The sequence below is a fragment of the Lampetra fluviatilis genome, chromosome 48, assembly GCF_964198595.1.
Source record: "Lampetra fluviatilis chromosome 48, kcLamFluv1.1, whole genome shotgun sequence".
In the NCBI taxonomy this organism is placed as follows: Eukaryota; Metazoa; Chordata; class Hyperoartia; order Petromyzontiformes; family Petromyzontidae; genus Lampetra; species Lampetra fluviatilis.
In genome coordinates this window covers 2343442-2487620 of record NC_136322.1, presented here as the reverse complement: position 1 = coordinate 2487620, position 144179 = coordinate 2343442, and the positions used below count along the sequence as shown (strand labels likewise).

General features: G+C 53.8%; 3 protein-coding genes across 3 annotated transcripts in view; 2 read left to right on the top strand and 1 right to left on the bottom strand.

Annotated features, from left to right (window-relative positions):
- The window catches only part of DNAH1 (dynein axonemal heavy chain 1), a 184833-nt gene extending 165419 nt beyond the window's left edge, over window positions 1-19414 (top strand). Inside the window, exons 76-81 of the mRNA XM_078877706.1 lie at window positions 8779-8909; window positions 9780-9924; window positions 11951-12160; window positions 14264-14576; window positions 17460-17585; window positions 18895-19414. Of these exons, the coding sequence (XP_078733832.1) occupies window positions 8779-8909; window positions 9780-9924; window positions 11951-12160; window positions 14264-14576; window positions 17460-17581 (921 nt within the window). The 3' untranslated portion in view covers window positions 17582-17585; window positions 18895-19414. The remainder of the gene's footprint in view (window positions 1-8778; window positions 8910-9779; window positions 9925-11950; window positions 12161-14263; window positions 14577-17459; window positions 17586-18894) is intronic.
- A 15588-nt stretch (window positions 19415-35002) lies between these two features.
- Window positions 35003-110684, bottom strand: LOC144947986 (von Willebrand factor A domain-containing protein 5A-like). The gene is given in 17 exon segments (XM_078877414.1): window positions 35003-35050; window positions 40975-41168; window positions 43321-43379; window positions 43381-43593; window positions 44916-45028; window positions 45377-45535; window positions 46625-46739; window positions 53876-53955; window positions 55720-55864; window positions 56334-56422; window positions 59336-59496; window positions 78153-78245; window positions 79821-79836; window positions 81497-81678; window positions 85084-85300; window positions 86508-86713; window positions 110594-110684. Coding segments are annotated over 17 exon segments (2181 nt in total).
- Window positions 110685-124191: 13507 nt separating this feature from the next.
- LOC144948274 (NADH-quinone oxidoreductase subunit B-like) lies at window positions 124192-139234 on the top strand. The gene is made up of 7 exons (XM_078877705.1): window positions 124192-124252; window positions 125631-125679; window positions 129192-129312; window positions 131348-131527; window positions 132538-132584; window positions 134591-134679; window positions 137911-139234. Exons 1-7 carry the CDS (start codon window positions 124240-124242, stop codon window positions 138006-138008), a joined length of 597 nt encoding a protein of 198 aa, XP_078733831.1. The 5' UTR covers window positions 124192-124239; the 3' UTR covers window positions 138009-139234.
- Window positions 139235-144179: the final 4945 nt, after the last annotated feature.

Genomic DNA, 144179 nt, shown 5'->3' with positions numbered 1-144179 from the left:
GGCCTGTGCAGTTTAGGGGATGTGCCCGCCGGTACCTGGGGGCAGTGGAGCCACGCCAGGTCTCCCACTGACCAAGGCATGCGAGTATGCGATCGACGCGCGTACCGTTCGTTCATTGCCTGAGCACGGGCCGTCGCACACCGGGCAGCCTCTCGCGCTTCCGTTACTCGTTCAAGCGAGTCACGCACGTGGTCAGGCAGGGAGCGGGACGGTTGTTTACTCGGCGTACCCAGTTGCACATCGATGGGTGGAACATTTTCACGGCCATACATTAAAAAAAACGGTGAGTATCCCGTGGACGTGTGCGGAACCATGCGGTATGCCGCCAAGACGCCTGGTATGTGCAAGTCCCAATCGGTTTGCTTTTCACTGACAGTGTGACAAAGCATAGCGGAAAGGGTACGGTTGAATCGTTCCACCATACCATCTGTTTGTGGATGGTATGGGGAGGTGCGAACTTTCTTTGTACCTAGCGCGTCACAAACTTCCCTAAGCAATTTAGAGGAGAAATTCCGGCCTTGATCTGTGAGCAGCCTTTCAGGTGCCCCCTTGTCCATGACATACCCGTTCAAGAAAGCGTCGGTGATGGACGCTGCCGTTTGGTCGGGCAGAGGCCAGGCCATCGGCCATCGAGAAAAATATTCCACCCCGACCAGAAGGTATTTATTGCCCCTAGCCGACGGGGGAAACGGCCCCAGAATGTCGAGAGCCACTAATTCGTTGATACGGGACACTTCAATGGAACGCAACGGTGGTACATAGTGGTTCCGAGGCGGCTTCCTTTTCGCACAGTCATGGCACGAGCGGACAAAATCATTGATGTCCGCCGTCATACCGGCCCAGAAAAAATCCTTTTGCATCGCGGCCACAGTCTTTTGGACGCCGAGGTGCATCAACTTATCAGCGTGCAGAGCACGGAGCAGGTCGTAGCGAAGCGAAGTAGGCACCACCAAGCGTGGTCGGTCAGACACCCCGTCGGTACACATTAGCAATCCCGACTTACCCCGGAACATTTGCCACTTCCAGCCCGCCAATTGCGATTTCTGTTTTCCAACCAATTTACGTAGCGGAGACAGCGAGGCATCGGCCTCCTGCTCGCGCAACCAGACCGCGTGCGGCAGCCGTAAGGTATCATCGGTGTCCACCGACACCTGCTGGTCCACCTCTTTTGCTTTCGCCCCTGCGTCGTCCTCATTCGCTATCGCCCCCATAACCGCGCAGGGCGATGTGGGTGGTGCGGCGCAGCGGTGCGCGCCCGTCAGGCAAGTGCACGGAGGAACGGGTGGCAGCCTTGAGAGCGCATCAGCGTTCGCATGACGGGCCCCCTTTCGGTATGTTATATCGAAGGAAAATTCCTGTAACGATTCTAACCACCGGGCCAATTGGCCTGACGGCTGATCCAATTTGAGGGAATATTGCAAAGCCGCATGATCAGTGCGGACCAGGAATTTCCGTCCATACAGGTACGGTCGGTACAATCGAACAAAATGGACAATTGCCAAAAGTTCCCGCCTTGTCACGCAATATCGCGTTTCCGCAGGGGACAGAACCCTGCTGCCATACGCCACCACCCTCTCAACCCCGTCCTTACGTTGCGACAAAACGGCCCTAATGCCGATATCACTAGCATCCGTATCAAGGATGAACGGCTGTGAAAAATCTGGGTAATCTAACATAGGCGCCGTGGCGAGGTGGTCCCGAAGTGCCCTAAAGGAACTTTCTTCCTCCGCCCCCCATTTAAACCTTTGATTTTTGCCAGTCAGAACGTTTAATGGTTTTGCCAACGTCGCAAAGTTCTTAACGAAGCGGCGATAATAGGAAGCGAATCCAATAAACCGCCGAACATCACCCACTGAAGTGGGTGTGGGCCACTCACGTACACACTTCGTTTTCAGAGGGTCAGTGGATACACCGTCCGAACTGACAATATGACCCAGGTAACGGACGGAGTGTTGCAGGAGGTGGCATTTCCTCGGTTTAAACTTAAGGTCAGCCGCACGCATTCTTTGAAAAACTGTCTCAAGGCGTTGGAGATGTTCCTCGAACGTGCGGCTAAAGACAATTATATCGTCTAGATATATGAGGCACGTTTCCCACTGCAGTCCCGCCAACACCAATTCCATGAGCCGCTGAAACGTAGCCGGAGCCGCGTTCAGGCCCATCGGCAACCGATTAAATTCAAAGAGGCCTTGCGGCGTGCGGAATGCCGTTTTGGGTTTTGACTCGTCGTCGAGGGGAAGCTGCCAGAAGCCCGAGGACAGGTCAAGGGTGGAAAAGAATTTAGCACCCGATAAAGCATCCAATGAGTCATCCATCCTCGGTAAGGGGTACGCGTCCGCTACCGAGATTTTGTTCAACCGGCGGAAATCAACGCAAAACCTCGTACCACCATCTTTTTTCTTAACCAAAACGACGGGCGCGCCCCAAGGACTATTGGATGGTGAGATAATATCCGCCGCCAGCAATTCATCCACCGCCCCACGCACGTGTTCCCTTTCCGCCGGGCTCATGCGGTGAGGGTGCATACAGATGGGAGGTGCCGCACCGGTGTCAATATGGTGTGACAAAAGCGATGTGCGTCCGAGGTCCAAATCATTTCTGCTGAACACATCAGTGTACTGCAGCAACAGCGAACGCAAGGCGTTCCTATGTTCATTTGACAAGGAAGAATTCTCTCCGCATAAATCCGCGATCCAGCGTTCTTGTGAACGATCATGCGGAGGCCCATCCGCGGGCGTCCGAGCGCGCGGCGGTTTTTCACAGGAGGCGAAATCGGTAGTGGCGTGAGCCAGCACCGATCCCTCCGGAACAACAACGCGATCAGGTCCCCCATTCAAGACCTGTATGAAAGGTGCCTGACCTGGGCGCACGATCGTTTGTGCCGCCGCCAAAGAAAAAGATTTCGATACGGAATTCGATGGGGATAATAGCACGCCTTTCGCACCCCTTCCCATTTGAAGTGGTTTTCGGTAACGTAGCGGAATAAGCATTTGTGCTCCCGATGGAACCTCCACCGTAGCCGCAACAACAGCAGTAACTGCGTTACCTGTAGGCGCCTTGGCCAGCAGGGAAGGCAGGAACGCCATCCTACGACCCCCCGGCATTTCCAAACAGTCCTGGTCGACCCGTATTCGCAACGGCATCCGGCGCAGGAAATCCGTACCCAACAAGCATGGAACAGCTAGCGAGCGAGAAATTAACACAGGTCCTGCGGCGGTAATATTTCCGATAGCGATGCTCACATCCACCTGTCCGCAGATACCCATGCTCCCCCCATTGGCGGCAACACACGCATCATTAACCTTGCGTATTCTCGACGCAGGAATGGACAACAAATGAAAAATTACATCCGAAATTATGGTAGCCGATGCGCCAGTGTCCACCAAGATACGGACGTCAACGCCGTCGATGGTACCGCGTACCGTCGACGAGCCCGACGCCGCAGCCACAATCCTGCGAGCCAATTTCTTCCACTGTGTAGCAGAGCGTGGCAATGGAGCAGGAGAAGTTAAATTACCCTTAGGAGTGTAAGAATGAGTGCGAGTGGATGAGTGATGTGACACGACCTGCCGGGTGTCCGATTTGTGCCGACTCGCCCGAGGTTGTTGCAGCTCCGCGGCAGGTAGAGGAGATGGAGGTCCCCTTGGCGGAGGAGGCGACAGCAGAGGTCGGCAGCGGCAGTCACGGGCGAAGTGGCCCCGTCTGCCGCACTTAAAACACGCGGCCGACATCGGCCGGTGGTCGGACGACCCGGTCCTCGCACGCGGTCGGCCCGTGTAGTCGCCCCGCTGGTCGCGCAGCCGCCGGCCCGGAATCCTATGCGGGACAGCAGCAGCCAGCATGTCGTCGTCGCCCGAGTCGTCGGAGCAGTGGACAACCAGTCGCGGATTCCACCCCAGAGGCGGCCCGTCGATCTCGGGTTTCCCCGTCCACGCCGCCATCTGGTCCCACCGCTTGATATTAAACTTAGCGTCCACGCAGCGCGCCACCCACCGCGATGAAAGCGGTTCGTGACACTGGTAGAGAAATGTTGAGCTCTTGAGACAACTCCAGCATGCGGGAAAGGATGAGTAGATCCAAGTGCTCGGCCGTTGCGTCGGGGTAGGCGGCCATGGCCATCGCCATCAACGCCCCCCGATAGGCCAACGGCGATTCCTCCGGTGCCCGGCGACGCGACATAAATTTTCTGGTGGCCAATGTCGGCGGGTCGTAAAATTCCGCCATCTCTATGAACGCATCCCGCAGTGTCTTCTTCTTGGACGCCGGAATGGAGCGGAAGACTCCCAGAGACACATCATCGAGCAGCGTAGGTAGCGCTCCCAGCGCTTCTTCCTCCGTCCAGTTGACAGATCTAAAAGCTGACTCTAAGCGCCACGTAAAAGCACTCCAATCGCCCCCGGCGATAAATTCTTTAATTTGTGGAAGGCGATGTCCGCGGTGGCAGGCGCGTGCCGTGGGCGTCTCCGGCCGCCGTTCCCGCTCTCCGCTCGGTGCAGACAAAATGGCGTCCGGTGGCCGCGTGGTGGTAGGCGCGCCCAAAATGGCGGCCGACTACTCCGGCGCAGCCGCCCCACCCAAGACGACGGCGTCCTCCCGCGTGGCAGGAGCAATGGCGGGTCCCGCTTCCATAGCAGGACCCCTTCCCGCGGCATCCAGCTGATCGGCGATCTGGCGACCCATGGCTGGTGAGGACGCCACCGCGGTCACCAGGCTTAGCAGAATTGCGCGCAACGACTCAATCTGCTCCGCCATCAGCCGCCATTCGTCTCTCGGTCCTGCGGTGGGCGCATCCTCCCCCGGTCGACGCTGAGAGGCGTCGAGGCGAGCGTCGTCAGCCGGCGGGACCTGGGCTGTAGCTCCCAACAGCCCATCTTCATCCGTCTCGACCTCTTCCTCCGACAGAGGCACGGGCAGGTTCTTTTTTCTGAGGTGCTTAGACATCTTGACGATCGTCCAAACAGTCGCAGAATTACTTCTGACACCAGTGTAATAATCCTTCAGGAGACGGCTTCCGAATCAGTCCTTTTATTTCCACTCCACTCCACAATACATTTGCTCACTCACTCTCCATTGTTGGCAGACAACGGAGAGAGGACAGACTACCCACTGCGCACGTGGCAACCCGAGCCCCCGTCCGCGCGTGACCCTGCTCTTGTCAGTTTCAGTCTGCTCTCGATCGTTCTCTCTCACTCGCTCTTAATACCTTCGTCACATAGTTCCCCCAGCCAATCGTTCATGGACAGCTTGGACCATTCTCGATGGTTCCCTGTCAATCCCGGGACCACGCCCCTCATCCGGCTCCCCATTAGCTGGGGCCCCGAATGGCTAGGCCAATCACTCCTGATGACCTGTCGTGATGACGCATGGGCCATGGTCCCTATCTCAACCCTTATTGGCTACAAGCAGGACCGGCAAGCCAATCCCCACGTGAACCCTCTATAGCTGTTATTACATGTGTACACCCAGGACCCCATTGAAACTCATAGTGGCCTGGTCTCAGCTAGCTGTTGAAAGTTGCAAGCGAGAATTTCATCATCGCTTGCAGCTGGGGTTGGCATCGTCCCCCACTCCACCTGATGTCGAGGGTAAATGGGCGAGGTTTAAGACTGTGACTCATGCAGCTGCAATGGCTGCTTTGGGTACACGGTCCAGACCTCCTCCGACACCCTGGCTGACAGAGGAGGTGTCCAGGCTGGCTGAGAAAAAGCAACAGGCCCACTCTCATTGTCTACAGCATCCCACGCCAGCAAATGAGGAGGCTTACCGCAGCCTTCATTAGGAGATTCGTATAGCCGTGAGGCGCTGCAAGGATGGGTGGTGGGCACCGGTTGCTGAGGAGATGGAATCTGCCTCATTAGCCCGCAATCACAAATACATTTTTAATTCCATCAAAAAAGTAACTTGCAGCGCCTCACCTATCTCCATCCTTGAGGAAAGAGTGGTAATCTGATCTCCGACTCCCAGGAACAGGTCTGCAGGTTTGCAGAGAATGTATGTGAGGTCTTGGGGGAGGGGAATTCCCTCAGCCCAGACAACATCATGAGAAAAGTAGCCACCCCATCTGATTGGTTGGCTGAGGTGCCATCTGTTGAGGAAGTGAGAGGGGCGATCCGGAGTCTGAGACCAGGAAAGGCACCGGGCAGAGATGATCTCCCAAGCGAAATGCTGAGGGAGGGTGGCGTTTGTGCACAGACTGCCCTCCATGACATCATAACAACAGTCTGGACCACTGGACGGGTTATGCAGGATTGGAAGGATGCCCTGGTGGTCCCCCTCTTTAAGAAGGGGGACCGCACAGACTGTGGGAACAACGCCAGGCAGAGAAATGCTGAGGGAGGGTGGCATCTGTGCGCAGACTGCCCTAGATGACATCACACCTGTCTGTACTGTAGTGAGCCCAAAGGCGAGTGAGAGCTGTTACTTGAGGCAACAGTTTATTTAACAAATAACTCAATGCAAGGTCCCTACTATCAGCAATATTTTGCTTGATTTTCTGTTTGCACATAGTCATTTTAAGATGTTTTCTTGTTCATGTTTTTGTTTTCTGTTTGTTGCGGTTGCACCCGATTCAAGAGCCGAATGGCTCACAGGGCTATACCTAATAAATGAACTTAAACTTGAACTACTATGAAGGGCAACCGCCCCTTACACCTGCTACCTGGGGAGGTAATGGCCTCCGGGCTATCGTGCCTCCTAACACTGAGGCCCAGAACCAGAGACATATAGACAGACATATAATCAGACAGATATCACAGAGATACATAGAAAGAGACAAACATAGGCACACAGAGAAACCACGCCTCTGTGTCGAGGCCTTAAATAGAGAGAGAGGGGGTGGGGGCAGGGGCGGAGAGAGAGGGAGGGGTTAGAGAAATTAGCATGTCAATGAGTGGCACGGTGAGTGGCACGGTGCAAAAGCTTGAGAAAATTAGGAGACCTGGAGAGACACACACAGTGGGGACCACTCGACACTCAGCCCTCCAGGCTAGGGACCCTAGGGGAGGCCATCCTGACCCGATCCAGCCAAGGTCCTCGGCTCCCGGCCACTGGCCCACTCAGTCCCGGCCTGTATAAGGACGTCGGGTCTGGGGGTCTACCCAGGGTCTAACCACTGTCTCACTCAGTCACGGCCCTTAGAAGGACAGCAGGTCTGGGGGTCTACCCTGGGTCCTGCCACTGTCCCACTCAGTCATGGCCCTTAGAAGGACAGCGGGTCTAGGGGTCTACCCAGGGTCTGACCACTGTCCCACTCAGTCCTTAGAAAGACAGCGGGTCTGGGGGTCTACCCAGCGTCCGACCACTGTCTCACTCAGTCCTTAGAAAGACAGCGGGTCTAGGGGTCTACCCAGGGTCTGACCACTGTCCCACTCAGTCCTTAGAAAGACAGCGGGTCTGGGGGTCTACCCAGCGTCCGACCACTGTCTCACTCAGTCCTTAGAAAGACAGCGGGTCTGGGGGTCTACCCAGGGTCTGACCACTGTCCCACCTCAGTCCTGAGAAATACAGCGGGTCTGGGGGTCTACCCTGGGTCCGACCACTGTCTTACTCAGTCCAGGCCCTTAGAAGGACAGCAGGTCTGGGGGCTACCCAGGGTCTGACGACTGTTCCACCTCAGTCCAGGCCCTTAGAAGGACAGCGGGTCTGGGGGTCTACCCAGGGTCCGACCACTGGCCCACTCAGTCCAGGCCCTGAGAAGGACAGCAGGTCTGGGGGTCTACCCAGGGTCTAACTCTAAGCCCGGTCTTCAGTCTCCGGCTTCGGGACGACTGCCGAACCCGTTCAGGGATCCAGCTTTTAGACACCTCCCCGGGTCTCTCCGGCCCTAGCCATGCCTCCCTTCCAGAGTGTTCCAGGGGATCCTAGAACATTCCCCCAGCCCCCCCCCCCCCCTCCTGTTGTCTGGGGGACCTCGGTGGCCCACATATCACCCCCTACTGACGTATGTCCGCTAGTGCAGGTAGGTACACCGCGTGTTCATGGCGTTACAGTACCACAGGACGTGTTCCGCAGGATTGGAAGGATGCCCTGGTGGTCCCCTTCTCTAAGAAGGGGAGAGGTAGTGTAGCGGTTAGCGCTACGCTGCGCTACGAACCTGCGGACCCGGGTTCGATTCCCGCTCATGGCCAACACCAGTGACGATTATCTGAACCAGTCCAGGGCCTCCCCTAGGTCGACTCGGCCTCAAATGAGTACCTGGTGCAGTGTGTAAACATGGCCACCCACCCCCTCGTGTGCCGTGCCGGCTTTTATAGGTGCTCGCTTACAGCACTTGGGGTACTTTGTGAATAATGTTTGTGTGTCTCTGTGTGTCTCTGTGTGTCTCTGTGTGTCTGTGTGTGTCTATGTGTGTCTCTGTGAGTCTGAATGTGTCTCTGTGTGTCTCTGTGAGTCTGAGTGTGTCTCTGTGAATATCTGTGAGTTTGTGTGTGTCTCTGTGTGTGTCTGTGAGTCTCAGTGAGTGAGTCTTTGTGTGTCTCCGTGTGTCTCCGTGTGTCTCTGTGTGTCTCTGTGTGTCTCTGTGTGTCTCTGTGCGTATATCTTTGTGTGTGTCTCTGTGTGTGTATCTCTGTGTGTCTCTGTGTGTCTCTGTGTGTCTCTGTGTCTCTGTGTGTCTCTGTGTGTGTATCTATGTGTGTCTCTGTGTGTCTCTGTGTATCTATGTGTGTCTCTGTGTGTGTATCTGTGTGTCTCTGTGTGTATATCTGTGTGTATATCTATGTGTGTCTCTGTGTGTCTCTGTGTGTCTCCGTGTGTATCTATGTGTCTGTCTCTCTGTAGGTGGTGGAGGAGGTGGCTAGGCGCGTTCTCGACGAGGTCCCGGTGCCGCTGGCTGAGCGCGAGCTCGTGGAGAAGTTCCCCGTCCGCTACGACGAGTCCATGAACACGGTGCTGGTGCAGGAGGTGCTGCGGTGAGTCACAGCCGGGGGCAAAGCTCCCGCAGGTAGCCTCGAGCAGGCCTGGAGGGGCAAGTGCCGTCAGTAGCGCGCGGCACCTGAGAAGTAGACAAAGGCAAAGCTATTGGGTCAAGGGCGCCACGGTGGCGGGGAGATGTTAACTACCTCGCCTGGTATGCAGGAGGCCGTGGGTTCGATCCCCACCCTGACAATGCCTGCTACAGCATGCAGGACCCGTGTCTCCCCGTGTCTCCCCGCATCTCATCCCCACATCTGCCTGCATCTCCCCATGTCTCCCCACATCTCCCCGTGTCCCATCCCCACGTCTCCCCGCGTCTCCCCGTGTCTCCCCGTGTCTCATCTCCGTGTCTCCCCGTGTCTCCCTGCATCTCCCCGCGTCTCCCCGTGTCTCCCTGCATCTCCCCACATCTCCCCGTGTCTCCCCGTGTCTCCTTGCATCTCCACACATCTCCCCGTGTCTCCCTGTGTCTCCCCGTGTCTCCCTGCATCTCCCCGCATCTCCCCGCGTCTCCCCGTGTCTCCCTGCATCTCCCCAAATCTCCCCGTGTCTCACCCACGTGTTTCTCCGTGTCTCCCCGTGTCTCCCTGCATCTCCCCTATCTCCCCGTGTCTCCCTATGTCTTCCCGCATCTCCCCATGTTTCGCCGTGTCTCCCCGTGTCTCATCCCCGCGTCTCCCCGTGTCTCCCCGCGTCTCCCCGTGTCTCCCCGTGTCTCATCCCCACGTCTCCCCGTGTCTCCCCGTGTCTCCCCGTGTCTCCCCGTGTCTTCCCGCATCTCCCCGTGTCTCCTCGTGTCTCCCCGTGTTTCATCCCCGCGTCTCCCCGTGTCTCCCCGTGTGTCTCCCCGCGTCTCTGCCGTGCAGCTACAACCGTCTGCTGGAGGCTGTGCGCTGCAGCCTGCAGGCCCTGCTGCGTGCTCTGCAGGGCCTCGTGGTGATGTCCTCCGAGCTCGAGTTGATGGCTCACAGCCTGTACACCAACGCCGTACCAGCACTGTGGCAGGCCAAGGTCAGTCACCACGGAGACACCACGGAGACAGGGAGACACGGAGACACAGAGAGACACAGAGACACCACGGAGACACCACGGAGACACGGAGAGACACAGAGACACCACAGAGACACGGAGACAGAGAGACACACAGACACCACAGAGACACAGAGAGACACAGAGACACCACAGAGACACAAGAGACACCACAGAGACACCACAGAGACACCACAGAGACACCACGGGGACACGGAGACACAGAGAGACACAGAGACACAGAGAGACACCACAGAGACACCACAGGTGGTGCAGGGTACGAGCTCGAGTTGATGGCTCACAGCCTCTACACCAACGCCGTGCCAGCACTGTGGCAGGCCAAGATGACTCACCACGGAGACACAGAGACACAGAGACACCACGGAGACACGGAGACACGGAGTCACAGAGAGACACAAAGACACAGAGACACCACGGGGACACGGAGACACAAAGACACCACAGAGACACCACGGGGACACCACGGATAGACAGAGACATGGGGACACGGAGACACAGAGACAGAGACACCATGGGAACACCACGGAGACACAGAGACACGGAGACACAGAGACAGAGACACAGAGACACCATGGGGACACCACGGAGACACAGAGACACGAAGACACAGAAACAGAGACATAGAGACACTACGGAGACACCACATAGACACAGAGACACGGAGACACCACGGGGAGACAGAGACATGGGGATGCGAAGAAACGCTGGTGATGGTGGTGATGGTGATGGCGGTGGTGCTGGTGGTGGTGGTGATACTGCTGGTGGTCATGATGATGATGATGGTGGTGACGGTGTTGGTGGTGATGGTGGTGGTGCTGGTGGTATGACGCTGGTTCTGCTGGTGTTGGGTGCTGGTGGTGGTGATGGTGGTGGTAGTGGTGGTGGTGGTAGTGGTGGTGGTAGTGGTGGTGGTAGTGGTGGTAGTGGTGGTGGTGGTAGTGGTGGTGGTAGTGGTGGTGGTATTGTTGGTGGTAGTGGTTCTGGTGGTGTTGGGTGCTGGTGGTGGTGGTGGTGGTAGTGGTGGTGGTAGTGGTGCTGGTAGTGGTGCTGGTGGGGATGGGTGCTGGTGGTGGTAGTGGTGGTGGTGGTGATGGGTGCTGGTGGTGATGGTGGTGCTGGTAGTGGTGGGTGCTGGTAGTGGTGCTGGTGGTGATGGTGGTGCTGGTGGTGGTGGTGGTGGTAGTAGTGGTGGTGGTGCTGGTGGTGATGGTAGTTGTGCTGGTAGTGGTGGTGGGTGGTGCTGGTGGTGCTGGTGGTGATGGTAGTGGTGCTGGTGGTGGTGGGTGCTGGTGATGGTAGTGGTGCTGGTGGTGGTGCTGGTGCTGGTGGTGCTGGTGGCGGTGGTGATGGTAGTGGTGCTGGTAGGGATGGGTGCTGGTGGTGGTAGTGGTGGTGGTGATGGGTGCTGGTGGTGATGGTGGTGGTGCTGGTGGTGCTGGTAGTGGTGGGTGCTGGTAGTGGTGCTGGTGGTGATGGTGGTGCTGGTGGTGGTAGTGGTGGTGGTAGTGGTGCTGCTGGTGGTAGTGGTGCTGGTGGTGGTAGTGGTGCTGGTGGTAGTGGTGGTGGTGCTGGTGCTGGTGGTAGTGGTGATGTTGGTGGTGGGTGCTGGTGGTGATGGTAGTGGTGCTGGTGGTAGTGGTGGTGCTGGTGGTGATGGTAGTGGTGCTAGTAGTGGTGGTGGTAGTGGTGGTGGGTGGTGCTGGTGGTGATGGTAGTGGTGCTGGTGCTGGTGGTGGTAGTGGTGCTGGTGGTGGTGGGTGCTGGTGATGGTAGTGGTGCTGGTGGTGGTGCTGGTGGTGATGGTAGTGGTGCTGGTGGTGGTGGTAGTGGTGCTGGTGATGGTGCTGGTGGTGCTGGTGGTGGTGGTGATTGTAGTGGTGCTGGTGGTGATGGTAGTGCCGCTGGTGGTGATGGGTGCTAGTGGTGCTGGTGGTGCTGGTGGTGGTGATGTTGGTATGACGCTCGTGCCGGTGGTGCCCCACTGCAGGCGTACCCCTCCCTGAAGCCGCTGGCTCCATGGCTATCCGAGTTGTCCCGCCGCGTCGACTTCGTGAGCCGCTGGGCGGCCTCCGACGGCCCCCCGGCCTCCTTCTGGATTGGGGGCCTCTTCTTCCCGCAGGCCTTCCTGACGGGCACCCTGCAGAACCACGCCCGCCGCACGGGCACCGCCATCGATGCGCTTTCCTTCACCTTCCAGGTGACTCCGTCTCTCTCTGTGGGTCTCTGTGGGTCTTTGTAGGAGTCTATGGGTCTCTGTGGGTCTCTATAGGAGTCTCTATAGGAGTCTATGGGTCTCTGTGGGTCTCTATGGGTGTCTGTGGGTATCTGTGTGTCTCTGTGGGTCTTTGTGAGTTCATATGGGTCTCTGTGGGTGTCTATGGGTCTCTGTGGGTGTCTATGAGTCTCTATGGGTCTCTATGGGTCTTTATGGGTATCAATGGGTCTCTATGGGAGTCTATGGGTCTCTATGGGAGTCTATGGGCCTTCCTGACGAGCACCCTGCAGAACCACACCCGCCGCACCGGCACCGCCATCGACGCGCTCTCCTTCACCTTCCAGGTGACTCCGTCTCTCTCTGTGGGTCTCTATAGGAGTCTATGGGTCTCTGTGGCAGAGGTCGCAACCGGGTACCCGATACCCGTACCCTACTTGAAACCCGGCTACCCGTACCCGGCCGGGTACGGGTACGGGTAGCCGTTTGTGACCCTGGTGCGGCCGGGTACGGGTACGGGTAAGGAATCAAAACCCGTTTGCGACCTCTGCTCTGTGGGTGTATATGGGTATCTGTTTGTCTCTGTGGGTCTTTGTGGGTGTATATGGGTGTCTGTGTGTCTCTGGGTCTCTGTGGGTCTTTGTGAGTTCATATGGGTCTCTGTGGGTCTTTGTGGGTCTATGTGGGTGTCTATGGGTCTCTGTGGGTCTCTGTGGATCTCTGTATGTCTCTGTGGGTGTCATTGGGTCTTTGTGGATGTATATGAGTCACTGTGGGTCTCTGTAGGTCTTTGTGGGTCTCTGTGGGTCTCTGTGGGTCTCTATGGGTGTTTGTGGGTCTTTATTGGTGTTTATACGTCTCTGTGGGTGTTTATGGGTCTCTATGGGTGTTTATCGGGCTCTGTGGGTGTTTATGGGTCTCTGTGGGTCTCTATGGGTAATTTATCAGTCTTCATTGATGTATATGGGTCTCTATGGGTCTCTATGGGTGTCTGTGGGTCTCTATGGGTATCTGTGGGTCTTTATGGGTGTCTGTGGGTCTCTATGCGTGTCTGTGGGTCTCTATGGGTGTCTGTGGGTCTCTTTGAGTCTCCATGGGTCTCTGTGGGTCTCTTTGGGTGTATGTGGGTATCTTTGAGTCTTTATGGGTCTCTGTTGGTCTCTAGCCACCACAAATATCCAACAGGCATCCTCAGGGTCGGGATTGAACCTCACAACCTCCCGCGTTCCAGGCAAGGTAGTCAACATCTCATCATGGTTGGGATTGAGCCCACGACCTCCTGCATACCCGTTGAGGTAGTTAACATCTCGTCAAGGGAACGAGAGAGAGAGACAGGCAAACTCCAGATATACAACATGTTTAATCAGAGTCGTGTTCAAACCCCACGACCTCCTGCATACCAGGTGAGGTAGTTTACATCTCATCAAGGTCAGGATCGAACCCACGACCTCCTGCACACCAGGCAAGGTAGTTAACATCATGTCAGTGTCGGGATCGAACCCATTACCGCCCACGTACCAGGCGAGATAGTCAACATTTCATCAGGGTCGGGATCGAACGCCATGACCTGTCTACCAGGCGAGGTAGTGAACATCTCGTCAGGGTCGATATTGAACACACAACCTCCCGCGTACCGGGCGAGGTTGTTAACATCTCATCAGGGTTGGGATGGAACCCACGACCTCCCGCGTACCAGGCGAGGTAGTGAACATCTCATCAGAGTCTTGATCAAACTCACGACCTCCCGCATACCGGGCGAGGTAGTTAACATCTCACCAGAATCGGGATCGAACCCATGACCTCCCGCATACCAGACGAGGTAGTGAACACCTCAACTGAATCGGGATCTAACCCATGACCTCCCGCGTACCAGACGAGGTAGTTAACATCTCATCAGGCTCAGGATCGAACCCACGATCTCCCGCGTACTGGGTGAGGTAGTTAACATCTCACGAGAATCGGGATTGAACCCACGATCTCCCGCATACCAGACGAGGTAGTTAACATCTCACCAGAATCGGGATCGAACCCACGACCTCTTGCGTACTGGGCGAGGTAGTGAACATCTCCCGCTGCGCTCTCCCCCAGGTGATGCGCGATCCGGCCGAGGCCCTGGTGAGGCCTCCGCCCGACGGCTGCTACATCTGGGGCCTCTTCCTGGAGGGCGCCCGCTGGGACGCGCCCAGCGGCCTCCTGGCCGAGTCGCTGCCGCGGCAGCTCCACACCCCCATGGCCGTGCTGTGGCTCAGGCCTCGTGTCCAGCAGCAGCAGCAGCGGCAGCAGCAGCGGCAGCAGCAGCAGGAAGGGGAGCAGCAGGGAGGGCTCGACGGCGATGGCGGCGATGGCGACGCAGAAGCCGGAGTCTACTGCTGCCCCGTCTACAAGACGTTGGCGCGAGCTGGTGAGTGGGGAGTACGGGGTGGTGGTGGTAATGGTTGTGATGGTGGTGATGGTGGTGATGGTGGTGGTGATGGTATTGGTGGTAATGGTTGTGATGGTGATTGTGGTGGTGATAGTAGTGGTGGTGGTGATGATGATGATGATGGTGGTGGTGGTGGTGGTGATGATGATGGTGGTGGCGGTGATTGTAGTGGTGGTGGCGGTGATGGTGGTGGTGGTAATGGTTGTATTGGTGGTAATGGTGGTGATGGTGGTGATGGTGGTGGTGATTGTGGTGGTGATAGTAGTGGTGGTGATGATGATGATTGTGATTGTGGTGTTGGTGATGGTGATGGTGGTGATGATAATGGTGGTGGTGGTGGTGATGATGATGGTGGTGATGATGATGGTGGTGGCGGTGATTGTGGTGGTGGTAATGGTGGTGATAGTAATGGTGGTTATGATGATGATGGTGCTAGTGGTGGTGATGGTCTAGTGAAGGTGGTGGTGATAATCGGCTTGTTGCCACCACATCAGCCAAATGGGGGCTCTGGATGGGTGCAAGGGGCTGGTAATCCCTCCACCTTCAACCTAACTATCACTAATCCACGTGTTACAAATCTTTACAAACTTGTGCCGAAGGCCCCGGGGGAACAGGCGTCTATGACGTCTCCTGGCCAAACCCAATTTGGCGGAGCCAGGAGACTGAATCTTTACCCACGGGGCTCCTCCAGAAACAACAAAAAGCCACTGTGGGTGGCCACGTGGAATGTTCGAACGCTCACTGCGGATGAGATGTTTGCCACTCCTCTGTAGGGAGCTGGACCGGTACCGCCTGGATCTCTGCGGTATTCAGGAGGTCCGGTGAACCGGTTCTGGCTCCTGCCACCATGAGGGGTGGACAGTCCTCTACTCGGGGCAGGAGACTACCAAACAACAGGGAGTGGCTCTTCTTCTGAACAAAAGAATGAAGGGGGCACGGGAGCATGGAGGTGAGGTGTGGGAAGCTGTAAGCCCCAGGCTACTGTGGGCTCCCCTTCCCATCAACCGGAGGCGAGGAGTGGTGGTCGTGGTTACTTACGCCCCCACCAAAGATGAACATCAGTGGCGGGATGCAGGCAAGACCGATGAGTCGAATGCTTTCTATGACCTCCTGTCACAAGTGCGAGCTAAAGTGGCCCCTCGGGATAGAGTCATCCTGTTGGGTGACTTTAATGCCCGAGTTGGTTATAATGTTGGCACCTGGTCTGGAGTGATTGGAAGGCATGAGCTAGATCAGCTCAATAACAACGGTAGGAGGCTGCTAAACTTCTGTGCAGCCCATGGGCGTGTTACCAACATGCAGTTCCGGCATTGACGCGTCATCTACACATCATGGATGCATGCCGGGTCCAAGCAAGAACATCTACTAGACTATATAGTGATGGAACAGCGGATACTGGACCATGTAGTTGATTGTGTGAGGAGTTAACAAATCCTTGAAATATCTGGACACAATCTTATCGGTGAGCTCCTCCGGCATGCAAGGCTGCACTGGTTGGTAGCCAGCATGCCCGTCCACCGCATGCCCAAGCAGCTGTTTGGCCACATTGAGGGGGCTAAATGGGCAAGACATGGGCTGGAGAAGAGATGATGGGTGAGTTAGTGAGTGGGTGAGTTAGTGCATGGATGAGTTAGTGAGTGAGCGAGTTAGTACGTGGGTGAGTTAGTGAGTGGGTGAGTTAGTTCGTGGGTGAGTTAGTGCGTGGGTGAGTTAGTGAGTGGGTGAGTTAGTGAGTGGGTGAGTTAGTGCATGGATGAGTTAGTGAGTGAGCGAGTGAGTGGTACGCGCTAGAGAGTAGATGAAGTGATGAGGACATGGAGCTGAGTGGACTTGCCGATGACTGGTACCAGCGGTGTCAAGATCGGCCTCTGTGGAGGAGGCTCGTGAAGGACGCTGCGACTGGGCAGTTGGAGGCAGTCGCCCTCCAGCAACAATGGAGAGGAGCGACAAATACAACGAGTGGAGCTCCGGGCGGCTAGAACACAGAAAGTTGGCACAGTGGGGGGGGGGGGGGCACAGGTGGTGCATCTACTGGTCAACTCAGTCAGTCGACCCCATGACACCTGTTGGGCCTATTCCGTGACCTGCCAGCGGGCGTTTGACACTTCATGTGGCCTCAAAGTGCACCAAGCCTGGCACAAGCGCCGTGGTGAATGTCAGCTGTTGTTGTTGATGGGGGGTGATGGTGATGATGATGATGACAGTGATGATGACAGTGATGATGATGGTGATGACGATGATGATGGTGATGATGATGACGATGGTGATGACGGTGGTGATGATGGTGATGATGATAATGGTGATGATGATGGTGATGATGATGTTCACGATGGGGATGACAATGATGGTGATGATGATGATGGTGATGATGGTGATGATAATGGTGATGATGGTGATGATGGTGATGACGATGGTGATGATGACGATAATGACAATTTTGATGGTGATGATGGTGATGACGATGGTGATGATGATGATGGTGATAATGATGATGTTCACGATGGTGATGACAATGATGGTGATGATGGTGATGATGACGATGATGGTGATGATGATGGTGATGATGACGATGGTGATGATGGTGATAATGGTGATGATGATGGTGATGATGATGTTCACGATGGTGATGACAATGATGGTGATGACAATAATGGTGATGACAATGATGGTGATGACAATGATGGTGATGACGATGGTCATGGTGATGACGATGGTGATGACGATGGTGATGATGATGGTGATGACAATGATGATGACGATGGTGATGACAATGATGGTGATGATGGTGATGACAATGATGGTGATGATAATGGTGATGGTGATGACGATGGTGATGACAATGATGACGATGATGGTGGACAGGAACGCTGTCCACCACCGGTCACTCCACCAACTTCGTGATGGCCGTTGACCTGCCGAGTGACCGCAAGCAGAGCCACTGGGTGAAGCGTGGAGCTGCCTTGCTGTGCGCCCTCGACTACTGAGCAGGTGATACAGTGGTACTTCAAGGCACTAGGGGCCGTCCATAAATGACGTCACGCACCTGGGGGGGGGGGCGGTTGAGAAATGTGACGTCACATCAAAATGCGCAACACGTTCTACTTAATTAAATAGACTTTTTAATATGTTTTCTCCTACAACATCAGAGTGCAGCGCCACATTCAATACGCACTACAATGACAATAGTTTAAAGCGATTTGAAGAATGTTTTATTTTGGAGGGGGGGGGGGCAGAGCTTTGTGACGTCATATTTGAGGGGGGTCTGACTTTTTGTGACGCCGTGTAACGATGGGTGGGGGGGGGGTCAAAAATCGTCCAAAATCACGTGACGTCATTTATGGACGGCCCCCTACTAGGTACTAGAGTGGTACTACAGTGGTGATACAGTGGGTATACAGTGCTACTACAGTGGTGATACAGTGGTAATACAGTGGTGATACAGTGGTGATACAGTGGTGATACAGTGGTAATACAGTGGTGGTACAGTGGTGGTACAGTGGTGATACAGTGGTGGTACAGTGGTACTACAGTGGTAATACAGTGGTGATACAGTGGTAATACAGTGGTGATACAGTGGTGGTACAGTGGTGATACAGTGGTGGTACAGTGGTGATACAGGTAGCCTGTAACAGACTGTCAGGGCAAGGTGCTGTCAGTAGCGAGTAGCAGCAGCAGCGTCTGTGAAGGCTACCGGCACTGTGGCGCCATACACAGCGGGGGTGGGTGGCCAGCACCACGCCCGGCCGCCTTTGTCTCTCCCCCAGTGTCGATACTTTACTACTCCACACCACCACCACACAGGGCTCTCACTTGAGGCTGATTCGACCCTGGGGAAAGGGGGCACAGGGCAAACGGTTGTCCAGATAATCGCTGTCACTGGGTTTTGGCGTTGGCGGTGGTGGTGGTGGCCGTGAGCGGGAATCCAACTCGGGTCTCTGGCCGGGTTTGTCGGAGTGCAGCCTGCCTAGCACGCTAACCGCAGCGCCGCCGCTCAGCTGATAGTTCACATCTCGCCATGGTGGCCAGGGAGATGTTGACGACCTCGCCTGGTGTGCAGGAGGTCGTGAGTTTGATCCCGACCCTGATGAGATGTTAACTACCTCGCCTGGTGTGCAGGAGGTCGTGAGTTCGATCCCGACCCTGATGAGATGTTAACTACCTCGCCTGGTGTGCAGGAGGTCGTGAGTTCGATCACGACCCTGATGAGATGTTGACGACCTCGCCTGGTGTGCAGGAGGTCGTGAGTTCGATCCCGACCCTGATGAGATGTTAACTATCTCGCCGTCTCTCTCCCTAGGGTGCAGACCTCCCCCATCCCCCCTCCCTCCCTCCCTCCCTCCACCCTCCCTCCTCCGCCCTGCCTCCTCAACCTGGGATCTCACAGCAGCGATCATCATCATCGCCATCATCGTTATCATCGTCATCATCATCGTCATCATCGTCATCGTTATCATCGTCATCGTCATCAATCGTCATCGTCATCATCGTCATCGTCGTCATTGTCATCATCGTCATCATCGTCATCATCGTCATCATCGTCATCATCATCGTCGTCATCATCGTCGTTATCGTCATCATCGTCATCAACGTCATCGTCATCATCATCGTCATCATTGTCATCATCATCATCGTCATCATCATCGTTGTCATCGTCGTTGCTTCCCACTCGCCGTCCTCCTGCGACCCGCCCCAGCAAGGCCGCTTCGTTTTCGTTGTGGCACGAAAGGAGTCCTTGAGATTCTGTGCCGCTTCACTCCACTGGTCTTACAAAGAGCGCTTACAACAACAACAACAACATGATGCATATGTAATAAAAGACTCCGTCAGGCACTGCTGGTCTTCGCTTGTCTTTTATTCAGGTTCTTCTCCGCACCCCACTGGTCTCCTCCGCGGACCAGCGTCGTCTCTCGCGCGCGCCCCGCGCATGCGCTCCCTCCTCAGCTCCTCCACTTGTCCTCACACCCCGCTGGTCCTGACAAGGGACCAGCGTCTCCTCTCGCGTGCCGTGCACGCTCCTCTCGCGTGCCCCGCACGCTCCTCTGTTAGCTCCTTCTCGAGCGCGCCCCACACGCGCTCTCCCGTCAGTCGCTCCGCTCCTCCCCGCTCCGCACACCGCTGGCCGACGGTGTGCCGAAGCCCCATCAGCCACGTGGCTGATGGCACGGCGGCCACCCAACGTGGTCCCGCTTCTTCACTCCATCAACTGGCCTTGATCTCTTCCGGGCTCCTCTCTATAACCTCTCTCCCACGTGACCCTGACTCCTCCCTTCCGGATCGTCAGATCCGGCCTTCCCATACTGCCCTGCTGGCTCCACCTCCATTCACCTCGCTTCCCATTGGAGCCGAGGTGAACGGCGGCCCCTCCCACACGCCCCCCATACCGGGCTCCGCCCCCAATACCCCGGGTCGTGTGATTGGGCCAGAGTCCAGCAGCAACCCCATTTACGCTCGCATTAGACATGTGTTAAGTAGTTGTTGCTGTTGTAGACGGAGGTACTCGGAGACGGAGGTGAGTTAGGGGCTTCCGCCAGGGTTTATTAACAGGTATCACTATAAGGGTTCCCTCTTCACCCCTTCCACTATCCCCGTTCCTCCAGTGACCCCGCTTACGTCACGGGGTCTTCCTTAAATACCCTCTGAGGCGAGACGTCACGTGCACTGCCCGGCGCGTGCGACCCCACGTCCCGTGATGTCACAGCACCGGACAGCGCACGCGACGCCACCACTCTCCTCTACTCCTCTACATCACCCCCCCCCGTGAAAAAAAACAGCCGACCCGGCTGCAAGCACCCCACAAGCGGGGCCCCACACCGGACCGAAGACCGAATATTCACGAGTTCGTGTGCCTGAAGGTATAACCGGCTGCTAGAAACTAAACCTTAGGGCAGCACGGCCCCTCAAGCAGAACAGCAACAACAAAAAACAAGACAAATAGACCCCGAAGGCCTCATCCGCCGGATAGCGCCGAACGGGCGCCAGGGGCTGGGCCCGCTGAACGGCCATCAGGGCCGTCACCGGAGCCGCATCTCCCTCGAGCGGGTATGTGCTGCTGGCCCGCTCCCCCGTATGATGTCCGTCTCCCGTGCAGGTGGCCCGTCAGCGGGCAACAGGCAAACCGCCGTGGCCTCCGGTGACCGGGGGGTCTCTGTCGGCCTCACTCGGGAGGGGCCTGGGGCCCCGGACCCGATGCCAAGGAGGGTCTGGGAGAAGGTGGAGTCCCTTTTCCAAAGGCCCCCGGGGCATTCCGGCAGCCCCGCTCAATGTGGCCCCGCTGACCACAGCGGAAACAGGCCACCGTGTCCGCCTCCTGTGGACGGGAAGGTCCCGGCCGCCCCCGCTGCTCCGGACGGCGACCACCCGCCCCCCTTCCTCGACGATCGGCCACCGCCAGGGCCGCGAGGGTGTCCACCCCCTGAGAGGTGACCCCCCCGTCCGGCGCCGGGACCCCCGCACACGCCGCCATCTGAGGCCGTTGGCGGAGGGAGAGGTGCGCCTGAATGTTTTCGGCGACCGCCAAGGATGTGATCTGCCGATCATTGTTGATCGACAGAGCAATTCCTAGCTCCCTTGCCAGGTCAAGCAGCTTCCCCAAGGCCATAGAATCAAGTGCCCTGCCGTACAGGTCAGGGTATGCAGCCTGTGCCAGGGCCAGGAGCGAGCAGCGGAAGGCCAGCGGCAGTTCCCCCTCCTCCCGCCGCCGCAATGAAAACTTTAGCTGCGCGGTGGACGGCGGCTCAAAAACGTTGGCCATTTGGATATAGGCCGCCGGGAGTGTAGCCCGATTGGCCGGATGGATGGACTTGAAGGCCTGCCGAGCCCTTTCGTCCAAGCAGGTCGGAAGCGCCGGCAAGGCCTCCTCCATGGACCAGCCGACCGACATGTATGCCCCGCGTCGAACCGGTCCTGGAAGGCCGACCAGTCGCCCCCTTGCGCGACAAACGGCGCAACGTCGGGTAACCGGCGCTGCCATTGGCCGCGCGGCGCCGCGAGGTGTGGAAGCCAAGCGGCACCTGCGGGCCACCCGGCGGACGCGACGTGGTGCGGCGGTGGCAGCATTGCGGCTCCCGCGGGCCACGCCGAAGACGCGGAAAGGTGCGGTGGTGCTGCGGCCCCCATGGGCCACGCCGTAGGCGCAGCGAATTGTGGCTGAGTTGCGGCCCCCATGGGCCACGCCGTAGACGCAGCAAAGTGCGGCTGAGTTGCGGCCCCCATGGGCCACGCCGTAGACGCAGCGAAGTGCGGCTGAGTTGCGGCCCCCATGGGCCACGCCGTAGATGCAGCGAGGTGTGAAGGCACCTGCGCTTTCGCGACCCACCTGTCAGCGGCGGCGTACGAAGCCACGGCGTCGTCCTGCGACGCGGCGAGGGACCACGGCGTTGCCGAAGATGCGGCGGTATAAATCGGGCCTGCAGCGGCCCCCGCGGCCCACCCCGCCGGCGCAGCGAGGTGCGGGACAGCGGCCGTAGCCGCGGCAACCTCTCGCGACGCAGCGAGGCACCACGGAGTTGCGGCCTCCCCGGGCCACGCCGAAGACGCGGCGGTATAACACGGAGCTGCGGCGGCCCCCGCGGCCCACCCCGCCGGCGCAGCGAGGTGCGGGACAGCGGCCGCAGCCGCCGCAACCTCTCACGACGCGGCGAGGCACCACGGCGTTGCAGCCTCCATGGGCCACGCCGAAGACGCGGCGGTATAACACGGAGCCGCGGCATCATCCATGACAAGGGACGCAGGCACGGCGAGGTGCAGAGCCGCGGCATCGCCGGTGGCCGGCCCCGTGAGCGCAGCGACAGGTGGAGCCGCGGCAGCACCCGCGGCCCATTCCGGCGGCATGGCGATGTACGGGGCAGCGGCAGCTGCCACTGCCCACCCCGGCGGCCCGGCGAGGACGGCACGCGCGTACTTACCCGGGGCCCCCCCGGCGGGCGCAGCTTGATGTAGAGCCGCGTCGTCGCCGGCGGTTGGTCCCGCAGGAGCGGCGTGCCGAGAAACCCCGGCCGCGTCAGTGTAGAGACGCGGCGTCGCGGTCGCCATGGCAGCACCCGCGGCCCATTCCGGCGGCACGGCGATGTACGGGGCAGCGGCAGCCGCCGCTGCCCACCCCGGCGGCCCGGCGAGGACGGCACGCGCGTACTTACCCGGGGCCCCCCCGGCGGGCGCAGCTTGATGTAGAGCCGCGTCGTCGCCGGCGGCTGGTCCCGCAGGAGCGGCGTGCCGAGAAACCCCGGCCGCGTCAGTGTAGAGACGCGGCGTCGCGGTCGCCATGGCAGCACCCGCGGCCCATTCCGGCGGCACGGCGATGTACGGGGCAGCGGCAGCCGCCGCTGCCCACCCCGGCGGCCCGGCGAGGACGGCACGCGCGTACTTACCCGGGGCCCCCCCGGCGGGCGCAGCTTGATGTAGAGCCGCGTCGTCGCCGGCGGCTGGTCCCGCAGGAGCGGCGTGCCGAGAAACCCCGGCCGCGTCGGTGGAGAGACGCGGCGTCGCGGTCGCCATGGCAGCCATGTCCGCCGGCCGCTGCGTCGCAGCCGTAGTAGCGGCCGCATACGTCTCCCGAGCCAACATGGCCGCCGCGGATTGCGTCGCAGCCAATATGACGGCCATTTCCGGTGGAGCGGTCGCTGGGAAAACGGCGGCGCTTTCAACGTTGGCAGTTGACAGTTGCTCCCGTCTCGAGTGCGGGGCGGTTGGCTGCGTCCGTGCCTCCACCTCGGCCAATCTGACGGTCAGCTGCCCCACCGCCTGCAGGAGCTGGTGCAGCAGAGCTGCGGGGACGCTTTCCATCTCTGGCGGCGGCGGTGAGCTGGCACTCCCCGCAGCCGAATCCTCCCGCTCCGGCCCGCTCGTTTCCATGGGGACCGTCACCGGGGTCCCGGGCTCCGGGGTCACTGCTGGAGCCTCCTCTCCGCCTTCGGCACCCTCCAAGTCATGTGCCGGTGGGTTCTTACGCCGTGCACCCGCTTTTGACATGTTGGCGACGGTGTAAACTTCTGACACCAGTTGTTAAGTAGTTGTTGCTGTTGTAGACGGAGGTACTCGGAGACGGAGGTGAGTTAGGGGCTTCCGCCAGGGTTTATTAACAGGTATCACTATAAGGGTTCCCTCTTCACCCCTTCCACTATCCCCGTTCCTCCCGTGACCCCGCTTACGTCACGGGGTCTCCCTTAAATACCCTCTGAGGCGAGACGTCACGTGCATTGCCCGGCGCGTGCGACCCCACGTCCCGTGATGTCACAGCACCGGACAGCGCACGCGACGTCACCACTCTCCTCTACTCCTCTACACATGTAACACAACAACATGATGAATATAACACAACGACATGATGAATATAACACAATAATATGATCAATAGAACACAACAATATGATCAATATAACACAACGACATGATGAATATAACACAACATGATCAATATAACACAACAACATGATGCATATAACACAACATGATCAATATAACACAACGACATGATCAATATAAGACAACAATATGATCAATATAACGACATGATTAATATAACACAACAACATGATGAATATAACACAACAACATGATGAATATAACACAACATGATCAATATAACACAACTACATGATGAATATAACACAACTACATGATTAATATAACACAACTACATGATGAATATAACACAACGACATGATCAATATAACACAACGACATGATGGATATAACACAACAAAATGATTAATATAACACAACATGATGCATATAACACAACAACATGATGAATATAACACAACATGATCAATATAACAACGACATGATCAATATAACACAACATGATCAATATAACACAACATGATGAATATAACACAACATGATGAATATGAAACAACATGATGAATATAACTCAACTACATGATGAATATAACACAACAACATGATTAATATAACACAACAACATGATCAATATAGCACAACAACATGATCAATATAACACAACAACATGATGCATATAACAACATGATCAATATAACACGACATGATCAATATAACACAACGACATGATCCATATAACACAACGACATGATCAATATAACACAACAACATGATGAATATAACACGACATGATGAATATAACACAACGACATGATCAATATAACACAACAACATGATGAATATAACACAACAACATGATCAAAATAACACAACGACATGATCAATATAACACAACATGATCAATATAACAACAACATGATCAATATAACAACAACATGATGAATATAACACAACGACATGATGAATATAACACAACAACATGATCAATATAACACAACGACATGATCAATATAACACAACGACATGATGCACATAACACAACAATATGATCAATATAACACAACATGATCAATATAACACAACAACATGATCAATATAACACAACGACATGATCAATATAACACAACAACATGATCAATATAACACAACAACATGATCAATATAACACAACAACATGATCAATATAACACAACGACATGATGCATATAACTGTTGGGGCAGCTGGTCCCCGAAGTCCCTCCCTGCTCCGTGCTTATGGCAGGGGCTCCGCCGTGCGCCGACCCCTCGCTGCTCTGCGAGAAGCTGCTGCCGTCGCTGGGCTCATCGCCCGACGGCTCCCCTCCCTGGTCCGTCCCTCCGCGAGCTCGTGTGAGCGGCATAGCTCGCCGCACGCCCTCGTTCACCTGCGGACGCTGCGTTGTCTCTCCACAGAGCACGCGCTATTAAACGGGGGTCAGGGGTCGGAGAGCGAACGACGCTGCCCTCACACTGCGCGAGTCCCGGCGGCGACAGACGGAGCGGGGGCCTGCGGACGCACCGACCCCTTCCCCCACACTACGAGCGCACACACCTGCACACACGCGACACCCACTCGTGCGCCGCTCTACGCAGCGCTCACTCACGTGGCGAACCACGGTGTACACACGCGCACCCACACGTTCCCACTGCTCGACAAGATCACGCGAGGCCACGCTTCGCTATTGATTTATTATTCGCTACCTGGTAACTAATGTTGAATCAGTGAGTCGACAAGGCTGGCCTATTCCACCAAACCTGTACCTATTCCTTATCTATCGGCTATTATCCTACTTCACCTTCTTACTCCCTGTTAGATGCCCACGGCGGTTCGTTGATCCCGTACTCGCAGCGTGCCTCGATGCGTCTCACGGACGTTCGGGTCGCTGGACTGGAGAGCGTCCTGTCGCCTGGCGCTGGAGAGAAGAACGCGATTTCCCCTTTGTGCTCCCTATTTATCCTCCATACATCAAAGGGATGCAGTTCCGAGCGGGATGGTGGCCCACGGCTTTTCCTTAACAATGGGCTCGTGCCCTCTAGCACGCGCACCGCGGTTCCGGGCGCCTGTGATATGCTAATCAATGTGCGGCGTTGCGCAGCGCAAATTCCAATCAATCCCTTTCCCTCCCTAACAATGGTGCCTGCGCGCTCAAGCGTAATTATCCCAACCATCCGTGACTATGCGCAAGAGCCCCTGTGGTCCCGCTACTCATGCTGTCCCGTCCCTCCCCTGCTTGCCCCGTCAACACGTGGGTGGTGTGTGTGGGGGATGCGCTTCAACCGCGGTGGCCGAATGCCCCTCGCCACGGCCACACCATCTTAAGGCAGGTCGCAGCGCCGCGTTGCAACGTAGCGTCGGGGGAGGCCGTCCAATTCCCTGATTGCCGGAAACCGTGAGAGTTAATCCCGATAAGGGTTTCTCGGATAAAAACCGGTCAATCAGGTGACCTTCCCTTCCAGCTCTATGGGGGGGGGGGGAAATGCGTGCGGGTGTGTTCATGTGAGGTGAGGTGAGGGGGACGAGGGGTTGGCTCCGTTGCTTGGTGGTGGCGAGGTCGGGGATGGGGCGCCTGCTGAACGGCTTCGTGGCGGCGGAATCACATGGCCCCCCGAGGTGCCAGTCCCCGTCCCGGGTTGACTCGAGCACCTCGCTTGGGCCGCGCCCACGAGAAAACGTTGCGGGGTCCGGGGGATCCGTCCGGACCTTGTGGCTGGTCTCGGGGCAGGTGGCGCCGTCCTAAGCAGCTCCTGCGGCGGCCTCTTCCTCCACTCCAGCGGATCTCCCTGTCCCTCGGTACCTGTGGGCTGGGGCACAAACTCAGCAGCGGAAGGGTTTAGGAGCCGTCGTCCGCATCATCTCCTGACTGGGTCGGGGCGTCTCGGGGGCCCGGCGGGGCCCATGTAGGGTGCGAGGCCCCCCAGCACGAGGGGTGCGGGTACTCTGGGATTTCGGGGCCTTCGGGTGACGGGGTTCTCTCTCGCCGGGGCCGCTTTCCACGGTTTTAAGCGGCGGACGTTGACCACCGTCTCTCGATCCCTCTCCCCGCCATAAATTAGTACCGTCCAGGGGGAGATCTGTCGCACCACGGTCCAGGGTCCCCGCCAGTAGGTCGTCAGTTTCCCCACCTGTCCAGCCCCGACGCGAGGGGTGTGTAGCCACACCTTAGCGCCTGTCAGGAATAAGGGGGGTTCCATGCGGGGTCAGGTGCCCTGTTCCTGCTGCCGATGCGCGGCTTCCCCTTGCGGGTATGCTCGGCCTCGGGCTTCTCGCAGGGTCTCCAACAGGTGTTCCACGGGGCGGCTTCCCTCCTCCGGCTGGGGGGAAGGGACGCCGAATAGCAGATCTGCGGGTAAACGAGACTCACGGCCGAACATCATTAAAAACGGGGTTTGTCCCGTCGACGTGTGTACGGTGGTGGCGTAGGCGAAAAGGGCGTAGGGGAGGTGTTCGTCCCAATCCCGTTGATTTGCGGCCGCCATACGTTTGAGTTTCCCCGCTAGGGTCTGATTCATGCGTTCTACCATACCGTTCGCTTGGGGGTGGTACGCTGTGGTTCAGTCCTTCTGGATTCCGAATTCTCGGCACAGTGCCTGGAACAGCTCGGCCTCGAACTCGCTACCCTGGTCGGTGAGGACTCGTTCTGGGATCCCGTGCTTAAGTACGTAATGTTCCACAAATGCCCGGGCCACCACCAAGGCCGTTTTATCAGGGATGGCCACTGCCACGGGGTAGCGGGTGAAATACTCTACTGCGACTAGGATATACCAGTTGCCTCGATGGGATCGCGGGAATGGCCCCTGTAGGTCGATCCCGACCAGCTGATTCGTGCGGCTGACGCGGAACGGCCTTAGGGGTACCTGGTATCGTGCCGGTTTCGGCCCGCACTGCTGACAGGCGCGGCAGCCCTGTACCCAGGCCGCCACGTCTTGTGCCAATTTGGGCCAGAGATACTGGCGACGCAGGGTCTCTCGCGTGCGTCGTTCCCCATCGTGGCCCCCGAGTGGGTGGTCATGCACCAGCCGTAGCAGCTGGGGTCGCACCTGGGCAGGAACACAGTTGCACCCCGGCTGGCCGGCCTCGGTTAACTCCCGTACCACTCCGTTCCGCACACACAACCGGGCATACAAACCGCTCCAGGGTCCTGGTAGGGCGTTCTTTTCCTCCCGCAGTGCCGCCTCCACTGCCGCCAGATCCGGATCTCGCTGCTGGGTCTGTCTCAGCTGCTCGTCGTTTAGGCCCGGGAAGGCGCAGCCGACGTCCTCCTGGATCCGTCCGATCGGGTCCCGAGCCGCGGGTCCCGCGCTTGCCGGGCGGTCGACGGGATCCTCGGTGCCACCTGTGAGGGTCTCTGTGGCGCACACTGCACTCTCTCTCGCTGGGGGGGGGTCAGTGACCGCGGCCTCTCGGGGGTGCGTTGCCTGCCGGCAGCGTCCCCCCGTGAAACACGGGCAGGCCTCCTCCGCCCTTGTCTCGGCGTACACCATGGGCCGCCTCGACAAGGCGTCCGCGTTTGCATGCGTCCGGCCAGCCCGATACTCGATTTGCAGGTTGTACTCCTGCAACTGCGCCAACCACCGGGCCATCTGCCCCCGCGGCTCCTTGAATGTAAGAAGGAACTGCAGAGCATAATGGTCAGTGCGTACGTGACAATTCCTGCCGTACAAATACGGCCGCAACTGCTTACATGCGAAAATCACGGCGTACAACTCTTGGCGGGTCACGCAATTGTTCAGCTCGGCCCCACTCAAGGTCCGGCTGGCGTACGCGATGACTCGTTCCGTCCCATCCTTTACCTGTGACAACACCGCGCCCAGCCCGCTGCTGCAGGCGTCGGTGTCCAAAATAAAATCGGTGGTAAAATCGGGGAAAGCGAGGGTGGGGGCGTGGGTGAGGTGATCTTTGAGAGTGGTGAAGGCCGTCTGGCAGGCCCCCGTCCACTGATAGGGGTGCTTAGGGGTGGTGAGTTGGGTGAGAGGGCGTGCAATCTCGCTGAATCCCTTTACAAATCGACGATAATAGGTGGCGAGCCCCAAAAATGATCTGATCTCCGTCAGATTCCTTGGCCGTGGCCACTCCACTACGGCGTGTACCTTCTCCGGATCGGTGTGCACGCCTGCCTCGCTGACGCGATGCCCGAGGTACCCCACCTCGCGTTGTGCGATGTAACACTTACGTGGCTTGAACTTGAGATGAGCCGCTCGCAGTCGCTGGAACACCTCTCGAAGCCTGGACCAATGCTCAGACAAAGATCTACTGAACACTATCACATCGTCCAAGTAAATCAGGCACTGTTCCCATTGCAAGCCCCGCATCACCAACTCCATCAGCCGCTGGAACGTCGCGGGCGCATTGGTGAGTCCGAACGGGAGTACTCGAAACTCGAATAGCCCCATCGGGGTGGTGAATGCGGTTTTCGGCCGATCCTCCTCCGCCATCTCCACCTGCCAGTACCCGGACGCGAGATCGAGGGTGAAAAAATATCGCGCTCCGGCGAGGCTGTCGAAGGTGTCGTCGATGCGGGGTATGGGGAAGGCATCGCCGAGTGTGACTGCATTTAGTTTACGGTAATCGACGCAGAACCGGGTTGACCCATCCTTTTTCGTTACTAGTACCACTGGGGCTGACCAGGGGCTCGCCGAGGGCTGAATTATGTTATCGCGAAGCATGTCCCCAACTGCCTCTTTGATTTGGGCGCGTTCGGGTGCGCCCACTCGGTACGCAGGGAGTTTGATGGGTCGGGCTGCACCGGTGTCAATTTGGTGCTTAACAAGATCGGTCCGACCCACGTCCGAGTCGTGTTCACTGAATACGTCGGCATACTCCCGCAGTAACTCGCGCAGCCGATCGGCCTCTCCCTTAGGTAAATCCGCCCATGGTACATGTAACGCGTCGAGCAGGGGAACGACCTCGGCTCGGGGAGTCGGGCCGACTCGCCAGGCCAGGTCCTGGTCACCCTCAGGACGACCGGGTCCTCAGCCCAGAGTGCGAACACCGAGTCGTTAGAGTGGCGTGCGTGTAGGGGGTGTACGGTGGCTATCGGGGTGCGCCGTCGCAGTATCGCTGGGGTATTGTGGGGGTTAAACATCCGCATAAACAATCGGTCCCCATCTGCGTTTACCAATGTGGCGGATCCCACGACCCCATACCGTTTTGCCAATTCCGGGTGAGGAGTTAGCATTACCTCCCCTGATGGTCGGAGCGCGGGGTCGGTGGGGGAGGTTGCCACCGGCACCAGCATCTCGGTGAGCGGCCCGATGGTGACTGCCGTCGCCAGGATAGTGGCTACAGGTGCGATGCGGGGTCGCGTTGGTTCTCGTCCCAGGAACGGTATCCGCTCGCCGTTGCTTTCCATGGTGGCGCATCGCTGGCGGGGTTGCACGTTGAGTCCCAGCTTTTCTAAGAGGTCGGTGCCTGCGATACACTCGTGACACAACGCACTCGACACGTAGAACTCCTGGGTGCACACCTGACTGCCTATGCCGACCTCGAGGGTGGCTCTCCCCAGCAACCCCATTCCGGCTCCGCTCGCCGTGTGCAGCACGCGGTCCGGGGCCTGCAGGTGACGCACGTCGACCCCGATCGCGCTGCAGTGCGCTGCGCTCACGAGCGAGGCCACCGCCCCCGTGTCCAGCAGGATTCGGGTACGCACTCCGTTCACCTCCCCTTCCACCAGCGACGTGGCCCCCGTGATCCCTGCCACCAGCTCCCGTAGCCAGTTGCCATGAGTCACCGTTTCCGTGGGCGTTGTTGCTGGAACCTGTGTGGAGATCACTCGCTCGCCATTATTCTCATTATCGTCTATTTGTATCGGGACCGCGTCGATTGCACCCCTAGTTGGTCCGCTCACTAGGAGGCGTTGGAGTTTTAACCCCCGCGCCTGCCTAGTTCGGGTGATTTCAGGACAGTCTCTCACTAGATGCCCTCGGCGATCGCACATATAACATGCCCGGGGAGGGGGGGCGGCTCCGTAGCTGGCCCCCTGCCCACTCCCTCCCCCCCCATTACGCCGCTGTCCACCCTCCGCCTCTAGTCGGGCTACCCTCCCAGATAACCCTCCCACCGTGGCGCATAGGTCCCCCATTTCGGATCGGATGGTCTCAACGGAGGATTGCACCTGGGTTACCTGGCCGGCTATATCTCCCATGCCGGTCTGTAACCCAGCTACCCAACCCGGGGTTGTCTCGCGGGGTCTCTGGGCCTCTCTTGCCCGTCTCCCTATGGGGCTGGCTTGCTCATCCTCATCCTCCTCCTCGTCAGGGATCAGGCTCGCCACGGTGTACTCCTGTCCCGACCCTCGGAGCTGCGCGCGTTCGCTGGAGAGCTCCTCACACTCCAGCGCTTGCTCGACTAGGGTATCGAAAGGGAGGCCTGCGCTACTCTTTTTGGGCTGCCACCACGCGGTGCGAGCTAGGTACCTGAGTAGCTTGTCTGCAGCTAGCGCGTCAATGACCTCCTTCGAGAACTCTGGACGGGCGATCCGGGTTAGTGATCGCACGTCCTCAGCGTAGTCTCGGAAGTCCTCGCCAGTTTGGCGTCGGCGCGCCTCTAAGGCCGTCTTCGCCCATATCGCGTTGCGCGTGCCGAAACGCAGGTCTAATCTACGCATTAGTTCTTCTAGTTGGGTTTGCGCGCTTTCGGGTAGTGCCTCTACACAGTCGGCTGCCCGCCCATCTAAGTTTAACGTAAGATGTCGCAACGCCTGCGCGTCCGACCAGCCATTAAGCTCTTTAGCCCCTATGATATTACGGGAAAACGCTTTCCATGTAGGGGTCCCCTGGCCGGTGAACACATGCCTTACCTTTGCGTGGAGTAGCGCGCCACCTTCCCGTGAAGATGTGAGGGTTCGTCCCACTTCTGACACCATGTTGTTGGGGCAGCTGGTCCCCGAAGTCCCTCCCTGCTCCGTGCTTATGGCAGGGGCTCCGCCGTGCGCCGACCCCTCGCTGCTCTGCGAGAAGCTGCTGCCGTCGCTGGGCTCATCGCCCGACGGCTCCCCTCCCTGGTCCGTCCCTCCGCGAGCTCGTGTGAGCGGCATAGCTCGCCGCATGCCCTCGTTCACCTGCGGACGCTGCATTGTCTCTCCACGGAGCACGCGCTATTAAACGGGGGTCAGGGGTCGGAGAGCGAACGACGCTGCCCTCACACTGCGCGAGTCCCGGCGGCGACAGACGGAGCGGGGGCCTGCGGACGCACCGACCCCTTCCCCCACACTACGAGCGCACACACCTGCACACACGCGACACCCACTCGTGCGCCGCTCTACGCAGCGCTCACTCACGTGGCGAACCACGGTGTACACACGCGCACCCACACGTTCCCACTGCTCGACAAGATCACGCGAGGCCACGCTTCGCTATTAATGATTTATTATTCGCTACCTGGTAACTAATGTTGAATCAGTGAGTCGATGAGGCTGGCCTATTCCACTAAACCTGTACCTATTCCTTATCTATCGGCTATTATCCTACTTCACCTTCTTACTCCCTGTTAGATGCCCACGGCGGTTCGTTGATCCCGTACTCGCAGCGTGCCTCGATGCGTCTCACGGACGTTCGGGTCGCTGGACTGGAGAGCGTCCTGTCGCCTGGCGCTGGAGAGAAGAACGCGATTTCCCCTTTGTGCTCCCTATTTATCCTCCATACATCAAAGGGATGCGGTTCCGAGCGGGATGGTGGCCCACGGCTTTTCCTTAACAATGGGCTCGTGCCCTCTAGCACGCGCACCGCGGTTCCGGGCGCCTGTGATATGCTAATCAATGTGCGGCGTTGCGCAGCGCAAATTCCAATCAATCCCTTTCCCTCCCTAACAATGGTGCCTGCGCGCTCAAGCGTAATTATCCCAACCATCCGTGACTATGCGCAAGAGCCCCTGTGGTCCCGCTACTCATGCTGTCCCGTCCCTCCCCTGCTTGCCCCGTCGACACGTGGGTGGTGTGTGTGGGGGATGCGCTTCAACCGCGGTGGCCGAATGCCCCTCGCCACGGCCACACCATCTTAAGGCAGGTCGCAGCGCCGCGTTGCAACGTACCGTCGGGGGAGGCCGTCCAATTCCCTGATTGCCGGAAACCGTGAGAGTTAATCCCGATAAGGGTTTCTCGGATAAAAACCGGTCAATCAGGTGACCTTCCCTTCCAGCTCTATGGGGGGGGGGGGGGGGAAATGCGTGCGGGTGTGTTCATGTGAGGTGAGGTGAGGGGGACGAGGGGTTGGCTCCGTTGCTTGGTGGTGGCGAGGTCGGGGATGGGGCGCCTGCTGAACGGCTTCGTGGCGGCGGCATCACATAACACACCAACATGATCAATATAACACAACGACATGATGCATATAACACAACAATATGATTAATATAACACAACAAGATCAATATAACAACAACATGATGAATATAACACAACAACATGATCAATATAACACAACATTATCAATATAACACAACAACATGATGAATATAACACAACAACATGATCAATATAACACAACAACATGATCAATATAACACACCAACATGATGAATATAACACAATAACATGATCAATATAACACAATGACATGATGAATATAACACAATGATATGATGAATATAACACAATGACATGATGTATATAACACAATAATATGATCAATATAACACAACAACATGATCAATATAACACAACAATATGATCAATAGAACACAACAATTTGATCAATATAACACAACGACATGATGAATATAACACAACAATATGATTCATGAACACGACATGGTGAATATAACACAACACCATGATGAATATAACACAACAACATGATTCATAAACGCGACATGGTGAATAGACAATAAACATGATGAATGAACACAACGTAGAGCGATAACATTGCCCGTTGTTTTTTTGTGATTCATGATTAAACTTTCCCTGCCCCTTTCAAACACCGCGGGTGGCGTCTTCTCAACAATGGAAGCGACGTCTCATCACCTGCAGGAGACTGATCAGCTGTGCAATGGTACAGGAGACTGATCAGCCGTGCCGTGGTACAGGAGACTGATCAGCCGTGCAGTGCTACAGGAGTGGAATCAGTTTGCTTGTTTCTCCCCATGGTGAGATTCACTAGCTCGCCTGGGACCACGCCCGACCGCCTTTGTCTCCCCAGTGGCGATGTTGACACACCACACCAGGTACTCATTTGAGGCTGAGTCAACATCCTAGGGGAGGCCCAGGACCGGTTCAGGTAATCGTCACTGGTTGTTGGCCGTGAGCTGGAATCGAACACGGGACTAAAGGTTTGTAGCGCAGTGCGCTAACCGCTGTGTCACCGCTCCCCACACAACAGCACCCGCCATTTCCCACTAAGTGGTGGTGGCATCACGGTGCTTGTGCCAGGCTAGGTGCCCTTTGAAGCCACGTGAAGTGTTGAAGGCTCTTGCTGCTGACAGGAGGTCTCGGGACAGACCCAGCAGGTGCTATGACTCGGCTGACTGAGTTTACCGGTAGATATGTTGGGGCCGTTGGTCCCCAAAGTCCCTCCCTGCTCCGTACCTATGGCAGGGGCTCTGCCGTTCGTCGACCCCTCGCTACTCTGCGAGCAGCTGCTGCCGTCGCTGGGCTCATCGCCCGACGGCTCCCCTCCCTGGTCCGTCCCTCCGCGAGCTCGTGTGAGAGGCATAGCTCGCCGCACGCTCCCGTTCACCTGCAAACGCTGCGCTGTCTCTCCACGAATCACGCGCTATTAAACGGGGGTCAGGGGTCGGAGGGCGAATGACGCTGCCCTCACACTGCGCGAGTTCCTGCGGCGATAGACGGAGCGGGGACCTGCGGACGCACCGACCCCTTCCCCCACACTACGAGCGCACACACCTGCACACAAGCGACACCCACTCGTGCGCCGCTCTACGCAACGCTCCCACGTGGCGAGCTGCTGTGTACACAGCACCACACGCGTTCCCACCTCTCAGCGAGATCACACGGAGACACGGTCAGCTATTAATGATTTATTGTGGGCTACCTGGGACTTTGTTGTTAAATCAGTATGAATCGAAGAGGCTGGCCTATTCTCCTACCCCTGGACCTATTCCCTATTTATCGGCTTACGATACCCTTTCACCTTGCTACTCATGGTTCAAAGTATTCGGCGTCCTCTGGCTTTTCCTCTATGCTCGTCTGGACACGTCACGCGGACGTCCGGAGGGCAGAGCTGGGAGCCGACTTGAACGCGGGCCTCTTGAAGAGAAGTGAGAGCACTCAATCTTCCTACGATCCCTTTTATCCTCTCTCCCAGACTCCCCGAACACTCTCCGCTCATGCGCGGCGCATATGCTAATCAATTGCGGCGTGCGCGGCGTAAATTCTAATTAATCCCTTTCTCACGCAGGCTTTTATTATTGCAGATTATGCGGCCGCGTCCATCACAAAGGCTCGCCGTGGGAATTTGTGCACAGGCTGCTCGCGTGCCTCCATTCTCCTGATTATTCATACTTTCAGCTCAATCCTTTACCTTCCCTAACAATGGTGCCTGCGCGCTCAAGCGTAATTATCCTAACCATCAGCGACTACGCGCAAGAGCCCCTGCAGTCCTGCTAATCCTGCCGTCCCTCCCCTGCTTGCCTCGTCGATACGTGGGGGGTGTGTGTGGGGGATGCGCTTCAACCGCGGTGGCCGAATGCCCCTCGCCGCGACCATACCATCTTAAGGCCGGTCGCAGCGCCGCGGTGCAATGTAGCGTCGGGGGAGGCCGTCCAATTCCCTGGTCGCCGGAAACCGTAAAAGTCAATCCCGATAAGGGCTTCTCGGATAAAAACCGGTCGATCAGGTGACCTCCCCTTCCAGCTCTATGGGGGGGGGGATGCGTGCGGGTGTGTTCATGTGAGGTGAGGTGAGGGGGACACGGGGTCGGCTCCGTCGCTTGGTGGTGGCGAGGTCGTAGATGGGGCGCCTGCTGAACGGCTTCGTGGCGGCGGCATCACAGATACACCACCAGCTGTGACCCCTACTGCTCTAACTTGCTGTGTTTTGGCCACCTGCCGCCTCGCTCGTTGCTGTGAACGTCGCTCCTCTGCCCTCGGTTGTTGCTGGAGGGCGACTGCCTCCAAATGCTCTTTCGCGTCCTCCCCACAACAACAACAACCGCCATTCGCCACTAAGTGGCGGTGACGTCACCACGACGCTTGTGCCAGGCCATGTGCACCTTGAGGCCACGTGAAGTGTCGAACGCCCGCTGGCAGGAGGTCACGGGGTAGACCCAGGTGCCACGGGTCGACTGACCGAGATGACAGAGATGACTGGCTGATGCACCACCTGTGCCCCCTACTGTACCAACTTGATGTGCTTTAGCCACCCGGCGCTCTGCTCGTTGTTGTGAGCATCGCTCCTCCGCCCTTCGTTGTTGTTGGAGGGCGACTGCCTCCAACTGCCCAGTAGCGTCCTTCACGAGCCTCCTCCACTGAGGCCGATCTTGACACCGCTGGTACCAGTCATCGGCAAGTCCACTCAGCTCCACGTCCTCCTGTACCACATCACTCTATCTCCTCTCTAAACCGTGCCGCGCCTGTCTAGCCCCCTCGATCCGGCCGAACAAAAGCTGCCCAGGCATGCGGTGGCTGGGCATGCTGGCTACACGACCCAGCCAACGCAGCCTTGCCTGCCGCAGGAGCCCACCGACGGGACTTTTCCCAGATCCCTCAAAGACCCGTGAGCTCCTCACACAATCCAGCCCGGCCAAACCTAGGATGGATCGCAGGCAGGCCAGCCTAAATGCCTCCAACCGGCGAAGACGCTCCACCAGGGGGGTCCACGCTTCGCAAGCGTAGAGAAGGGAGGGAATGACCATGGCCGAGAAGAGCCGAAGCTTCGTGCGGAGCGACAGACCAGATAGCTTCCACACGGCGTTACGTAACCGACGAAAAGACATCGCCGCTCGACTGATTCGGAGTGAGACCTCCGCTGATAAACTGGAGCCGGCCATAAGCACACTGCCCAGGTATGGGAAACTCTCCACTCTCTCCACAACTGCCCCATCACCAACCGGGAGCTGTGGGGGTGGAGTGTCCGACGGCACAAAATACCCAAGCAGGTGCTTAGTCCTGGTGGGGCTGATGGCAAGGCCCCACCTCCTAGTGGCACGCTCCAGTCTCAGCAGCAGCGTCTCCAACTCCTCCTCTGAATGAGCAGCCACCACCAAATCATCGGCATACATAACGTGGTCGACCAACAGGGAGCCATCCCTTGATCGCACCCGGGCGTCGATCAGCCTCCCATTATATCTGTACCAAATGGAAATTCCCCCGGTACAGCCATTGAAGGCCTCACGAACTACGCAGCCGAAATAAATGCCAAATAATGTGGGAGCCAGAGGACATCCCTGTTGCACCCCAAGGTGTACAGGGAAAGGCTCCGACTCCCGGCCACGTAGCTTTACCCGGGCCCGCTCACCATCATGAAGGTCCTTAATGATCGTGAGCAGAGGGTCAGGGACTCCGAAAGCACGATGAACAACCCAGAGCCCAGTCCTACTGATGGTATCATAGGCCTTGACCAGGTCAATAAAGCAGAGATGTAGGTGTTTTTGGAATTCCCTACACCTCTGCTGTAGCAGACGGACAGAAAATATGGCATCTGTGCAGGACCGCCCTTTCCTGAAACCGCATTGGGGCTCCGCAAGCCTCTCCTCAGCGTGCCTAGCAAGGCGATGTTGAATCATCCTTGCCAGGACCTTACTCGGCACACTGAGGAGTGAGATGCCCCTGTAGTTGTTATAGTCTGTGCGGTCCCCCTTCTTAAAGAGGGGGACCACCAGGGCATCCTTCCAGTCCTGCGGAACCCGTCCAGTGGTCCAGACTGTTGTTATGATGTCATATAGGGCAGTCTGTGCACAAACGCCACCCTCCCTCAGCATTTCGCTTGGGAGATCATCTCTGCCCGGTGCCTTCCCTGGTCTCAGACTCCGGATCGCCCTCAGTACTTCCTCAACAGCTGGCACCTCAGCCAGCCACTCACAGGGGGTGACCTCTTCCAATATTTGAGGCACCGCAGCCTCAGCAGGGTTATCCCCACTTTGTGCCATGATGTTTTCCTGGCTGAGAGATTTTCCCTCCCCCAGGACCTCACAGAAATGCTCAGCAAATCTGCAAACCTGTTCCTGGGGGTCGGAGATTGGATCACCGTTTTTTCCTCTAATGATGGTAATAGGTGTGGCGCTGCAGGTTACTTTTTTGATGGAGTTTAATAGTGATTTGTGATCGCGGGCCACTGACTCCATCTCTTCAGCAACCCGCGACCACCACACACACACCGCGTCACACACACATACACCTCGTCACACACACAAACTCCTCGTCACAAACACAAAGACACCTCGACACACACACACACCTCGACACACACACACACACCTCATCACACACACACCTCGTCACACACACAAATACACCTCGACACACACCTCGTCATAGGGAGTTAACATCTCCTGGCCACCACAGCACACAAGCGAGTGGGCGAGTGAAGCGATCCTCTCACCAGAAGTACTCGCTACAAGCAGGCACTAGAACCACTCACTACTAGTCAGTGATAGTGAAGGAAGTCTCTCACTAGAAACACTCACTACTAGTTAGTGATAGTGAAGGGGGTCTCCCACTAGAAACACTCCCTACTAGCCAGTGATAGTGAAGAGAGTCTCACTAGAAACACTCACTACTAGTCAGTGATAGTGAAGGGAGTCTCACTAGAAACACTCACTACTAGCCAGTGATAGTGAAGGGAGTCTCCCACTAGAAAAACTCCCTACTAGTCAGTGATAGTGAAGGGAGTCTCACTAGAAACACTCCCTACTAGTCAGTGATAGTGAAGGGAGTCTCACTAGAAACACTCCCTACTAGCCAGTGATAGTGAAGGGAGTCTCACTAGAAACACTCACTACTAGCCAGTGATAGTGAAGGGAGTCTCACTAGAAACACTCACTACTAGCCAGTGGTAGTGAAGAGAGTCTCTCACTAGAAACACTCACTACTAGCCAGTGATAGTGAAGGGAGTCTCACTAGAAACACTCACTACTAGCCAGTGATAGTGAAGGGAGTCTCACTAGAAACACTCACTACTAGCCAGTGGTAGTGAAGAGAGTCTCTCACTAGAAACACTCACTACTAGCCAGTGATAGTGAAGGGAGTTTCACTAGAAACACTCACTAGTATGCAGTGTGACAGTGAAGGGATTCTCTCACTAAAAACACTCACTACTAGTCAGTGAGACAGTGAAGGGAATCTCACTAGAAACACTCACTACTAGCCAGTGAGACAGTGAAGAGTCTCTCACTAGAAACACTCACTACTAGCCAGTGGCAGTGAAGAGAGTTTCACTAGAAACACTCACTACTAGCCAGTGGTAGTGAAGGGAGTCTCACTAGAAACACTCACTACTAGTCAGTGATAGTGAAGGGAGTCTCACTAGAAACACTCACTACTAGCCAGTGGTAGTGAAGGGAGTCTCACTAGAAACACTCACTACTAGCCAGTGACAGTGAAGGGCGTCTCTCACTAGAAACACTCACTACTAGCCAGTGGTGAAGGGAGTCTTACTAGAAACACTCACTACTAGCCAGTGGTAGTGAAGGGAGTCTCTCACTAGAAACACTCACTACTAGCCAGTGGCAGTGAAGGGAGTCTCACTAGAAACACTCACTACTAGTCATTGACAGTGAAGGGAGTCTCACTAGAAACACTCACTACTAGTCAGTGACAGTGAAGGGAGTCTCACTAGAAACACTCACTACTAGCCAGTGACAGTGAAGGGAGTCTCACTAGAAACACTCACTACTAGTCAGTGACAGTGAAGGGAGTCTCACTAGAAACACTCACTACTAGTCAGTGACAGTGAAGGGAGTCTCACTAGAAACACTCACTACTAGCCAGTGATAGTGAAGGGAGTCTCACTAGAAACACTCACTACTAGTCCGTGAGACAGTGAAGGGAGTCTCACTAGAAACACTCACTACTAGCCAGTGGTAGTGAAGGGAGTCTCACTAAAAACACTCACTACTAGCCAGTGATAGTGAAGGGAGTCTCACTAGAAACACTCACTACGAGCCTGTGATAGTGAAGAGAGTCTCACTAGAAACACTCACTACGAGCCTGTGATAGTGAAGAGAGTCTCACTAGAAACACTCACTACTAGCCAGTGACAGTGAAGGAAGTTTCTCACTAGAAACACTCACTACTAGCCAGTGATAGTGAAGGAAGTTTCTCACTAGAAACACTCACTACCAGCCAGTGATAGTGAAGAGAGTCTCACTAGAAACACTCACTACTAGCCAGTGGTAGTGAAGGGAGTCTCACTAGAAACACTCACTACTAGCCAGGGATAGTAAAGGAAGTTTCTAACTAGAAACACTCACTACTAGCCAGTGATAGTGAAGAGAGTCTCACTAGAAACACTCACTACTAGTCAGTGACAGTGAAGGGAGTCTCACTATAAACACTCACTACTAGCCAGTGACAGTGAAGGAAGTTTCTCACTAGAAACACTCACTACTAGCCAGTGATAGTGAAGAGAGTCTCACTAGAAACACTCACTACTAGCCAGTGGTAGTGAAGGGAGTCTCACTAGAAACACTCACTACTAGTCAGTGATAGTGAAGGGAGTCTCACTAGAAACACTCTTTACTAGCCAGTGATAGTGAAGGGAGTTTCACTAGAAACACTCACTACTAGTCAGTGATAGTGAAGAGAGTCTCACTAGAAACACTCTTTACTAGCCAGTGATAGTGAAGGGGGTCTCACTAGAAACACTCACTACTAGCCAGTGAGACAGTGATGGGCGTCTCTCACTAGAAACACTCACTACTAGCCAGTGAGACAGTGATGGGCGTCTCTCACTAGAAACACTCACTAGTAGCCAGTTAGACAGTGAAGGAAGTCTCACTCGAAACACTACTAGCCAGTGATAGTGAAGAGAGACTCACTAGAAATACTCACTACTAGTCAGTGAGACAGTGAAGAGAGTCTCACTAGAAACACTCACTACTAGCCAGTGGTAGTGAAGGGGGTCTCACTAGAAACACTCACTACTAGCCAGTGGTAGTGAAGGGGGTCTCTCACCGCAGGAGCTTCCTTGCGCAGTGCCCCCTCGCTCGACTGGACGACCGAGGCCAGCTGGGCGGACAGCTCCCAGGCCCCTTGGGCCCTCTGCAGGTCGACGAGCTCCAGGAAGGGCAGCACGGCCGGAGTCTCCGGAGTGAAGACGTCGTATGAGCAGTCAAATTCGTTGGATATTGCTGCGTATACGTCGCATTCTAGAGTGGAGCCAAAGTGGAGAGGGAGAGACGCACTGCCGTCACGCATCATCGTGTGTCTGTGCGCGTCCGTGTCGTGTTGCGTGCGCGCATCTGCGTGTGTGTCGGTGTTATCTGAACTGGTTCCTGGGCCTCCCCTAGGGTCGATTCCTCTTAAAATGAGTACCTGGTGCAGTGTGTTGTAGTAAACATCGCCACTCGGGAGACAAAGGCGGCTGGGCATGGTGCTGGCCACCCACCCCCTTGTGTGCCGTGCCGGCCTTCAGATGTGCTCGCAAACAGCACTTGCCGCTACAGTCTATACGGGGGAATATTTGTCTTTGTTAAGTGTGTCTCTTTGTCTGTCTGTACGTGTTTGTGAGTGTCTATCTATGCGGGGGAGTAGTTGTGTAGTAGCGGTTAGCACTACGCTGCTTAATTAACCCGGCGACCTGATTTCAATTCTCGCTTATGGCCAACATCAGTGACGATCATCTGAACCGGTCCTGAGCCTCCCCTAGGTCGACTCAGCCTCAAATGAGTACCTGATGCGATGTGTAAACATCGCACTAGGGAGACAAAGGCGGCAAGGCTTGGTGATGGTCACACATCCCTCGTGTACTGTGCCTACATGGGTTATCTTTGTCTTTGTGTGTAACGTACATAGAATATGTAACGTCCACGTTAGGAATCTAGCGGGAAAGCCACAGCTCCCACCAAAAAGGCGTAAATTATCAATGGGTGCATCTGGACTGCAAAAAAACAACCATATTCCAGTGGAGCGCTCTTCTTGAAGGATGCAATGATTCGTGTGAACGGATTCCTCTTCATTTCCTTCACTATGAAGATGCAAAGAAACCACCACCCCCCCCCACCCCCCCAACAAAAAAGTCAAACCCAATAAAACTCTTGACGTTGAAATTCTCAGGAGCTAGAATTTGGCCACTGAAATTCTCAGGAGCACTGAATGCCAAATCACGATCGTAAAGCAACACTGCTGAAAGCGATCAGATTGTTAAAACAATTAAAATACCATATATCTCAAAATACCATATATCTCTAACTGACAAATTAGCCCGTGTTTTGCAAAAGCAAAACATTACAGTAAGATTTGGTACAGTACACAACATTTTAAAAACTAGCATCTTGCACGAAAGACGAATTAACTAAATTATCAACAGAAGGTGTATATCAGATTAATTGTTTATGTGGCGGATGCTATATTGGACAGACGGGACGTAACATCAGCATAAGACTAACAGAACACCAAATAAATATTTAATTATCTCAAACACAACTGTCGGCAGTGGCAGAACATGCTTGCCAACAAAGACACTCAATTGATTTTGATAACGTTGAAGTGTTGTGTAAAACTAATTATGGCTGGTAAAGACTAATTAGAGAATCCATTGAAATTGAGAGAAATAGAAATAACTTTAATCGCTCTGACAGCTACAGGCTTAGTGTGGTATTGCAGCGTAATATTAAATATTACATATTACAATTCCTTATAGGCGAACCACATACTAATTAACGGATTACTAATGTAGTATATAATTACAATAACACACATTACAAATAATTACTAATCTACAACTTATTACTAATAATAATTAACTGATTACCAATCTATTATATAATTACAATACCCCCCTCTGCCTCAAATCACTGCACCTGAATGAGTTAAATTATGACCTCACCCTGCTGATGCTCTATTTAAGACCGGGAGCAAGTGAGGGCTTCACCATTCTGGCAAATTGCCCGATAATGCTGAATGTAATTACCAGCGAAAGGTCGTACTAAAACATTGTAAATGTTGTGGATTCACTCTTCAAAACATCGGTGGGCTAAAGTAGTGAACTATTTGTATTTTGTCAACGTGACACATGTTTTACTGTTTGGCCGTGTCGGGTGGTGGAGGGTTACGACACATTTATAAATAACGCGATCTAACCCAAAAACGTTTATTATGAACATTGATATACCCACAGCCAGATACACCAACTGACTTACCCACAGACAGACAAACTGACTAACTGACCCACAGACAGACACACCGAATGACTGACAGATATACCCACAGATGTATTGACCCACACGCTGACTGACAGAACCACCGACCCACAGACCGTTCACACAAAGCCTCCCACCCCCCCCTCCCCCAGCTTCTAACCTGAACCACCAAAGAAGTGATGGCGTGGGGTGGGGCGCTCCTGCATGGCGGCCCCTAGAGTCTGTGTCCACTCCGACGAAGGCCGTGTAGGGGGACACGACGCCCGACTCCACGCTCAGCGCCACCACTCGCTCCTGGCGAGACTTGGCCTCCTTCGCCTTCTTCTTCTTCTTCTGCTCCGCGTCACCCGGCACCGGCGATGAGTCGGGGGCGTTGGGACCCGACACGAGGTGGCGGATCATCGCCTTGGCTGCGAGCCAGTGCAGGGTGGCACTGCGAAAGGTTACGGTGGAGGGGGGTGCAGAGGCTCACTCACTCTGAGCCTGAGAACCGCTCGTTGAGTCTCACTCCCTGGGTCTGGCTGAGCTGCTGCTCCTTGGTTCTGTCATGTTGCTGGGTTCCCCTCATCTGCTTCATCAAGTGAATGGTTTCAGTACGATGATTGATGATCTTGAAAATCATCATCATCATCATCTAACGTCTGGGAACCTCGGGGTAATTTTTTATCCCGCCTTGAAATTTTGAGTGCCATCCAAGGAAACTTAAGGTCTCCTCCTTCTGTCACCCGTTCAGAGTGAGAGTCTCACTCTCCCTGAGTCTCACTCCAGACTCTGACCATGAGATCGGTCTCCTCCCTGAGTCTCACTCCAGACTCTGACCATGAGACAGGGAATGAAAGTGATGGCACTAAGATTAAACAGTGTGGAAAGCAGCAACTGAGAGCAGAGTGTAAAGGGAGTTGAAGTTTCGAGTTGGATTTTTGTGAGTCCAGGTGAGAAATAACGAGATCAGGGATGAGCTTCACTCGCAAGTGCGGGTAAATGAGTGGGAGAGAATTAGTGTGTGGGTGGATGATCGAGCAGGTGGGTGAATGAGTGGGTAAATGAGTGGGTGGGCGAATGAGCAGGTTGATTAATGAATGGGTGAATGGGTGGGTGAGTGAATGGGTGGGTGGGTGGGTGAATGAATGGGTGGGTAAACGAGTGGGAGGTTGAATTAGCGGGTGGGTGAACAAGCGGGTGGGTGAACGAGCAGATTGGTGATGAGTGGGTGGGTGTACCAGCGAGTGAGTGAATGAGTGGGTGGGTAAAGTAACGGGTGGGTGAACGAGCAGGCGGTTGAATCAGTGGGTGCGTGAACGAGTGGATGGGTGACCGAGCGGGTGGGTGTATGAACGGGTGCGTGAATGAGCGGGCGGTTGAATCAGCGGGTGGGTGAACGAGTGGGTAGGTGAACCAGTGAGTGGGTGAACTAGGGAGTGGGCGAATGTGCGAGTGGGTGAACGAGCGGGAGGTTGAATCAGCGGGTGCGTGAGTGAGCGGGTGGGTGAACGAGCAGGGGGGGGGAGGAATGAATGGGTGGGTGAACGAGCGGATGGATGAACGAGAAGATTGGTCATGAGTGGGTGTGTGAACAAGCGAGAAAGTGAATGAGTGGGTGGGTGAAGTAACGGGTGGGTGAACGAGCGGGAGGTTGCATCAACGGGTGGGTGAACGAGCAGGTGGATGAACGAGTGGGTGGGTGAATGAGCGGGTTGGTGAATAAGTGGGTGGGTGGGTTAATGAGCAGGTGGGTGAATGAGGGGAGCTACGTACCGGGACTCGTCGGGGTTGGCGGTCTGGCTGGTGATGGGAACCCGGTTCTTCATGGACTTCCCACATAGGGAGTACTTGAGCACTGCCTCGCCCTGCCATGGGGCAGCCGGAGCCTGCAGAGATGAGAGGCTCAGTCCGGGAGTCTGACCCTGAGACTCAGTCGCTCCCTGAGTCTCATTCTGAGCCAGAGACCCGGTCACCCTGAGTCTCACTCTGACCCTGAGACTCAGTCCCTCCCTGACTCTCACTCTGACCCAGGGACCCGGTCACACCAAGTCTCACTCTGACCCAGGGACCCGGTCACCCCGAATCTCACTCTGAGCCAGAGACCCGGTTACTTCAAATCTCACTTCAGACTCTGACCCTGAGACCCGGCCCTCCTGACGCTCAATTAGACTTGTCCCCATGTTTCGCCGTGTCTAACCACGTCCCGTGTCCCCGCGTGTTGCGTGTGGTCTCACGGTGCCAGCGAGCTGTGCGTAGAGGATGGTTCGCTCGCCCAGGAAGATGCTGCGCGGCACCTCGGGCACCACGATGGCCGACAGGCCCCGGGGGAGGCTCCAGGAGAGCGACACGGAGGTCAGCGTGGGCTGGAGAGCGCACTTCAGGGCCTTCAGCACCTGGGGTGGTGGGCACGGAGATGCAGACAGAGTGAGGGAGATAGAGGGAAAGACAAGTAAAGGGGTGAGGGAGGAAGGGAGGGATGGAGGCAGGGATAGGGATGCAGATGGATAGGACGGGAGATGGCGAGACAAGTAGAGGGAGAAGGGGAGATGGACCGAGTGGTGGGGAGATGGAGTGAGAGGGAGATACTGTAGAGGGAGGGAGATGGAGGGAGGGAGATTGAGAGAGATGGACAGAGTGAGAGTGAGAGGGGAGTGGTAAGAGGGAGTGAGAGGGAACGAAAGAGGCAGAGGGGGTGGGGGGGAGAATAAGAGAGAGTGAGGGATAGGGAGGGAGACTGGGAGGTTTAAGAAAATGGTCACTGGTGTTGGCCGTGAGCGGGAACCGAACTGAACCGGTCCTAGGTCTCCCCTCGGTCGAAAGACTGAGAGACACATAGACACAGAGAGAGAGAGAAAGACAGAGACAGAGAGGACACAGACACAGCGACAGAGAGACACAGAGACAAAGACAGATTGATACAAAGACAGAGAAACACGGAGAGGGACACACAGAGACAAAGAGAGAGAGAGACATAGAGAAAGACAAAGACATAGAGAGAGACAGAGAGACTTAGTGACAAAGAGACAGAGACACAGAGAGATACCAAGACAGAGAGACACAGAGACAGACAGTCAGAAGGAGGCAGAGAGAGACACAGAGACAAAGACAGATACACAGAGACAGAGAGACACAGACACAGAGAGAGACAGAGAGAGAAACAGCGGTAGACAGAGAAAAACAGAGATACGGAGAGAGACAAATACACAGAGTAACAGAGAGACAGAGAGATATCAAGACAGAGGGATAGTGACAGACAGCCAGAGAGAGAAAGAGACACAGAAACAGACAGAGACAGAGAGAGACAGAGACACAGATATATTGATACAAAGACAGAGATACACAGACAGACAGCCAGAGAGAAAGAAGACAGAGAAACAGAGAGACGCACAGACCCCGGGCTTCTGAGCGGCACTGTCTCAGCTGCGGGGTCTCCGTGTTGGCGGTTTTCAGTCTGAGCGGAGCTAGGGGTGCACGGTGCTCACCTTGCCCTGCAGGCGCTCCGTTCCGGTGATGAACTCGGCCGTCCCTCCTCCACTGGCGGCGATCCCCTTGATCAGCTCCGTGGAGGCACCATCACCGATTCCAAATGAGAAGCAGCTAGAGACACACAGACAAACACAGACACACACAGACACACAGACACACATATATACACAACAACTGCAATTCGCCACGAAGTGGCGGTGACATGACCACGGCATTTGTGCCAGGCTATGTGCACATTGCGGTCACGTGACGTGTTGAACGCCCGCTGGCAGGAGGTCACGGGACATACCCAGGTGCCACGGGCCGACTGACTGAGATGACTGGCCGATGCACCACCTGTGCCCCCTACTGTGCCAACTTGTGAGCGTCGCTCCTCCGCCCTCCGTTGTTGTTGGAGGGCGGTTGCCTCCAACTGCCCAGTAGCATGAGCCTCCTCCACAGAGACCGATCTTGACACTGCTGGTGCCAGTCATTAGCAAGTCCACTCAGCTCCACATCCTCCCGTACCACGTCACTCCATCTCTTCTCGAGCCTGTGCCACGCCCGTTAAGTCCCCTCTAAGTGACCGAACAAAAGCTGTTTAGGCTGGATATTTGTCCAAATATTTCGAGGATTTGTGAGCTCCTCACACAATCCAGCCGCCTGGTTAAACCCAGGATCGATCGTAGGCAGGCCAGCCTAAATGTTTCAAATCGATGAAGATGTTCAATTAGGGGAGTCCACGTTTTGCAAGCATAGAGAAGGGAGGGCATGACTTTAGCTTCCACACAGCGTCGCTCCTCCGCCCTCCGTTGTTGTTGGAGGGCGGTTGCCTCCAACTGCCCAGTAGCATGAGCCTCCTCCACAGAGACCGATCTTGACACTGCTGGTGCCAGTCGTTAGCAAGTCCACTCAGCTCCACATCCTCCCGTACCACGTCACTCCATCTCTTCTCGAGCCTGTGCCACGCCCGTTTAGCCCCCTCTAACTGACCGAACAAAAGCTGTTTAGGCTAGAAATTTGTCCAAATATTTCGAGGATTTGTGAGCTCCTCACACAATCCAGCCTGGTTAAACCCAGGATCGATCGTAGGCAGGCCAGCCTAAATGTTTCCAATCAATGAAGATGTTCAATTAGGGGAGTCCACGTTTTGAAAGCATAGAGAAGGGAGGGCATGACTTTAGCTTCCACACAGCATTACGTAGCTGATGAAAATATATTCCTTGTTCTGCCTCACGGTAGGTGTCTTGCCTCACGGCAGATGTGGGGGGGGGGGGGGGCGTATGTACACAGGAATTTCCTATTTTTGATGCTAAGTTTGGTCACGTGACCAGGAAGTTGCGATTTAAGATTCCCGCTCAACCACGCGGGCGTCGGCCATTACACACATAATTCAAGATGGCGGCACACATTGCGTCCCAGTGAAGCCAGCCGCAATTGTCCATTGTGGGACTTTAGGAAGCATTGTCTGTTAGTTCGTTTATGTTCTTATAATATTGGCAATGCTGTTATAATGTTAGAATGACCGTTATAATGATGTAAATGCCTTTATAATGCTGTTATGATAAATACGAGGCCTAGTTAACAACGAAGCCTGCAAATTGCCTTATTGTGAATGTTACTTGTAATCGAATAAGTCGAGTCAAACTTGTACCCAAGTAACTATATTGCGATCCCGAGAGCAAGGATGATGAAATATCTCATCCACAATTTAGTGTTATGTGTAATACTGTACATTTGGGGTGCAGTGTGATGAGTACACGATGTGCCTTTATGTAACACAGCAGCTTATGCTCTTGTATAGCTATTCAGTGGTAATGTAGGTGCCTGGTCCATCCAGGATCTATTGTTTAGAAACATGTTATCTAAGACAATGTTATGATGCTGTGGTGTTCATTCATTGTGTTGGTGTTTCCGGGTATTAACAGATGCCGTATCTGTGCTGTTCTCTTACCAGTTTTACCTCGTTAAATTAAATAAATGACGTTTGGAGTCGGATGTTCACCCTGGCTCTGAAGGTTTATTGGACGCGAGGTTAACTACTCAGCTAGCGGTGCAACGCAGCGCACAGCGAGGCCAAGACATTCCTAGATTTGAAGTTTTCGTGACTGCAAGGATTCATACTCTTAGGTTTTTTCGGTAAAGTCATGTAGGTTAAATGAAAATAACTCAATTACATCGCGATGTTTCGGAGGCAACAAAAGTCTCCGTCTTCAGGTGGGACCGTCACAGCCAAATTTACCGTATCAAGTGAAGAGAAATCCAAGAGACAAGATCTTAAATACTGGTTAAGGGGAGGGGGGAGGAGCTTATCTAAATGTGGCAGTCAGGGACTAGGAGGGTCGGCGGGGCTAGAAAGGAAGGCACAAGTGAAGAACCTCCACAGGTGTTACGGCCGATGTTGGCTGCCAACACCAAAATAGCAGCACTGAGTCTTCCGCCGTTGCCGATCATTGGTACAACGCTGTGGGCTCTCATGATATTGTCTTTTCCGATACCAAGGTGCTCTGCAAACCTTCTGGCTACCATCAAAGGTTTGTCCACGAAGCCATCCGGATATACAAACATAGACATAACTTCAACCGTGATGAGCAATCATTGGAAAGATATTATTAACCATGTAAAAAAGATTTAACTACACATATTTGTACCATCTTATTTGATAGGTACTAGTCTATTTTACCGAGTTGTTTACATCCCCAGCGTTTAACAGTGCTGCTATTTTGGTTTTGGCAGCCAACATTGGCCGTAACCCTGTGGAGGTTCTTCACTTGTGCCTTCCCTTCTAGCCCCGCCTACCTCCCCCTTCTAGCCCCGCCCACCTTCTCTTCTAGCCCCGCCCACTCCCCCCCCCCCCCACCCTCCCAGTCCTTGACTGCCACATTTAGATAAGCTCCTACCCCCTCCTCTTAACCAGTATTTAAGATCTTGCCTCTTGGATTTCTCTTCACTTGATACAGTACATTTAGCTGTGATGGTCCCACCTGAAGACGGAGACTTGTGTTGCCTCCGAAACGTCGTGATTTAATTGTTATTTTCATTAATAATTATTTTATTATTATTTTTTTTTACCTACGTGACTTTACCGAAAAAACCTAAAAGTATGATGAAAATATATTGTCGCTTGGCTGATTCGGCTTGAGACCTCTGCTATCAAGCCAGAGCTGGTCATGAGCACACTGTCCAGGTATGGAAAACTCTTCACTCTGTCACCAATCGGGAGTTTTGGGGGTGGAGTGTTTGATGGCACAAAATAACCAGACATGTGCTTAGTTTTGGTGGCGCTGATGGTAAGGCCCCACCCTTTTAGTGGCCCGCTTCAGGTTCAGCAGGAGCGCCTCCAACTCCTCCTCTGAGTGAGCAGCAATCACCAGATCATCAGCAAACTTAACATGGTTGACCAATAGGGAGCCATCCGTTAACTGTACCCGGGCATCGATCAGCCTCCCATTGTATGTGTTCCAGATGGAAATTCCTCCAGTACAGCCATCAAAGACTTCACGAACTACGTCGTTGGAATAGATGTAAACTAATGTGAGAACCAAATGACATCCTTGTCGCACCCCAAGGTGAACAGGGAACGGGTCCGACTCCCGGCCATGTAGTTTTACCCAGGCCTGCCCACCATCATGAAGGTCCTTAATGATTGTGAGCAGAGAGTCATGGATTTTGAAAGCAAAAATTAAAACCAAAAGCCCAGGCCTACTGATGGTATCACACGCCTTGAACAGATGACTGTCCTGTTGGAATTCCCTATACCTCTGCTGTAGCAGACAGACAGAAAATATTGCATCTGTGCAGGACCGCCCTTGCCTGAAACCACATTGGGTCTCCACAAGCCACTCCTCAGCGTGTCTGGCAAGGCAATGTTGAATGATCCTTGCCAGGACCTTTCCCAGCACACTGAGGAGGGAGATGTCTTTGTAGTTGTTACAGGCTGTGCGGTCTCCACTCTAAAAGAGGGGGGCCACCAGGGCATCCTTCCAATCCTGCGGAACCTGTTCAGTGGTCCAAACTGTTATTATGATGTCATGTAGGGCAGAGATCATCTCTGCTTGCCGCATTTCCTGGCTTAAGACTCTAGATTCTCTTCTGTATTTCCTCAATAGATGGCACTTCAGGCAGTCACTCACAGCGGGTGACTACTTCTTCCTCCAATATTTGAGGAACCGAAGCCTCAGGAGAGTCATCTCCAGTTTGCCTCATGATGTGTTCCAGGCTGAGGGATTTCACCTCCCCCAAGACCTTACATAAATGCTCAGAAAATCTGCAAACCTGTTCTTGGGGGTCAGAGATCGAATGGCCTTCATTCCACTAATGATAGATGTGGCGCTGCAAGTTACTTTTTTGATGGAGTAAAAAGAGTGATTTGTGATCACGAGGTACTGAGGCAGACTCCATCTCCTCAGTAACCCGTTACCACCACCCATCGTTGCAGCGCCTCACAGCTATCCAAAACTCCATGTGAAGACTGCAGTAAGCCTCATTCTCTGACGTAGGATGCTGGAGACGGTGGGAGTGGGCCTGTCGCTTTTTCACAGCCAGCTCGAACATCTCTTTTGTCAGCCAGGGTCTCTGTAGAGATTTGGACTGTGTACCAAGGCAGCTATTGCAGCTGCATGAGCCACGGTCCTAAACCTCGCCCATTTCCTCTCGGCATCAGGAGGCAGGGGGGAACGATGCCAATCCCAGCTGCAAGCGATACATTCTCACTTGCAACTTTCATCAGCTAGCTGAAACCAGGCCACTGTGGATTTGAACGGGGTCCTGGGTGTACACCCACCACAGGATTGGAAGAATGGCAGGCACATCTTACAGATGACAAGCCTATGGTCAGTTGGGCAGATCTGCTCGATGGTAGGTGCTGGTGTCAAAGATATCCAGCAGATGGCTTTGGTTGTACCCGGCGTGCATCCGTGATGCTCGGTGGTTGCACCCATGCTGGAACAGCGTGTTGGTAATCACAAGCACATGGGCTGTACAGAATTCTAGTAGCCTCCAACTATTGTTATTTAGCTGATCTAGCCCATGCCTTCAAATCACTCCAGCCAAGTTGCCAGCATCATGACCGACTCAGGAATTAAAGTAACCTAACATAATGACTCTATCCCGAAAGGTCACTTTAGCTAGCACCTATGACAGGTCTTAGAAGCCACCTGACTCATCGGCCTTGCCTGCATCCCTCCACTGATGTTCATATTCGGTGGGGGCATCAGTAACCAATACCACCCCTCACCTCTGATTGATTTGAAGGCGAGCCCACAGTAGCATGGGGATTTCAGCTTTACATACCTCACCGCCATGCTCCCAGGTTCCCTTCATTGTTTTGTTGAGAAGAACAGCCACTCCCTGTTGTTTGACAGTATCCTGCCCTGAGTAGAGGACTGTCCACCCCTCATGGTGGCTGAAATCAGAGCCGTTTGACAATACCTCCTGAATACTGCAGGGATCCAGGCGGTACTGGTGCAACTCCCGACAGAGGAGTGTCAGCCTCTCCTCCGCTAGTGAGCGTTCGAGCATTCCACGTGGCCACCTGCAGTGATGTTTGCTGTTTCAGGAGGAACCCCGAGGGTAAGGATTCACTCTCCTGGCTCTGCCAAATGGGGCTTGGCCAGGAGACCTCATCGACACCTGTCCCCCCGGGTCCTCCGGCACAAGCTTTGTTTGATATTTTTTGTTCGTGGTGTCATGGTAATTTATTTGAAGGTGGCGGGTTTAGCAGCCCCTCGTACCCGTTCAGAGGCCCTTTTGGCTGCTGTGGTGGCTACAGACGCCATGAGGGAAATGGCCAATTTAAATTGGTTCTCCCCCCATGGCACTGCTCATCACAGCGTTCCCGTCTGGCACCACCGATGACGTACGGGGTTGTTTTTGCCAGATACAGATGCACACACACAGAAGCACACACAAACACGAATCTCCCGTGTAGCCTCTAACAGACTGGTTGGACAAGTGCTGGTAGTAGAGAGTAGTAGCCCCTATGAAGGCCGGCGCTGTGGCAAACGAGGAGGTGTGTGGCCAGCACCACGCCCGGCCGTCTTTGTCTCCCCAGTGGTGATGTTTACTACTACACACCACAATAAACTAGTGAGTGAGTAGCTGAGTGAGTAGCCGAGTTAGTAGCTGAGTGAGTTAGTAGATGAGTAAGTAGCTGAATGAGTATGTAGCTGAGTGAGTGAACGAGTGAGTGAGTGAGTGAGTGAACGATTGAGTGAGTATCTGAGTGAGTGAATCACTGAGTGAGTGATCTAGTGAGTGAGTGAGTAGCTGCATGAGTACCTGAGTGAGTAACTGAGTGAGTGAACTTGGGAGTGAGTAGCTGAGTGAGTGAGGTGCTGAGTGAGTTAAATAGTAAGTGAGTAGCTGAGTGAGTGGCTAAGTGAGGAGCTGAGTGAGTAGTTGATAATTGAGTAGCTGAGTGAGTGAGTAGCTGAGTGAGTGAACTCGTGAGTGAACTAGTCAGTGAGTAGCTGAGTTACTAGCTGAGTGAGTAGCTGAGTGAGTGGCTAAGTGAGTAGTTGAGTGATTAGCTCAGTGAGTAAACTAGTGAGTGAGGTGCTGAGTGAGTGGACGAGTGAGTGTTTAGCTGCGTGAGTAGCTGAGTGAGTGGCTGAGTGAGTAGCTGAGTGATTAAACTAGTGAGTGAGTAGCTGAGTGAGTGGCTGAGTAAGTAAGTAGCTGAATGAGTAGCTAAGTGAGTAAACTAGTGACTTAGTTGATGAGTGAGTGATCATCTGAGTGAGTGAGGAGCTGAGTGAGTGAGTAGCTGAGTAATTGAGTAACTGAGTGAGTAGTTGAGTGAGTAGATGCGTAAGTAACTGAGTGAGTAGCCGAGTGAGTGTGTAGCTGAGTGAGTAAACAAGTGAGTGAGCAGCTGAGTGAGTGAGTAGCTGAATGAGTGGTTGAGTGAGTAGCTGAGTGAGTAGCTGAGTGAGTGAACTAGTGGGTCAGTAGCTGAGTGAGTGGCTGAGTAAATTAAAAGATGGGTGAGCGAACTAATTAGTGAGTAGCTGAGTGAGTGGCTGAGTAAGTGAGGTGCTGAGTGAATTAACTAGTGAGTGAGTAGCTGAATGAGAAGCTGAGTGAGCGAGTAGCTGAGTGAGTGAGTAGCTGATGGAGTGAATTAGTGAGTGAGTGAGTGAACTATTGAGCTGACTAGTCAGTGAACTAGTTGGTCAGCGAACTAGTGAGTGAATGAGTGAGTTAGCTTTTGAGTGAGTTGACTAGTGAGTTAACTAGTGAGTGAACTAGTGAGTAGTGAGTCTAACCGATGCTTGTTTGCGTTCTTCTTCACCAGGCTGATGACGTCACGGGTGTTGGACACTTCCCCATCGGTCAGTACCATCAACTATGACATCACAACATCACAACACCGTCAACTATGACATGACAACATCACAACACCGTCAACTATGACATCACAACACCATGAACTATGACATCACAACACAACACCGTCAACTATGAAATCACATCATCACAGCAACATAAACTATCACATCACAACACTGTCAACTATGACATCACAACACCATGAACTATGACATCACAACACAACACCGTCAACTATGAAATCACATCATCACAGCAACATAAACTATCACATCACAACACTGTCAACTATGACAGCACAACCTCACTACTATACACTACACTACTATACACTACACTATGATACAATACACTTCAATACGCTAATATACACTACACTATACACTACTATACACAACGCACTACTATAGATTACACTACTATACACTTCACTACAATATACTACACTACTATACACGACACTATTATACACTATATACTGCTTTACACGATATTCTACTATACACTATTCACTACTATACACTACTATATACTATACACTACTGTACACTGTACACTAATATATGCTGCATACTACTATACACTACACTAGTATACACTGCTATACTGATGTAATGACATAGTGACATCTACTGGTTGGAAAAGGGAAGCACGGGTACAGGCACCACTATAAACATCATCCAATCCCAAAGGGAGAGGAATCTGGGCCAAAGGTAAAGGGCGGGCTGGCCGAGATACTCCGGGAACCGGCTAGAAGGTTCCACGAGAGGGCGTGGCCGGAGGCGGAGCCTTGCCACGTCTGCCGCAATATAAGCGGAGGCGCAGGAGGACTCGTGGTCGGTGTGGGGAGCCTTGGGTCCGGACTGCATCGCTGCTCGCCATCATCTTTCTCCGTCGTTCGGCCACATGGCAGATCTCCTGCGAAGTCCCATGACCCTCGCTGCCCCGCCCTTCAACCAGCGGCGAGGCCGGGGGTGGGCGGACGGAACCACGCTGTGGGATCGACCAAGGGTAGCCTGTAGGGATGCTAATATTTACGTGTGTACTCGGAGAAGGAAGAGGATAAGGTTGGCTTTGGTGTGCCAGAATGTGAATAAAGAAGAGAGTACCCTCTACGTGACGTGTCGCAGAAGTCGCTCATTACACTACTGTAAAGTACACTAGTATACACTAACACACTATACACTACACTACTATACCCTACTATATACTACCCAACTATACATTCCACGACTATACACTACACTAGGAAACAATACAGTACTATGCACTAAAGTACTATTCATTGCACTATTATACACTACTACACACTATGATACACTATACACTACAATACGTTATACCCTACTATACACTATACACTCCACTACTATACACTACACTACTACATGCTACACTAGACACTACACTACTATACACTACTATACACTACACACTATTGTTCACTACTATACACTATACTCTACTATACACTACATTACTCAACTTGGTGGAAACCATCGGGGGTTGACTGTTCAAGACTCAACTAAGTGGTAAACCACCGGGGTTGAAGATAGCCATAGCCGTTACGAGTATGGCGGTCGCTAAAACTCGGACTGTAAATACGTTTGGATATATGAAGCTCAACTCACCTGAAAAATGGATTTTCCAAGGCGTTCCTTTGAACGACTTCGACGTTAGGCCCTTCGAAGACACTGAAACCATTCCACCGACTCTCCTCTCTCCTATTTGCCCTTCTTGCTCTCGATGGGGTGGTAGCAGGCCAGACCCCGTCACTCACCTGCCGGGGGTGTTCCGCCCGGCATGCCGAGCGGTAGATGGCCTCGAGAGGCCTCAGGATCTCGGTGCCCCCCAATTCGGCGCTCATTTCCTTGACGAGCTTCAGCGCCTCCGCCATGCTCGCCTGCGAGTACTCGCGGCTCTCCCTGGAGGGGGAGGGGGGCACACACAGGGTTGGGGGTGGGTACAAAATGCGGGATGGAAACGTCTGCTCGTCACCGTGGCAAGTGTAGTCCATGCTTCCTCTCTCACTGCCTCCCTCTTCCTCCACTCCATCCCCCCTTTACTCCCTCCCCTCCTCCACTCTCTGTCTCATTGCCTCCCTGCCACCTCCAATCCCTCCCACCTCCACTCCTTGCCACCTCCACTCCTTGCCACCTCCACTCCCTCCCACCTCCACTCCCTGCCACCTCGCTCCCCCCGGTACTCCCTCCTCAACTCCCTTCACTCCCACACCCCTCCAGCCTCTCGCACCTCCCTCCACTCCCTCCTAAACATCCACTCCCTTCCTCCATTCTCTCCTCCACTCCGTCCACTTCCTCCCACCTCCATAGGGGCTGGGTGCCAGGGGTTGGGTGTTTAGGGCTGGGGGGGGGGCTAGGGGTGGAGGCTCACGGGAAGAAGCTGTCGTAGCTGCTTCCGAATGCGTAGACGTTGAAGAAGCAGCCGAGAGGCAGACTCTTCAGCAGCAGCATCAGCGTCTCCTGCAGGGGGGGAGCATGGAATTAACATAGCGTAGGCATGGGGGAAGCATGATATGAACATTCATACACACAGACCCACAGACTCACCACATAGAGACCCACAGACTCACCACACAGAGACCCACAGACTCACCACACAGAGACCCACAGACTCACCACACACACACACACAGACCCACAGACTCACCACACAGACACCCACAGACTCACCACACAGAAACCCACAGACTCACCACACACACACAGACCCGCAGACTCACCACAGACGCGCCACACACAGACCCACAGACTCACCACACAGAGACCCACAGACTCACCACACACACACAGACCAGCATACTCACCACAAACTCGCCACACAGAGACCCACATACTCACCACACACAACATATCTGTCATTTGCCACTAAGTGGCGGTGACGTCATCACGGCGCCTGTGCCAGGCTATGTGCATGTTAAGGCCATGCGAAGTGGCAAATGCCCGCCGGCAAGAGGTTACGGGGAAGACCCAGGTGCCATTGGTCCACTGACTGAGATGATGCACCACCGGGGCCCCCTACTGTGCCAACTGTCCTTTGTTATGCAGTCTATTCTTAGTCTTAAGCCTCACCTTACCATATTAATAAAAAGTGTGCTGTTCCTAGCACTTCCCCCCTCAACCATTATATATACGGGGTGGTATTTCTTGTGATCTCTCATTTACTTGATACAGCTGTCGTGGCTGTGACGGTTCCACCTGAAGACGGAGGCTTGTGTTGCTTCCGAAACGTCGTGAATTTTTTTATTTTGTTTTATTTTACTTTTATTAATTTTTTTTTTTTACCTACGTGACTTTACCGAAAAAAATAAGAATATGAATCCTTGCAGTCACGAAAGCTTCAAATCTAGAACCTCCAGCACAAGTTTAGTTAGAATTATTTTTGCGTGGTTTAGTAGTACTTGGATTGAAGGTGGAGGGGTTGCCAGCCTCTCGCCCCTGTTCAGAGCCCCCTTTGGCTGCTGTGGTGGCTACAAATGCCATGAGCGGAATGGCCAATCGAAATATACCCTCCCACCATGGCACTGCTCACCACAGCGTTGCCATCCAGCACCAACGAGGTAGAGGTATATTTTGCTGGAGACCCTCACACACACAGACCCATCACCCAGAGACCCACTCAAACACAGAGAGACACACCCACCCACATACTCAACACACAGAGACAGATACAGTGAGGGAAAAAAGTATTTGATCCCCTGCTGATTTTGTACGTTTGCCCACTGACAAAGAAATGATCAGTCTATAATTTTAATGGTAGGTTTATTTGAACAGTGAGAGACAGGATAACAACACAAAAATCCAGAAAAAACGCATATCAAAAATGTTATAAATTGATTTGCATTTTAATGAGGGAAATAAATATTTGACCCCCTCTCAATCAGAAAGATTTCTGGCTCCCAGGTGTCTTTTATACAGGTAGCAAGCTGAGATTAGGAGCACACTCTTAAAGGGAGTGCTCCTAATCTCAGCTTGTTACCTATATAAAAGACACCTGTTCACAGAAGCAATCAATCAATCAGATTCCAAACTCTCCACCATGGCCAAGACCAAAGAGCTCTCCAAGGATGTCAGGGACAAGATTGTAGACCTAAACAAGGCTGGAATCGGCTACAAGACCATCGCCAAGCAGCTTGGTGAGAAGGTGAAAACAGTTGGTGCGATTATTCGCAAATGGAAGAAACACAAAAGAACTGTCAATCTCCCTCGGCCTGGGGCCCCATGCAAGATCTCACCTCGTGGAGTTGCAATGATCATGAGAACGGCGAGGAATCAGCCCAGAACTACACGGGATGATCTTGTCAATGATCTTAAGGCAGCTGGGACCATAGTCACCAAGAAAACAGTTGGTAACACACTACGCCGTGAAGGACTGAAATCCTGCAGCGCCCGCAAGGTCCCCCTGCTCAAGAAAGCACATATACATGCCCGTCTGAAGTTTGCCAATGAACATCTGAATGATTCAGAGGACAACTGGGTGAAAGTGTTGTGGCCAGATTAGACCAAAATGGAGCTCTTTGGCATCAACTCAACTCGTGTTTGGAGGAGGAGGAATTCTGCCTATGACCCCAAGAACACCATCCCCACCGTCAAACATGGAGGTGGAAACATTATGCTTTGGGGGTGTTTTTCTACTAAGGGGACATGACAACTTCACAGCATCAAAGGGACGATGGACGGGGCCATGTACCGTCAAATATTGGGTGAGAACCTCCTTCCCTCAGCCAGGGCATTGAAAATGGGTCGTGGATGGGTATTCCAGCATGACAATGACCCAAAACACACGGCCAAGGCAACAAAGGAGTGGCTCAAGAAGAAGGAAATTAAGGTCCTGGAGTGGCCTAGCCAGTCTCTAGACCTTAATCCCATAGAAAATCTGTGGAGGGAGCTGAAGGTTCGAGTTGCGAAACGTCAGCCTCGAAACCTTAATGACTTGGAGAAGATCTGCAAAGAGGAGTGGGACAAAATCCCTCCTGAGATGTGTGCAAACCTGGTGGCCAACTACATGAAACGTCTGACCTCTGTGGTTGCCAACAAGGGTTTTGCCACTAAGTCATGTTTTGCAGAGGGGTCAAATACTTATTTCCCTCATTAAAATGCAATCAATTTATATCATTTTTGACATGCGTTTTTCTGGATTTTTGTGTTGTTATTCTGTCTCTCACTGTTCAAATAAACCTACCATTTAAATTATAGACTGATCATTTCTTTGTCAGTGGGCAAACGTACAAAATCAGCAGGGGATCAAATACTTTTTTCCCTCACTGTAGACTCATTACACAGAGACCCACAAACACACATACCCACAGAGACCCACAGATTAATTACCCAGAGACCCACACACACACACATAGAGTCCCACAGCGGCGTGCCCACCTTGGCGTAGACCATGCGGCATCCCATGCTGCTGGAGCAGTCCACCAGGAAGATGAACTCCCCCTTCTGAGTCAACGCCTCCGCTCCCTTGGCGGACTTGGTCTCTCCCATGCCGGGTAAGAAGTTCAGCATGGTCACTGTGTCACTCATCAGAGAAGAGTCTGGGAGGGAGGAGGAGGAAAATGAGGAGGGGGTAGGATGAGGGGAGGGAGGGAAGTGAGGGGGGGGGGAAGTGTTGGAGGGCAAGAGGGGGGGCAGGTGGGGGGCAGGATGGGGGGGGGGGAGAAGGAGGAGGGGTGAAGGGGCGGAAGAAAGGGGAGGGGACCGAGAAGGGGAGGGGTAGAAGAGGAGGGGAAAGGGTAGAAGAGGAGGGGAAGAGGAGGGGGAGAAGGGGAGGGGGAAGAGAATGGGAGGGGGAGCGACGGGGAGGAGGGGATAGAAGGGAGCGGAGGAGGAGAGAATGGGAGGGGGTAGAAGGAGAGGGGGAGAAGGGGAGGTGAGAAGTGGAGGGGGAGAGAGACGAGGAAGGTGAGGGAGCGAAGGAGAGGTGGGGGGAGACAGGGGGGAGGGATAGAGAAGGGGGGGGGGTGTTTTTTCAGAGCTTGTGCAAAATCGTCCCAGTGTTTTTTCTCTCGCTCGTTTTACGTCTCACATTTGTATCGAATGAACGGTCTTTCATCGCATTACTCCTTGGTCATTTGTGGCGCTGGGTTTTGTCATCATCAGGTTATATTTGTGCGTGTTATATTTCCTTTGCTAAGAGCCGTGTGTGGTGGCCTGGCCCGGACAAGTCCAACCTGTCCCCACTTGCCCTCTGCTGTGCTGCCCTCCGCAGCTGCGTTGTGTGCCCCGCGTGCCTTTCCGTGCTGTGATTTCGCTATAATTTTCAACACTTTATAACTGGTGCCTCTTTTGCCTTCTCACACAGCCGTCATCTCTCTCCCCCTCCTTCACGATGGCGTCTCACATGTGTAATACCGTTGACGACTCTTGACGCCGGAGTTGGAGGCACACGGGTTTATTTCACAGCACAACAGTGGGCATATAACACTCGAGGGGGTATCGGCCCCCTCACCCGGCTATCTGGGAATACACTGCTAGCTATCTCTGACCTACCTCCTAGTCCTCCTCTAACGGGCTAGGGGAGGCTGTCTGGCCCGACACTGGTAAGTCGGGCTACGGTACCCAGAGTCCCAGAGCACTAGCTCTGGTTCTCGGGACCACGCCGCTGGCTCGGTCCTGCGCGGCCCTGACAAGGGCGGCGTCCCAGGGGAGTCCAGGGCTCTAACTAGACGATCTTCGGTCTTCACTGGTTTAGCTTAACATTGTGCCCCGAGCCCTCTGACACATCCGGTTTTATACTCAACCCCCGCTGAGGGGTGGGGCCCCGGGCTGCCTGGTGCGGACGTCGTTGAGAGCACCCCCCCCCCGTGCACTCACGTAGCCCAGCCCACTGTGTTTGTTTCCCATAAGCTGCCATGCATAACGGCTCTCTCTCTAACACCCCTACATCACCCCCCCCCCCCCCCCCCGCATAGCTTGCAGCCGTCCCGGCTGCCAACATACAAAAAAAACGACAATGAAAGCGCATTTACCCCCTGACCGCGCGTGTGCCTCACTATTTTTCAACAATGACAAGAACAACACAACAAGAACGCAACAAGAACGCAACAGCGAGAAGAGAAAACAACCCGACGCACCCCCCCGAATAAATACGAATTCCGTAAAAACAGTCTATATACAATTTGCAGGGAACCCACCACACACACAACACACAATGAACACAACCTATGTACACGTCTTCCGGCCTCACAACAGTCTGCGCATTTTAGCGCGTGTCCGTGCAGCGGGCCCCTCACACGGGGTAACCCCGGGTGGCGGACCATCCTGTGGCAACAGTCCGTCTTGGGGTGAGTCCTCATCCGACGCCGCGTGACCCTTGGCATCCCCAGGAGGGGTGATCGGGCGTGAGCCCGTCACTCCTGATGCACCTGGAGGTGGCACAGCCGGCAAGGCATTAGGTGAGAGCGACGGAGACGGACCCAGTGAGTCGGCCGACCCCCCACATGTTTGGCCACGCGTGTGTGAAGTGGGGATGTGTACTGCGACGAATGGTTTTAATCTAGAGGGGTGCACGAACCACCGCCGCTTTCCCCATTTGATACGCACGCACTGTGGTCGCAACACCTCAACTACCTCCACAGGGCCCCGCCACGGCCGCACCAGCTTAGAGGAGGTTGCTAATGGCACCTGGGGACAGTGCAGCCATGCCTTGTCCCCCGGCTTCCACTGCAGCATGTGCGCCCGACCCCGTCTGAGTCGCTCGTTCGCTTTCTGACGGAGGTCAGAGTTTTGTATGGCAGCATCCCGTGCCTCTGTCAATTTGGCCAAATTAAATTTCACATGGTCAGCCAATTTAGTTTTTCCCTGAGGCGCGGGGATCTGCAGCTGGGCACGAACAGGCGGGTCAGGTTCGCGGCCGTACATGAGGTAGAAGGGTGAAAATCCCGTAGCTGCGTGGGGGGCCATCCGGTACGCCACCAATACCCCTTGAATTTGCAAGTCCCAATCGGTCTGTGAGTCCGACACCTGCTGTGACAACATTGACGTGATGGTCCGATGCAGACGCTCGACCATCCCGTCAGTCTGCGGGTGATACGGGGAGGTACGAATTTTCTTCGTGCCCAGGAGCTCACAGACTTCTTTGAGCAATTTACCGGAAAATTTTTTGCCCTGGTCGGTCAGCAGCCGCTCCGGAGCACCTTTGTCCAGGACATAACCCTGAACAAAGGCCTCCACGATGGCTGCTGCTGACTGGTTGGCAAGGGGCCAGGCCATAGGCCAGCGCGTGAAATACTCCACACCCGTCAACAAATATCTATTGCCCCTGGGTGTGGCGGGGAATGGGCCCAAAATATCCAGCGCGACGAGTTCGTTAACTCTGGACACTTTGATTGACTGCAAGGGTGGGTTAGACACACGTGCTGGCGGTTTACATTGCGCGCACCGAGGGCATGACCCCAGTAAATCCCCGACATCCTTCGTCATGCCTGGCCAAAAAAAATCGAGTTGGAGTAAGGCGAGGGTCTTTTGGGTCCCCAGGTGTAGGAGGCGCTCATGTGCGGCCCACACCGCCTTGCCCCGCAACCCCGAAGGGACCACCAGCCGATGTCGATGGGATTTCCCGTCCCAATGCATCAGCAGACCATGCACCAATTCCCATGCGTCGGCATCACCCCTGCCCTGCCCAGCACAGCCGACGCGACGACGCAACCCGAGGAGAGAGGTATCCTCCATCTGGAGGCGCCCCCATTCATTGACGGGCAACCCCAACAGGGAATCTTTTCCCTGTTGTGCGATTGAATTAGGAACCAATGTTTCGTCGTCGCCGGCGGCCGCCAGGACCGGAACCGGTATGTCCCCTGCTGGCCTGCAACATCCAGACCCCAGGAGGCATGCACATTCAGAGGTGGTTGGCATGCGCGACAGAGCGTCCGCATTGGTGTGGCGAACGCCCTTACGGTAGGTGGTTTCAAAATCAAAATCCTGGAGGATTTCCAACCATCGGGACAATTGTCCCGATGGCTGTTGAACTCGCAGGGCGTACTGCAGTGCCGCATGATCTGTGCGGACGGTGAAATGCCGACCGTACAGATATGGGCGATACTGTTGGATGAAATAGACAATTGCCAACAGTTCCCGACGGGTGACACAATATCTTTGCTCCGCCGGAGACAACACCCGACTGCCGTACGCAACCACCCGTTCCATGCCGTCAAACACCTGGGAAAGCACGCCCCAATACCCGTGTTGCTCGCATCGGTGTCGAGCAAAAAAAGGCTTAGAAAAATCGGGGTAAATCAAGGGAGGAGCTTTTACCAGGGCGTCCCGAAGGGAGCAGAAAGCAGCCTCCTCCTCCTGACCCCAGTGGAACTGAACCCCTTTTGATGTTAAAGCATGTAGGGGTTTCGCAATCGTCGCAAAACCTGCGATGAACCGTCGGTAATACGACGCGAAGCCAATGAAACTCCTGACCTCTCCCACCGAGGTGGGAGTCGGCCAGGAGCTGACGCACTGCGTTTTGGCGGGATCGGTAGCAATACCTGAGCGCCCCACGATGTGTCCCAAATAACGCACCGAATCGCGTAACAGATGACATTTTTGGGGTTTGAATTTCAAATTAGCAGCCCGCATCTTTAGGAAAACCGCCCGCAACCTCTGGAGATGTTCGTCAAAAGTTTTACTAAAGACGATAACGTCATCCAAATAAATCAGGCACGAATCCCATTGCAATCCAGCCAAAACCAATTCCATCAAACGCTGGAAAGTTGCCGGCGCTGAGTGGAGTCCCATCGGCAACCGGTTGAATTGGAACAGGCCGTGCGGTGTACGGAAAGCAGTTTTAGGCTTTGAATCATCGTCCAGAAGAAGCTGCCAGAATCCCGAAAGTAAATCCAATGTGGAGAAGAATCGCGCTCCCACCAAGGCGTCCAGCGATTCGTCCATCCGTGAGAGCGGGTATGCGTCGGCAACCAAAATTTTGTTAAGGCGCCGAAAATCAACGCAAAACCGCAACGAGCCGTCCTGCTTTTTAACCAGGACGATCGGCGCTCCCCAAGGGCTGGTGGAAGGAGAAATGATGTCGGCGGCTAACATGTCATCAATAGCCGATTTGACATGGTCCTTTTCGGTGGGACTTAACCGAAACGGATTCTGGCGTATTGGCGCGCTGTCACCCGTATCAATATGGTGACGCAGCAGATGAGTGCAACCCAAATCGTATTTGTCCCGACTGAAAACGTCGGAAAATTCCCGCAGTAGCGTTTTAAGCTGTTGACGCTCTGAATTTGACAGGTCCGTCGATCCCGCACAAAGCGCCTCGAGCCACCCTTCATCGCTGTCCGAATGTGGTCGTGGCGCAGGGACAGCACTCACGTGATTCGCGACGGGTTCCTCACAGGGCACCGGCGTCGCGTGAGCAAGCACGGTCCCCTGAGGGACCACCACCGTCTGCGAGCCCACATTTAGGACCGCGAAGAAGAGGTCTCCGTCCCCTCTTACTATGGTCTGGGCCGGAAGTAAATGAGGTCCACTAACCCCGGCCCTAGACGGCCCCAGCAGAACCCATTGGGCCCCAATGCCCTTAGCGAAGGGCCGCCGAAGTTTCAAAGGAACCAACATTTGTGCCCCCGGAGGAACGCGCACCGTTCTATCTACAAACGCCGGCACCGTTGCGAACGCCGTCCGACTCGTACCGGGGGATGGCAGAAACGCCATGCGTCGGCCCGACGGGAGCTCAATGCATCCCTGGTCGATTAATATCCTAATCGGCATTTTGGCCAGGAAGTCCGTCCCCAGCAGGCACGGAACCGCCAGCGAGGAGGAAACAAAAATCGGCCCAGACAATTTAATATCCCCAATACAAATTTGGGCTCGAATCTGTCCGATGATGCCAAGTGAGCCCCCGTTAGCAGCAAAGAATCGCACGTTAACAGGCATCAAAGGACGGCTCTGGGCAGGGAGAATATTGTAAATTAACTCCGAAATAATGGTCGCCGATGCTCCCGTATCGACCAGGATGCGCACCTCGACCCCGTCGATGTGCCCCACAACGGCCGACGACCCCGACGACGCGGCTACAACACGATGGGCCAACACGGACCACTGGCTGGGTTCAATCTGAGTACCCAGAGTGGTGCGTGTTGGTGCGATGGTGCGCGATATTGGCCCCCAATCGGTGCGGTGTATGAGTGTGTGGCGGGTGTGTGCGTGGGCCAAACATGTGAGGTGCCGCGACTCGCCGGGTTATGATGATGGAGCTTGGGAAGAGGGCCGGCGTCCCGTCGAGGTGTCGTCCCGCGCTGCCGAGGAGAGCAGCACCCCGAGGCGACATGGCCCCGGATGCCGCAGTTGTAGCAGCGCGGGAGCGCTGGTGACGACGACGGATGATCGGGATGGCTCGAGCCGCCCCGGTCCGCCCGTACTCCCGCTCCCTGCGGCCGTTGATGGTCGATGGCGCAGATTTCCTCCACCGGGAGGGTGGCTGCGGCCACGGTACGCCCGCTCGCCACCTTGCTGGCCTTGCGTCGTTGCGCGAGCAGGTTTGCGTGGAGGAGTCGTGCCGCTTGGAGGGAGCACATCTCCGCGTCGTCCTGTGCGACGATGACGATCTCCAAGTCGTCCGCCAGCAAGAGAATCTTATTCTTTGGTTCTTTTCGGTTAAGTCACGTCTAAAAGTAAAATAAAATAATAAATTAAAATAACATATTACGACGTTTCGATTGCAACACAAGCAATCATCATCAGGCATAAAAGAAACAGCAACAAAAAATCTAACTAGAAAACTATAGACAGACATACAAGCAGACAGACATCACGACGGCACACAGAGAGAGGACACAAATCGGAAAACTATAGACAGACATACAAGCAGACAGACATCACGACGGCACACAGAGAGAGGACACAAATCGGCACAAAGAGAGGGGTCGTTTCTGTGACGGTCCTTAAATATAGAGAGGGGGGGCAGGGACGGAGAGAGGGAGGGGGCAGAGAGAATTAGCACATCAATGAGTGTACGGCAACGTAGTGTACAGCAACATACTGCTGTGGAACGGGCACGCAAGATTGAAAACTAGGAGGCACACGAAAATTAAATAACCTAGCAAAATATCGAAATGTGATGTAATACAACACAGAGAGTCGGTTAACACACAATTAACGCATAGCCTGGTTGATTACGTGTTTCAAAATTTGCTAAGTTAGAATTTAAAGTGTGAAAATTCTAAAGAGAGGACACAGGCAGAGAGAACAAATAGCCAGAAAGAAAAGGATAAGCTTAAAACTTCCCCGTAGAAGTGGTTCAATCTTAATTTAGGAGCTTTCGTGACTGCAGGAATTATTCTTTGGTTCTTTTCGGTTAAGTCACGTCTAAAAGTAAAATAAAATAATAAATTAAAATAACATATTACGACGTTTCGATTGCAACACAAGCAATCATCATCAGGCATAAAAGAAACAGCAACAAAAAATCTAACTAGAAAACTATAGATAGACATACAAGCAGACAGACATCACGACGGCACACAGAGAGAGGACACAAATCGGAAAACTATAGACAGACATACAAGCAGACAGACATCACGACGGCACACAGAGAGAGGACACAAATCGGCACAAAGAAAGGGTCGTTTCTGTGACGGTCCTTAAATATAGAGAGGGGGGGCAGGGACGGAGAGAGGGAGGGGGCAGAGAGAATTAGCACATCAATGAGTGTACGGCAACGTAGTGTACGGCAACATACTGCTGTGGAACGGGCACGCAACATTGAAAACTAGGAGGCACACGAAAATTTTGAAACACGTAATCAACCAGGCTATGCGTTAATTGTGTGTTAACCGACTCTCTGTGTTGTATTACATCACATTTCGATATTTTGCTAGGTTATTTAATTTTCGTGTGCCTCCTAGTTTTCAATCTTGCGTGCCCGTTCCACAGCAGTATGTTGCCGTACACTACGTTGCCGTACACTCATTGATGTGCTAATTCTCTCTGCCCCCTCCCTCTCTCCGTCCCTGCCCCCCCTCTCTATATTTAAGGACCGTCACAGAAACGACCCCTCTCTTTGTGCCGATTTGTGTCCTCTCTCTGTGTGCCGTCGTGATGTCTGTCTGCTTGTATGTCTGTCTATAGTTTTCCGATTTGTGTCCTCTCTCTGTGTGCCGTCGTGATGTCTGTCTGCTTGTATGTCTGTCTATAGTTTTCTAGTTAGATTTTTTGTTGCTGTTTCTTTTATGCCTGATGATGATTGCTTGTGTTGCAATCGAAACGTCGTAATATGTTATTTTAATTTATTATTTTATTTTACTTTTAGACGTGACTTAACCGAAAAGAACCAAAGAATAAGTCCTGCAGTCACGAAAGCTCCTAAATTAAGACAGGAGTATCTTCTCCGTAACCATGGCGTCGACACCTTCGTTGTCCATCCGTGGAAAGGCCGCCTTTGCCAGTGCCAGGAGGCTTGTGCGGTACGCCAGAGGCGACTCCTTTGCCCCCCGCTGGCGATCGTAGAAGAGTTGGCGACAGTCTGACGGCGGACCGTAAACTGCAGCCAGCACCTGCATCGCCGTCTGCAGCGTAGAGCGCCTCTCCTTCGGTGCCGATGTTAAAGTGGCGAGGGCGTCGCTGTCGAGGAGTGCTGGCAGCGCGCGGAGAGCCTCGGCGTCCGTCCACTCCGCCATTTCCTGGTGAGCGAGGAAGTGCCGCTGGAAGCCGCCCCAGTCGCCTTCCTCGCCCACAAATTCTTTGAGTGGAGGTAGCCGCTGATGTAACGCAGCGGCTGCCGCGGAAGGTCGCACTCCCCCGTCTCCCCCACCCGGCTGTGCCGCGACTCCGTCTCCCCCACCCGGCTGTGCCGCGACTCCGTCTCCCCCACCCGGCTGTGCCGCGGCTCGAACAACCGATGGCATCGCCGGTCGCACCCGTGGTGACGTACCGTCCGTTGGTGATGACGCGGCAGGTACTGTATGCCCGCCGTTGGACTCGATGCTCAACCCGGCCACGCCCTCAACAGCAGCTGCGGCGATGGCGGGATTTTCAAATTGGTGTTCCGCTGAAATGGCGGGAAGGCGCTGTGGTCGTCGGCTTTCGTCGCCCCGTGGCGGTCCAGCAGCCCCCAGATGAGTGATGTGGTCCAGCATGCTGGCAGCGGCGTGCAGCAGCTCCATCAGCTTGGCGTGCGCCTGCCTCAGCCCCTCTGCCGACACCTCCCCACCCTCCTGTTGCTGCGGCGTAGCCGTATCTGGCCCCGACTGCTCCGTGCTCTCTTCACCCATCCCGGGCTCTCCAACTGCAGCGGTGTCCTCCGCCCACGGTATCCTGACTCGAGCTGTCCGGCGCGTGTCCATGTTCGTAGATTTTTACTTCTGACACCAGATGTAATACCGTTGACGACTCTTGACGCCGGAGTTGGAGGCACACGGGTTTATTTCACAGCACAACAGTGGGCATATAACACTCGAGGGGGTATCGGCCCCCTCACCCGGCTATCTGGGAATACACTGCTAGCTATTTCTGACCTACCTCCTAGTCCTCCTCTAACGGGCTAGGGGAGGCTGTCTGGCCCGACACTGGTAAGTCGGGCTACGGTACCCAGAGTCCCAGAGCACTAGCTCTGGTTCTCGGGACCACGCCGCTGGCTCGGTCCTGCGCGGCCCTGACAAGGGCGGCGTCCCAGGGGAGTCCAGGGCTCTAGCTAGACGATCTTCGGTCTTCACTGGTTTAGCTTAACATTGTGCCCCGAGCCCTCTGACACATCCCCTTTTATACTCAACCCCCGCTGAGGGGTGGGGCCCCGGGCTGCCTGGTGCGGACGTCGTTGAGAGCACCCCCCCCCCCGTGCACTCACGTAGCCCCGCCCACTGTGTTTGTTTCCCATAAGCTGCCATGCATAACGGCTCTCTCTCTAACACCCCTACACATGCACGAGTCGCCTCTGCCAGTCGCTCAGGCCCTCTTGCCTCGAGCCCCACCCCGCCCATGCACAGCACCAAACATCGGCAGACGGACCAGGGCCGTCGGGAGCAGCTGGTACCAGCAGCGGCCGTCACACTGCCATGGTGTCCACTGCCAGGCCTCGGTCGACGCCTCCGTCGATACCTACGTCGACGCCCTTGCGTCCATAGTCCCCAGAAACTACGATCGAGTTTACCTCCAAAATGAAACGGCAAGGCCCGTGTTCTGTTTGGAGGCAGAGAGAGTGGCCTTTTTGCGGCCGTGGCCCAGGAGCTGATGGTGGGCGACTGGTACGTCGCTCTTGAGCCGCTGTCTTCCCCTGCAGCGTGGGGGGGGGGGGGGGGGGAGGGGTGGTCTTCAAGATGCCCCCCTACATACAGGTGACAAGGACATCCAGGAGCGGGTGGCCAAGCTGTGCACCATCACATCGCCCATTCGTCTGGTGACGCTGGGCTGCAGGAGCCCGGGCCCTGAGGCACGACACATTTTGTGCCGAGGCCACTATCAGGTGCCACCTCTGCAAGGGTGATGAGCACTTCAGGAGAGAGTGCCCCAATGAGTCGCCCGTCAACTCTGACAAGGACCGTCCGGCAGGGGAGAGCAGTGGCCAATCAGCAGGTGGAGCAGACTCCTGCAGCTCCGACTACACCAGTGAGATGCCAGGTCCCAGCAAAACCCCTGCTGTGACAGCAGATGTTCCCATGGGACATTATGCAACACCCGGATGCCTGAAGAGGAAGTATGGAGTATACCTCTATCACTCCGGCCTCCGGATCAGAAGAGGCGGCTGAGTGGAATTCTCTTCAGGATCTTCCTCCTTTCAAGACGTGGGGGCGACGGCGCTACTGGGGCCGACGAGGTGGCCGAGGAGGGATGGTCGGGCTCTCCTCCCTTTGCCAGGATGTGCCATAAGTCTGACAGAGATCCCTGCTGCTGATGATGCTGAGGAGGCGAGCGGTGGCGTTCCCCCTGCCACTGCCCCAGTGGGTGAGCCTACAGAGCCAGCCGTGGACTCGACTCCTGGGTCCTCACACGCAGGGCCTGGAAGCCAGAAGGGGGACTCGCGTGATGACCTCCGTATGGGGGGCAGTGAGACCAGCCGAAGTCTCGATGTGGTCGTCTCTGCTGGAACCTATTTTCTTGTCACAAAGACCTGTGGAAGTTTTTTTTTAAAGAAACCCACAGAATACTGAACCAGGTCATGGAGGCTTTGTGGAGATGGCGAGCCTGTAGATGCCATAGAGACCTCCCTCAGACGCTCGCTTGTGGAGCTTCAACAGGATGAGAAGAAGTCGCGAGTCACAGAGAGGCCCAGAGCGAGGAATTTCCTCAGTAATTTAACTGATTGAAATAACACCGGCTACTCGCTCACAATGACGTGCATTGCCTCCCTCAATATTAATGGGGGCACAGGGACGATGAGGAGATGTTATGCCGCATCCCTTGCTAGTCAGCACAATATCTCTCTGCTGTTTGTGCAGGAGACCCATCTCATCACGGTCAATGAGGGTGCCTGGAGTAGGGAGTAGAGAGGGGGACTCCTCTTTCAGCCACTTCAGCAGCAACTCCTCGTGAATGGCAACCGTGTTCTCACCGAACGTCACGCCCGATATTGTGAGCCAGGAAGAAGTGGTAAAGGGGAGGGTCCTTGACATCACGGGGCAGGTCGGCGACACCACCATCCACCTCGTCAACGTGTACGCTCCAACCACTGACAGCGAGAGACCCAGGCTTCTGCAGCTTCTGTGGAACCACCTCAGTGGTGTGCCAGGCGACGAGTGTGGTGGTCGTGGGAGGTGACTACAATGGCACGCTGGATGCCCTTGACTGCACAGGGAAGGAGCACTGCAACGCTGGGTTCTTGGAGGAGCTACGTGACATTTTGGATGCTTCTGATCTGGTGAACGTGTCGTGGCTCCACAACCCCGGGCAGCGTTGTTTGACTTTCACTTGGACACGGGGCCATCGATCAGTCACCTCAGTCCAGAATTGACCACTTTCATGTCTCCAGACATCTCATGTCAAGCGTCCTCACTTCTGACATCAAAGCTGCACGACTAACGGATCACAGCCTGATCCTATTGGGCCTCAAGCTGCAGGGATCACCCAGCGGTGTGGCCTACTGGCATATCAACAATGCCCTGCTAGGGCATAAGGTCCGAATAAAAAGCTCTGTCAGACTTACACCGGGGGCAGCACGCACCATAAAAACACGGACGTCACTGACATGGAGGCTCAGGTCCTTGACCTCGAGAGGTGGCTCAATGAGGGAGACAGCCCTCGGCCCTCCTACAGGAGTAAGTGGAGATGAAGAATTGTCTCAAGGGGCTCCAAGCGGAGAGAACCAGGGAGCATTTGTGCATTCTAGGGTCAAGCAATACCTCGACCTCGACTCTGGTTCATCTCTCTTCTATGCCTTGGCGAAGCAAAAGGACAGGCAGAAAAATATGGCGTGCCTCTTCAACAACGAAGGCACCCTTAAAACAAAGGATGAAAAAAGTAATTTCAATAGCGACCTCTTCTTTCCTGAGGAAACATCTGCACCTACTCAAGAGGATATCTGGAGGGACCTACACACCATCGGGGAGGAAGCGAACAAGCTGCTGGAGTAAGGTTTCATGGCGAGTGACCTGGACGCAGCAGTGAACTCTCTTGCAAAAAATAAATGTATGGGCATCGAGGGGCACACCAGATAATTCTGCGTCTCCCTTTGACCAATGCTATACGAGGACTACGGAGCAGTTATTGAAGAGGCGGTGGCCACAGCAGCCATGCCTCAGTTGTGGCAAAAGGAGGTGATTGCCCTGCTCCCTAAGAAGGACAACCTGAGGCACCTGAAGAACTGGCCACCAGTGTCAGGGCTGTGCACGAATTATAAAATCCTGGCCAAAGTGCTGTCCTCAAAATTAAAGATGGTGCTGGCTCAGGTGGTGGAGAGTGACCAGGCCTACACGGTCCCGGGGATAACAATCCACGACAGCGTCTTCCTCGTCAGGGACCTCATCGCCCTCTCCGAGAGGATGGGGCTCCCACTCGTGCTCCTCTCTCTCGACCAGGAGAAGGCGTTTGACAGTGTTGACAATGGGTATCTATTGGGAAACCCCAGGACTTTTGGGTTGAGGGCTGGATTCATTGGTTTGGTCCGCCTATTTTATGCTGAAGCCCAGTGCCCGATCAAGGTCAACGTCATGTCAAGGCAACTGTTCACCCTCGTTGTGGAGCCCTTTTCCCATGCCTTCTCGGGCAGAAACTGAGTGGCCTGGTCCTTAGAGAGCCACGCATCAGGGTAGTGATCATGGCATACGCTGATGACATCTTCTTCAACGTGGGCTCACCGGGCGACATTTCCCTCCTCCATGCATGCCAAGACATCTACTTTAGGGCCTCCTCTGCAAAACAATGAACTGGGGCAAGTTGCTGTGGGTTGCTGGTTGGAAAGTGGAATTCAACCCAATTTCCATAGCAGGGCAAGAGCATCACCTGCGGCACCGTATCCTTGTGCCACCTCAGAGTGTTCCTGGGCCCCGGAGAGAATCTCTTGCAATGGAGCTGGAAAGAGCTTGAGTGCAAGGTGCGGGAGAGGCTGCGGGCCCGGGAACTCAATTCAAAATTGCTCAGCTTCATGGGGGAAGATCTTCGTGGTGAACCAGCTCGTGACAGCCGTACTGTGGCACTGCCTCTTTTCCCTAGGCCCTCCTGGCCGCCTCGTAGCTGCACTGCAGAAGAAGATCCTGAACTTCTTGTGGTCAGGCAGGAGACACCACGTGGCTGCTGGGGTCCTAATTTTGCCGCTGGAAAGAGGAGGTCAGGTGGTGATGCGGAGTGTGAGGAGCCAGGTGGACGCCTTCCGCCTGCAAGCCGAACAGCAGTCCCTGTATGCAGACCACCTTCCTGCTAGGAGTACCACAGCTACCGTCTTTCTTTAGCAGCTGGGAGCCCTTGGGTGCAGCAAGCAGCTGTTCCGCATGGACCTCAGGAGCCTCCCACTGGGTCCCCTGGTCCCACTGTACTGGAGTGTCCAGTACGCCTGGAGATGCCTCACAAAAAAGAGGCTCAACCTGCGACTGACAGCAGCCGACTTTGCCCACCAGCCAGAGGTGTTGAATCCACACTTGGAGCTGCCATCCCCCCACTGTGTCCCTCTTTCATGCTGGAACGCCTTGGCTACCACGCACCTCACTAGGCCTGGCAACACAGTGCAACCTGACATGGTGCAGCCTGACACGGTGCAGCCGGGCCCACAGGGCCCAGGGGCCCATACCGGCTGAGGTGCCCACACGGGCAGGAATGCGCTCGGAATGGCACGCGACCCGAATACTGAATGGCTTGAGGGGAGCATTGGCCCTCGCCGGCCCACCCCGACCGTACTTCTCTGTCATATCGGAGAGCCGGCGTCCGACTTCATCGGACGCGAAGCACCGCTCGTGCTGCCCGGAGGACCTTCAGGAGGTCCACTTTGACAAGGTCGAGTGGAAAAAAAAGCTGCACATTCATGGTGCAGTTCCACCACCAAGACGTCCTGGGGACTCACATGGGCCACGCCTGGAGAGAGACCCCCCCCCCCCTGGACTGTGAGGGCCACGATAAACTTGTGTTGAGGAGCTTCTACTCCAATCCATCCTACAAGTGCCACGGGGACTTCAGATACTGCCTGGCACCGTAAACCGCCAATGCCTTGCTCGCGAGGTTCACCCAGTGCAAGTCTCTGGATTCGCTCTCCAAGCTCCTGTGAATCATCCTGCTGAAGTTCAGTCTGCACCTCTCCCCCATGGTACTCGACTTTGACAAGACTGGAGACACGGGGGCGGACGGCCTCGTGAACGCCCCAATGAGCTACGTGAGCTGGCGATCCACAGGCCGAGGAAGGCGGCGGTAGACGGTGGATGCTCACCGAACGCCCTTGGCATCTTCAGGGCTCTGCTTTCTGACAGGGTGTGGATAGAGTTCCGCCATGCCCAGCTCACCAGCGATGCCGGTGCCTTCCTGGAGCAGTGGGCGGCATAGGATGCCGTGTGCTTCGTACTGGACAATGGAGATCTGGTTATGGTGGACTGAGCAGGTCCATCTCCTTGTGGCAGAAACTCGTTATTTATAGATGTATTACACGCTTATTTCTCTTTATTTCATTTAATTTGGTGTCGAAAGGCCATGAGTTCGATACTGGCCCAGGCGAGACGTTAACTACCTCGCCTGGTACGCAGGAGATTGTGGGTTCGATCTTGACCCTGATGAGATGGAAACTACCTTGCCTGGTGCACAGGAGGCTGTTGGTTCGATCCTGATAATATGTTAACTACTTTGGCTGATATACAGGAGTTTGTAGGTTCGATCCAAACCCTGACGATGCCTGTTGCATATTTGTAGTTTGCGTGTCTCTCTCTCCCCGTGGCGAGATGTTAAATACCTTGCCTGATATGCAGGAGGTCGTGGGTTGTTGTGAGGGCTTATAGACAGCGAGATAGTGGGAGGGGATATGAGGTGACCTGCAGCGGGATGAGTGACTGGGTGAGTGACTGGGTAAGTGAGTGAGGGTATGGGTGAGTAACTGGGTGAGTAAAATTACTGGATGAGGGATAGGTGGGTGGGTGAGTGAGTGGGTGAGTTAGTGAGCGAGTGAGTGAGTGACGAGGAGAGTGACAGGTCAGGGAGTGACCAAAATAACTTAGTCATTGCCATATCATCAGTCAACCCAACTACGTTAGTGTGTGAATGAGCGATTGGGTGGGCGAGTTACTGGGCAGGTGAATGAATCACTGGGTGACTAGGTGGCTAATTGACCGACACTTCATGTGGCCTTAACGTACATATAGCCTGGCACAATTGCCGTGGTTACGTCACCGCCACTTAGTTGCGAATAGCGGTTGTTGTGTTTCTGTGTGTGTGTCTGTGTGTTTGTGTCTCTGTGTGTGTCTGTGTGTTTCTGTGTGTGTGTATCTGCGTGTGCATCTCTGTGTGTGTCTCTGTGTGTGTGTCTGTGTGTCTGTGTATGTGTGTGCATCTGTGTGTGAGTTGGTCATGATTCTGGAATTTGGTCTGGAGTGATTGGAAGGCATGGGCCAGATCAGCTTAATAACAACGGTAGCAGATTGCTAGATTTTTGTGCAGCCCATGGGCTTGTAATTACCAACACGCTGTTCCGGCATCGGCACATCCACACAACATCATGGATGCATGCTGGGTCCAAGCAAGAACATCTGCTGGACTACATAGTGACGGAACAGCGGATGTGGGCCCATGTCCTTGACACCAGGACCTACCGTGGAGCTGATCTGCCCTCTGACCATCGACTTGTCATCTGTAAGATGCGCCTGCCATTCTTCCACTCCGGTGGTGGGTATACACCCAGGACCCCATTCAAACCTAAGGTGGCCTGGTCTCAGCTAGCTGATGAAAGTTGCAAGCGAGAATTGCATCATCGCTTGTGGCTGGGGTTGGCATCGTCCCCCACTCCTCCAGATGTCGAGGGTAAATGGGCGAGGTTTAGGATTGTGACTCAGGCAGCTGCAATGGCTGCTTTGGGTACGCAGTCCAGACCTCCCCAGAGACCCTGGCTGACAGAGAAGGTGTTCAGGATTGATGAGAAAAAGCAACAGGCCCACTTTAATCGTCTACAGCATCACATGTCAGAGAATGAGGAGGCTTACCGCAGCCTTTGCTCGAATGTTCCGAGAGCCGTGAGGTGCTGTAAGAATGGGTGGTGGTCGCGGGTTGCTGAGGAGATGGAGTCTGCCTCAATGGTCCACGATTATAACTCCATCAAAAAAAGTAACCTGCAGCGCCACACCTATTACCATCATTAGGGGAAAAAACGGTGATCAAATCTCCGACCCCCAGGAACAGGTTTGTAGATTTGCTGAGCAATTCTGTGAAGTCCTGGGGGAGGTAAAATCCCTTGACATGGAAAACATCGTAAGACAAAGTGGGGAAGACCCTACTGAGGCTGCAGTGCCTCTAATATTGGAGGAAGAAGTTACCCCCTGTGAGTGGCTGGCTGAGATGCCTTCTATTGAGGAAGTACTAACGGCGATCCAGAGTTAGAGACCAGGAAAGGCACCGGGCAGAGATGATCTGCCAAGCGAAATTCTAAGGAGGGGTGGCGATTGTGCAGAAACTGCCCTACATGATATCATAACAACAGTCTGGAACACAAGATGGGTTTCACAGAATTGGAAGGATGCCCTTGTGGTCCCACTCTTTAAGAAGGGGGACCGCACAGACTGTAACAACTACATGGGCATCTCACTTATAGGTGTGCCGGGAAAGGTCCTGGCAAGGATTATTCAACACCACCTTGCCAGGCACGCTGAGGAGAGGCTTGCGGAGCCCCAATCTGGTTTCAGGAAGGGGCGGTCCTGCACAGATGCCATATTTTCTGTCTGTTTGCTGCAACAGAGGTCTACGGAATTCCCACAAAATCTACATCTCTGCTTTATTGACCTGGTCAAGGCCTATGATACCATCAGTAGGCCTGGGCTCTGGTTTGTTCTTCGTGCTTTCGGGGTCCCTGACCCTCTGCTTACGATCGTTAAGGACCTTCATGATGGTGAGGGGGCCCGGGTAATTCTACATGGCTGGGAGTCGGAGCCATTCCCTGTTCACCTTGGAATGCGACAGGGATGTCCTCTGGCTCCCACATTATTTAACATATTTTTCAACCACGTAGTTCATGAAGCCTTTGATGGCTGTACCAGAGGAATTTCCATCTGGTAGAGATACAATGAGAGGCTGATCGATGCCCAGGTGTGGTCAAGGGATGGCTCCCTATTGGTCAACCACGTTATGTATGTCAATGATTTGGTAATTGCCACTCACTCAGAGGAGGAGTTGGAGGCGCGTGCCACTAAGAGGTGGGGCCTTACCATGAGCCCCACCAAAATTAAGCACCTGCCTGGGTATTTTGTACCATTGGACAATCCACCCCCACAACTCCAAACCGGTGATGGGGCAGTTGTGGAGAGAGCGGAGAGTGTCCTATACCTGGGCAGTGTGCTCATGACCGGCTCTGGTTTGACAGCAGAGGTCTCACTCAGAATCAGTCCAGCGGCATTATATTTTCACCGGTTGCGTAACGCAACCAGTATGAAGCTTCAAGTCTTCTCGGCCACGGTCATTCCCTCCCTTCTCTACGCTTTCGAAACGTGGACCCCCCTAATGGAGCATCTTCGCCGATTATAAACATTAGGCTGGCCTGCCTATGATCCATCCTGAGTTTAACCAGGCTGGATTGTGTGAGGAGCTCACAAATCCTTGAAAGATCTGGGCAAAGTCCCATCGGTGAGCTCCTCCGGCAGGCAAGGCTGCGTTGGCTGTGTCATGTAGCCCGCATGCCCAGTCACCGCATGCCTAAACAGCTTTTGTTCTTCCAGATAGAGGGGGCTAAACGGGCGCGGCACAGGCTAGAGAAGAGATGGAGTGATGTGGTACAATAGGATGTGGAGCTGAGTGGACTTGCCGATGACTGGTACCAGCGGTGTCAAGATCGGCCTCTGTGGAGGAGGCTTGTGAAGGACGCTACTGGGCAGTTGGAGGCAGTCGCCCTCCAACAACAACAGAGGGCGGAGGAGCGACGCTCACAACAACGAGCGGAGCGCCGGGTGGCTAAAGCACAGCAAGTTGGCACAGTAGGGGGCACAGGTGCTGCATCAGCCAGTCGTCTCAGTCAGTCCACCTGTGGCACATGGGTCAGCTCCGTGACCTCCTGCCAGCGGGCGTTTGACACTTCACATGGCCTCAAGGTGCACATAGCCTGGCACAAGCATCGTGGTGACGTCACCTCCACTTAGTGGCGAATGACGGTTGTTCTTGTCTGTGTGTGAATCTCTTTTTGTCTTTGTGTGTCTCTCTGTGTGTCTTTGTGTGTTTGTGTCTCTGTTTGTGTGTCTGTGTATGTATGTATCTGGGTGAGGAGTGGAGGTGTAGTGGTTAGCACGCTGCACTATGAACCCGGCGTCCCGATTTCAATTTCCACTCATGGCCAACACCAGTGACGATTATCGGAACCGGTCCTGTGCCTTCCCTAGGTCGACTCAGCCTCAAATGAGTACCTCGTGCGAAGTGAAAACATCGCCATTGGGGAGACAATGCGGCCGGGCGTGGTGTTGGCCACCCATCCCCTCGTGTGCCGTGCCAGCCTTTATAGTTCTGTGCAAACAGCATTTGCCCCTACAGTCTGTTCAGGCTCCATGGAGGATCTTTGTCTATGTGTCTGTGTGCGTCTGTGTGTTTCTGTGTGTGTTACTATCTATGTATGTGTGACTGTGTGTTTGATGTGCATCTGTGTGTGTGTGTCCATGTGTCTCCGTACTCTTGGTGGTGTCGCCTGCCTCCAGCAGTGCGAAGGGGCGGTGCTTCTGGACGGGGTGGACAAACAGCTCCACGTCACGGTCCATATTGAACCCTTTGTGGGGGTCGCTCGCCCCCGAGATCCCTCCCTCGATGATGCTAACGGCCGGGCTAACATCATCAATCGCCCCCCCGCTGCTAAGCGAACCGCTGCTAGGTTCCTCACCCATGGTGTGGGAACCGTCGCTCGAGGATTCCCCTCCACCGCGGGTCCGCGTAATAGGCATGGTTAATTACCGAGTAGTATTCTGCCCCTCTCTACTACGATACCTCCCTTTCCTAATCGCGCGCCTGCAACCCACACGGAGCGAACCTACGCACGCCCACACACACACACGCCGCTCCGCGCACTCCAACTCAACTCACGTTATGATCGCGCACCAGTATCACACACGGAGTGAACACACGCGACACCCACTCTCGCGCCGCTCTGCGCAGCGCTCCCCCGAGGCGAGCCGCAGCACTACACTCACCCCTGACTACTCGCGTTATGATCGCGCACCTGTATCGCGCACGGGGTGGACACACGCACACACACGCAGCTCCCCACGCGACACACTGCTCAACAAGATCACGTGAGACCACGCTTCGCTATTAATGATTTATTATCTGCTACTCGCGAATTGATGCTAAGTCAGTATGAGTCGACGAGGCTGGCCTATCCTCCTTCCCCTGGACCTATTCCCTATTTATCGGCTTCGATTCCAATTCACCTTCGTACTCACTGTTAGGTGCTCACGGCGGTCCGTTGATCTCCTCCTCGCAGTGTACCGCGGAGCGTCTCACGGACGTCCGGGTCGCTGGGCTGGAGCTCGTGGTGTCGCCTGGTGCTGGAGTCAAAAGAGCGATTTCCCCTTTGCGCTCCCTATTTATCCTCCCTACCTCAAAGGGATGCGGCTCTGAACAATAGGCTCGCGACCCTCTGGCACGCGCACGGCGGTTCCGGGCGCTTTTGATATGCTAATTACTGCTCAACCTGCGCGGCGCAAATTCCAATCAATCCCTTTCTCACGCAGGCCCCCCCATTATTGCAGTTCATGCGGCGGCGTTCTTCACAAAGGCTCGCCGTGGGAATCTGTGCACGGGCTCCCCGCGCGCCTCCCCTCTCCCGATCTATTCATACCTTCAGCTCAATCATTTACCCTCCCCAACAATTGTGCCTGCGCGCTCAAGCGCAACTATCCCAACCTTCCGCGACTATGCGCAAGAGCCCCTGCGGTCCTGCTACTCATGCTGTCCCGTCCTTCCCCTGCTGGCCTCGTCGACGCGTGGGGGGGGGGGGGGGGGGTGTGTGGGGGATGCGTTTCAACCGTGGTGGCCGAATGCCCTTCGCCGCGGCCACACCATATTAAGGCTGGTCGCAGCGCCGCGGTGCAACGTAGCGTCGGGGGAGGTCATCCAATTCCCTGATCGCCGGAAACCGTGAGAGTTAATCCCGATAAGGGTTTCTCGGATAAAAACCGGTCGATCAGGTGTCCTCCCCTTCCGGCTCTATGGGGGGGGGGGGATGCGTGCGGGTGTGTTCATGTGAGGTGAGGTGAGGGGGACGTGGGGTCGGCTCCGTCGCTTGGTGGTGGCGAGGCCGCAGATGGGGCGCCTGCTGAACGGCTTCGTGGTGGCGGCATCACACCTTCCCCCAGAGACACCTGGGCACATGATGGGGGTGGTGGTGGAGCGGCAGTGTGAAGGGGAGGGGAGGGAGGGTGAGGGAGGGTGAGGGTGGGAGGGAGGGAGGGTGAGGGAGGGAGGGAGGGAGGGAGGGAGGGTGGGTGGGTGGGTGGGAGGGAGTGGAGGAAGGGAGTGGAGGGAGGGAGTGGAGGTAGAGGAGGAAGTGAGGCCATCACCGCTCATGGCCACCACATAGATCAATAAAAAAACGCAATCCGGCACAACCCCTGCGCAATCCATAACTATCTAATGCAATACAGATAACAATAGACACCCACAGAGGCCCAGAGACTCATATAGAACCACTTACAGGAAGTCTCTGGCTTTGTCCGGGGGATACATATATATTTCTAAACTTGTCTACTCTTAAAATATATAACATTTACATACACAAATATTATGCTATTATGAAAGCCCAGCATTCCATTTGTCCATCAACAAAATCATGAGAACCTTTCAGAAGTCCTAAATCTAAAAGTTATAGAACGTTGTCGACCCCCATGCCCCAGATTTTTTTTTGCCTCCCCACCCAAATATTTTTTTACCTCCCCGCCGCCACCCAAATTTGTATTTATTGTGCAGGCATGTACACCTACACACCATACGTACAATATAATTAGTCGTATCTACTGACTCTATATTAGTATCTACTGACTATAGTAGTATCTACTGACTATAGTAGTAGCTACTGACTCTATATTAGTAGCTACTGACTATGGTAGTATCTAATAACTCTTTAGTAGTATCTACTTACTGTAGTAGTATCTACTTACTGTAGTAGTATCTACTGACTCTATAGTAGTAGCTACTGACTCTATAGTAGTATCTACTGACTCTACAGTAGTACCTACTGACTATAGTAGTATCCATTGATTATAGCTGTATCTACTGCAGCTATAGTCGTATATACTGACTGTAGTAGTATGTACTGACTGTAGTAGTATATACCGACAATAGTAATAACTACTGATTCTCTAGCAGTATCTCCAGACTCTACAGTAGTATTTACTAACTCTATAGTAGTGTAGTGACAGGATGCCATCTGGTGGCCATTGGGGCTAACTGCGGGATTGGGTGCGTTATCGAATGACACATTTTAAGGCGACAAGGGGGGCGTAACTGGGCCAATCGTCAAGGAAGAGATCGAACTGGAAGCTCCAGGGACCCGCGAGAGAGTTCCAAAAGAGGCCAAGGGCAATGGCGCTGGATGACGACGCGCTGGCAGCTTTCCGGGCCATCCCAGCTGAAAAACGGGCCACCCTCCAACAGGTTTACAGCCAATGGTGGCTGTGTACAATCTGCCTTCCAACACGTGCAGGAAATTATTGCAGTAGAGGTGAGGGGAGGCCGAGACGCCTCTTGACTACCAGAAGAGGCATACCCGGCGATGAATCGGATGGCACCACGACTCTCTCATCATGGAAAAGATGTTGGGGCTGGCGCAAGAAATGGGTGCATATAGAACCACAGAGTCCCTACGAGACCCAGACACTCAAATAGAACCATAGAGACACAAAGAAACCCACATACTGAGGCGAGGTAGTTAACATTTCGTCAATGTAGGGATTGGAATCCACGACCTCCTGTGCACCAGGAGAGGTAGTTAACATCTCCTTGCCGGCACGTAGCCACTCTTGCCTGAGCCCCGGAGTTGTCGGGGCCCGAATAGGAGACCGGCCCAAGGTCACAGGCCGAGGTGACGGCAGCTATGCCTCCGGGAGCCTCGGCACGGAGACGAAAGTCCATTGAGTAGGGCAGCGGCTGGGAGCAGCTCACAAACGGCACGGAGGGAAGAGCGGAGTCCGCTAATGATGATGCGCCTGCCAGTGGGAGGGAGGGAGGAGATGGGGAGGAGAGGGAGCAGATGGAAGGGAGGGCGGAGATGGCGATGGGATGGGGAGGAGATGGGCAGGGAAGGAAGGAGATGGGGAGGCGAGGGAGATGGGGAGGGGAGGGAGGAGATTGGGAGGGGAGGGAGGAGATGGGGAGGGGAAGGAGGATTGTAGGAAGAGAGAGAAGTGTTCACACAGAGCTCCTGATTTCACCTTTACAACGTTTTTATTTTCACTCTTGTTATTTTAGCCTTTTTTATGGAGAGTTTATCTCCCATCAGTGTGTTCTTTGCGTTGAGTTGTAAGTTCAACTGCCGGGCAATAGATGGCAGTGGTGGTGGCATCTACATCTGCAAAACGTGAAAAACCAGTGGCATCTACATCTGCAGAACACGAAGAAGCAGTGGCATGATAATAGGTTTTTACCCTTTCATCTGCCAACAAAACTGACACCTTTTCACAAGGGATCATGTTTGCATTAACCACAATACCTGTGGTCAAATGCAGGTATTGTGGTTGTGCAAACATGATAGATGCTCTATCCACAGCTGGCCTAGAATCTTGTGCCCTACCCACTCCGTTCTGACACTTGGTCTACGACCACTTTTAAGCCTTCGAGGCTTACCCCCTTTTTCTCTCCGCCTGATGACGACCGCTTGTGTTGCGATCGAAGTTTTTTGTTATTTTTTTTTTTTACCTATCTACGTGACTTTACTGAAAGACCCCAAATAATATCTTCACCAATTTCTTCGATGTTTTCTGGGAGGAGATGCCATGGGGGGGAAAAAAACGTATCTTTAATAACATAGCCCAATATTGGGATATAGGGAAGATACACGTACAAAAAAATGTGTCAGTTATATGCCTGGGAAAGTACCCAAAGCATTGACCAGGACATTTCTGAGGCTGAGAGAGGGATCCATAGTATAGAGCAACAGCAGAAGATTGGGGACAATCCTGACCTACTACATGAATAAATGGAGGCCATGGGGTGTCTAAAGAGACTGCAGAAAGATAAGGCAAATGGGGCCTTTATACACTCTGCGTTTAAATACACCATTAATATGGACTCTCACTCAACACTTTTTTCTCATTAGGGAAGCAGAATTTTAGGCACAAGGCTATGGAGGGGCTGTTTGATTATAATTGGGTCCTTGTATCAAGCAATGATTAAATAGCCTCAATAGTCGCTCAATATTATAAGAATCTTTTCTCCCCCAGAGTGTATATCTGCACAGGCCCAAGAAGACATCCGGAAGGACCTGCCTCCTTTGGGCGAAGAAAAGAGAGACAGCTTCTTGAAGGAGAGGCCGAGCAGAGAGACCTGAACGTGGAAGTGACTGCTCTGGCCAGGAACACATCCCCAGGAATGGACAGACTGACAGGAGAATTGTATCAGAATTTTGGCACTCCCTGCAGGAAGACGATGAAGTTGTTCTAGAGGAAGCAGTGGAGACTAGCAGTCTTGGAGGACAGCCGTGCTTACATTTTCCAGCCCTTTAGATCGCAAGTTTCCCATTTTTTGTGACGGAGTTCACCAAGCCCCTCTGCCACAACTTTGGTGTCTACATTCCCTTATTTGAAAAAAAAAATCGTCGGGGAGAAATTAAGTTTAAAATTCAGCAAGATGTTGCGTGGGAGCTTAGCGAGCGAGTTGAGGCTTTTACAATGTACACACTACTTTTTTTAATTTCACCACAGAATAAACATTATGGTGACCATCACCGTTTTGAAAAAACGAAACGTGATCTTAGCCCCCTAAAAATCTGGCGTCCGGTCTCAGTGTTGTGCATTATCGTGAAGGCTGTGTCTGCAAGGCTTAAACGGGTGTTGGCTTAGCTTATTGGAAATGACCTGGCATGCACTGTTCCAGGGAGGACCATTCACGAATGGATTTTCCGAGTCAGAGATCTGATCACTTTGTCTGAACATTGGGACTTTTCAATCTCACATTACTCTCCCTTGTTTGAGAGACATTTTTTGACATGATTGACCATGGTTATTTGCTGGGCCCTCGAAAAGCTTCTGGATTTGTAGCTAACTTCATACAATGAATCGATTTGCTTTATAACATTGCCCAGTGTCTAGTCACAGTTAACGGTGCACGAACTGCTCCTCTGGATTTCAGAAGAGGTTTCCGGCAACGGCTGCCCTATGTCATGGGCAGCTCTACACCCTCATTGTGGAACCTTCTCCACAATTTCTTCAACAATAGCTCGCTGGCTTCACTTTGAAGGAACCCAGTATAATGTGCATACGGATTCAACTGTCCACCTTTCGCTTGCAAGCCGTGCAAAGGTTTCAGTACACAGACCCATCACCTGTTTGTGTTTCACAGCATCCGTTTCACAGCATCCTTTTTTATAAGTCACCTGGTGGGAGGGCTGAAGTACAGCAAGCGGCTCTTCTATATTTCCATTACAGGTATCCCGCTAACGCAGATTCCCCCTTTATACAGAAGTGTCCTACAGTCCTGGGCTCTCTTCGTCACTAACCGAACGAATGAACCCCCGGCCAGCATCAGACATCGCTCTCGAAGTGTTTTTGGGGAATCATGATACGGGACTAACCCTCTCTTGTGGGCTTAGCCATAGAGAAGCGTCACGTTCGATGCGTGTCTCACCAGGGTAGGCGATCTGGCTGCAATGACGGTGCTGAATTAAATAAGAATCGCCGCAAAGCTTATGAACGAGGTGCGCAAGGCTCAGCTCAAAAGGAGTGGGAGCATGCCTGCCCTGAGTATTGGTGACGTGTCAGCCCCTGGTAGTCGAGTGTCTCCAGAGATAACTTTTGAGTCGGCAAGTAAAGTACCCACTTTCTCTTCTCGCAGAGCGGCCGTACTGAGGTCGCGCGAAGGCCACGCTTGGAGGGACTCGATATCCTGCAGCAATTGTGTAACCCCTTCACTGGGAGCTGTTCTCACCCATCATCTGAACGCCAGGGTGGCCTCAGGTGGAGCACTGCCCATGGTACGTTGACCACATATAATTTTCTGGCACACTTCACGGGACACCGAGCCAGAATGTATAAAGGGATCGCCGACACCAAAGATATGACAGAGGGGACTTGGTGAACTCCATCCTAAACAATGGGAAACTGGCGATCTAAAGGGCTGGAAAATGGGCAATTGAAGGAAACGGCTTTCACAGCAGCCACCGTCGCAACTTCAAAGGCCTGGTTTCTGCCCGAATTTGACTGGAATTTCGCCACGCTCAATATATGGGGGTAGGTGAGAGGTGGTCGTGTGATCGTGTTAATCACTGTCATCAGGTTCACAATAGGCCATGTCGGAGACTGTGCCAGCAACGGCTCACGTCCTGGTCTCTGTTGGTGAGTTCACAATGCCCACATTGTTATCACTGCGTTATCACCGCTGTGTAGAAGTGATCTCACCTGGCGGCGTGTAGCGAGGGTTGAGAACCGTAGGTAGGCAGAATCTCACCGCTCCGTCCGGCTCCACCGCCAACTCGCTCACAAACTCCACCCGCAGCTCTGCCCCCTCGCCCGCCCCCAGGTTGCCCAGCATGCACTGGAACACGTCGCCCCGGTCCTCGGAGAGCAGGAAGGCCGTGTGGCCTGAGCTCAGCGCATCATCGTACTCCTCCTTGGCCTGGGGACACGATGCACCCCGTGGGAGACATGATGGCACTCAATCATCCACTCACACATCCACCCATTCACACATTCAACCACTCACCCACCCACTCACACACTCACTCAGCCACTCACTAAAGCATTCACTAGCACACTCACCTACCCACTCAGTCACAAACTCACCCACTCACACATGCCCATTCACTTATTCATCCACTCACCCACCGACTCAATAGGCCACTCACTCACGAACTCATTCACTTGTTTACTTATTCAACCACTCACTCACCCACCATCCCACTCACTCACTCACCCACTCACTCCGCAGCTCACTCAGCCACCCACTCACTAACTCAACCACGCACTAACTCATTCACTAGCACACTCACCTACCGACTCACTCACAAACTCTATAATTCAACCACTCATTCATCCACTCACTAACCCACTCACTCGCCGACTCATTCACAAACTCACTCACTCAGTCAACCACTCATTCATCCACTCACCCACTTAATATCTCACTCACCCACCCCACCCAATCAACCACTCAGCATGCACTAGATTACTTCCTCTCACTCTTCGGAGAGCAGGAAGGCCGTGTGGCTGGAGCACAGCACATCGTCGTACTCCTTGGCCTGAGGACTAGATGGCATTCACTCACTCACCGGGTTACCCACCAACTGACTCATTTACTCCCCCACTCACTCGCACACTCACTCACCAGCCAACCCACCCACCCACCCAATAACTCATCCACTCACTAGCCCACTCAATCACCTACCCATTTACTCGCTCATCCACTTACTCACTCATCCATTAATTCAACCACTCACTCACCTACTCACTCATTCATCCACTCACCCACTCATCAACCAACCCATTCACCCACCCACCCATTCACCCATCCAAAGGCAAAGACAAAGATCCCCTGTCTACTTTTAACATACTTTTAGGGCAAGTGCTGTTAGCGAGCACCTATGAATGCTGGCACGGCACACGAGGGGTTGGGTGGCCAACACCACGCCCGGCCGCCTTTGTCTCCTTAGCGGCGATGCTCACACATCACACCAGGTACTCACTTGAGGCTGAGTCGACCTAGGGGAGGCCCAGGACTGGTTCAGATAATCGTCAGTGGTGTTGGCCATGAGTGGGAATTGAACCCGGGTCGCCAGGTAGCAATAACTGCTACACTACCGCTCCCCACCCATTCACCCATTCACCTTCTCCTTTTCCTTGATGACGGCGTTGATGTGGCGCCCGTTGAGACTGGCACTGAACGCGTGCACCGCCGAGTCGTCGTCCAGCGGGAAGAGAAAGGAGGCTTCCACGGGGAAGGCCTCAGCGTTGAGGTAGCTGAGCGTGGCGCGCACAGAGGCCACGAAGCCCTGCACGCTCACCTCCACCGATATGGCCTTCAGCGGCACCGCTGTTGAGGAGAGGTCAGGTGAGGTGAGGAGCGCTCAGGTGAGGTGAGGAGTCAGGTAAGTTGGTTAGGTGAGGTGAAGTCGGGTGAGGTGAGGAAAGGTCAGGTGAGGTCAGGTGAGGAGGTCAGGTGAGGAGAGGTGAGGTGAGGTCGGGTGAGGTGAGGAAAGGTGATGTTATGTGAGTTCAGGTGAGTTGGGGTGAGGTGAGGTCAAGTGATTTGAGGTGAGGTTGTGGCCACAACTCATGCCCACTTAGTCACTGGCCCCACCCACTACGACACAGCCATGTCCACTAAGCCCGACCCATTGCTCCCCACACACAAACACACAATAAAGACATCCATTATATATATATATTTTTAGGTTAAATCACGTAAATATAAATGTGTTGTTAAACCCGCCACCACCCGACACAGCCAATTAGTAAGGTTGGTCACGTAAACAGAGCATTCCAATTCGTTACTGGTGTAGTGCCGTAGATGGGCCGCACTTACCAGCAGTGGTACAAGGGGTCCATCTGCAGGCGGTACCTCGTACCGCCAGGGGCAGAGCTGCAGTGCCAGCCCAAGAGGGGAGGGGCTGCTGGGGGCTCAGGATCCCAGACAGCTAACCCCTCGGTGCCCCCAAAGGAGCAGGGGGGGGCTGCGGGGGTTCTGGGATCCCATGCACCCCACCCCTCGATGGGCAAGGGGCATAAAAGGGCACCTCCCCAGCCGATCGGGACCAGTCACAGCCGAAGAATCAAGACCAGCCAGCTTAGGACCCTGGACCCCCTCACCCCACTGTCCTTGTAAGGGCCGGGACGCTGTGCGGGCCAGTGGTGGGACTCTGGGACTCCCGGTCCGACGCCCTTGTAAGAGCGAGGTCCGAGGAAGCCAGAGGTCTAGAACTGCACCTTGGCTGGGTCGCGTCAGGTAGCCTCTCCTAGGGTAATAATAGCTGGAGGACCCAAGAGCGTAGCCAGTGTCAGGCACGCTAGAAGTAGGCTGTGTCCCTAGGCTGTATCAGGACTGTTGGCGTGGTGTGTTGTAATAAAGAGTCGCCTCTACAAGTGTCTCCGGAACACATTACACTGGTACGGCACAACAGTGTGTTGGAAAGTAAATCCACAACATTTATAATCTGAGTACAACGTTTTGCCAGTAATTACAACCGGCATCATCAGGCGACAGCCAGATTTGTGGAGAAATCCTCCTGCTGTTTCGTTCCTTAAATAGAGGGATAGATTAACACGTAGGCTTTCACGACCAATATCATCCATATGTAATAAAAGACTCCGTCTCCGTTGGTCTTTTATTCAAGTTCTTTCTCCGCACCCCGCTGGTCTCCGCGGACCAGCGTCGTCTCGCGCGCGCCCCCGCCCGCGCTTCCTCCTCAGCTCCTCCACTCGTCCTCACACCCCGCTGGTCCTGACAAGGGACCAGCGTCTCCTCTTGCGTGCCACGCACGCTCCTCTCGCGTGCCGCGCACGCTCCTCTCGTGTGCCGCGCACGCTCCTCTCGCGTGCCGCGCACGCTCCTCCGTCAGCTCCTCCTCACGCGCGCCCCGCACGCTCCTCTCCCGTTAGTCGCTCCACTCCTCCCCGCTCCGCACACCGCTGGCCGATGGTTTGCCGAAGCCCCATCAGCCACGTGGCTGATGGCGCGGCGGCCACCCAATGTGGTCCGGCTTCTTCACTCCAACAACTGACCCCGATCTCTTCCGGGCTCCCCTCTATATCCTCCCTCCCACGTGACCCTGACTCCTCCCCTTCCGGATCGTCAGATCCGGCCTTCCCATACTGCCCTGCTGGCTCCACCTCCATTCACCTCGCTTCCCATTGGAGCCGAGGTGAACGGCGGCCCCTCCCACACGCCCCCCATACCCGGCTCCGCCCCCAATACCCCGGGCCGTGTGTTTGGGCCAGAGCCCAGCAGCAGTCCTATTTACGCTCGCATTACACATAATAGAGGTTTTTTTGGGTTAAATCGCGTAAATATATAAATGTGTCCTTAAAACCCGACGCAGCCAACTAGTAAGGGTTGTCACATAAACAGAACATGCCAATTCATCACTTGTACAGCACACCGGTGTGTTGGAGTGCTGCAAATTAACGGTTACAATGATGCACATATCAACAGGGCATTGAATGCCAAAACCAAATCAAATAACACGAGCATTGAAACTGCCCAAGTAATTACAACGATCAGAATACCGTACATTGCGGGAGTAACTGATAAACTAGCCAGCTGTTTGGAAAAACAAAATATCTGAGTCAGATTTGGAATGGTACATAAAATACAGAAATTTATATATGGTACCAAAGATGTATTACCGAAGCTATCAACAGAAGGTGTGTATAGAATTAACTGCACTTGTGGCAAATGTCATGTTGGGCAAACAGGACGAATGATAAGCACGTGACTAAAATAACATCAGAAAAATATAAAATTATCCCAAATACAATTGTCAGCAGTAGCAAACCACGTGTGTCAACCAGGACACTGAATTGATTGTGATAATGTTGAAGTTCTGTGCAAAACTAGCTACTACTGGCCAAGACTAATTAGATAATCTATCGAAATTGAAAGAAGTAAAAATTATTTTAACCGTACGGATAGCTACCGACTTAGTGCTGCGTGTAAGCGAATCTTCAAATAATACATTGTTTAAATACATGCCGATACAGGGCACCATACTTTAATAGGGATTACTGTTGGTAAGCTATTTTAATACAGGAAGGACAAGATCAAAGGGCTCGCATAATGTGCATGCATAATTACGTTGACTCATTATCCCCCCCCCCCCCCCACTTTGCACAAGAGCACAGAAGTGTGGTCACCACATCTACGCCTCTATATGAAGAACCAAACAGCTGGACTTCTCCACAAATCTGGCTGTAGCCTGATTAAGCTAGTTGCAATTACTGGCGAAACGTCGTACTCAGATTGTAAATGTTGTGGCTTGGCTCTCCAACACACCGCTGTGCTGTATTAGTGGGGAATTTGCATGTTCTGTTTATGTGACAACCCTTACTAGTTGGCTGTGGGATAGATGTGATGGCGTCACTTCTGAGCCCTTCTTGTGGGAAGGCCAGAGGGGGGTTGGGGGTTAAGGAATGCATATCAATTACAATGGGCATCCATTGTACATTATGCATGCACAAACCTACGTGTTAAAAAGACAAAGACCCCCGCGTATAGCCTTAACAGACTGTTGGGGCAAGTGCTGTTAGTGAGTAGCAGCAGCTATAAAGGCCGGCACTGTAGCACACGAGGGGGTGGGTGGCCAAGAACTACTCTCGGCCGCCTTTGTCTTCCCAGTGGCGATGTTTACACAACACACCAGGTACTCATTTGAGGCTGAGTCGACTTACGGGATGCCCAGGACCTTATAAAATTATAGTCACTGATGAGGGGTGTGAGCAGGAATCGAACTCGGGTGGCCGTGTTCATAGTGCAGCGTAGTGCTAACCGCTACATTACCGCTCTCCACATGCGCATGTAAATACACACACGTGTACACACATGCACACGTGAACATACACACACTCACCCTGAGTACACACATACTCATTTTGAGTACACACACACACACACATCCTGAGTACACACACACACACTCATCCTGAGTACACACACACTCATCCTGAGTACACTCACGTGTACACACACACACGTGTATACACACAGACACTCACCTTTCTCTTGATTCATGTGTGTGTGTGTGTGGGGGGGAGAGAAACAGCGTTGGGAGGGCAACTCACTGGCACATACTAAACACGGGCATAATATGACTTTGAAAACCCCCTGCCCACCTCCTACGCATTTCACAAGTAGTGACCAATCCCATATCTGCATTTCCCATAAATATGCTAAATTCATCTTGATATGCAAATTCCTTTGTCAATGCGCTCTTCCCCCTCCAACCCAGCTTAAATATACGCTGCCAAACCTGGTGGTGTTCATTAGACGCTGTCTTTCCGACAGACCTGTTCGTCACCTGAGGACGGCTGCTTGCGTTGTGGCCGAAACGTCGTGAGAATTATTTTATCATGTTTTATTTTTATTATTTTATTATTTCCCTTCTACGTGACTTTACCGAAGGAACCAAGAAGATGAATCCCTGCAGTCACGAAAGCTTTAAATCGAAAAATAAAAACTACATTTTTTTTCATTTTAACCAGGTAACGTCCCACTGAGCTGCTACGTCGTTCTTTTTCAGAAGCCCTGACCTGGCCATTACAAATGATATCAGCTCAACCAAGTCGTCTGACATCGACATCATGAAGAAATTACACATGCATAGAGACCCATGTTGATCACAGAGACACATGGAGACTCAAAGAGATACATAGAGACCCACAGAGATACATAGAGACCTATAGAGACACATACAGACACACAGAGTTACATGGAAATACATCTAAAGACAGACGCATTGAGTTACATACAGACCCACAGAGATACATAGAAACTGTGGTGCCACAGCGACGGGGCCGCTCTGCCGAGCCAGGGAGCCGCCCGGCTTCCACCGCCGCACTGCCCCCCATCACCCCCCCCACATAAACACGCACCCGCACCCACGTAGGGCCTCGTGGTCGGGTCACCTACCCTGAGTTTTCACCCGAGGGCCCCCTAGGGGGGTTACCCCACGGTTTCTCAGGGCCAGGGAATTGGACAGGACCCTTCCCAGGCCAAGTAACACTGCGGCGCCGTGGGCGGATTTGAGATCGCACGACCACGGCGAGCTCAGAGAGCCCCGCAGTTAGAAACGCATACAAACACAAACACGGGTCAGCAAGGCAGATAGCTGGGATCAGGACCCGGGACGACTGATTGGTCGAAAGGTCAAAGGCCGGCGGGATCGCAAAAGAGCGGGAAATCCTAGGCTCAGGATTGGTCGAGAGACCAAGGCGGTCGGGACGGGGGCGCCTAGCCTTTGATGTGGATAGTTTAAAAGAAAACGCAGGGGCAGTAGGGAGGTCTCTTCTTCTGGAGTTTGGACACGGAGTCGGCGACGAAGGAGTCATCGGGCGAGCCGCTAGATTGTCTGCAGGACGATCTGAGCGCCGCAAGGTCACCAGGGACTACAGACGGTATCGTGTTGCGCGCCTTACAACACCTCAGAGCGGAGAGTAGGATCCGTGGGAGAGGGTTAGTTCGGGGTAAGGACGAGTAGGAAAGCGGTTTAGCAGAGAGCGCGGCATAGAGTAGGGCTGCACGCCACCAAAGAGTGGGTTAGGAACGCCTTGCTGGCCCGCACACACACACGGGTGGCTCGGTGGGTTAACAAGGGCTAATAAAATCTCGAGCGTAGTAACGGAACCGTGTTGTTGGGTGTTTTTGAACGTGGTATTAGCGTGCACTGCATTCGCGGGTGTGTGGTCGTTGTATGCGTAAAGGCCGTGGTCTCTGTACGATTGTGCGGGTACGGAGGTGTGTGGGTTAACGCCCGGGGAGAGTTCTTTTGTGTGTTGGCGTGACTACGCAGCCGTGTGAGAGGAGAATCGTCCTTGTACGATACTTGTGTTGACGTGCACGCGCGAGTGGGGGAGGGGACGAGTCGTCGTGTCGGCGTGTGCCCCGCTTGCGTGTGCTCGTTACTTGCGTAAGCTCTCGGCGTGCGTAATCGGCGTACCCCAGGTGCGCGATCGTAACGTGAGCGGCCAGAGCGGCGCAAGAGTGGGTATCGCGTGTGGAGCTGTATGTGTGTGCGCGCACGTTCACGACGTGTGCGATACAGGTGCGCGATCATAACGCGAGTAGTCAGGGGTGAGTGTAGTGCTGCGGCTCGCCTCGGGGGAGCGCTGCGCAGAGCGGCGTGAGGGTGGGTGTCGCGTGTGTTCACTCCGTGTGTGATACAGGTGCGCGATCCTGACGTGAGTGGTCAGTGTTGAGTGAGTGCCGCTGGGAGCTGTGTGCGTGAGTGCGCATACATTCGTTACGTGTCGGATACGGGTGCCATTTGGTAACGTGGGTATTCGACGTGGAGGCGAGTGCCGCCCAGGGCTGTAGACGGGCGCACGCTCGCAGCGTGCGAGAGCTGTATGTAGCGGCGTAAAGAGGGGGAGTATGGCGTTTGATTGATGATGCCGTGCGCACGTATGCTTGCAGCGTGGGAGCGCTGCGTGAAGCCGTATGGGTAAGGGCGTCGCGTTCGAAGGCCGGCGAAACCCTAGCGGGTATTAGGGAGGTGGGGTAACAAACGGAATAGGGGATGATGGAGGGAGGGATCTCGGGGGCCAACGGCCCCTACAAATTGGTGTCAGAAGCGGTACGGACCCCCGCGTTACCTCACGCTAAAATAAGACTAATATTTACCGGCCGGGGGGCCCCTTCGTGGAAGGCATTCGCCCGCAATCTCTTAGGGGCCAAGGAAATTAATGGATGGACGGACGCGCAGGCAGTACGTCAACTTAATATGAATCTTGATGGGCGGGCAGCCGATTTTGTAGAAGCGTTACCCGCGAGCGCACAGACACAGCTGGAGGAGCTGATGCACCGACTCGATCAGCGTTTTGGCACGCGTGACGAGGAGGAAGCAAAATCGGCCTTAGAGGCGCGCCGTCGTCAACCTGGCGAGGATCTACGTGATTACGCCGAGGATGTGCGCGAGTTAACAAAGATCGCACGCCCGGGGTACGCAACTGATGTTATTGAGGAACTGGCCGCCGAGAAAATCCAGCGATACCTGTCTCGCACGGCGTGGTGGCAGCCAGACATGAGCTGCCCACGTCTTCCCTTTAACGCCCTTGTCGAGCGCGCACGTAAGTGTGAAAGAATTCACAGCGAACGCGCGCAGCTCCGGGGGCTGGGACGAGAGCGCGCCATTGCGAGCCTGCTCTCGGAAGACGAGGAGGAGGAACAGGAGCTCGCGAGGACGGTAAGGGGCCGGGAGATGGTGGTCAACATCCGCCGACTGAAGCCGTGGCGAGCAGCCCCAGAGGGGGGGAGCCCCGCCGTCCAAGTACCCCGAAACCCCGGGGTCCCCCCACCCCCCGTGCCCGGGGGCCTCGCGCAGTATATGGGCCCCACGGAGCCCCGGGCTCCGAGGGGCCCCGGGCGGGGCCGGGGGCGACGAGGACGGCGACCCTTAAACCCCACCGCCTCTGAGTTTGTTCCCCAGCCCGCAGGTGCCAGAGACCGAGGGGAGCCATTGGAATGGAGGAGGAGACCACCGCCGGAGCCCCAGGAGACGGAGCCGCCACCCCCGAGGCCAGCCACAAGGGCCGGGCGAATCCCGCGGACCCCGCGGCGATACCTCGTGGGGGCAACCCAGGCGAGGTGCTCCAGTCAACCCGGGACGGGGACTGGCACCCCGGGGGGCTATGTGGTGCCACAGCGACGGGGCCGCTCTGCCGAGCCAGGGAGCCGCCCGGCTTCCACCGCCGCACTGCCCCCCATCACCCCCCCCACATAAACACGCACCCGCACCCACGTAGGGCCTCGTGGTCGGGTCACCTACCCTGAGTTTTCACCCGAGGGCCCCCTAAGGGGGTTACCCCACGGTTTCTCAGGGCCAGGGAATTGGACAGGACCCTTCCCAGGCCAAGTAACACTGCGGCGCCGTGGGCGGATTTGAGATCGCACGACCACGGCGAGCTCAGAGAGCCCCGCAGTTAGAAACGCATACAAACACAAACACGAGTCAGCAAGGCAGATAACTGGGATCAGGACCCGGGACGACTGATTGGTCGAAAGGTCAAAGGCCGGCGGGATCGCAAAAGAGCGGGAAATCCTAGGCTCAGGATTGGTCGAGAGACCAAGGCGGTCGGGACGGGGGCGCCTAGCCTTTGATGTGGATAGTTTAAAAGAAAACGCAGGGGCAGTAGGGAGGTCTCTTCTTCTGGAGTTTGGACACGGAGTCGGCAACGAAGGAGTCATCGGGCGAGCCGCTAGATTGTCTGCAGGACGATCTGAGCGCCGCAAGGTCACCAGGGACTACAGACGGTATCGTGTTGCGCGCCTTACAACACCTCAGAGCGGAGAGTAGGATCCGTGGGAGAGGGTTAGTTCGGGGTAAGGACGAGTAGGAAAGCGGTTTAGCAGAGAGCGCGGCATAGAGTAGGGCTGCACGCCACCAAAGAGTGGGTTAGGAACGCCTTGCTGGCCCGCACACACACACGGGTGGCTCGGTGGGTTAACAAGGGCTAATAAAATCTCGAGCGTAGTAACGGAACCGTGTTGTTGGGTGTTTTTGAACGTGGTATTAGCGTGCACTGCATTCGCGGGTGTGTGGTCGTTGTATGCGTAAAGGCCGTGGTCTCTGTACGATTGTGCGGGTACGGAGGTGTGTGGGTTAACGCCCGGGGAGAGTTCTTTTGTGTGTTGGCGTGACTACGCAGCCGTGTGAGAGGAGAATCGTCCTTGTACGATACTTGTGTTGACGTGCACGCGCGAGTGGGGGAGGGGACGAGTCGTCGTGTCGGCGTGTGCCCCGCTTGCGTGTGCTCGTTACTTGCGTAAGCTCTCGGCGTGCGTAATCGGCGTACCCCAGGTGCGCGATCGTAACGTGAGCGGCCAGAGCGGCGCAAGAGTGGGTATCGCGTGTGGAGCTGTATGTGTGTGCGCGCACGTTCACGACGTGTGCGATACAGGTGCGCGATCATAACGCGAGTAGTCAGGGGTGAGTGTAGTGCTGCGGCTCGCCTCGGGGGAGCGCTGCGCAGAGCGGCGTGAGGGTGGGTGTCGCGTGTGTTCACTCCGTGTGTGATACAGGTGCGCGATCCTGACGTGAGTGGTCAGTGTTGAGTGAGTGCCGCTGGGAGCTGTGTGCGTGAGTGCGCATACATTCGTTACGTGTCGGATACGGGTGCCATTTGGTAACGTGGGTATTCGACGTGGAGGCGAGTGCCGCCCAGGGCTGTAGACGGGCGCACGCTCGCAGCGTGCGAAAGCTGTATGTAGCGGCGTAAAGAGGGGGAGTATGGCGTTTGATTGATGATGCCGTGCGCACGTATGCTTGCAGCGTGGGAGCGCTGCGTGAAGCCGTATGGGTAAGGGCGTCGCGTTCGAAGGCCGGCGAAACCCTAGCGGGTATTAGGGAGGTGGGGTAACAAACGGAATAGGGGATGATGGAGGGAGGGATCTCGGGGGCCAACGGCCCCTACAAAACACATAGAGACCCATAGAGACACATAAAGAGAGACATAGGGACACACAGAGAGACATAGAGACACATGGAGACATACCGTGACACATAGAGACACGCAGAGATACAGAGACTCAAATAGACACATATAGACACATAGATAGACACATAGATACACATAGAGACCCACAGAAACACACAGAGACACATAGAGACCCAAAGAGACACACATAGACACATACAGACCCAAAGAGACACACAGAAAGACATATAGACACATGGAGACATGCCGTGATACATAGAGACACGCAGAGATACACAGAGACGCATAGGGACCCATAGAGATACTTAGAGACCCACAGAGATACACAGAGCCATGCATAGAGACACACAGAAACATGCAGAGACACACATGAGATACATAGAAACTTAGAGATCCACAGCGATACATAAAGACGCATAGAGATATACAAAAACACACGAAAATACATAGAAACACAAAGAGACCAAGATACCAACAGATATACGTAAAGACCAACAGAGATACATGGAGACACTCTAATATACATAGCGACACATGGGAATGCATTGAGACCGATACACATTAGGAACCCACAGAGATACACAGAGACAGAAATAAATAGAGACACAAAGAGATTCGTAGAGACACAGAGCCACACAGAAATGCATAGAGACACACAGAAACATGCAGATACACACATGAGATACATAGAAACTTAGATACCCACAGCGATACATAGAGACGCATAGAGATATACAGAAACACACGAAGATACATAGAAACACAAAGAGACAAAGATACCAACACATATCCATAAAGACCCACAGAGATACATGGAGACACTCTAAGATACATAGCGACACATGGGAACGCATTGAGACAGATACACATTAGGAACCCACAGAGATACACAGAGACAGAAATAAATAGAGACACAAAGAGATTCGTAGAGACACAGAGCCACACAGAAATGCATAGAGACACACAGAAACATGCAGATACACACATGAGATACATAGAAACTTAGATACCCACAGCGATACATAGAGACGCATAGAGATATACAGAAACACACGAAGATACATAGAAACACAAAGAGACAAAGATACCAACACATATCCATAAAGACCCACAGAGATACATGGAGACACTCTAAGATACATAGCGACACATGGGAACGCATTGAGACAGATACACATTAGGGACCCACAGAGATACACAGAGACACAGAAATAAACAGAGACACAAAGAGATTCGTAGAGACACAGAGCCACACAGAAATGCATAGAGACACACAGAGACATGCAGAGACACACATGAGATAAGTATAAACATAGAGACCCACAGATATACATAGAGACGCATAGAGATACGTAGACATATATAGAGACACAGAGATGCACAGTCACACAGAGGTACATAGAGACACACAGAGATATACAGAAACACACAAAGATACATAGAAACACAAAGAGACCAACAGATATACGTAACGCCCCACAGAGATACATAGAGACAATCTAAGATACATAGAGAAACAGAGCTACATAGAGACACATGGGAACGCATTGAGACAGATACACATTAGGGACCCACAGACCGAACAAAAAACTCAACTCAATTGTGACCAGATGAGGCCGCACTGAGCTGCGATGTGACTCTTTTGTGACAAGCGACGAGGCCACACGTAATGCAAGCTGCTCAACGTAGTGGCTTATCGTCGTCATCATCATCATCGTCACGTGGGAATATATAGCAGCAGCAAAATTAAATAACTTTGAACGCACGCGTGACGTTGATTCTTAACGAAGCGGGGAAAAACCCGCAGTGGCCACCACAGGGAAAGAGAGAGAAAGACGCAGACTCCAAATATACAGCAGCAGCAGCAGCAGGCGTCGTCAGGGTCGGGATCGAACCCACGACCTCCTGTATAGCAGGCGAGGTAGTTAACATCTCACCTATATACACAGAGAGACAGAGATTACCCGTGTATCCTCTAACAGACTGTATGGGCAAGTGCTGTTAGCGAGCACCTATACACACAGAGACAAATATCCCCCGTGTAGCCTCTAACGAACGGTAAGGGCAAGTGCTGTTAGTAGAGAGTAGCAGCACCTATACACACAGAGACAAAGATGTCCCGTATAGCCTGCAACATACTGTTAGGACAAGTGCTCAGTAGCACCTATGAAGGCCGGCACTGTGGCACACGGGAAGGTGGGTGGCCACACATCGCCCGGCCACCTTTGTCTCCCCCAGTGATGATGTTTACTAAACAAAACCGCACCAGGTACTCATATGAGGCTGAGTCGATCTAGGGGAGGCTCAGGACTAGTTGGTCAGATATTCGTCACTGGTGTTGGTGTTGTCGATGAGAAAATAAATCGAACCTGGATCTGTGCACGGTTCGTAGCGATAGCGTAGCGCTAACCGCTGCGCCACCACTCCGTGTACTTTGACAAAGATCTCGTGGGTAACCTCTGACAGATTGTTGGGGAAAGTGCTGTGAGTAGCGAGCGGCAAGCCAACACACCCCCTGTGTGTGTTCCACAGTGGCGGGCTTCAGAGGTGTTGCTGTTACTCATAGGACTAACAGAACTTGCCCCTACAGTCTGTTACAGGCTACACGGGCGATCTTTGTCTTTGTTGGTGGTATGCAAATTTTGCCCCGTGAGAACTCGTTCCCTGTGTAGGGGTGTTACGGAGGGGCTGTATACATGGGATCACACGGGAAACAAACACAGTGGGCGGGGCTTCGTGAGTGCACGGGGAGGTGCTCTCAACGACGTCCGCACCGGGCAGCCTGGGGGGCTGACCCGGAGTTGTGATCCCCCGGGGCCCCACCCCTCAACGGGGGGTTTTGGTATAAAAGGGGATGAGCCGGAGAGCTCGGGGAATAATGTTAAAGCTAAACCAGTGAAGACCGAAGATCGTCTAGATAGAGCCCTGGACTCCCCTGGGTCGCCGCCCTTATCAGGGCCGCACAGGACCGAGCCAGCGGCGTGGTCCCGAGAACCAGAGCCAGTGCTCTGGGACTCGTAGCCCGACTTACCAGTGTCGGGCCTGATAGCCTCCCCTAGCCCGTTAGTGGAGGACTAGGAGGTAGGTCAGAGATAGCTAGCAAGTGTGTTCCTAGCTATCCGGGTGAGGGGGCCGATACCCCCTCCAGTGTTGTATGTCCGCGGTTGTGACAACTGTTGCGGAATAAATACGTGTGCCTCAACCCCGGCGTCCAAGAGTTCTCAACGATATTACATCTGGTGACAGAAGTGAACGACCACGAACATGGACACGCGCCGGACAGCTCGAGCCGGGGTACCGGAGGCGGAGGACACCGCTGCAGTTGTGGAGCCCGAGACGGCTGAAGAAGGCATCGAGCAGCCGGGGCCGGATGCATCCTTACCGCAGCATCGGGATGGAGGGGAGCCGTCAACAGAAGGACTGAGGCTGGCTCACGCGAGAATGGTGGAGCTGCTGTACGCTGCTGCCGCCATGCTCGAACAGATCACACGACTGGGCGCTGGTGGACCGGCACGGGGCGAGGACAGCCATCGACCGGTGCGCCTTCCCGCCCTTTCAACGGAGCCCAACTTCGAATCTCCCGCCATCGCCGCAGCAGCTGCTGAGGGCGTGGCCGGCCTGAACCTCGGGTCCGACGTCGGCCGCACAGTGGCTGCCGTGTCATCACCAGCGGACAGAGCGTCACCACTGGTGCGACCGGCGATGCCATCCGTCGTTCGCGCCGAAGCCCAGCCGAGTGACGGGAACGACGGAGTGCGAGCTTCCACGGCGGCCGCTGCACTGCACCAATTGGCTACCTCCACTCAAGGAGTTTGTGGGCGAGAATGGCGACTGGGGCGGTTTCCAGCGGCGCTTCCTCGCACACCAGGAAATGGCACAGTGGACGGATGCCGAGGCTCTCCGCACGCTGCCGGCGCTCCTCGACAGCGACGCCCTCGCCACTCTTACATCGGCGCCGAAGGACAAACGCTCCACGCTACAGATGGCGCTGCAGTTGCTGGCTGCGGTCTACGGACCATCGTCGGAATGCAGGCAGCTCTTTTATGATCGCCAGCGGGGTGCAAAGGAGTCGCCCCTGGCGTATCGTACGAGTCTCCTGGCACTGGCAAAGACGGCCTTCCCACGAATGGACAACGAAGGCGTGGACGCGATGGTTACGGAAAAGATCCTCCTGCTGGCAGACGACCTGGACATCGCAGTCGTTGCACAGGACGACGCAGAAATGGGTTCCCTCCAGGCTGCATGGCTCCTCCACGCCAACCTGCTTTCGCAGCGACGGAAGGCCAGCAGGGCGGCGGCCGGGCGCACTGTGGCTGCAGCCACCCTCCCGGCGGAGGAAGTTTGCGCCATCGACCATCGACTGCAGCAGAGAGCGGGAGTACGGGCGGGCCGGGACGGATCGAGCCGCCTCGACCAACCATCATCGTCGCCTGCGCTCCCGCGCTGTTATAACTGCGGCATCCGGGGCCATGTCGCCTCGGGGTGCCGCTCTCCTCGGCAGCGGGGGACGACGCCTCGACAGGACGCCGGCTCTCCTCCCAAGCTCCATCAACATAACCCGGCGAGTCGCGGCACCCCTCATGTTTGGCCCACGCACACACCCGTCACACACTCGCACACCGCAACGAACGGGGGGCCGACATTGCGCACCGTCGCGGCAACACGCACCACTATGGGGACTCATATCGAACCCAGGCAGTGGTCCGTGTTGGCCCATCGCGTTGTGGCTGCATCGTTGGGGTCGTCAGCCGTGGTGGGGCACATTGACGGGGTTGAGGTGCGCATCCTGGTCGATACAGGAGCATCGGCGACCATCATTTCGGAACTAATTTACAATATTCTCCCTGTCCAGAGCCGTCCCTTACTGCCGGTTAACGTCCCATTCTATGCTGCTAACGGGGGCTCACTTGGCATCATTGGACAGATTCGAGCACAAATTTGTATCGGTGATATAAAATTGTCCGGCCCGATTTTTGTTTCTTCCTCGCTGGCGGTTTCGTGCCTGCTGGGGACGGACTTCTTGGGCAAAATGCCGATTCGTATTTTAATAGACCAGGGCTGCATTGAGCTCCCGTCGGGCCGACGCATGGCGTTTCTGCCGTCCCCCACTGCGGGTCGGACGGCGTTCGCGACGGTACCGGCGTTCGTCGTTAAAACGGTTCGCGTACCACCGGGGGCACAAATGTTGGTGCCTCTCAAACTTCGTCGGCCCTTCGCTAAAGGCATTGGGGACCAGGGAATTCTGCTGGGGCCATCTAGGGCCGGGGTTAGCGGACCTCATTTAATTCCGGCCCAGACCATCGTAAAAGGGGACGGGGATCCTTTCATCGCGGTCCTCAATGTGGGGTCGCAGACGGTGGTGGTTCCTCAAGGGACCGTGCTTGCTCACGCAACGCCGGTGCCCTGTGAGGAACTTGTCACGAATCACGTAGGCACTGTCCCTCTGCCGCAACCACATTCGGACACCGATGAAGGGTGGCTCGAGGCGCTTTGTGCGGGATCGACGGACCTGTCGGATTTAGAGCATCAAAAGCTTAGGACACTGCTGCGTGAATTTTCCGACGTTTTCAGTCAGAACAAATTCGATTTGGGCTGTACCCATCTGCTGCGTCACCATATTGATACAGGTGACAGCGCGCCAATACGCCAAAATCCTTTTCGGTTAAGTCCCGCCGAAAAGGACCATGTCAAATCGGCTGTTGATGACATGTTAGCCGCCTACAACATTTCTCCCTCTACCAGCCCGTGGGGAGCGCCGATCGTCCTGGTTAAGAAACAGGATGGCTCGTTGCGGTTTTGCGTCGATTTTCGCCGCCTCAACAAAATTTCTGTTGCCGACGCATACCCGCTCCCACGGATTGACAAATCGCTGGACGCCTTGGCGGGAGCGCGATTCTTCTCCACATTGGATTTGCTTTCGGGATTCTGGCAGCTTCCTCTGGACGATGATTCAAAGCCTAAAACTGCATTCCGTACACCGCACGGCCTCTTCCAATTCAACCGGTTGCCGATGGGACTTCACTCGGCGCCGGCGACTTTCCAGCGATTGATGGAATTGGTTTTGGCTGGATTGCAATGGGACTCGTGCTTAATTTATTTGGATGACGTTATCGTCTTTATCAGAACATTTGACGAACATCTCCAGAGGTTGCGGGCGGTTTTTCTCAAAATGCGGGCTGCTAATTTGAAATTTAAACCCCAAAAATGTCATCTGTTACGCGAATCTGTGCGTTATTTGGGACACATCGTTGGACGCTCAGGTATTGCTACCGATCCCGCCAAAACGCAGTGCGTCAGCTCCTGGCCGACTCCCACCTCTGTGGGAGAGGTCAGGAGTTTCATTGGATTCGCGTCGTATTACCGACGCTTTGTCGCGGATTTTGCGACAATTGCGAAGCCCCTACACGCTTTGACGTCAAAGGGGGTCCGCTTTCATTGGGGACAGGAGGAGGAGGCTGCTTTCCGCTCCCTTCGGGACGCTCTGGTTAAAGCTCCTCCCTTGGTTTACCCCGATTTTTTTAACCCCTTTGTGCTCGACACCGATGCGAGCAACACGGGTATTGGGGGCGTGCTTTCCCAGGTGGTTGACGGCGTAGAACGGGTAGTCGCGTACGGTAGTCGGGTGTTGTCTCCAGCGGAGCAAAGATATTGTGTCACCCGTCGGGAACTGTTGGCAATTGTCTATTTCATCCAACAGTACCGCCCATATCTGTACGGTCAGCGTTTCACCGTCCGTACAGATCATGCGGCACTACAGTACGCCCTGCGAGTTCAACAACCATCAGGACAATTGTCTCGATGGTTGGAAGTTCTCCAGGACTTTGATTTTGAAACCACGTACCGTAAGGGCATTCGCCACACCAATGCGGATGCTCTGTCGCGCATGCCAACCACCCCCGAATGCGCGTGCCTCCTGGGGTCGGGTCGTTGCAGGCATCCGGGTGAAATATCTGTTCCGGTCTTGGCGGCCGCCGACGACGCAGCGTCGATGACGAATTCCATCGCACAACAGGGAACAGATTCCCTGTTGGGGTTGCCTGTCACTGAATGGGGGCGCCTCCAGATGGAGGATACCTCCCTCCTCGCGTTGCGTCGTCGCGTCAGGGATGTTGGGCGGGGGAGGGGTGATGCCGACGCATGGGAAATGGTCACGGGTCTGCTAATGCATTGGGACGGGAAATCCCATCGACACCGGCTGGTGGTCCCTTCTGGGTTACGGGGTAAGGTGGTGTGGGCCGCTCATGAGCGCCTCCTCCACCTGGGGACTCAAAAAACCCTCGCCTTGCTCCAGCTTGATTTTTTTTGGCCGGGCATGACAAGGGATGTCGCAGATCTGTTGGGGTCATGCCCTCGGTGTGCGCAACGGAAACCACCAGCACGGGAGTCTAACCCGCCTTTGCAATCTATCAAAGTCTCCAGAGTCAACGAACTTGTCGCGCTGGATATTCTGGGCCCATTCCCCGCCACCCCCAGGGGCAATAGATATTTGTTGACCGGGGTGGAGTACTTTACGCGCTGGCCTATGGCCTGGCCCCTGGCCAACCAGTCGGCAGCAGCCATCGTGGAGGCCTTTGTCCAGGGATACGTCCTGGACAAAGGTGCTCCGGAGCGGCTGCTGACCGACCAGGGCAAAAATTTTTCCGGCAAGCTGCTCCAACAAGTCTGTGAGCTCCTGGGCACGAAAAAAATTCGTACCTCTCCCTATCACCCGCAAACTGACGGGATGGTCGAGCGTCTGCACTGAACCATCACGTCGATGTTGTCACAGCAGGTTTCGGACTCACAGACCGATTGGGACCTGCAAATTCAAGGGGTCCTGGCAGCATACAGATTGGCCCCCCATGCGGCAACGGGATTTTCCCCCTTCTTCCTCATGTATGGCCGCGAACCTGACCCACCTGTTCGGGCCCAGCTGCAGATCCCCGCGCCGCAGGGTAAGACTAAATTGGCCGACCATGTTAAATTTAACCTTGCTAAATTACAAGAGGCACGGGATGCTGCCATGCAAAATTCCGACCTCCGTCAGAAAGCTAATGAGAGGCTCAGACTGGGTCGGGCGCACGTGTTACAGTGGAAGTTGGGAGACAAGGCATGGCTGCACTGTCCACAGGTACCACTCGCGACCTCTAAACTGGTGCGGCCGTGGCGGGGCCCTGTCGAGGTGGTTGAGGTTTTGCGGCCTCAGTGCGTACGCATCAAATGGGGGAAGCGCCGGTGGTTTGTGCACCCCTCCAGATTAAAACCCTTCGTTGCGGTACGAAGTCCCACTCCACACACGCGTGGCCAAACATGTGGGGGGTCGACCGACTCAAAGGGTCCGTCTCCGCTGCTTTCACCTGACGTGTTGCCGGCTGTCCCGCCCCCAGGTGCACCAGGAATGACGGGCTAACGCCCGACGACCCCTACTGGGGATGCCGAGGGTCTCGCGACATCGAGAAGAGACTCACTGGGAAATGGACAGTTGCCACCCGACGGCCCGCCATCCGGGGTTGCCCCGTGTGACGGGCCTGCTGCAAGGACGCGCGCAAGAATGCGCAGACTCTTGTGATGCCCAAAAAGAAAAAAAAAATATTTTTCACATGTTATGTTCACTGTGTGTTGTGTGGGTAGTGTGTTCCTTGCTCATTGGATTGTATGTATGTTGTGTTCGCTGTGTGCGTGCTGTGGTTCCCTGCAAATTGTATATAAGTGGGTTTACGGAATTCGTATTTATTCGGGGGGGGTGCGTCGGGTTATTTTCCTTTCTTGCTTTTCTGGTTCTTGTTGTTCTTATCGTTCTCGTTATTGTTGAAAAGAATTGTGAGGCACACGCGGGGTCGAGGGGTAAATAAACTTTTATGGCCGTTTGTTGCAGCCGGGACGGCTGCGAGCTGTACAGGGGGGGGGGGGTGTTATAGGGGTGTTACGGAGAGGCTGTATACATGGGATCACATGGGAAACAAACACAGTGGGCGGGGCTTCGTGAGTGCACGGGGAGGTGCTCTCAACGACGTCCGCACCGGGCAGCCTGGGGGGCTGACCCGGAGTTGTGATCCCCCGGGGCCCCACCCCTCAACGGGGGGTTTTGGTATAAAAGGGGATGAGCCGGAGAGCTCGGGGAACAATGTTAAAGCTAAACCAGTGAAGACCGAAGATCGTCTAGATAGAGCCCTGGACTCCCCTGGGTCGCCGCCCTTATCAGGGCCACGCAGGACCGTGCCAGCGGCGTGGTCCCGAGAACCAGAGCCAGTGCTCTGGGACTCCGGGTACCGTAGCCCGACTTACCAGTGTCGGGCCAGATAGCCTCCCCTAGCCCGTTAGTGGAGGACTAGGAGGTAGGTCAGAGATAGCTAGCAACTGTGTCCCCAGCTATCCGGGTGAGGGGGCCGATACCCTCTCCAGTGTTGTATGTCCGCGGTTGTGACAACTGTTGCGGAATAAATACGTGTGCCTCAACCCCGGCGTCCAAGAGTTCTCAACGATATTACACCTGTAAGACCTGCCCATAGACTAAAACTGCCAATAGACTAACACTGCTCATAGACTAACACTGCTCATAGACTAACACTGCCCATAGACTAACACTGCCCATTGACTAAAACTGCCCATAGACTAACACTGCCCATAGACTAACACTGCCCATAGACTAACACTGCCCATTTATTAACACTGCCCATAGACAAACACTGCCCATAGACTAAGACTGACCATAGACTAACACTGCCCATAGACTAACACCTAGTAAAGTCTCCCTAAGCCTGCTGATCCAGGGTGTGTCCATACTGGCTGTATTGCCTTGCATGCCGTCATTCGTGATGGCGTTGGATTGTGGGCCCAAAGGGTTTCGATCACGTTGGTTTGATCCCTTTATGTGTCTGGAATGTGGGTCTGACTTGGTGCATCCACGTCTGATCCCACGTTTGCGACGCTGAGTCGGCGATTGACTGCCAGGGCAGGATATGCATTTCCACCATTCCCATAAACAGCATTCATGTTGACGTGGTGTGGAGATGGCCATGCCTGAACATCCACCCTTTGTTCAGTATCGTTTGGTGGGGGAGTATTGGTGCATTGTTCAGACCAGTCCAAAATATTTATTCTGGTAAGTTGATCATGGTCCTTGACAGGCGTCTGAGTACCAAACTCACTCCAATTCTCTTCCTTATCCAAATGGGCTGCTGTTTTGAGCATCTCTGCTTGGGCCCTAGCAGCAGCTGCTTCTTTTTTGAGCTGTAGGGTATTAGCTTAGCATCCAGCTCAATTTTCTTCCGTGTGGCAGTCGCCACTAATGCACTCTCTTGCTCTCGTGTGGTAGCAGTTGCTAGTATACTCTCTTGCTCTGCGAGCTCTGCTTTCCTCCGTGCGGCCGCAGTTGCTATGCTTGCTTCTTCTTGTGTAGTGACATAGAATGGTCAATACTGTGTCGGCCTGTACGAAGGCTGGGGGCCCCAAGGGGGTGCCTGGGGGGTCACGTGGTGGAGGGATCCGGACCTTCCCAGAGGTGGGGGAAGTGAGGCGTGTCCTGGGAAGGGAGGCGTGGCCTGAAGAGAGCCAGCCACGCCGCGGCGGAGCCAGCCACGCCAAAGCAGATATAAGCGTGGTGTGAACGGAGAGCAAGGCTGTTATACTGTATTCCGAAGTGAAGACATCATCGGTCGTCAAGTCCCGAGTCGTCGTCCTGGGCCAGGCAGGCCGTTGCCTGCCTGGTCCAGTCTGTATCGTGTTCCAGAGTGTTAGTGAGTTGAGGAAGGTGGTCACCACCTTATGTACAGCGTTATGTTACTTACCGTTTAATAAATAGTGTTGCCTCCAAGCCGTGTGTGTGTGCACCTAATTCGAACCTACTACACTTGTATGCAGGCCTGAGCTGCTGCCATACTAGTAGATGATGTCTTTGAGTGAGCTGAGCCTTTAGATCTTGTGGTGGACCTGGATGAGACAGAGTGCTGAGATCGTATCTCTCTTAAGCCCTCCACACGTTTCATTGCATCTTGTATCACTGCCTGAACATTATCATCGTACAGTTCAAGGAAGTGCTCTTGCATGCGCACTCCCTCAATGCCCTCATCTGTTTTCACCTTCATTAGGAGGGAGATGTATTTATTTGCCAGCAGCTTGTAGCTTGAGCTGCTCACCTTCACTCGCTGGATGGCCCGCTGAATTGAATTGAGACCACTGTGTCTGAGGCGTTTCAAGCTTCAGATATATCTGCTTCAACCCAGTCCCATGCCCTTTGTATCCTGGAATCAAGGTATTGCTTCTCAGCATCATAGCTTTCCAAGGCCCGTTGTGTCAACCTGACCTCTCTTTGGGGCCTTGAACTCCCTTGGTCCTCTTGTGGCTGGATGGGAGGTCCTGGATTGCTTAAATCACTTTCTTCAGCATCTCTCCCTGCTAAACTGCGGCTTTCCATGCTGCAATGCTTGCAACACGATTTTAATGTAGACCCATTGTAGAGCTCCTTGCTTGCTGCAGGCTGACTGCTTGAGAACTCCTTGCTTGAGGAGCTGGTTGGGAGCTCCAAGAAGAATGTATTTTTACTTGTTGCAGAGCTGGTTGGGAGCTTCAAGAATAATGTATTTTTACTGTCTCGGCCTCGCTGTGCACTGCGTTGCACCACTATCCGAGGAGTTAACCTCGCGTCCAATAAACCCTCAAAGCCAGGGTGAACATCTGACTCCAAACGTCATTTATTGAATTTAACGAGATAAAACTGGTAAGAAAACAGCACAGATACAGCATCTGTTAATACCCAGAAACACCAATACAATGAATGAACACCACAGCATCATAACATTGTCTTAGATAACATGTTTCTCAACAATAGATCCTGGATGGACCAGGCACCTACATTACCACTGGATAGCTATACAAGAGCATAAGCTACTGTGTTTCATCACACTGCACCCCAAATGTACCGCACTACATATAACACTTAACTGTGGATGAGACATTATGTTATCCTTGCTCTCAAGATCGCAATATAGTTACTTGGGTACAAGTTTGACTCGACTTATTCTATTACAAGTAACATTCATAATAAGGCAAGTTGCAGGCTTCGTTGTTAACTAGGCCTCGTATTTATCGTAACAATTTAACAGCATTATAAAGGCATTTACAGCATTATAACGGTCATTCTAACATTATAACAGCTTTCCCAGTATTATAAGAACATAGACGAAGTTACAGACAATGCTTCTTAAAATCCCACAATGGACAGTTAGAGTTGTCTTCACTGGGACGCGATGTGTGCCGCCATTTTGCACCCTGTGTGTAATGGCCGACTCCCCGCGTGGTTGAGTGGGAATCTCAAATCGCAACTTCCTAGTCACGTGACCAAACTCAGCATGAAAAACAGGAAATTCCTGTGTACATACGCCCCCACATCTGCCGTGAGGCAAAACCCCTGCCGTGAGGCAGAACAATCACTGATTCGACATCTTTGATCGAACCAACCAAGCGGTTTTCCTTAAAACCCTCTGCTGCTAGACCACCCAGATTGTATGGCTCACCCCTTCGTCCTATCGTCTCCACCATTGACTCACCCACCTACAAAATGGCCCGATTTCTGTCTGAGAACTTACAACCATTCACTGGTAAGACCACCTCAGCTGGAATCAACTCAGCTCACTTGGTATCGTTAATTTAGGACATCTCACTACCTCCAGGTGATTTGCTCATTAGTTTCGATGTGGTCTATTTGTTTTCCAAAGTTCCTGTGCTTGACACCATTGCCATCATTGAAGATTTGATCCAACAATGACTGAATGCTGATGTACCAGCCCTGGTGAGACACTGCCTCACCAATACTTACTTCACCTGGAATGGAACATTCTACAAACAAGTTGAAGGTACCCCAATGGGTTCTCCCTTATCTCCAGTTCTAGGCAATGTTTTCATGGAAAAATTTGAGACAGATGCCATCCAGGCATCCACTCTACACCCATCCTTGTGGAAGAGATACGTTGATGACACGTTCGTCATCTGGCCACATGGCCGACCATACATCCAGCCATAAAATTCAACATGGAGGTGGAAAAGGATGGCAAGCTACCATTCTTGGATGTTTGAATCTAAAGGAGATCAGATGGCTCAATGGGACACTGTCTACAGGAAAGCCACCCATACGGATGGATATCTAAAATTTGACTCCCACCACTATCTTTGTCAGAAGAATTCCCTCATCAAAACTCTACAGCAGCGGTCCCCAAACTTTTTGCCACCAGAGACCGGTTTTGTGGAAGACACTTTTTTTACGGACCTGAGGGGGGGGGGGGGGGGGTTCATCATTGGGTCTTTCCCCCTTTTCAAAGAAGCTCTCCAGCAACGTTTGTTTCTTACTCATCTTGGCTAGGGTTAGCTTGAGGGCTTACCAAAACTGTGATTGAGACAAGGGCACAGCGCGGGAAAGAGGCGCGGACGGAAGTGGTAAATAAAATAATGGGCGGGCCATGTGCGGACTCACCGCTCACCTACTGCTGTGCGGGCCGGTTTCTAACAGACCACGGACCAGTACCGGTCCACGGCCCGGGGGTTTGGGACCCCTGCTCTACACCATAGAGCTCGATGTATTTCCGACCATTATCACCTATCCAGTGAATTGTAACACGTACACCAAGCTCTCAAGATGAATGGATATTCAGACTACACAATCCGTAAAACTATCACCCCAACCGTTGGGAAAGAACCATCTGAGGACCCAATCAAAACCATCACCTTGCCATACATAGCAGGGGTCACCAAAAAGATTTCCAAAATCATGAGCAAACACAAGATTCAGATTCGATTTAACACAGTACATACAATTCGTGATCTGATCCCATCTGTGAAGAATGTGATCCCTGGCATGCAATACCTCGGCATCTACCAACTAAGCTGTGTCTGCGGCAGTAGTTACATTGGGGAAACTAAGCGACATATCTCGGACCGTATTCGTGGACGTAAGGCAGATCTGAAACACGGCCGTGGCTGATCATTGTTTTAATGCGGTGGGCTCACACAAAATAGATTTCTCTAAGACGAAGGTACTTTACAAACCCACTGGCTATCAACAAAGATTCGTTCATGAAGCAATATATATATCTCGACATAGACACAATTTCAATGGAGAAGATGGGTATCAACTGAGTAATCATTGGAAGGACGTTATCAACCAGTTTAAGTCATAACTGGCTGTGATGTTCCCATCCTACCACCTTCCGATGTGAGTTGTTTTTTTCGGCTCTCTGACTTTACAGGTTAAATTTGTCAACCATAAAACAGTCACCTCGCTGACCGAGCTCGAAGTTTTGCTCTGCGATCTCCCATTAACATGCTAATCTCTCACATCAACATAGCTACCTCAGGGCACCCGCTGCAGTTCGTTCACCTCACCAGTGCTGCTATTAGAAACATACATGCGACAGGTGAACAGCTCAATTTTCTGGAACAGCTCATCACTCACATTCCATGACTGCCCCAGTCGACTAAAAGTCTCTTGGCAGGAAGTGTCCTTTCTCACCATCTTCAGAGCATTCAGCTTCCCTCGACCGGCTAATGCACTGACAGTGTCGCAGCCTGTGAAGTCGTGTAAGCCAAAGAGGCTGTCACAGATGCTGTGTCCAAGTGACCTTGCCAGTTTTCTGATATCGACAAACCGTGTGCGGTTCTGTGTCCCACACTTCTGGTAGATAGGACAGGCGATGTCCTTCTGGAAGCCAAGACAACGCACCTTGACATCAGTTTTCCTCGGCTGTGATAACTGCCTTTGAGCCCACATTTGCTGCATGCAATGCATGCAGGAGCAGACGGGTGTCAGCTTCTTCATGCGTGGAGTGCAGCTCTGCTACTTCCTCGCACTCATCTTCTGTCAACTTGTAGCAGGTTTCCTCACAGGTCATGTACAACACCTTGCCATGCAGCATCTCTCTGTATCGTGGGAGTTTCCACTCTTGCTCCAGAAACTTGATGAGACTGGTCTTGTTGGAGGGACTGCACAGTAATTTCTCCACTGCTGGACGTGTTGTCCCTCTGCAAGGTTCTTGTACTGGAGAGTGGTGTCTGCATCCCAGTTGAATTCTTGGTAGGGCTTTTCTCCTATCTCAAGAGCTCTCAAGATATCCCTGGTCACATCAGGTGGAGCCATGGTGCCAGTGGAGAGGCTAACTAGATTTGTCTCATTAGTGGACATAGGATTGATCCAGTTATTCTCCATAAGGTCAATGAGAGACTGGATATCTGCTTAATCTCTCTTGATCCTTGGACCCTGTTGATCTGGATGGGACAGTTTGGACCTGCCTTGACCTATCAGGTCTCTCAGCTGTCTGAGGTACATGCTTCTGTACTCAGCTGTTAGGTAATTTTTGGTCACGGCTCATGACTTCAAGCTGAATCCCTTTGTCACTCCAGCTGTCTTTGTTCACCGTTTCTTCCATAGTTTGGTCAACAGGGATTCGGCCAAAGGGATTGGTGGAGCCCAGTTGAACTCAGAAGCCTCCTTCCATGAATTCCGTGTACACATCTGGGTGTGTGATGGGCAGCTGAGACATCTCGGCGTAGTAGTAGGGGAGGTAGCGTGCCTAATTCATCCCTTCATAAGCGTAGCACCATGGGATCATTGCTCGAATGCTTGCCAAGTGTAGCATCCAGTCTCCCTCTCTGGATGCTAAAGGTGAATAGGCAAAGCAAATTCCTGTCCTTTTATCATAATGAAAATTACCAGATTAATATACACAAAAATGTCATATTTTTGTGTTGTGACTTCCCCCCATTAATTTATGCATATTATGTGTTATCTCATTGAATATGCACAAATTAGCATATTATGTTAAAAAAAATATTGACTTAGTAGACGAAGTCAGAACTATATGGTTTGTTTCAATGTGATCAACAACTAATTGGTTGGTAATCTAAAGAGACTTTTGTCAAAATATTGTTCTTTCACCATTGGAACCTCATTTGCCAGAAGAAAAAATATGATAATTGTTTTTTTTACCCTTTTTTCTGGCAACAAAACTGACACCTTTTTTACAAGGAGTCATGTTTGCATAGACCACAATACCTGCAGTCGTAATGCAAACAAGTTATGTTTTTTTGTTTGCATTACGACTGCAGGTATTGTGGTCTATGCAAACATGACTCCTTGTAAAAAAAAGGTATCAGTTTTGTTGCCAGATAAAAGGGTAAAAAAACAATTATCATATTGTTCTTTCAGTTAATTATGTTAAAATCCACTTAACACATGTAAAAAAACAAGATTTTGGCCAATTTTTTTTTTATAAAATACCACGTAAAATGAAAATGACAAAAGATATGAAAAAATTCTAGATTTGAAGCTTTCGTGACTGCAAGGATTCATATTCTTAGGTTTTTTCGGTAAAGTCACGTAGGTAAAACATCAAAATTAATAAAAAATAAAATAAAAATCACGACGTTTCGGAGGCAACACAAGTCTCCGTCATCAGGTGGGACCGTCACAGCCAGATTAGCTGCATCAAGTGAAGGGATTACATCTTGAATCATTGCCTCACTTGATGCAGCTAATCTGGCTGTGACGGTCCCACCTGATGACGGAGACTTGTGTTGCCTCCGAAACGTCGTGATTTTTATTTTATTTTATTTTATTTTTTATCAATTTTCTTGTTTTACCTACGTGACTTTACCGAAAAAACCTAAGAATATGAAAAAATCCCTCTGAACATTTCTAGCTCTTCCAAGTAGGAAGCAATATGTAGAATAATGTGGATTTACCTATTATGAAACATGAGTTGTCAAACTCGGCATGCAAACTGTCATTTTGAGAAAATCACAATGCCAGTACTGGCATAGTGATGCTCGTAGCAATGAGATTTGAGAGTTCTACTTGTTGCCATGACAGCAAAGTAAATAGCCATATATGACTAAGCTAGACATCTGCTCAAGAGAACAAGCTTTTCAATGATATGCAATTCAACTAGGTTATTTCTTAAAATGCGGAGACAAATTACGATGAAAGATGCAAAAAAACGCTAATTTAAGGCTTTGGTGAAGTTTGTATAAAATCGTAAAAAATAATTATTTATAAAATATAAATAGTCGATTTTATTATTTTAATGATCAATTATTACCAATAACGTTGTATGCATGTTATGAAAGTTTACAATTTATTGAAGCAAAATAGAAAAAAAATACAAAAAAATTGACAAATGAACAAAAATCATTATTTTTCCTGTAGTACCTGGCCTTTAAGAATAGTCTTAACAGTTACATTAACAATACATTGAGGGTAAAGCGGGCACTTTAGAGATCTTTACTGAACAGAAATAATACAGAACCACCAGTACTTGCCTCACCTGTATAGCAGGCGAGGTATTTCACATCTCACCTATGTACACAGAGAGACAGAGATCCCCAATGTAGCCTCGAACAGACAGTAGGGGCAAATGCTGTTAGTAGCGAGTAGCAGCAACTATATACACAGAGACAAAGATTTCCCGTATAGCCTGCAACATACTGTTAGGACAAGTGCACAGTAGCACCTATGACGGCCGGCACTGTGGCACATGGGAAGGTGGGTGGCCACACCACGCCCGGCCACCTTTGTCTCCCCCAGTGATGATGTTTACTAAACAAAACTGCACCAGGTACTCATTTGAGGCTGAGTCGATCTAGGGGAGGCTCAGGACTAGTTGGTCAGATATTCGTCACTGGTGTTGGTGTTGGTCATGAGAATGAAATCGAATCTGGATCTGTGCAGGGTTCGTAGCGATAGCGTAGCGCTAACCGCTGCGCCACCACTCCCTGTACCTTGACAAAGATCTCGCGGGTAGCCTCTGACAGATTGTTGGGGAAAGTGCTGTGAATAGCGAGCAGCAAGCCAACACACCCCCTCTGTGTGTGCCACAGTGGTTGCCTTCAGAGGTGCTGCTGTTACTCACTACTACTAACAGCACTTGTCCCTACAGTCTGTTATAGGTTACACGGGGAATATTTGTCTTTGGTGGTGGTATGCACATTTTTCCCCGTGAGAACTCGTTCCCCGGTAAGACCGGCCCATAGACTAACGCTGCCCATAGACTAACACTGCCCATCGACTAATATTGAACCCACATATTAACACCGGACCCATACACTAAAAACTGGACCCATAGAATATCAGTGCCCATAGTCTAATTCTGGATCCGTAGACTAACACTGCCCATAGCCTAAAACTTCACCCATAGACAAACACTGGACCCATATAATAACACTGCCCATAGACTAACACTGGACCCATATAATAACACTGCCCATAGACTAACACTGCGCCTATAGACTAATTCTGGACGCATAGTCTAACCCTGCTCACAGACTAACACTGCCCATAGACAAACACTGTTCCATAACCTCCAGCATCTAGCCTGGCACAGTAGTCGACCCATAGACACCCACCGACGAACCCCACCCAGGCATGCACTACCTACCAACCAACCACTAAGCTTCACCCACAGCCCACCAACCACACCCACCCACCCCAGATACACGTCTACAACCACCGCGCTTATCGCATTGGAAATTCAAATCACCTTTCCCTTCCTCCCCAATCTCCACTCTCCCTCTTCTCCATCCTCTCCTATCTCCCCTTTTCTTTTTTCACGATCAGAAGAATCAGAAAGATGCTCGGGTTTTCGGCACTTTGCTTCGTTCATCGTGTCGTTTTTTTTTGTTTTTCTGCCCCTTTTTAAATCAAATATATTACACGATTTTCCTGTGTGCTACTGTGTTCATAGACACCAACAAGAAAAAATCACCCACAAACACACTTAACCAGATCCCCTGCATTCGTCACATTACACAAAGCACCCTCGGTAGTCTCTCTCTCTGTTAACAAAGGTTCCAGTGCCTGACACCATAGCAATAATTGAAGATTTAGTCCAACATGGACTGAACCCTGATGTCCCTGCACTGGTTAGGCACTGTCTCACCAACACTTACTTCACCTGGAATGGTACCTTCTGCAAACGAAATTAGGGCACTCCTATGGGTTCCCCCTTGTCACCAGTGATAGCCAATTTTTTCATGGAGATGCCATCCAGACATCCACTCTGCGTCCTTCCCTGTGGAAGAGATACGTGGATGATATTTTCGTCATTTGGCCACATGGCCTCCCAGCATTGAACCAATTTCACATCAACTCCATGCACCCATCTATCAAATTCACCATGGAAGTGGACAACGATGGTAAGCTACTAATCCTGGATGTTTTGTTTGAGAGGAGACCCAATGGCTCTTTGGGACATTCTGTCTACAGGAAGGCCACCCACACAGATTCCTACCTGAAACGTGATTCCCACTACCATCTGGCACAAAATAATTCCCTCATCAAAACACTATACCATAGGGCCCACTGCATCTCTGACCAACACCACCTGCACCATTGGAACCTCATTTGCCAGTAAAACATATGATATTTGTTTTTTTATCCTTTCATCTGGCGCCTTTTGGCGTCATCTGGTCCAACACCATGTGAGACTAGGGTCTAAGGAAAGCTGTCTCGGGTGTGGACCAATCAACTGCAAAGACAATGCATACATTATCAGAGTTATGTTTTTTGTTTGCATTATGACTGCAGGTATTGTGGTCTATGCAAACATGACTCCTTGTAAAAAAGGTGTCAGTTTTGTTGCCAGCTGAAAGGTTAAAAAAACAATTATCAACACCACCTGGTCAGTGAATTGGAACATGTACATCTGGCCCTCAAGATGAACGGATACTCGGACCGTGCTATCCGCGAGGCTGTTTCTCCCACCGTGGAGATCAAGATCATTACGTTGCCATACATAGTAGGCGTGACCAAAAATATTTCCAAAATTCTAAACAAACACAAGATCTACGTCCGATTCATTACAGTACACAAGGTCCGTGATCTGATCCCATCCGTAAAGGATGTCATTCCTGACTTACAGTAACCTGGTGTCTACAAGCTGAGTTGCACTTGTGGGGATTGTTATATCGGGGAAACGAAACGACACATTTCTGATCTCATTCGCGAGCACAAGTCGGATTTGAAACATGGCAGAACGAATTCTTCGGCCCTAGCTGACCACTGTTGTAATACTGCTGGTTCTCATGACATTGTGTTCTCCGATACCAAGGTACTCTGTAAACCTCCAGGTTACAACCAAATAATTGTCCATGAAGCCATCCAGATATACAAACATAGACATAACTTCAACCGAGATTATGTATTCAGATTGAGCAATCATTGGAAGGATGTAATTAACCAAGTTTAAACTTTAGCTGCCGTGCAGTTTACTGCTAAACAGCCAGTTTATATTTACTCTCATAATCATATCCATATTAATTCTCATAATTTTACAGTCATATCCAGCCTGATACACCACAATCACTAACACATTTTAATTTACAACAGAGTTTCATTCCCATTCGCCATTCATCCTACAGGCACCGTACATTTATTGTACAAACACCGAGATGGTTATCCCCCCCCCTCACTGGCTCCTCCCTGGCTAGCACCCTCTACATAAAAACACGTGTCTCTGAATAGTTCTCTTCATACGCTGCAGCAATTTTACTGGAGCAGTTACACCTGATGACGGAGGGCCGGCACTGCACCTACAGCATGGTGACATCCAGCGATGTTACTCGTCCCACACCGTGCCCCTCTAGGGCCAGTAATGTACCCAAAGCATGGTGATATCCAGCGATGTTGTGGGGGCCGTTGGCCCCCGAGATCCCTCCCTCCATCATCCCCTATTCCGTTTGTATCCCCACCTCCCTTATACCCGCTAGGGTTTCGCCGGCCTTCGAACGCGACGCCCTTACCCATACGGCTTCACGCAGCGCTCACACGCGTCTGTAGTCCCTGGTGACCTTGCGGCGCTCAGATGGTCCTGCAGACAATCTAGCGGCTCGCCCGATGACTCCTTCGTCGCCGACTCCGTGTCCAAACTCCAGAAGAAAAGACCTCCCTACTGCCCCTGCGTTTTCTTTTAAGCTATCCACATCAAAGGCTAGGCGCCCCCGTCCCGACCGCCTTGGTCTCTCGACCAATCCTGAGCCTAGGATTTCCCGCTCTTTTGCGATCCCGCCGGCCTTTGACCTTTCGACCAATCAGTCGTCCCGGGTTCTGATCCCAGCTATCTGCCCTGCTGACCCGGGTTTGTGTTTGTATGCGTTTCTAACTGCGGGGCTCTCTGAGCTCGCCGTGGTCGTGCGATCTCAAATCCGTCCACGGCGCCGCAGTGTTACTTGGCCTGGGAAGGGTCCTGTCCAATTCCCTGGCCCTGAGAAACCGTGGGGTAACCCCCCTAGGGGGCCCTCGGGTGAAAACTAAGGGTAGGTGACCCGACCACGAGGCCCTACGTGGGTGCGGGTGCGTGTTTATGTGGGGGTGGTGATGGGGGGCAGTGCGGCGGTGGAAGCCGGGCGGCTCCCTGGCTCGGCAGAGCGGCCCCGTCGCTGTGGCACCACATAGCCCCCCGGGGTGCCAGTCCCCGTCCCGGGTTGACTGGAGCACCTCGCCTGGGTTGCCCCCACGAGGTATCGCCGCGGGGTCCGCGGGATTCGCCCGGCCCTTGTGGCTGGCCTCGGGGGTGGCGGCTCCGTCTCCTGGGGCTCCGGCGGTGGTCTCCTCCTCCATTCCAACGGCTCCCCTCGGTCTCTGGCACCTGCGGGCTGGGGAACAAACTCAGAGGCGGTGGGGTTTAAGGGTCGCCGTCCTCGTCGCCCCCGGCCCCGCCCGGGGCCCCTCGGAGCCCGGGGCTCCGTGGGGCCCATATACTGCGCGAGGCCCCCGGGCACGGGGGGTGGGGGGACCCCGGGGTTTCGGGGTACTTGGACGGCGGGGCTCCCCCCCTCGGGGGCTGCTCGCCACGGCTTCAGTCGGCGGATGTTGACCACCATCTCCCGGCCCCTCTCTCCTCCCTGAATCAGCACCGTCCATGGTGAGATCTGCCGTCTCACAATCCAGGGTCCTCGCCAGTAGGTGGTCAGCTTCCCCACCTGTCCGGCACCGACGCGGGGAGTGTACAGCCACACCTCGGAGCCCGCAGTGTAGAAGGGGGGCTCCATACGGGGTCGGGCGCCCTGCTCTTGCCGCTGGTGTGCGGCCTCTCCGTGCGGGTAGGCTCGGCCCCTGGCCCCTCGGAGGGTCTCCAGCAAGTGCTCCACGGGGTGGCTCCCTTCCTCCCGTTGCGGCGGAGGGACACCGAACAGCAGATCTGCGGGCAGGCGAGACTCGCGACCAAACATCATTAGGAACGGGGTCTGTCCTGTAGATGTGTGAACGGCGGTGGTGTAGGCGAACAGGGCATAGGGGAGGTGTTCGTCCCAGTCCTGTTGATTCGCGGCCGCCATGCGTTTAAGCTTCCCGGCCAGAGTCTGGTTCATCCTCTCTACCATCCCGTTCGCCTGGGGGTGATACGCCGTGGTTCGGTCCTTCTGGATCCCGAACTCTCGGCACAGCGCCTGGAATAGTTCGGCCTCGAATTCACTTCCCTGGTCGGTAATGACACGTTCGGGGATCCCGCACTTAAGTACGTAGTTTTCCACGAAGGCCCGGGCCACTACGAGGGCTGTTTTATCCGGGATAGCCACCGCCACGGGGTAGCGGGTGAAGTACTCCACCGCTACGAAAATATATCGGTTGCCCCGGTGGGATCGTGGAAAGGGCCCCTGTAGGTCGATTCCGACCAACTGATTCGTCCGACTGACTCGGAACGGCCTCAGGGGTACCTGGTACCTCGCCGGCTTTTGCCCACACTGCTGACAGGCCCGGCAGCCCTGCACCCAGGCGGCCACATCTTGCGCCAATTTAGGCCAGAGATACTGGCGACGCAGAGTCTCTCGAGTACGTCGTTCCCCATCGTGGCCCCCAAGTGGGTGGTCATGCACCAGCCGTAGCAGCTGGGGTCGCACCTGGGCAGGAACACAGATGCACCCCGGCTGGCCGGCCTCGGTTAACTCCCGTACCACTCCGTTCTGTACACACAACCGGGCATACAAACCGCTCCAGGGTCCTGGTAGGGCGCTCTTTTCCTCCCGCAGTGCCGCCTCCACTGCCGCCAGATCCGGATCTCGCTGCTGGGTCTGTCTCAGCTGCTCGTCGTTTAGGCCCGGGAAGGCACAGCCGACGTCCTCCTGGATCCGTTCGATCGGGTCCCGAGCCGCGGGTCCCGCGCTTGCCGGGCGGTCGACGGGATCCTCAGTGCCACCTGCGAGGGTCTCTGTGGCGCACACTGCACTCTCTCTCGCTGGGGGGGGGTCAGTGGCCGCGGCCTCTCGGGGGTCCGTTGCCTGCCGGCAGCGTCCCCCCGTGAAACACGGGCAGGCCTCCTCCGCCCTCGTCTCGGCGTACACCGTGGGTCGCCTCGACAAGGCGTCCGCGTTTGCATGCGTCCGGCCAGCCCGATACTCGATTTGCAGGTTGTACTCCTGCAACTGCGCCAACCACCGAGCCATCTGCCCCCGCGGCTCCTTGAATGTAAGAAGGAACTGCAGAGCATAATGGTCAGTGCGTACGCGACATCTCCTGCCGTACAAATACGGCCGGAACTGTTTGCATGCGAAAATCACGGCGTACAACTCTTGGCGGGTCACGCAATAGTTCAGCTCGGCCCCACTCAAGGTCCGGCTGGCGTACGCGATGACTCGTTCCGTCCCATCCTGTACCTGTGACAACACCGCGCCCAGCCCGCTGCTGCAGGCGTCCGTGTCCAAAATAAAATCGGTGGTAAAATCGGGGAAAGCGAGGATGGGGGCGTGGGTGAGGTGATCTTTGAGAGTGGTGAAGGCCGTCTGGCAGGCCCCCGTCCACTGGTAGGGGTGCTTAGGGGAGGTGAGTTGGGTGAGGGGGCGTGCAATCTCGCTGAATCCCTTTACAAATCGACGATAATAGGTGGCGAGCCCCAAAAATGATCTGATCTCCGTCAGATTCCTTGGCCGTGGCCACTCCACTACGGCGCGTACCTTCTCCGGATCGGTGTGCACGCCTGCCTCGCTGACGCGATGCCCGAGGTACCCCACCTCGCGTTGTGCGATGTAACACTTACGTGGCTTGAGCTTGAGATGAGCCGCTCGCAGTCGCTGGAACACCTCTCGAAGCCTGGACCAATGCTCAGACAAAGATCTACTGAACACTATCACATCGTCCAAGTAAATCAGGCACTGTTCCCATTGCAAGCCCCGCATCACCAACTCCATCAGCCGCTGGAACGTCGCAGGCGCATTGGTGAGTCCGAACGGGAGTACTCGAAACTCGAATAGTCCCATCGGGGTGGTGAATGCGGTTTTCGGCCGATCTTCCTCCGTCATCTCCACCTGCCAGTAACCAGACGCCAGATCGAGGGTGGAAAAATACCGCGCTCCTGCGAGACTGTCGAAGGTGTCGTCGATGCGGGGTATGGGGAAGGCATCGCCGAGCGTGACTGCATTTAGTTTACGGTAATCGACGCAGAACCGGGTTGACCCATCCTTTTTCGTTACCAGTACCACCGGGGCAGACCAAGGGCTCGCGGAGGGCTGGATTATGTTATCGCGTAGCATATCCGTGACTGCCTCTTTGATCTGGGTCCGTTCAGGCGCGCCCACTCGGTATGCGGGGAGTTTGATGGGTCGGGCTGCACCTGTGTCAATTTGGTGCTTGACCAGGTCGGTCCGGCCCACGTCCGAATCGTGCTCACTGAACACGTCGGCGTACTCCCGCAATAACCCGCGCAGCTGATCGGCCTCCCCCTTAGGTAAGGCTGCCCAAGGCACATGTAACGCATCCTGCAGGGGAACAATCTCGGCTCGGGGGGTCGGGCCGACCCGCCAGGCCAGATCCTGGCTGTCCTCGGGGCGGCCAGGGTCCTCCGCCCAGAGTGCGAACACCGAGTCGTTCGAGTGGCGAGCGTGCAGGGGGTGTACGGTGGCTACCGGGGTACGTCGTCGTATCATTGCCGGGGTACTGTGTGGGTTAAACACACGTATAAACAGCCGGCCCCCATCTGCGTTTACCAGTGTGGCTGACCCTACCACCCCGTATCGCGATGCCAACTCCGGGTGAGGAGTCAGCATTACCTCGCCCGATGGTCGGTGGGTTGGGTCGGTGGAGAGGGTTGCCACTGGCACCAGCATCTCGGCGAGAGGCCCGATCGTGACGGCCGACACCAGCGTAGCGGCCACGGGTGTGAAGCGTGGGCGATTCGGCTCCTGTCCTAGGAACGGAATCCGCTCCCCGCTGCCCTCCACCGTAGCGCATCGTTGCCGGGGCTGTACGTTAAGTCCCAACTTTTCCAGGAGGTCCGTTCCTGCAATGCACTCGTGGCACAACACACTCGAAACGTAGAATTCCTGTGTGCACACCTGGTTTCCTAGACGGACCTCGAGGGAGACCTTCCCCAGCAACCCCATCCCGGCTCCGCTTGCCGTGTGCAGCGCGCGATCCGGGGCCTGCAGGTGACGCACGTCGACCCCGATCGCGCTGCAGTGCGCTGCCCTCACGAGCGAGGCCACCGCCCCCGTGTCCAGCAGAATTCGGGTACGCACTCCGTTTACCTCCCCTTCCACCAGCGACGTGGCCCCCGTGATCCCCGCCACCAGCTCCCGTAGCCAGTCGCCAGGAGTCACCGTTTCCGTGGGCGTTGTTGCTGGAACCTGTGTGGAGATCACTCGCTCGCCATTATCGCTACAGATTGTTTGTGTCGGAGCGACCTCGATTTCACCCCCCGGTGATCCCCTCTCTAGGGGGCCCTTAGTGTTTGACCTATGCATCGGCCTCGCACGGGCGAGCTGAGGGCAGTCCCTCATGAGATGCCCTCGACGGTCGCACACATAACACGTCCTGGGAGGGGTGGCGGCTCCGTAGTGGGCCCCCTGCCCGCTCCCTCTCCCTGTACGCAGTTGTTCCAACTCGGACTCTAATTGAGATACCTTCCCGGCCAGCCCCCCTACTGTGGAGTGTAGTTCACCCATCTCAGACTGGATGGTCTTCACATTTTTATTCGCTTCCTCGCGTACCTTGGTTACCCTCTCACCTACGTGGGTTAATCTCTCACCTACTTGGTTTACCTTGTTGTCTATCTGGGTTACCTGGCCGGAGACATCCTTTATACCCGTTTGTATACCGGCAACCCATCCCGGGGTTGTCTCGCGGGACACTGGAGGCTCTCTTTCCCGGCCCCTTACCGTCCTCGCGAGCTCCTGTTCCTCCTCCTCGTCTTCCGAGAGCAGGCATGCAATGGCGCGCTCTCGTCCCAGCCCCCGGAGCTGCGCGCGTTCGCTGTGAATTCTTTCACACTTACGTGCGCGCTCGACAAGGGTGTTAAAGGGAAGACGTGGGCAGCTCATGTCTGGCTGCCACCACGCCGTGCGAGACAAGTACCGCTGGATTTTCTCGGCAGCCAGTTCCTCAATAACCTCAGTTGCGTACCCCGGGCGTGCGATCTTTGTTAACTCGCGCACATCCTCGGCGTAATCACGGAGATCTTCGCCAGGTTGGCGACGGCGCGCCTCTAAGGCTGATTTTGCTTCCTCCTCGTCACGCGTGCCAAAACGCTGATCGAGTCGGCGCATCAGCTCCTCTAGCTGTGTCTGTGCGCTCGCGGGTAACGCTTCTACAAAATCGGCTGCCCGCCCATCAAGATTCATATTAAGTTGACGTACTGCCTGCGCGTCCGTCCATCCATTAATTTCCTTGGCCCCTAAGAGATTGCGGGCGAATGCCTTCCACGAAGGGGCCCCCCGGCCGGTAAATATTAGTCTTATTTTAGCGTGAGGTAACGCGGGGGTCCGTACCGCTTCTGACACCAATTTGTGGGGGCCGTTGGCCCCCGAGATCCTTCCCTCCATCATCCCCTATTCCGTTTGTATCCCCACCTCCCTTATACCCGCTAGGGTTTCGCCGGCCTTCGAACGCGACGCCCTTACCCATACGGCTTCACGCAGCGCTCACACGCGTCTGTAGTCCCTGGTGACCTTGCGGCGCTCAGATGGTCCTGCAGACAATCTAGCGGCTCGCCCGATGACTCCTTCGTCGCCGACTCCGTGTCCAAACTCCAGAAGAAAAGACCTCCCTACTGCCCCTGCGTTTTCTTTTAAGCTATCCACATCAAAGGCTAGGCGCCCCCGTCCCGACCGCCTTGGTCTCTCGACCAATCCTGAGCCTAGGATTTCCCGCTCTTTTGCGATCCCGCCGGCCTTTGACCTTTCGACCAATCAGTCGTCCCGGGTTCTGATCCCAGCTATCTGCCCTGCTGACCCGGGTTTGTGTTTGTATGCGTTTCTAACTGCGGGGCTCTCTGAGCTCGCCGTGGTCGTGCGATCTCAAATCCGTCCACGGCGCCGCAGTGTTACTTGGCCTGGGAAGGGTCCTGTCCAATTCCCTGGCCCTGAGAAACCGTGGGGTAACCCCCCTAGGGGGCCCTCGGGTGAAAACTCAGGGTAGGTGACCCGACCACGAGGCCCTACGTGGGTGCGGGTGCGTGTTTATGTGGGGGTGGTGATGGGGGGCAGTGCGGCGGTGGAAGCCGGGCGGCTCCCTGGCTCGGCAGAGCGGCCCCGTCGCTGTGGCACCACAATGTCACTACAGGTGTATGAATGTTAATGTGGAGAGAAATGTCATTAAGTTCGATTGTTACCTTGAGGGCTGTCTCTCTCTTCCCCCCCCCCCCCCCGTGTCTCTCTCTTCCCCCGTGTCTCTTTCTCCCCGTGTCTCTCTCCCCGTATCTGTCTCACCGTCCCTCTCTCTCTCCCAGTGTCTTTCTCCCCGTGTCTGTCTCCCCGTGTCTCTGTGTCTCTCTACCCGTGTCTCTGTGTCTCTCTACCCGTGTTTCTTTGTGTTCAGGGGCCTGCTTAAGGCGCGGCTCCGGCTGGAGTACGCGTACCACACACATGTCGGTGATGTGCACGTCTTCTTCGAACGCTGGGGAGCCGGACAAGCCCCTCTCTGTACCAGCGTGGATGGCACCCTCGTGGTGTTCACCTTCTGAAGCGCTCGCTCGTCACCGTGGCGTGCGCCATGACCACCACCACCACGTGACTTTTCTTTCGTGTTGTGTGCGGTGCATTAAGCGCCACAGCGCGTGGATTTGTAGCGTTTGTTTATTTGTTTGCTGGTGACTTTGCGTATTTCATATTGGAATCGCCTCCAGTGCTGTTGCTGCTGGTGGCAATACAAGTTTTTTTAAAAGTCAAAAGTCTCCCCGTGTCTCTCTCTCCCCGTGTCTCTCCCCGTGTCTCTCTCCCCGTGTCTCTGTCTCTCTCCCCGTGTCTCTGTCTCTCTCCCCGTGTCTCTGTCTCTCTCCCCGTGTCTCTGTCTCTCTCCCCGTGTCTCTGTCTCTCTCCCCGTGTCTCTGTCTCTCTCCCCGTGTCTCCCTCACCGCCCGGAGCCAATCACCATCAGGCAGAACTAAACCTCCCCGGAACCTAAAAAAAACGCACGGGGCGTTCAGCTGCGCCGCGTTTCCTGCGGACTCGGACCCTTGACTCTGGGACAAGATGGCGGCTCCCTGTGAGTAGTGACCCCGGCGACTTTAACTCGGGGAACGACTCAGAGAGAGACTCAAAGAACGACTCAGGGAACGACTCGGAGAGAGACTCAAAGAACGACTCAGGGAACGACTCGGAGAGAGACTCAAAGAACGACTCAGGGAACGACTCGGAGAGAGACTCAAAGAACGACTCAGGGAACGACTCAGAGAGAGCCTCAGGGAACGACTCAGAGAGAGCCTCAGATAGAGACTCGGGGAACGACTCGGGGAACGACTCGGGGAACGACTCGGGGAACGACTCGGGGAACGACTCGGGGAACGACTCGGGGAACGACTCGGGGAACGACTCGGGGAACGACTCGGGGAACGACTCGGGGAACGACTCGGGGAACGACTCGGGGAACGACTCGGGGAACGACTCGGGGAACGACTCGGGGAACGACTCGGGGAACGACTCGGGGAACGACTCGGGGAACGACTCGGGGAACGACTCGGGGAACGACTCATTCAGAGGACGACTCGGAGAACGATTCAGAGAGAGAGAGACTCAGGGGACGACTCGGAGAGAGACTTAGGGGACGACTCGGGGAACGACACGGAGAACGACTCGGAGAACGACTCGGAGGACAACACGACCACACCACAGAGAACTCAGAACCACATGGCCACTACAGTTACGCAATGACGCAGTCAGTCACAGTCACACAACACCAGTCGCATTAGCACAGAAAGTCACACGGAGACCACAATCACACAGACACCACAGACACAGACAAAGATCCCCCGTCTAGCCTTAACAGACTGTAGAGGCAAGTGCTGTTAGCGAGCACCTATGAAGGCCGGAACGGTACACGAGGGGGTGGGTGGCCAGCACCACGCCCAGCCGCCTTTGTCTCCCCAGTGGCGATGTTTACACACCGCACCAGGTACTCATTTGAGGCTGAGCCGACCTAGGGGAGGCCCGGAATTGGTTCAGATAATCGTCACTGGGTGTTTGCTGTGAGCGGGAATCGAACCCGGGTCGCCAGGTTCGTAGCGCAGCGCGCTAACCGCTACACTACCGCTCCACGGAGACCACAGTCACACACAATCACACACAGTCACACACAGTCACACCGTCACACCCTAGCCACATCGTTAGCTCGGATGCAGATTCCACGGCTTCGACTGCGTTCCGCATCCCAGTTGCCTTTATCGCCTCCCTCAGTTCTGCCACTTACACGGCCCTGTAAAGCCACTGTGACGTCACCTAATCTCCCCCGCTCCCTGTCTCTCTCTTCTCTCCCTGCCTCTCCTCTCCCCATCCTCGTCTCCCCGTGTCCCCTGTCCCTCCCTGTCTCCCCATATCCCCGTGTCTCTGTCTCCATGTGTTCCCGTGCGTTTGTGTCTCCCCTCCAGTTCTCCGCGCTGTCCGTGCTGCTGCTGCTGCCACCCCTTCGTCTCTGTGGTGAGAGGCGCTTTCGGGCCACTCGGCGGTGAACGTCGGAGCCGGGGGGGGTCTGGCTGGGGGGGCAAGGGGGTGGGTGTGTATGTTGATGTGTATACGTGTGTACGTGTGTACGTGTGTCCGGAAAAAACAACCTCCTGCCTCCTCGGTGGTGCCGGACGTTAACGATGTGGTGAATGCGTGTAATGCCATGGAGGGAAGGCCAATTCTATTCAGCTTTTCCCCTCTTGCAGCCACCACAGCCACCATTGGGGGCTCTGGATGGATGCGAGGGGGTGGTAACCCCTCCACCTTCAATACAAGTACCACTAAAACACGTGCTAAAAATCCAACTAAGCTTGTGCCGGAGGCCTTGGGGGCGGGGGGGGGGGGGACAGGCGTCTATGACGTCTCTTGGCCAAAACCCATTTGGCAGAACCAGGAATCTGAATCCTTACCCTCGGGGTTCCTCCAGAAATAGCAAAAAGTCACTGCGAGTGGCCACGTGGAATGTTCAAACGCTGGCTGTGGATGAGAGGCTGCCACTCCTCTGTCGGGAGCTGGACCAGTACTACCTGGATCTTTGCATTATTCAGGAGGTCTGGTGGACTGGCTCTGGTTCCAGTCACCATGAGAGGTGGATAGTACTCTACTCGGGGCAGAAGACTTCCAAACAACAGGGAGTGGCTCTTTCTGAACAAAAGAATGAAGGGAGTGTGGGAGCGTGACTTTGAGGTGTAGGAAGCTGTACGCCCCAGGCTACTGTGGGCTCACCTTCCCTTCAACCAGATGCGAGGTGAGGTGGTGGTTACTTATACCCTCACCAAAGATGAACTTCACTTGAGGGATGCAGGCAAGGTCGATGATTCAGATGCCTTCTATGACCTGTCAGGTGCTAGCTAAAGTGGCTCCTCGGGATAGAGTCATCTTGTTGGGTGACTTTAATGCCGGAATGGGTCATGATTCTGGCACCTGGGCTGGAGTGATTGGAAGGAATGGGCCAGATCAGCTCAATAACAATGGTAGGAGGCTGCTAAACTTCTGTTCACACCATGGACTTGTAATTACCAACACGCTGTTCTGGCATCGCCACATCCACACGACATCATGGATGCATGCCGGGTCCAAGCAAGAACATCTGGTGGACTATATAGTGATGGAACACCAGGACCTACCGTGGAGCTGATCTGCCCACTGACCATCGGCTTGTCATCTGTAAGATGGCTGCCATTCTTCCACTCCGGTGGTGATTGTACATCCAGGACCCCATTCAAACCCACAGCGGCCTGGTCTCAGCTAGCTGAAGAAGCTCTCTCTGGTGTGGACCAATCAGTTTCAAAGACAATGCATATATTATCAGAGTATGTTATTAGTTTGCATTCTGACCACAAGTATTGTGGTTAATGCACACATGATTCCCTGTGAAATGTTTCAGTTCGGTGTTTTAACATCGTAACACCTGTTTTGTTGCCAGAAAAAAGGGGAAAACCTCTTCTCATGTTTTGGTACACTGGCAAAGGAGGTCCCATGATGATTGCAAGAAGTCGTCACCCCCTGTGAGTGATTGGCTGAATTGCGATCGGGTGAGGAAGTACAAAAGGCGACCCAGAGCCTGAGACCAGGAAAGGTGCCAAGCAGAGATGATCTCCCAAGTGAAATGCCGATGGAGGGTGGTGTTTGTGCGCCGACTGCCCCATATGACAAAACAATAACAGTCTGGACCACTGGATGGGTTCCGCAGGGTTGGAATGATGCCCTGGTGGTCCCCATCTTTAAAAAGGGGGACCACACAGACTAACAGCTACAGGGGCATCTCCCTCCTCAGTGTGCCGGGAAAGGTCCTGGCAAGGATTATTCAACATTACCTTGCAAGGCACGCTGAGGAGAGGCTTGCGGGACCCCAATGTGGTTTGAAGCCAGGGCAGTCCTGCACAGATGCTATATTTTTTGTCCGTCTGGTACAACAGATGTGTAGGGAATTCCAACAGGACCTACATCTCTGCTTTATTGACATGGTCAAGGCCTATCATACCATACCTAGGCGTGGACTCTGGGTTGTTTTTCTTGCTTTCGGAGTCTCCTACTCTCTGCTCACAATCAGTAAGAACCCTCATGATGGTGGGCAGACGTTCGTAAAATTATGTGGCGATTCCCTGTTCACATTGGTGTGCGAGAAGGAATATTTAAACTTTTTTTCTGCCACGGAGTTCATGAAGCCTTCTATGGCCGTACCGGAGGAATCTCCATCGAGTACAGATACAACGGGAGGCTGATCGATGCCTGGGTGCAGTCAAGGGATAGCTCCGTGTTGGTCAACTATGTTATGTATGCTGATGATCTGGTGAATACTGCTCACTTCGAGAAGGAATTGCAGGCGCTGTTACTAAACCTGGAGCATGCCATTAAGAGGTGGGGCCTTACTATCAGACCTACCAAAACTAAGCACCTGCCTGAGTATGTTGTGCCATCAATCACTCCACCCCCTCAGCTCCCCATTGGTGATGGAGCAGTTGTGGAGAGATTGGAGCATTTTCCATACCTGGGCGGCATGCTTATGACCAACTCCGGTTTGACAGCAAAGGTCTCACTCTGAATCAGTTGGACGGAATTATCTTTTCATCGGCTGCGCAATGCTGTCTTGAAGCTCCCTGGTCTGTCGCTCCACACAAATCTTTGGGTTTTCTCGGCCACAGTCATGCCCTCCCTTCTATACGCTTGCAAAAGGTGGACTCAACCTAGTGGAACATCTTCGTTAGTTAGAAACATTTGGGCTTTCATGCCTACAATCCATCCTGGGTTTAACCAGGCTGTATTGTGTGAGGAGCTCACAATTAAAAAAAAAAAATGGACAAAGTCCCATCGGTCAGCTCCTCCGACAGGCAAGGCTGCGTTGGCTGGGTCATGTAGCACACATGCCCAGCCACCGCATGCCTAAACAGCTTTTGTTCTGCCAGATAGAGGGAGCTAAATGGGCGCGGCACAGGCTAGAGAGCAGATGGAGTGATGTGGCACAAGAGGATGTGTAGCTGAGTGGACTTGCCAATGACTGGTACCAGTGGTGTCAAAATTGGCCTCTGTGGAGGAGGCTCGTGAAGGATGCTACTGGGCAGTTGGAGGCAGTCGCCCTCCAGCAACAACGCAGGGCAGCAGAGCGACACAACAACGAGCGGAGTGCCGGGCGGATAAAACACAGCAAGTTGGCACTGTCAGGGGCACAGGTGGTGCATCAGCCAGTCATCTCAGTCAATCAACCCATGGCAACTGCAGGGTCTGTCCCTTGACCTCCTGCCAACGGGCGTTCGACATTTCACATGGCCTTAACGTGCACTTAACCTGGCACAAGTTCCGTAGTGATGTCACTGCCACCTAAGCTCGAATGGTGGTTGTTGTGTGTGTGTGTGTCCGTGCATGCGTGTACGCTGACGCATACGTGCTTGTACACGCCGGCCTTCATAGTTGCTACTCGCTAACACCACTTGCCCCAACAGTCTGTTAAGACTATATGGGGGATCTTTATCTTTGTGCGTGTGCAGGCATGCTCCGGGTGTGCGTGGGGCCGGCTCGTTGGCGTCACTGCCTCCGGCCACCGTCCCCTCGAGCCGCGGGGAGTTTGTGGTGACTAAGCTGGACGACCTCGTCAACTGGGCCCGCAGGGTGTGCCACTCACCCACTCACCTACTCACTACTACACTACACACTAAACTACTACACTAATACACTTCACACTAAACTATACACTACACTATGCACCACTACACTACTATACACTACTACACTATACACTACATTACTACACTATACACTACACTGCACTACTACACACTACACAACTATACACTACTGTACTACACTATACACTACATTACTATACACGACACAATACACTACTCGACACTACTCCACTCACTACTACACTCACTACTACACTATACACTACACGAGTATACAGTACTATACACTAAAAAACTACACTACTACACTATACACTACACTACTATACACTACACTATACACTACTCTACTCACTACTACACTATACACTACACAAGTATACACTACTATACACTACACTACTATACACTACACTATACACTACTCTACTCACTACTACACTATACACTACTATACTATACACTACTATACTATACACTACTACACTATACACCACAAGTATACACTCCTATACACTACACTACTATACACTACACTATACAGTACACTAATACACTTTACACTACACTATACACTACTACACTACATTACTACACTATACACTACATTACTACACTATACACTACACTATACACTACTACACACTACTATACACTACACTACACACTACGATACACTACACTATACACTACACTATACACTACTATACTATACACTACACTATACACTATACTATACACTACACTAATACACTTTACACTACACTATACACTACTACACTACATTACTACACTATACACTACATTACTAAACTATACACTACACTATACACTACTACACTACTATACACTACACTATACGCTACTATACTTTACACTACACTATACACTACTACACTATACACTACACTAATACACTTTACAGCCCCTCGGGTTACGGAAGGGTTGGGTTCCCGAGAACAAACCATTTGGGAAATTGAACAATTTCCCCCATAAAATCGAGATAGAATCTCATAGCCGGACATAATCATTTCCTCCCCTACTACTCGATTACTGTGTCTGTTTTCTACCGGTGCCGTATTGCGCTGTCGCTCATTTTCTATCGCTGCCCCATATCGTGTCGCTGTATCTACGCTCTGCACCTCCTACGATTCTTTCGTTTCAATCTACCCTGACACTACCCCCGTAACGAAACTAACGGAACATATATTCTTCGTCCACTTGTTTATGAATACCACAAAGCATTCTAATATTAATATGTTAACAGGAAGCGGTCACTTACAAAATGTTCGTTTACCGTACAACTAGCCTTGTCGGAGACTTCTCCAATCGCCGTTGGCTCAGCCCGGATTTGCTGAACATTTCTGTGAGGTCCTGGGGGAGGGGAAATCCCTCACCCTGGAAAACATCGTGTGGCAAAGGGGGTGACCCTGCTGAGGCTGCCGTGCCTCAAATATTGGAAGAAGTAGTCACCCCCTGTGAGTGGCTGGCTGAAGTGCCATCTGGTGAGGAAGTACACAATTGTGAAATGAGCTTAAAATTAGAAAGACGAGCGACGGAAATGTGGGAAGCAAACAATGACGTAACGCTACAAAAGGAACAGAATGATGTATCGCTAAGAACATTTCCCTGAATCGCCGTGAAGCTCGGCCTCGGTGAAGGCGGCGTTCTGGTGGAGCGAGAAGACGTACGGCTGCCCGTCTGGTTACGAACCTGGCAGCCCGAGTTCAATTCCTGCTCACGGCCAACACCGGCGGCGATTATCGACTCAGCCTCAAATCAGTACCTGATGCGATGTGTAAACATTGCCACTAGGAAGAGAAACGCGGCTGGGCGTGGTGTTGGCCACCCACCCCCCTCTTGTGCCGTACCGGCCTTCATAGCTGCTTGCTAACAGCACTTGCCCCTACAGTCTTATTAAGGCTATATGGGGGATCTTTGTCTTTTTCTATCTGAATACCTGTGTATGTGTGTGTACGTTTGTGTATATGTTTGTACGTGTGTGTACTTTCTTACAGAGCTCACTATGGCCCATGACGTTTGGCCTGGCGTGCTGTGCGGTGGAGATGATGCACATGGCCGCCCCGCGCTACGACATGGACCGCTTTGGCGTCGTGTTCCGGGCGTCCCCGCGCCAGGCGGATGTCATGATCGTAGCCGGGACACTCACCAACAAAATGGCGCCTGCCCTGCGCAAGGTACGCACGAGTGGGGGGGACGATGTGACGGGGAAAAGCACGGGGAGAGAGGCGGGGAGACGCGGGGAGAAACAGGGAGACACGGGGAGAGACATGAGGAGACGCACGCGGAGACGCGACGGGGAGAGGCATGGGGAGACACGGGGAGAGACACGGGGAGAGACACGGGGAGACGTTACTGGGAGACCCAGGGAGAGGCGGGGAGAGGGGGAGATGCGGCGTGGAGAGGCACGGGAAGACACGGGGAGACATCGGGAGACGCAGGGAGAAACGGGTGGTGGTGATTTTGTGTGATGGTGATTATTGTGGGGAGCGGTAGTGTAGCGGTTGGCGTGCTGCGCTATAAACCGACGACCTGATTTCAATTCCTGCTCACGGTCAACACCACCACCCGAGACAATGATTTGAACCGGTCCTGGGCCTCCTCTAGGTCGACTCAGCCTCAACTGAGTACCTGGTGCGGTGTGTAAACATCGCCACTGGGGAGACAAAGGCAGCCCGGGCCTGGTGTTGGCCACGCATCCCCTCATGTGCCGTGCCGGCCTTTGTCGGTGCTCGCTAACAGCACTTTCCCAAAAAGTCTGTTAAGGCTATACGGGGGATCTTTGTCTCTGACAGTGATTGTGTCTGTTGTGTATCTGTGTGTGTCTGTGTGTGTGTGTATCTGTGCGTGTATCTGTGTGTGTATCTGTGCATGTATCTGTGTGTGTGTGTCTGTGTGTGTATCTGTGTGTGTATCTGTGTGTGTGTCTGTGTGTGTATCTGTGTGTGTGTCTGTGCGTATATCTGTGTGTGTGTGTGTGTCTGTGTGTGTGTGTCTGTGGTGTATCTGTGTGTGTGTGTCTGTGTGTGTGTCTGTGTGTGTGTCTGTGTGTGTGTCTGTGCGTGTATCTGTGGTGTGTCTGTGTGTGTGTCTGTGTGTGTGTGTGTGTATCTGTGTGTGTGTCTGTGTGTGTGTCTGTGTGTGTGTGTTTGTGTGTGTATCTCTGCTTGTATCTGTGTGTCTGCAGGTTTATGATCAGATGCCTGAACCTCGCTGGGTTATCTCCATGGGAAGGTTAGTTTCTGAGTGTGTGTGTGAAAGTCTGTGTGTGTATCTTCGTGTTTTTGTGTGTTCATGGGAACAAGAGTGAGTGAGTAGGTGTGTCTGTGTGGGTGAGTATGTATGGGTGAGTGTATGCGTGGATGTGGGTGAGTGGGTGCCTCAAATATTGGAAGAGGAAGTCACCCCCTGTGAGTGGCTGTCTGAGGTGCCATCTGTTGAGGAAGTACTGAAAGGCATCGGGCAGAGATGATCTCCCAAGCGAAATGCTGAGGGAGGGTGGCGTTTGTGCACTTGCCCTACATGACATCATACCAACAGTCTGGACCGCTGGACGGGTTCCGCAGGACTGGAAGGATGCCCTGGTGGTCTCCATTTTTAAGAAGGGAGACCGCACAGACTGTAACAACTACAGGGGCATCTCACTCATCAGTGTGCGGGAAAGGTCCTGGCAAGGATTATTCAACATCGCCTTGCCAGGCACGCTGAGGAGAGGCTTGCGGAGCCCCAATGTGGTTTCAGGAAAGGGCGGTCCTGCACAAATGCCATATTTTCTGTCCGTTTGCTACAGCAGAGGTGTAGGGAATTCCAACAAGACCTACATCTCTGCTTTATTGACCTGGTCAAGGCCTATGATACCATCAGTAGGCTTGGGCTCTGGGTTGTTCTTCGTGCTTTCAGAGTCCCTGACCCGTTGCTCACGATCATTAAGGACCTTCATGATGGTGAGCGGGCCCGGGTAAAACTACGTGGCCGGAGTCGGAGTCATTCCCTGTTCACCTTGGGGTGCGACAGGGATGTCCTCTGGCTCCAACATTATTTAACATCTATTTCGACCACGTATTTCGAATTTCCATCTGGTACAGATACAATGGGAGGCTGATCGATGCCCGGGTGCGGTCAAGGGATGGCTCCCTATTGGTCAACCACGTTATGTATGCCGATGACCTGGTAATTGCGGCTCACTCAGAGGAGGAGTTGGAGGTGCTGCTGCTGAACCTGGAGCTTGCCACTAAGATGTGGGGCCTTACCGTCAGCCCCATCAAAACTAAGCACCTGCCTGGGTATTTTGTACCATCGGGCACTCCACCCACCCCCACAGCTCCCAATCGGTGATGGGGCAGTTGTGGAGAGAGTGGAGAGTTTCTCATACCTGGGCAGTGTGCTCATGACCAGCTCCGGTTTAACAGCAGAGGTCTCACTCCGAATCAGTCGAGCGTCATTATCTTTTCATCGGTTGCGTAACGCTGTGTGGAAGCTACCTGTTCTATCACTCTGCACGAAGCTTCAGGTCATCTCGGCCACGGTTATTCCCTCCCTTCTCTATGCTTGCGAAACGTAAACACCCCTAATGGAAAATTTTTGCCGGTTAGAAACATTTAGGCTGACCTGCCTACGATCCATCCTGGGTTTAATCAGGCTGGATTGTGTAAGGAGCTCACAAATCCTTAAAAGATCTGGGCACATTACCATCAGTGAGCTCCCGCAGGAAAGGCTGCATTGGTTGGGCCATGGAGCATACATGCCCAGCCACCGCATGCCCAAGCAGCTTCTTTTTGGCTAGATGGAGGGGGCTTAATGGGCACGGCACAGACTGGAGAAGAGATGGAGTGATGCGGTTTGGGAGGATATGAAGCTGAGTGGACTTGCCGAACACTGGTATCAGCGGTGTCAAGATCAGCCTCAGTGGAAGAGGCTCGTGAAGGATGCTATTGGGCAGATGGAGGCAGTCGCCCTCCAACAATAACTGAGGACAGAGGAGCGACGTTCACAACAACGAGCGGTGTGCCAATGGTGCATCGGCCAGTCATCTCAGTCAGCCAACCCGTGGCACCTGGGCCTGTCCCGTAACCCCCTGCCAGCGGCCATTCGACACTTCACGTGGCCTTAACGTGCACATCGCCACTTAGTGGCGAATAGCGGTTGTATATATCTATGTTTGTGTGTGTGTGTGTGTGATTGCTTGCATATATCTGTATGTATATATCCGTGTGTGTATGTGTCTGTGTGTGCTGGTGTAGCTGTGCCAATGGAGGTGGCTACTACCACTACTCTTACTCAGTGGTGCGTGGCTGTGACCGCATCGTCCCCGTTGACATCTACGTGCCCGGTGAGGCTCCTGACACGCACGCACACGCACACAGACGTACGCGCACACACAGATCCCCCGTATAGCCCTAACAGACTGTAGGGGCAAGTGCTGTTAGCGAGCACTTATGAAGGCCGGAACAGTACACGAGGGGGTGGGTTGCCAGCACCACACCCGAACGCCTTTGTCTCCCTAGTGGCAATGTTTACACACCGCAACAGGTACTCATTTGAGGCTGAGTCGATCTAGGGGATGCCCAGGACCGGTTCATATAATCGTCACTGGTGTTGGCCGTGAGCGGGAATCGAACCTGTGTCGTCCGGTTCATAGCGCAGCGCGCTAACCGCTACACTATCGCTTCCCATACACATACACATATGTACAAAGACAAAGATCCCTGGTATAGCCCTAACAGACTGTTGGGGCAAGTGCTGTTAGCGAGCAGCACCTATGAAGGCCGGCACGGCACACGAGGGGGTGGGTGGCCAGCAACCACGCCCGGCCACCTTTGGCTATGTTTACTCACCAACCGGTTCAGATAATCACCACTGGTGTTGGCCGTGAGCAGGAATCGAACATTCACACACATATACATATGTATACACACAACAACAACAACCGCCATTCGCCACTAAGTGATGGTGACATCACCACGGTGCCTGTGCCAGGCTATGTGCACGTTAAGGCCACGGGAAGTGTCGAACGCCCGCTGGCAGGAGGTCACTGGACCGCCCCTGTTGCCATGGTTTGCCTGACTGAGATGACTGGCCGATGCACCACATGTGCCCCATACTGTGCCAACAATGTTCGAACACATGCACGCGCACATGCACGCGCACGCACCCACACACACGCACCATAATTACACACACACGCGCGCACCACAAGCACACACGTACCATAAGCACATACACACACGCGCGCACGCACCTGTGGGGGCCGTTGGCCCCCGGGGTCCCTCCCTCCATCATCCCCTACTTCGTTTGTTACCCCACCTCCCTAATACCCGCTAGGGTTTCGCCGGCCTTCGAGCGCGACGCCCTTACCATACGGCTTCACGCAGCGCTCCCACGCTGCAAGCATACGTGCGCACGGCATCATCAATCAAACGCCATACTCCCCCTCTTTACGCCGCTACATACAGCTCTCGCACGCTGCGAGCGTGCGCCCGTCTACAGCCCTGGGCGGCACTCGCCTCCACGTCGAATACCCACGTTACCAATGCGCACCCGTATCCGACACGTAACGAATGTATGCGCACTCACGCACACAGCTCCCAGCGGCACTCACTCAACACTGACCACTCACGTTAGGATCGCGCACCTGTATCACACACGTCGTGAACGTGCGCGCACACACATACAGCTCCACACGCGATACCCACTCTTGCGCCGCTCTGCGCCGCGCTGGCCGCTCACGTTACGATCGCGCACCTGGGGTACGCCGATTACGCACGCCGAGAGCTTACGCAAGTAACGGGCACACGCAAGCGGGGTACACGCCGACACAACGACTCAAGTTGCCGCCGCCGTGCGCGCGAGACAAACCGTACAACAATGCGCAGCCGATTAAGCGCTCGAGCCGCGGGTCGGGGGTCAGGGGTCCACCACCGCGCCGCACTTCACGCAGGTAACGAGCACGCGCACGATCGAGCGAGAGCACGTAAAACCCCCCTCTTGCGCGGCCGCGCGTTTATACAAATACACTGTGCGCTCCCCGGGCGTTCACACACACACCTCCGTACCCGCACAATCGTACAGAGACCACGGCCTTTACGCATACAACGATCACACACCCGCGAATGCCGTGCACGCTAATACCACGTTCCAAAAACACCCAACAACACGGCTTTGTTACTACGCTCGAGATTTTATTAGCCCTTGCTAACCAACCGAGCCACCCGTGTGTGTGTGCGGGCCAGCAAGGCGCTTCTAACCCACACTCTGGTGGCGTGTAGCCCTATTCTATGCCGCGCTCTCTGCTAAACCGCTTTCCTACTCGTCCTTACCCCGAACTAACCCTCTCCTACGGATCCTACTCTCCGCTCTGAGGTGTTGTAAGGCGCGCAACACAATACCGTCTGTAGTCCCTGGTGACCTTGCCGCGCTCAGATCGTCCTGCAGACCATCTAGCGGCTCGCCCGATGACTCCTTCGTCGCCGACTCCGTGTCCAAACCCCAGAAGAAGAGACTTCCCTACTGCCCCTGCGTTTTCTTTTAAACTATTCGCATCAAAGGCTAGGCGCCCCCGTCCCGACCGCCTTGATCTCTCGACCAATCCTGAGCCTAGGATTTCCCGCTCTTTTGCGATCCCGCCGGCCTTTGACCTTTCGACCAATCAGTCGTCCCGGGTTCTGATCCCAGCTATCTGCCCTGCTGACCCGTGTTTGTGTTGGTATGCGTTTCTAACTGCGGGGCTCTCTGAGCTCGCCGTGGTCGTGCGATCTCAAATCCGCCCACGGCGCCGCAGTGTTACTTGGCCTGGGAAGGGTCCTGTCCAATTTCCTGGCCCTGAGAAACCGTGGGGTAACCCCCCTAGGGGGCCCTCGGGTGAAAACTCAGGGTAGGTGACCCGACCACGAGGCCCTACGTGGGTGCGGGTGCGTGTTTATGTGGGGGTGGTGATGGGGGGCAGTGCGGCGGTGGAAGCCGGGCGGCTCCCTGGCTCGGCAGAGCGGCCCCGTCGCTGTGGCACCACACACCACAAGCGCACACGCACCACAAGCGTAGCTCTTTTTCAGAAGCCTTGAGCTGGCTACCACCAACCATAGCTCGACCAAGTGGGCATGCGTCTGCGGTGTGCGTGGTGTGTGCGCGTGTGTGCGTATGTGCATGTGGTGTATGTGTGTGTGCACAGTGCGTGCATGTGGTGTGTGCGCGTGGTGTGTGCGTGCGTGTGGTGCGTGTGTACGTGTGGTGCATATGAGTGTCTGGATGTGGGGAGCAGTAGTGTAGTAGTGGTTAGAGTGCTCCATTACGAACCCGGCAACCCGAGTTCGATTCCCGCTCACGGCCAACACCGGTGACGATTATATGAACCAGTCCTGGACTCCCCTAGGTCGACTCAGCCTCAAATGAGTACCTGGTTTGGTGTGTTAACTTTACTGCTAGGCGGCCGGGTGTGATGTTGGCCACCCACCACCTCGTGTGCCGTGCCGGCCTTCATAGGTGCTGCTCGCTAACAGCACTTGCCCCAACAGTCTGTTAAGACTACACGGGGGATCTTTGTCTTTGTTGTGCTCGTGGTCTCCAGGCTGCCCTCCCACAGCGGAGGCTCTCCTCTACGGAGTGCTGCAGTTGCAGAAGAAAATCAAGAGGCAGAAAGTGATCCAGATGTGGTATCGGAAGTAGACAGCCACCACCACCGTCACCACCGTCACCACCGTCACCACTATCAAAATCTCCATCGCAACCGCCGCCTCCACCATCGCTGCTACCACCGCCACCACCGCCAGGACCACCACTGCCAGCAGGACCGCCACCACCGCCACCAGGACTGCCAGAATCGGCGCGTCTGCTGCTGCTGCTGTGGTTTTGGCTCGCGATTAGCACGATTGGCTACCATAGAGGTTTAACGTATAGACATGCAACACACAGACATGCAACATACATATAACGTAATACATACAACGTGCATACATGGCGTCCGCGTGTTCCCCGTGGGTCGAGTGTCGGTTTGTCCGTGTGTCTTGAGTGTGTATACGAGTGTGTGTACGTGTGTGCGTCCTTGTGGGGAGCGGTGAGTGCTACGCTGCGCTAAGAACCCGGCCACCCGAGTTCGAATCCCGCTCACGGCCAACACCAGTGATAGAGATTGTCTGAACCTGGTCCTGGGCCTCCCCTAGGTCGACTCAGCCTCAAAATGAGTAGCTGGTGCAGCAGTGGTGTGTGGTAGTAAACATCGTCACCTGGGGGAAAGACAAAGGCAGGCCAGGCGTGGTGCTGGCCACCCACCCCCTAGTGTGCCACAGTGCCGGTAGCCTTCATTGGTGCTGCTGGCTGCTCGCTACTCTCAGCCCTTGCCCCAACAGTCTGTTCGAGGCTGCACGGGTGATATTTGCCTGTGTATGTGTGTATAGGCGCTCGCTATTAGCAACACTTGCCCCAACAGTCTGTTAGAGGCTACACGGGGGATCTTTGTCTTTGCTGTGTGGTGTGGTTTTATCGTGCTGTTTTTGCCTCGGGTGTAAATCTCTCTCCCCTCTCTCCCCTCTCTCCTTCCTCTCTGCGCTCGCGCACAAAATAAACCACAAACAGCCCCGGGGCGAACGTAAGCTCGACGTTGAGTCGTTATCTGGTCGGTGAGCGCTCTGCTACTCCTTTAAAGGTCCCCCACCACAGCAGACACTGCCCAGCGCGAGGGGGCAAGTGACGAGAGAGAGAGGTCATGGTAGAGAGATGAGATTGGTTAGATTGGTCGGCCTTCCACCACTAGACGAGTTGGGTTAATGTAACCCTGGGGAGGTAAAGATACAACAAACCACACAAAGACCTTCACAAGCCCCCGGTGATTGATTATCTTAAAACAATTTACGTCGCGCTTTACGCGAGGCTCTTTGCACACAGCAACGTTTACAGCGTATGAGTGTAATTGGTGATAAACGAGGTGAATGAAATGGATGAGAGGAAGCGATGTGGAACAAATCTGTGATGATGCGTGAATTCGGTGAAATGACAGTAAATGATGACACATGGATTCAATCAGTGGATTAAATCAGTGGGGTTAATGAGCGATCGCCGTGTAATGAGAATATGAGGAGGGAAAAGTCGCGGTGGTGTTGGTTAGGGGTGTAATGTATGAACTTGGCGGGAGACGACCTTACGGGTAGCAGTTGTAATGTATGAACTTGGCGGGAGACGACCTTACGGGTAGCACACTCTTTTATTAACACCAACTTATATTACACGGGTGGCTAACTCCAGCCTTAACCCACAGGGTTACCCCGGCTACACCCACACGGGCTCTTACGCCCCGTAGCCTCTCAGAACACACCCAGCCGGGGTGTCCGTCTCGACTCTGGGTCCCACAGTCTCGGCCCACATGGACGTCAGACCACGGGTCCCACAGTCTCGCCTCCGAGCCACACAGGGCCCCGGTCCTCACACGGACAGCGGGACTATGGGTCTCAGGGCCTGCCTCTTGAACTCCCTCTTCGGTCTTCGACTGGTTAACAACTCCCCGAGTGCTCCCGCGCGTCCCCCTTTATAGTCCTTCATGCGGACGTCGCTGAGAGCACCCACCCCAGTTGACCAATCACTGCGCGCTGCCCACGATCCTCTTTCCCACCTTGTGTCAGCGCGCACAACCACGCACCCCGCGCCGCCCCGTAATCTCTCCCTCTCGGCGCGCGCATCAACACCACGCCTACATCGCGTGCCCAACCACGCACCCCGCGCCGCCCCGTGATCTCTCACTGCGGGCGCGCGTCAGCACCACCACTACAGGGGCCATCCATAAATGACGTCACGCACCTTTGTGACGTCATAGTTGGGGGGGGGCTGATTTTTTGTGACGCCGCGTGACGAAGGGGGGGGTGGCGGGGTCAAAAATCGTCCAAAATCGCGTGACGTCATTTATGGACGGCCCCTTATGTGGGTTGGCGGGGATTAAGGGGGGTCATGGGGCGAGTCGGGGAACAACAAGTGAGTTTGAGTGTGGAGCAGAAACTTAGAGAGCGAAGGTTGACCACTTAATTGTGGGGGGGGGGGGGGGTGTAGGGAAGTCTGTTCCAGTTCAGGGGGTCGGCGAGAAGGGAGAGAGCGTGCCAGCATCGATTGCGCGAGAGAAGGAGGTGGAACAGAGAGACAGCGAATATTGTGAACGCGACGCATAGAACGACACAAGCGTGGCAAGATACGGTGTGGCGACTCCATGAAGGGATTTGTAGACCAGGGTGAGAAAATTTGAACAGGCAAAGGTAGCGGCTTGGTTAGCCAATGTGGTGGCGTGTTGAGGGACGAGGTATGGGAATTATAGGGGATGATTGAATGTGAGCCGAGCTGAGTTTGTCACGGTGGGTAACCAACTTGGGCATCACTCCGCAATGATCTCCGCCATGGTGAACTGTGGTGCAGCCCCACAATGCAGAGCAGTGCAGAGAAACTCACTTCTGTGCTTATGCCAGGTTACAGACAGTAGCGGGGGGAGAGATGTGTGTGGGCCCCCTAACAGGGCCCCACACCTCCTAGAGTGCACAATCCCAACGCAAACGCAGGGCTCTCTCTAAACCCACTCAGGCCTGTAAACCTACGAAATCCCCACGTAACACAGTGGTGAGTTGTTATGCGTCTCACCGTTTCACACACAGCACCAAAACTAACTCCAATCTCCACACACTGTAGATAGCCCGCAGATATCCCCTGAAGAGCCACACCACGTATTCGGTCCACGGGACCGGGAAACCAAGCAATCAGCACCGAGGTTTTAGGCGTCAATCCGAGAGGCCTACAGGTAGGCTGGGGGAGGGGGAAGGTCTGGTTGAACCTTGATGTGTACCATCTTGTCTTACGGTTACTCCGTTATTATCGTCTTAAATTATCTTCTGTAAACACATGCACTCCAAAACAGCAACCGCCATTCGCCACTAAGTGGCGGTGACATCACCACGGACAGAAAATATGGCATCTGTGCAGGAACGCCCTTTTCTGAAACCGCATTGGGGCTCCACAAGCCTCTCCTTAGCGTTCCTGGCAAGGCAATGTTGAATAATCCTTGCCAGGACCTTTCCCAGCACACTTAGGAGTGAGATGCCCCTGTAGTTGTTACAGTCTGTGTGGTCCCCCTTAAAGAGGCGGACCACCAGGGCATCCTTCCAATCCTGCAGAATCCCTCCAGTGGTCCAGACTGTTGTTATGATGTCATGTAGGGCAGTCTGTGCACAAACGCCACCTTCCCTCAGCATTTTGCTTAGGAGATCATCTTTGCCCGGTGCCTTTCTTGGTCTCCCACTCTGGATCACCTTCAGTACTTCCTCAACAAATGGCACCTCACAGGGGGTGACTTCTTCCAATATTTGAGGCACGGCAGCCTCAGCAGGGTCATCTCTACTTTGTCCCACGATGTTTTCCAGGCTGAGGAATTATCCCTCCCCCAGGACCTCACAGAAATGCTCAGCGAATCTGCAAACCTATTCCTGGGGTTGGAGATGGGATCACCCATTCTTTCCGCTAATGATGGTAATCGGTGAGGCACTGCAGGCTACTTTTTTGATGGAGTTGAGCGATTTGTGATCGCAACTCATGACCACCACCCATCCTTGCAGCACCTAATGGCTCTTTGAACCTCTGAGCGAAGGCTGCAGTAAGCCACCTCATTCTCCGACGTGGAATGCTGTAGACGTTGAGAGTCTGTGTGTCGCTTTTTCTCAGCCAGCCAGGGTCTCTGGGGAGGTCTGGACCGTATACCCAAAGCAGCCATTGCAGCTGCATGAGCCACAGTCCTAAATCTCACCCATTTACCCTCGACATCAGGAGTGGGGGACGATGCCAACCCCAGCCGCAAGCGATGATAAAATTCTCGCTTGCAATTTTCATCAGCTTCCTGAGACCATGCCACTATAGGTTTCAATGAGGTCGTGGGTGTACACCCACCTCCGGAGTGGAAGAATGTCAGGCGCATCTTACAGATGACAAGTCGATGGTCAGAGGGCAGATCAGCTCCACGGTAGGTCCTGGTGTCAAGGACATGGGCTCACATCCGCTGGTCCATCACTATGTAGTCCAGCAGATGTTCTTGCTTGGACCTGACATGCATTCATGATGTGCGGATTCGCCGATGCTGGAACAAAGAGCATGGATTCCTACCGTTGTTATTGAGCTGATCTGGCCCATGCCTTCCGATCACTTTAGACCAGGTGACAGCATCATGACCAACTCGGGCATTGAAGTTACCCAACAAGATGACTCAATCCCGAGGGGCCACTTTTGCTAGCACCTGTGATAGGAGATCATAGAAGGCATCTGACTCATCGGCCTTGCCTGCATCAAGTGTTGTTATTGATGCAGTGATTTTTGCTGTGACGGTGCCACCTGAAGACGGAGGCTTGTGTTGCCTTCGAAACGTCGTGATTTAATTTATTTGTTTTCTCTTTTCAAACCTACGTGACTTTACCGAAAAAAACCAAAGAGTATGGATCCTTGCAGTCACGAAAGCTTCAAATCTAGAAGCTTAATTAAAGTTTTAAACCATCCAGAGCCCCCATTTGGCCGCTGTGGTGGTTAAAAAACGCCACACCTTCACACACACAAAGTGACAACATTCTGATTAAGTTTGAAATTGCTTGTTTATTGACCGATACTAAATATGTTTTCTTGCGCTCTTCTACTGTCGGGGTTTCCCCTGAATCCCTTGGACTTGCACGGGTTGTGTTAAGTCGAGGACGACTTCTTCTTCAGAACGTTGTGGGGGGGAGTGATGTAGTGCTGATGCTCACGTGATCCCAGGTTACAGTTTAGAATGACGTCACGAGGGAAAGGAGAGAGAGAGAAGGCGGGGTGGGAGAGAGAGCAAATGTCCAGAGAGAGAGACATGTGACGTCACCGGATGAGGCGGGGCGATCGGAGCTTCCCCGAGGGATCAGAGTCGAGTGAACGCGTGCGGCGTGAGCTCGTGTGATAATAAAGAATAGTGTGGTCTCTGGGACTTCGTCTGGCAGATTCTTTACAGTAGTATAGTGTATAGTAGTATAGTATTGTATAGTAGTTTAGTGGATAGTAGTGTTGTGCATAGTAGTATAGTGTATCGTAGTGTAGTGTATAGTAGTGATATTCTTAGGTTTTTCGGTAAAGTCACGTAGGTAAAACATTAAAATTAATAAAAGTAAAATAAAAAAAAAATCACGACGTTTCGGAGGCAACACAAACTTCCGTCTTCAGGTGGAACCGTCACAGCACGATAGCTGTATCAAGTGATACAAGTGATATAGCTATCGTGCTGTGACGGTGCCACCTGAAGACGGACGCTTGTGTTGCCTCTGAAACGTCGTGATTTTTATTTAATTTTATTTTTATTAATTTTATTTTTTTACTTACGTGACTTTACCGAAATAACCTAAGAATATGAATCCTTGCAGTCACGAAAGCTTAAAATCTAGAATTATAGTAGTGATATTTAATTGAAGGTGGAGGGGGTACTAGCCCCTCGCACCCATCCAGAGCCCCCATTTGGCCGCTGTGGTGGATAAAAAACGCCACACCTACACACACACAGTGACAACACTGATGAAGTTCGAAATCGGTTATTTATTGACCGATACTAAATATATTTTCTAGCTCTCTTTTACTGTCGGGGTTTCCCCTGAATCCCTTGGACTTGCACGGGTTGTGTTAAGTCGTATAATAGTGTAGTGTAGGTTATACTGGTAGGAACTTCCTGGTTACACCAGCCCACAGGGGATTATTGTGTCCGTCCGTCGTGCATCCAAAAATGGGAGGGGTGGGGCTGGGTGGAGAGGGGAGGGTGGGGAGGGGCTGGGTGGGGAGGGGAGGGTGGGGAGGGGCTGGGTGGGGAGGGGCTGGTCACCC

Excerpts from the sequence above, each read along its gene's own strand:
- LOC144948274 (XM_078877705.1), top strand. Across the intron at positions 129,313-131,347 it reads TCGTCAACTGGGCCCGCAGG|AGCTCACTATGGCCCATGAC; the intron begins GTGTGCCACTCA and ends ACTTTCTTACAG. Across the intron at positions 132,585-134,590 it reads TGGGTTATCTCCATGGGAAG|CTGTGCCAATGGAGGTGGCT; the intron begins GTTAGTTTCTGA and ends GTGCTGGTGTAG.